The 123,439-nt window shown below is 41.0% G+C and overlaps 2 protein-coding genes across 3 annotated transcripts; both read left to right on the forward strand.

The window, feature by feature from the left end:
* Window positions 1–3,747: 3,747 nt before the first annotated feature.
* On the forward strand, window positions 3,748–50,121 carry LOC134750228 (eukaryotic translation initiation factor 4E transporter-like). Its single transcript, XM_063685373.1, has 25 exons — window positions 3,748–4,279; window positions 17,420–17,591; window positions 17,883–17,961; window positions 18,332–18,560; window positions 19,831–19,954; window positions 20,913–21,005; window positions 21,488–21,556; window positions 22,403–22,502; window positions 23,953–24,081; window positions 24,896–25,003; window positions 26,155–26,266; window positions 27,078–27,206; window positions 32,741–32,853; window positions 33,517–33,597; window positions 33,877–34,017; window positions 34,130–34,265; window positions 35,170–35,291; window positions 36,494–36,596; window positions 38,566–38,625; window positions 41,009–41,169; window positions 42,138–42,242; window positions 43,014–43,091; window positions 44,272–44,334; window positions 44,474–44,582; window positions 46,163–50,121. Exons 1-25 carry the CDS (start codon window positions 4,000–4,002, stop codon window positions 46,339–46,341), a joined length of 3,075 nt encoding a protein of 1,024 aa, XP_063541443.1. The 5' UTR covers window positions 3,748–3,999; the 3' UTR covers window positions 46,342–50,121.
* A 4,205-nt stretch (window positions 50,122–54,326) lies between these two features.
* LOC134750224 (uncharacterized) lies at window positions 54,327–80,258 on the forward strand. Of its 2 annotated transcripts, none has more exons than XM_063685365.1 (9): window positions 54,327–54,688; window positions 61,609–61,786; window positions 61,903–61,969; window positions 62,293–71,140; window positions 71,390–71,490; window positions 74,752–74,937; window positions 75,342–77,542; window positions 78,062–78,469; window positions 78,890–80,258. In XM_063685365.1, exons 2-9 carry the CDS (start codon window positions 61,617–61,619, stop codon window positions 79,920–79,922), a joined length of 13,014 nt encoding a protein of 4,337 aa, XP_063541435.1. In that variant the 5' UTR covers window positions 54,327–54,688; window positions 61,609–61,616; the 3' UTR covers window positions 79,923–80,258. The 2 variants fall into 2 exon arrangements, with proteins under 2 accessions (XP_063541435.1, XP_063541436.1); XM_063685366.1 differs by lacking the exon at window positions 54,327–54,688 and adding an exon at window positions 55,128–55,193.
* Window positions 80,259–123,439: the final 43,181 nt, after the last annotated feature.

A 123,439-nucleotide genomic window follows, 5' to 3' on the forward strand; every position in this document is an offset into this window, starting at 1 on the left:
TTATACTTAGACGAAACTAAGTTGGCAGCGATTTTGATAGCCCAGATTGTGAAAGTGTTATTTAAACGTCATAATTTGATAGAAGTTTGACGTTTAAAATGACCCTTGCACAGTCTGGGCTAGGGAATGCAAACCGGCATTTATTAGGGTTCCGTACCCAAAGGGTAAAGACGGGACCCTATTACTAAGACTCCGCTGTCCATCTGTCTGTCTGTCACCAGGCTGTATCTCATGAACCGTGATAGCTAGACAGTTGAAATTTTCACAGATGATGTATTTCTGTTGCCGCTATAACAGCAAATACTAAAAACAGAATAATATAAATATTTAATTGGGGCTCCCATACAACAAACGTGATTTTTTTACTGTTTTTTTCCGTTATGGTACGGAACCCTTCGTGCGCGAGTCCGACTCGCACTTGGCCGTTTTTTTTGTATGAAATTTCGGTTCATAACCGGTTTTTTCATACAATTAAAAACCGATTTGCATTCCCTAGTCTGGGCTATCAAAATCGCTGCCAACTTAGCTTGGTCTATCTGACTGACTATTATTATATCTTATTAAAACCAGACAATGTCTAGAATCGATACGTTCTTACCGAATAGTGTACAGTCCTGCGGTGGCAGCATGGTTCCATTTTTATCGCCTGTCAATATGGCTGTCACTTTCGCACTTACATACTTGTTAGAACGTGACAGGCATGGTGACAGGTGATAAAAATGCGACCGTGCTACGGCCGCTGGACTAATCGTGTTTAGTGATTTCAATTAATTTTTATCTTAGAACTTCTTTTTTTATTATTTTTTTATTTAGAATCCAGCAATTTCGATACCAACAGTATAAAATATCTCAAATTGTCCTATGGATTTTATGGATAGACTGACGTTTTACTATAGCTTTTTCCTGATACAGTTATAGCATACTTAATAGGAAGTGCCAACCTATAGGTATTTACTTATTTAGTATGATTTTTATCAAAATCGGAAATAAGTAGGTAGTACATTGACACTTACTACGCACTACACAAACGACCCTCCTTCGCCAATTCCTTTTGACTTTGTCGCAATAGGGTTAAAAATAAGTGTCGTATTCATAACGTTGTTATCGTGGGTGAAGTAATTTGCAACGTAGTTTCTTATCCGCACCAGACCTACATCAACACGTAAATAAACGTAGCAGCCACGTAACACCTACTTACGATTGCTGTGCTAAAACAAAAAGTTATATCTCCATAGTAGTTACATAATGACATACGACCTTTTTGACTTTCGGATGCAGTATAGGGCACAATTACACCGCGTTAAACCGAAAAGCATGGAAACTATATAACCGAAAAGTTATATCTACATAACAGTTCCATAATGACATAAGACCTTGTTGACTAAGGCCGCTTCCCCACTTGGCGGCGCGGTATCGGTGCAGTACGCAGTATTTCTTCCTACTCTTTCCCCCGGGATGTCCTGAAGGCGTCAAACAAATGGATACGATAGAGTACATCTCTAAATTCCTAAAAAATAAAAAAACTGCACCGATACCGCGCCGCCAAGTGGGAAAGCGGCCTTACGGCCAGTGGTAAAGATGTAGTAATAAATCGAAATCAGGGGAAAATGAATCTAATGTCATTATTGTAGTTTTTTTAGCTTTGTGTACGTATTATTATATCGCCTGTTTGTATTCCTACTTGCAGGTAATAAAATAAATTGCTACGTTTGGGCAATCCATACTGAAAAAATTACACGGAATTACCCGTATACACCACACTTAAAAATAACTACTCAGCAACTACTCTTTGTACACATAATTATGTCACTACTTACTCTTTGTGTACTTACTCTTTGTGCTAAGTTAATCAGTAATCACGTAAACCCAGGACCAGCATCGCAAAAACGGTCTAAAATGGCAGTTTGTCCCTGTCACTGTCACTGCAACGAATTTAAAATGGCATTTTGTCACTGTCATTGCAGCGAATTTAAAATTAAAATGATGGCAGCGCGCTAGCGAAATATTCGCTGATTCGCTTGCATTCTGCATTCTCGGCAGCTGCGACACGTAAAAATCAAGTTGTTTACGCTTGCCTGTTCACGGTAGACACTCAACACCAACTATTAACACGTTTATAAGTCCACGAAATAATAAGTATAAGCTTTCATCAAAACTATCCTATATTTAACGAGCGAAAATCCAATGAAGCTACGTTGTCAGATTCTGGTGTGCTTGCAGTTAAGGAGGGAAGGTGTACTCAATTTTAGCCCAATCTAACATCGGGAACTGGGAGCAAATTTTTTTAAGATAAATTATGTAGGTACGTTTATCGCAACGCAAGTTACATAAAGGCTTGTTTTAAAAATAAATAAATTTCCATAAAAACACAAAACATGTCATGCATCACAATAGGGAATATTACGCGATACCCTGCGTAGGTGGCGCCACTACCATAATCTGAGGGTTTATCGCGAAACAAGAAAATCGAAATTTCGTTATCTAACATCTCTGTCACTTGCATATTCGAGCGATAAAGAGGCAGATAGCGAAATTTCGGATTCGCGTTTACCGGTAGGTCCTCTGTAAACAAACCGCCTTGATGCATCAATGTCATATTTTATTATCTCTAAAAACTTCTCAAAAACCTATTAAAGGTACAGTATGTTTAAGTTACTCTATGGTTTTCTAAAAAGGCTAGTGCTGCACTCTGGTGGCAGAACATTGCAGTAATATCCTCTATTGAGTCGCTCAAACTCGGGTACCTCGGGTAAATCCATCTGTCAGATTATGCTATTTTGGTATTAAGAAAAGGTAATAGGGTAGATATTTCTGAGAGGGTCGAATGGATTTACCCGAGTTTGAAGTTAAGCGACACAATTGTGGTATTTTCTATAAAAAGGGACCTTATTGTTGATGGCGTTTACGCCAATATAAACGATGCTCCAATATTAATACAATGCCGCGTGACGCTGTGCGGCGCAATAAGGTCCCTTTTCATAGAAAATGCCCCAATTATCACCTTTAAATTTGTCATCTAATATCGCAAATTCAAGATTCAAGGCCTTTGCTTGCCTATCATGTAGGTATATTCGGTGATAGCCGATATCGTTGTTTTGACCTGGTGCAATCAGTGCAATGGAGTGTTAATTTTGTGCGTGTTATCGAGAACGTCACGCATGATTAAACAAATATCGTATAAATAGCTGAATCCCCCAATGCGCAATGTCGCGTTATCGCGTCACGCGATTTCATACAACATAAGGGAAAAATCGTAAATGCCTGGCAGTTATAGATTCACCTTTCGAAATGCTGTGAGATGTTATATAACTGTACTTTTGTGCATGATAATTAGTTAGTTATTTTATTATATGAAAGTTAAACGCTTTAGAAGTAGGTGCGTAAAAAATTCAATCTTACGACTTTCTAAGCTATCTTTTTATATCCCAATGTATTCTAAAGATGCAAAGCTGAAGGATCAGTCAATGTCACAAAATTACCACAGCTCGGAAGTGATACACAGGAACACTAACCAAAAATATACTTTATTTTCTCTGCAATAAAGTTTACGAATGATCAATTCATTGCGTTAACTACGCTGCCTTTAGCAACTAAACATGACGGCAAGGTTGTAACAAGCAACTACGAAACCAGTTTATTTTTCCTAAATACGGGTACGTTTATATTTTTATCATCACAAAATGGCGGGTAGTTTCAGCTATTTCTCTATTCGTCGTCCGAAGCCGAGCTTCAGTCTTTGAGACGATTTCGTTTCGTGCGCTTCGCGACTCCCGCATTTCCGACTTTTTGACTATTTTCCATCTTACCGGGACACCTACGTTAAACGTGCTTTTTACGTACCGCGTACATTTTGTCTCTTAGACACCGTAGTCTAAGCTTTTAAATTTTTAATCGTGTTGTTTTTATTTCAATTTTATTCTAAGTTAAGTTACTTTTAAGTTTAGTCCGCCATCTTGTGACGCTTTGAAAATAACGATCAAAACGCGCGTCGGTCGTAAGATGGTCAGTAAGGAGCCGCCATTGCAGCCAGTGGAAGTTAAGAGTAGGAGAAGAAGACGTAGAGCGGGCAATAGAGCTGGGAAGAGGCGTTCTAGGAAGACTACAGTTGCCGTCGCGGCTGTGGCCACGTTGCCTTCGGAGAAATACTCGAGCCCTGTGAAGTGTGCTGTTCACGCGTTCCTGATGAGATATCAGAGTGCGTTGAGGAAGGTGCCGGCTCATCTGCCGCCGCGGGTCCACGCCGGGCCGCCTTCGAAGCGGGTTAAACGCGTTTCTTGGAGTAAGTTACCGTTTATATAACGCCTTGGTCTCCGCGTCATATTGCATGGAACGGTTAACATTTCTATAGAATGTGACGCTGTACCTAGCGTACAACGTCAATCAGACACTGATGAAGTGTGAGAATAATGATTTTTTTTAAAGTGTCACATACACTTTTTATGTATTTGGCACGTTTATTGGATTTGTCTCGTGTGAAAGTGTTTCATGATATCTTTACTTGATGTCCGAATTACATTTTTAACAGTTCTTATTTAGTGTTCTGTCATATCCTCACAAAAAATATAGGAAAGGCTAGCAAGGCACTCTTCCTCTAGTTATATACTTATGTACACTAATTTTTTAGCTATGATCTAATAAGAATTCTATGATATTACCCTTTAGCCGCACTGATATTGTTTATTTAATGTAGGATTTCATTACTGCGCTATAGACATATAACAGACAAAAGGTGTAGGATGGAATTTGAGTGACGTGGCGCAGTATTTTACAAGTAATCCTTGTCTTTCTAAAAGAAAATGTCTGTCTTCGATACCGCGAGGAAAATTCGTCTTCGGAACGTCTGAGCAGTCGGAGGTAATTTATATGCGATTAAGTCCCGTTCTACTGTATATTAACATGTCTATAGATCGTGAAAGTTTGAATTAGTGTTAAGAATCCCCAGCCAGCTCGGCCGAATTGCACCTTCCCATACAAACGTAGTTCCGCTCTCATTTTAAAACTACGTATTGGATTGTAATGAAACTTTACACATACAATGAGATTAGGTATATCTAGGTTTGAAATTAATTTATATAGCTCCAGTTTATAAAACAAACGAAATGGAGCAAAAACAAGTTTTGTATGAAAAACTTAAATTCGCTGTATTATTTTAATTGTGGTATCTGAAGCTACATAAAGTAATTACAGACATAGATATACCTTATCCTATTGTAAGTTCAAAGTTTCAGAGCAATCTAGCCAATCGTTTTAAAATGAGAGCGGAACTGCGTTTGTATGGGGAACCGAGCTTGCCGGAGACCCTTAGTAAAAGAGCTTCTATGTGTGGTGACCTCGCGATCTTGGTAATCGCTTCATTAAGCTAAGTTTAGTCTTGCCCATCATAACCTAACGTTAGCCAAACTTCTAAGCGATCAAGGTGACTCAAGTTAGATACAATTTCCTATCCGCCAGCGATTGTCTAACTTTTTATAACCTTCGTTTTTGGCCGCTTATTCTCATTGCTACGGCTTTCGGAGGAGAGTCGAGTTCGCTGCCAGACCAGAGGTGGCAGCATGGTTCCATTTTTATCGCCTGTTACTATGCCTGTCACTTTCGCACATACTTGTTAGAGTTGTTAGAACGTAACAGACATGGTGACAGGTGATAAAAATGCGACCGTGCTACGGCCGCAGAGTAACATGACTTAATGACGTTATTCATTAACGCTTACAAACCCTTGATCTCGTTTGTCCTTGTCTGTCGTTTTGACATTTGTGTTTGTTAAAAAGAGCCAACATAACATAACAGAGGTTTGCTAAGTTTTTATTGGTTGCTCCGTTTTTACTCGGGACATTTTGGTTTCGTATGTCCGGATGTTCTCCTCTAATACAAGTCGCAATTCTTAACCAATTCTCGTGACCAGATTCTATATTTAAATAGTTTTTACAGTACATATGGTGCTACTTTCTCGCACTAGTGCGTAATAGAGCACTTTTCGTGCATATGTCGAAAGTTTAAAGGGCCATATGTTCTGTAAAACGTTGTACGATACACGTGCGAATAGGTAATTCGCAATTCGTGTCGATTTAAAACACTCCCTGCGGTCGTGTTTTAATTCATCGCCACTTGTTTCGTAAATAACTATTTCTTGTAGATCCAGTTTTTTAATATGCGGAAATTGGCATAAAGGACTTAAGCGCCAACAGTGTCTATGGCGCTTAAGACCAAAGTGAGTTCACTCGTGATAGCGACTCAACGAACTAAGTATTTTTCACATTTACATTTTCTATGCTTAACGCGAGGTCTACAGCTCACAGAGCCACTAGTGAATAAGGGGGTGAGACTTAACTTAATAAGGGGGTAAGATCCGTAACTATCAATCATACTTAGCTAGCTAATTTGTTCCCACAACTCTAACCTGCGCGGGTTTTGGTTTATTTGTTATACTCCCTTTTTTAGGGTTCCGTACCCAAAGGGTATAAACAGGACCCTATTACTAAGACTCCGCTGTCCGTCCTTCTGTCACCAGGCTGTATCTCATGAACCGTGATAGTTAGACAGTTAAAATTTTCACAGATGATGTATTTCTGTTGCCGCTATAACGAATATGCCGAATACTAAAAACAGAATAATATAAATATTTAAATGGGGCTCCCATACAACAAACGTGATTCTTTTGCTGTTTTTTTCCGTAATGGTTGGTACGGAACCCTTCGTGCGCGAGTCCTACTCGCACTTGGCCGGTTTTTAAAAGTAGATTTTGCATCTGCCAAAACACCGGCATGCCATGTTCCCATATTAGATCACATTTGCAAACGGGTCTATCGCGAATTTATTTTGTTACCTTTATTTACCGACGTTTCGACACAGGTTTCACTGGTCGTGGCCGGCGTGGGCGTGGTGGTATGTGATTTAATATGTGTTCAAACCGCGAAAGTTTTAAATGTTATATGTAGTGATGTGCCGTTACCGTAAATTACGAGAACAAAGAGAATCGTCGGGTAAATTACGCGGTAACGTTCTCCGTACGGGTAATTATCGAGAAAGTTGTCTAAGTTTTAATTTTTTTTAACTTTTTTTTACAGAATTGAATTTTATTTAGGTAATACAATCTGTACTGAAATTTGCAGAAAAATCTGTCTACAGGAACTAGTTTATTACCAAAATTACCGTAAATTACGGGGAATCTTCCCCGCGAATGTTCTCGGGTAATTTTTCTAAGAATTTTTTTTACTTTAATCAATGATATAATTAGAAGTTAGAGATGAAATGCACCATAATATTAAATTATTTTATTAAGTTTCATTCGATGTGCGATTTAAATTGTTTTTAATGAAAGTAGGTGCTTGCCTAACGAAAAATAAAGTGAATTCTTTATTATTTCTGCCAGCCTAATTGTATAAAATCCATCTCATAATGATTAAAATTATTCTTTATCACTATAAGTGTTTTAAAATAATACAAAAATAATAATAATAGTGTAATAAAAAAACAAACATCAATATTTCAATAAGTCATACCATATGTAAGCAAGCATTGATGTTTAAGGTAAAGTTAGATTTGCAATGGCTTACTAAGCCATTAATGGCTTGGTTTAAGTGTGTTTTAAGATATTTCATTACTTTACATCTCGTATTTATTTTAAGTCAGGCTATTAGGTATATTGTAAACAGGTAAGCGCTTATCAACTGGGTTCGCATGTACCATTTACTGCAGGTAAAAAATAACACGTGGAAACTGCATTTCTTGTACAGTTTGGGTACTAGCGGATTAAAATGGTTCCTGGTGGCCCGCCCTCAAGATCCTGCATTCTCAGCGCTCGACTTTTCTACTCGTATGTCCTGTTACTCGTTTCGATAGCGCAATGAGCACATGAGAGGATCTTTCAGAGTGGTCCCTATTACTGACTAATTATAAGAAGGCTTAGATGGTCCGGCCGCAGAATGAAACGAGATGATAGTTTGCCAGTTAAATTCGTCTTAAACATCCCTACAAACACGAGGTCCGCACAGACTGCAGCCATGAAGGTCATGCTAAACCTTCCACCGCTTCACCTACACATACAGCAAGAGGCCACCCCCTCAGCGGCAAGGTTGCAAAATCTCAACGACTTCCACATATGGTCTAACCTGGGAGCTCGGCACACAATATGCCTGGAAAAGGTTTACGATGACTTTCCAATGCTCAGAGCAGGCACGGATCGGATTAATAAACAAATTATACCTTCGACAAAATGTACAAAATACAATTATATGAGGACAATCACGGAGGACTTAATACCCGTGAGCTCAGAATCTTCACTGATGGGTCCAAAACAGACAGTAGGTCGGGCTCTGGAACCTTCTCACAAGACCTGAACGTTCATTACCACTCCGCTAGGAGCTCATAACTCAGTATTCCAAGCTGAGTGCTTGGGCATCAGCAATGTGGCGGCTACCATCCCTGCAAGGAAGGTAGTAGGATCCTCCATCCACATACTATCCGACAGAAGAGCACTCTTAATGGCCCTATATTACATTAAAACTCATACATGAATGCCATGAACGACTAATGGAGACCTCCATATGGCATACCTGTATTTCATAATAAAAAGCTCATCCTTTAATGGTTCGAGGGACATAGTGGATCTTGGGGTACCGGCAGTGCGGACGAGCTTTCCAGGCAAGGATCAGGTGCGGAGGCGATTGACCAGGAATCGATTCTCCCGATGCCTTTTAACAGTGTACGCTCACTGCTGCTGGAACGTACAAACCACGACAGCACACTAGCTAAACCAGGCTGGAGGCCGACAGGCCATACCTGGCATCAATGAAAGACTCACGAAGTCGCTCTTCCAGGATCCAGCAAGTTGCCCTTCCTCTTGAGGGGTTGGGGTGGCAGGACTAGCCCCCACCCCTCTCCCCCGTCACAAAAAATAGGCGTCCGTCGTTGAGTTACGAAAACCTGCCTGTGCTACAATACAATATCCTCACAACATTCCTGGAAAGATGAAGACCTCCCGACACATGGTCGTTCAGTGTCAAGAGGGAGATGAAAGCATTGAAAGCTCAGAACCTTACCCCTAAACCCCAGGATAAAGCGCTTTAGCTCCGCCGTACAAGAAAGCCCAGATAGAGCTGGGACTAAGATAAGGAGAAATAAGACTATAGATTATACCAATCAACCACGTGTCAGATAATATTACTACACTTAATAACAATAACGTTAAAAACATTTAAATATTTCAAAATTACAAAACTTGTAAGTAAAATTCAATCTTAATTTAATATACTTCATGGGTAAGTTACCGTAATTTCTCGGTAATTTACGGTAATTTTCACGAATGAGAATTACGGTAAGTGCGTAATTTCACGGCGGCACATCACTAGTTATATGCCATGTTCCCTCAAAATCAGTTCAATAGTTCAGCCGCTAATTAGAATTTAGAAACAAGCTTAAGTTTCTATAATACTGGTACTCTTGAAGCGTTCGCCTCGCTCGGGAGCAATTAGAACATAAATTTGTACGGTAGTTTTGTTTTGTCTGGCGTCTAGTGGCGGGATTGCATAAAGTGCATTTTAAACTGTGATTCATTCCAGTTTCAAATTGGTGCGTTCAACGAATCACGTTTTGTTGAGGTTGAAGTTATTCTGTTTTCATGACAAAGATTTTGAGGGTTCCGTACCCAAAGGGTAAAAACGGGACCCTATTACTAAGACTCCGCTGTCCATCCGTCCGTCACCAGGCTGTATCTCATGAACTGATTTTCACAGATGATGTATTTCTGTTGCCGCTATAACAACAATATACTAAAAACAGAATAAAATAAATATTTAAGTGGGGCTCGCATACAACAAACGTGATTTTTTTGCCATTTCTTGCGTAATGGCACGGAACCTTTCGTGCCCGAGTCCACTTGGCCGGTGTTTTATTTTATTTCGGAAGAAATACACTAATCGCTACGCTCAAGATTCTACCTTAGAATCACTCGCTTCGCTCGTGATTCAATTATAGAATCTTTCGCTTTCTCGGGACTCAAAATAAACACTCGCAAGAAAAACCAACTTTTCTCAAAAATGGACGGCAAAGTCGACGTTGCCGGTTAAAAAGGAGGTCGCGAAGTGCGTAGTTTATGGTCCGTCAAAAAATTAAAAAGTTAAAAACATTGCAGTCTTGTTTTCGGGACTGCAATGTTGCATACAAATTCCATTATTTGTAGTTCCAAACTTTTTAAAAGTTGAAGTGGCCATATCAAATGAAGGCATAGGTCCATTAAACAACCAAACAGATGATCAGTACTTATTATTATAATGTTGGTACCGCGACTATTTAGGTGTCTCAAATAGGTTGGCGTATTTTCAGCAGAAAAATACACTTCTATTTTTAATTTAAAAAAAAAACGGCGGCAAAGCAAATCTTTTTACTTTTATCTGTGAAAATATATAGATAAGGACGTTGCTTCTGTAAAATATTTATATTATGTTTGTTGCGCCATTTTTGAGAAAAGCACTATATATGACTCGGCTGGAAGGCTACTTGCTGGCTTCAGATTAAATTAAACGGACTCCCAAGGTCGTCCGTTTAAAACGAATCCTCAGCCAGCAAGTAGCTACTTCCGAGCCTCGACAATAATGTACTTTCCTCTCTTGTTGCACAAATAACTATTTTATACCATTCTAAAAGAAAAACTCGTAAATTATTTCAACTAACAGGCATATTTAGTTATTGCATCTCATTGTTAGAAATGCAAAACACTACTTGTTTGAACGCACTCGTTTCTCGTATCCATAACAAACCGAGCCCTTTGTGGCCAACTAACACGGGAAGCGGTGCAAGATAACAATACGAAGACAATCATTCCAATTCATTTCACTATGATTGTGTGCGAACGCGTTTCCGTGCGATTTGTGCGTCGCTAATTATCGCTGTGTACTGTGTACACTTGTACAGTCAGTGTACACAGTTTTTCACCTATTATCTATGGATTAAGTTTAAGAAATGTATAAAAAAAAAAAAAAATGAAAAAAGTTTATTGTGCAAATTTGAGTATACAATAAATCACGACCCTGTGTCCTGAGCTAGGAAACCCTGTGTTACAGGACCCAGTTTCGTTATACTAGTTTCTTAATCTAGGTATATATTGGTACAAATTGTACAGAGAGTTACTTTGAAACTTACAGATAGCTGTGCATACTTTAACATATATGTTGCTGCGTGTGAGCGAGTGTTTGTTTGTATGTATGTGTGTGTGTGTGTGTGTGTGTGTGTGTGTGTGTGTGTGTGTGTGTGTGTGTGTGTGTGTGTGTGTGTGTGTGTGTGTGTGTGTGTGTGTGTGCGCGCGCGTGTGTGTGTTAGTGTGTAAAAATGCATACTATAAAAAAATAGTGTCCCATAGAAATCAGCGGCATGACATCAGCCGGAATGTATGAAACAGCCAAATATATCCTTATCTATGATTGTAACTGTGAATAAAGAGTACACCGCCTAGCTATGAGTCACATTTGTTGTTCGACACTGACAGTTAATACCGTCAAATAACCAAAATTTGAGCCCGCAAAGGATCACATTTTCGCTACAGTGCTCTGTCGTCGATTTTAGTTCCCCCACCACGCAGTTTACACGTGGCTAGTTGGTAAGGCTTAAATATCTTGTTAATTAACTGAAACACCATTTTTATGAAGGAGTCCTGAAGCGTGGAGACATAGCTTTCGTGGCTTGAGACTCAAGATTCAATCTGTTTATACATACATATTTCTAAAAAGCGGAATAGTTTTCTATTTATATTTTTATATATTCTTTGCAAATAAATATTTTATTGAATCATCATCATCTTCCTTGCGTTATCCCGGCAATTTGCCACGGTTCATGGGAGCCTGGTGTCCTCTTGACGACTAATTCTAAGAATTCACGTAGGCACTAGTTTTTACGAAAGCGACTGCCATTTGATTTTCCAACCCAGAGGTCCCCCTCTAGGCCTTGTTAGGATTACTGGAGGGCTTCATCACTTTTTCTTTAATATATGACATCTATTACAGTTTTTAATTTATACCTATGTAGTAGTGTGACTACTTAAAAACAGGGACCGGACAACCCTTTCCGCGATAAAACCCTTTCAATGGGCGACACTTAAACACGGCTAACACATTGAAAGACTTTCCCTTTTGATCTGCAAGCCCATTCATACCCCTACCTTTGACTAACCCTTACCGAAAAGCTAACCAAAAATAAGGCTAGCCCTTAATAAGGGTTACCCTTATCTTTAAGCGCTTTTTATAAAGGTTTCTATTTGCGTGAAAGAGACAGGATTAGTATATATCTACGGTAGTGTATGAAAAGAAAAGAAAATACGTGCCTAGTCAAAGAACGCCGCCGTCGCCGCCGACGATCGCTCGGATTCGAAGTAATGTGTGCTTTATGAACAAGGTAGACGACTTAAATTAGCACGCTTATATGCTAAAAGTGAAGCCCTTTATAAGGCTAACCCCTTATAAGCAATATGCAAGGTGTTGGTGAGCGGATGATAAGGGTTTTGTAAGGGTATTTGGGCTACCGATTACTCAAATGTGGTAGCTTTATATAAGGGTTTATAAAAGCAAAATAAAGGGTTTCGTCTGGCAAAGAGTATGGTGAGCTAAGCCTTATGCAATACCCTTATAAAACCCCGATAAGGAATAGCGGGCCGGTCCCTGCTTAAAAAACACAAATCAAAATATTTAATAAAATAATTTGATTTGTTCCCAAACTTGTTCATAGATGGCAGCACTCTCGCTACAACGTAAATCCGTAAGGAATTAGTTTATTAGGTGCAAGCGCGCACTGCTTGCCCTTAGAGCTGGTCAAAGACGCCTAGTCTTACTAAGATGGCATATAGTCGAGAAATTGGGACGGGTACCGCCGTGGCGAGATGGCCTAGGGGTTCATGGCGTTAGCCGCGATAGCTAAAGACGCCAGTTCGAATCCGGCCTTCACCACTGGAGGGCTTCGTCACTTTTTCTTTAATATATGACATCTCTTTAGTCCGGTTTCCTCACGATATTATTGAATATGTATGTACGAGTATAAAAGTTAATCCTCCTGTTGACCGTTGAGTCCGTTGACCTAATATTTTTACATAAATCAATAAATAAATAATTATTGAATGGCAGTCAGGTCAGTGAATATTTGTCAACGTTGATTGTTTTCTCTTTACCAATTGAATTAACTGTGTAAATAAATAAATGATTGCTTTCGTGTTAAATGTCGCGTGAAAAGGTCGACAATAAGACTATTTAATTAAAATGAGTTAAATAGAACGGGAAAGAATGTAAAAAAAAACCGACCAAGTGCGGTTCAGACTCGCGCACCGAGGGTTCCGGACTTTTTAGTATTTGTTGTTATACCGGCAACAGAAATACATCATCTGTGAAAATTTGAACTGTCTAGCTATCGCGGTTCATGAGATACAGCCTGGTGACAGACAGACGGACTGCGGAGTCTTAGTAATAGGGTCCTTTTTTACCCTTTAATTTTAACCCTAAAATTGACGTTTGTTTAGATAATAAAATGGGAGAATGAACTTTTTCTTTTCACTCGCGGTCCATGGTAACGATCACCTGGGTCACTTAAAACTTTTAAATACCGTTTATAAGCGGTTAAACATGCTAAAAAAAGTAAAAAAAATCTTTATAGGGCTGTATCTCCGTAACCATGCGTCGTAGCGCAAAAATAATAAAAAAATTCGTTTCCCTCTGGGTGACCCTTAATTTAAATTTGAAAACAAAAACCCAAAAAAACAAAAAAAACTTTATAGGGCTGTATCTCCTAAACTATGCGTTGTAGCGCAAAAATAATAAAATTTTCGTTTCCCTCTAGGTGACCCTTAATTTATATTTGAAAAAAAAAAACCCCAAAAAAACATAAACAAAAAACTATAGGGCTGTATCTCCTAAACCACCTCGTAGCGTAAAAATAATAAAATTTTCGTTCCCCTTATAAAACCTCAAAGTAATATACAAAAAGCACAATGAAAATAAAAAAAAAAGAAGAAAAAAAATCTTTATAGGGCTTTATCTCCTAAACCATGCGTCGTAGCGCAAAAATATTAAAATTTTCGTTCCCCCCTATGAAAGCCCAAAGTAATTTACAAACAACACAATGAAAAAAAAAAAAAAGAAAAAAAAAACTTTATAGGGCTGTATCTCCTAAACCATGCGTCGTAGCGCTAAAATAATAAAATTTTCGTTCCTCTCTAGGTGACCCTTAATTTATATTTGAAAAAAAAAAAAAAACCTTGTAGGGCTGTATCTCCTAAACCGTGCGTCGTAGCGCAAAAATAATCACATTTTTGTTCCTCCTCGATACTCTACGCACTGAATAACCATGAAACAATACACACACATCAATCATCATCAACATCATCATGTTTGTATTATTATTTCATTGCATGTTTGAGAAAAGCACTATCCATACCTCGGCATGAAAAGCTTACTTCACGGCCTCTGTAGTAATGTACTAATCTGACAGTAAGAATGGAATGTACCTATATGTAGGTACTATTATTTATTATTTTTATTTAAGCTTTGTTTCTCGCACATCTATTATAAAATTGACTTTTCTTTTGTTATGTTTTTATGATGTGTGATCCCTTGAGGGTAAAAGCCTCCTCCATCTTTTTCCATTTCTCTTTGTCTGTAGCATTGTTCTCCCAAGTATTTCCTGCAATTGCTATGATGTCATCGACCCATCTTTTTCTTTGTTTTCCTGAGTTACGTTTGCCCAGTGGGCCTTTCCATTTGGTTGTTTGTATGGTCCATCTCTTGTCCTTGTATCTAGCCAAATGTCCAGCCCATCTCCATTTTTGTCTTAAACTAAACTGTAGTGCGTCTGTCAGTTTTGTTCTCATCCGGATATCTATGTTTTTTACTTTGTTTATTCTTCTTAGTTTCAATAGGCTTCTTTCCATTGCATGTTGGCATGATAAAATTTTTACTTTAACTTTCTCAGTGAAGACCCATGTCTGGCATCCGTAGGTTAAACTGGGGAGAATGCAGGAATCCATAACTGTTTTCTTTATTTTTAAACTATAGTTTCCTTTTAGGATTTCTTTATGTGACCAGTATTTTCTCCAAGCTATGTTTATCCTTCTTTCCACCTCGTTTATGTTGCTATTGGGGTCAAAGGAAATCATTTTACCTAGGTATACATAGTTATCCACGTATTCTATTTGTTTTCCTTCTACAGTTATACTTTTTTTGTGACTGTTCGTCATAACTTTGGTTTTAGACGCGTTCATGTGTAGGCCCACTTTTTGGCTCTCTGAATTTAGCCTCTTTAACATTGTCTCCAGGCCTTTGGCAGTGTCACTGAATAAAACTATATCATATAGGTACTATTAGGTAGGTATAAAAATAAGTTCACGTACCCACCGTCACATACAGAATATCTAAATCAGTCATGCAAAAACGCCGTTGCCTTTCATTTAATTGATTTAATACTCTGTAATACTAAAGTGAGTGAGTGAGGAGTGAACGCTATATCAAATCAGAGCGTTAAGTATATCCTTTCAGACTCATATTATCAAAAAATGTGAATGTACTAATTTTACATACAGTTGTCAGAATCGAAATTATCAGTTTCTTCTTCATTTAAAAATTATTCACTTTCCGGAACATATTTAAAACTTTGTGAATCCATTTTAAATGTAACACTACACACCAACAGTCAAAAGTCACACGCCTAAAAAGTATTAAAAATAAACAATTCAGCCAGCAAGCAACAGCACTGTCAAGTCAACATCGAGAATTCGGAGAATTGTAGACGGCTGAGATTAACCTTTATTATATCGTTTCTCGAAAACAAAAAAATACGTTCTCTCAACTAACCGGTAAGAAGAGAGAACTAAATTTTAAAGTTCGCGTTCCATCAATTAACCGGTTTATTAAAGAACGAAATAAAATAACGGTTTAGGAACGATATTAACCGATATTTGAATACCGGTTCCGAGCCCTGCTTAAAACCCCGAATTAATGGTACAGTCGCCATCAGATATATCGGAGCTGCCGAGGTGCTCATAAATATCTGAACACGGACTCTAACGCCTTGACAATAGAGGCGTGTTCAGATATTTGTGAGCACCATGGCCGCTCCGATATATCTGATGGCGACTGTACCTATTTAAAATAACCAAACATTTTTATGGCAGTTATAAGCCCTTTTCATAATGGGTACCTATTAGTTATGGGTTAGCGTACCTATTAGTAGAACAAAGTATAATTTTTGTGTACCTGCGTTTGCGTGCGTGCGTGTGTGTGTGTGTGTGTGTGTGTAGTTGTGTATAGATTCAAACAAACTATTATCGTCGCCTGGTGAACGGGTACAGAGTTGACCCACCCAAATATATCATTAAAATTTTACTTTGTAGGTTCTCCCATAAGAATGGGCTCTAAAATCAGACCACAAATTTGTAGCCGCCGCAAAAAATGGGTAACGCCGAAAATAATTTCGCAATTCGCAACAAAAACTAGCTCGGAGCAGATTAAAATTAGGGATTAACTTAGGCACATTTACACTCCCATAATCTCATCAAAAGAATGAAGCATCCACCAACCACCCCTCAACGGTCAAAACGAAGGGCTGAAGCCATTTGCATCAATATTTGTTCCTGAACCGGTCACTTTCATCTTTAATAATAAAAGGTCATAAGTCACTGACAGTTAGTATAAAGATACGACATTACGTTTTCGGTCAAGGTAATGGTTACAATAGGGCGGAATGACCGTACAATGTATGTCGGTTGGAGTATATGGGATTAGTAAGAGACATAAGTATATTGGTTTGATTTAGATGGTCCATTCTATGCATTGTCATGAAACAGTTACCTTTTGCAAGGTAATTTTATTTAAAATTATTTCGGAATATCGTAAGGTTTGAATGGTATTCACAACATGATTGTCACGGTGAGGGGAACGACAAATTCAACAATATTTGCAAATAGTTTTAGGCCGCGGTCTGGACGCACGGGGTGAGCGGAGCGGCGGGCAGCGCGACAAGCCACCGCAGGAACCGCGCCCACAGCAGAATAACTAATAATACTACCCGCGCCGCCCGGTTCAGAACAAAATGTATAGACTTGAATGCACTTGTTTTGGACAACAGCGCCCGCCGCCCCGCGTACGTCTAGTCCGCGGCCTTAATGTACAATACGAACTTAATAACACATGCCCGGTACAAACACATTGAGAACGCGTCGCAGCACGCGAGATGTTTGATATTTCGCTCCGTTTACCATGAGACCATGACAGATCTCGATATTTGGTAAATTTTGGTAGTGAATCAAATTAAATGATGGTTTTTTGAGGCTTTCGTTTCAGCACTTCGCCCTTATTATTACTTTGAGAACAGCGGTATATGTCCACTGACCGCGAGTCACAGTCATGTTGGGTCACCGTAACATAATGTTAATATTTCTCTTTTTTGTCACCAGGTCACGACGAGAGCGGGCCGATGAGCGGCGGCGGCGATCCGGCGGTGCTCGCCGTCGGGCCGGCGCGGCGGCCTCTCACCTACACCCGGGAACAACTGTTACGGCTGCGGCACTCGCCGCTCGTCAAGAAGGGGCTCGACGTACCGCTCGCGGGCTGCGACGCGCTCGCGCTGTGAGTACTTGGTTTTCGGGGCCTTTAACTTTTCGTATGCTACTATTTGGGTGTTCAAAACATGAACTTAATATTGACAGCTTAAGATGAATGGAGGGATGCAATGACAAAGCCGTGGACAAAGCATCGATGATCTTTGTATTGTTCTATGTCGACGGTAGTATCGAAAAACTGTGGAAAAAGTATTTGGACAGATAATTGCAAACCTAAATAAAGTAGCGAAACCCTGACAAAAAAAAATGTTAATGAAATTGAGAAGGGGCATGAAATCAACGTTGTTTTTTTTTTCAGGGTGTTGAAAAAGAGGTCGGACTCGCCTAACGAAGATGATCGAGGGGCCAGAGGCGATGCACCAGCCGAGAACCACAAAGTATGTGTTCTATTATATTCATTTTGATACCATATTGGTGACAATCAAGCATACAGCCTACCTGGTAGAAAGCGGTAATTATTAATATGGACTATGGATTTGCAACATCAGGGACCTCACTCGTTGTGCTCCCCAGACAGTAAATACATTTTAGAAAACCTCCCCCGGTGTCACAGTTCATTAGTGTTATTACACAGATGAAGTGTTCAAGATTATTGTATAAAGTCCTTTTTAGTAGGTTCAAGAACCTGCATGCAATATTCGATAGGCATTGCTAAGTGAATGAATTCAGTCGCTCGACCAAATACCGCTTTATAGTAGGTAACAAAAAAGCATTTAAAGCTTTTGTCTGATATTTCAATTATTGCAGGGAGTGTACGGCCGCGAACGCGAGCGGGAGCGTCGTTCCGCCGACCCTCGCGAGCGCGTCCGTAAGGAGAGCGAGACGAGCAGCGGCATAGTGCTGTCTCCCCAACGGCGCTCTTTTACATCTGGGTGTGGGGCGCCTGTCGCCACTGCGGCGCCTCCGCCGCATGTCGCTAGGACAAGGCCGGAGTCCCCGCTATGCCCCGCGCCCGCTCAAGCCAAGCCTGAACCAGGTATACATAACATAATCCTGTCTCCTTAACGGCGCTCCTTTACGAGTGGCTGTGGAGCGCCTGCCGCCGCTGCGGCACCTCCGCATGTCGCTAAGTAGGACAAGGTCGGAGTCCCCGCTGTGCCCCATGCCCGCTCAAGCCAAGCCTGAACCAGGTATAGTGCATAGTCTTGTCTCCTCAACGGCGTTCCTTTACGACTGGCTTGTGGAGCGCCTGCCGCCGCATGTCGCTAGGACAAGGCCGGAGTCCCCGCTGTGCCCCGCACCCGCCCAAGCCACTCCTGAACCAGGTAGATAGGTACCATTACCAGCTCACAATTACCAATTTTATTTTCTTCACGGGTGGAGAAATTATAGATTAGTTCATGTTATTCCACTGTGTCCACTGTGTTAAATCTTTTCATTATTACTAAGAATTATACAAGCATGGCCTTTTCAATTCTTCGTAACGAATTATTATTGCGAATGAACTGTTAATTATGTATTATCTCTAAAAAGGCCTATATAAACGTAAACTCGGCAAATACAGGTGATGCATGCCTCAAGACTCGGTATAACATTGTATAGTATTGCCAACATTTTTCCATATGTATTGAATACAGTTGTTATCCCAGCCACAGATTATATAATAGTTCTTACGAACAGATACTTATCTCTCAAAGAAAAAGCAAATACCTACCGTTTAGATACCTACACAAAAATACAATGGAGTGACCTTCAAGGCGCCGCTCCCCGCACCGCGCGCGCCGGCACAATGCTAGGGTTACCGACGCTTCTTTCAAATACTTAGGTGTCTTAGGTAGATATCTAGCTATAAATGTGTCGTAAAAAACATTACCTACATCTTTAAAACAATTTAATATTACCTACGTAGCTTGTAACTATCGTAAAAATAATAACAGTAGGTGTAAATACCTATATTGAGAATGTCTACTTACTTTTCCTCATCCGTCGAAAGAGGAAAAAACTATATTTTTTATTTGTTTTGTTGTTTCTGCATCCATCCACACTACAAGCTGTGTTATTTGTTCGTGACGAAGACATTTCTTTGGCATAGCGCGCGGTGACGTGCGTACGTGAGCGCGTGTGGCAACCAACTGGCTAGCTTGAGTCCCACCGGCGGGAAGCGAGTCGTAGGTATAAATCCCAGCTCGCGCGGAGAGTTCCATAGGCCTGTCCCAGCCAAACAAAGGTGTACAAAATCTTTTTAACTTACCTTTAACACTTGTTTCTGGATACTGAAAATATTAACGCCATATTTTTTTTTACAGCGGGTCGCCGAATCGGTTCAGGCCGAATCATGGTGCGGGACGTACCGCATTCGGGATGGGAGGAGGGAGAGTACCGGCCCAGCGAACCCTACCGGCCTCGCGAACACCGGCCCAACGGCGATAGGTACGAGTAAGTACTAGTAGAGGGGTTAGGGAGCATGTTAGACGTGACTCGGGCTAGGAGAAGCGCGACTACCGGCCCAGCGAGCCATACCGGCCTCGCGAACACCGGCCCAACGGCGATAGGTACGAGTAAGGACTAGTGTAGAGGGGTTAGGGAGCATGTAAGACGTGACTCGGGCTAGGAGAAGCGCGACTACCGGCCCAGCGAGGCCTACCGGCCTCGCGGTCACTGCTCCAACGGCGGTAGGTACAAGTACCAGTACTAAACGCATTTTGGGCAGCTGTCCACGTTTTTGACGCAATTTTATTAGCAAACGTAAAGATACGTGAGCGCCTGAGCGGCAACGGAAATTGTATGTAAGTATATTATCAAAGACTACTTTTTACTTGGTAGATCATAAGGGGCTGTAACAGCGATCTGTTACCGGGAGTTATACGGTACGGTACGGTTGCTTTGAGCTCGGAGTATACTCGTATTTCAGCAGTTCTCAAACTTTTTTGGTGACTGAACCCATTTGAAAAGCTAAATATTTGACGGAACCCCAAATTAATAATTTTCGTTCGTCACCATTGAACTGTGGACCAGCCATATAGAAGAGCTGGATTTTGTTTTTTTTTTTTCGTTTTTCTTGTGGAGTACCTACAAAGGCTTTGAGAATGGCTGGTCTATTTAATAATTTAATTTGACTGCTAAAGTCAAACTAGCACGCGGCTACAGCCCAATATCAACCTTCATGCATTCCCACAAGGTTCACTTCACGATGACGCGCCACACACGAGCGGTGTGGGGTTCAAAGGGCTAGGGGAGGAAGGTGTAGTGAACGTCAGCTGCGGTTACATCGGGTGCTCAATGTCATGTCTTTTATAAATAAAAAATATTTAATTATGAGTTCACTATTAACAGCTTCAAATCCAACCTAAAAATTACAACAGTTATCAGATATTCTCTTATGTTGTAGGTTCGAGCGACGTTCTTTTACCCGTGACTCCTACTCCTCTGATATTAAGAGGGAAAGGGACGACCGATTCAACAACGAAAAACAGAGAGATAGGTAAGACGTTCAAACTTAGTTGATTTATGGTCACCCCACACTATCGTCTCCAGAGCGTTGGCGTCTAGTAAACCTTATGATTGCTGCTCGACGCAACGTTGGCACAGAATAAGTGATAGTATTATCATACAGAACGGCCACACACCGCCCCGCCCCGACTCGAATTACCTCGCCCCGCGACACCAGATTGACGACCGTTTGCCGGCCGCCCAGTACTGTTTTTAAGCAACTTACTCACACTATGACGCATGCCGCGTGTACAGACGTGCAGTTCACACATAGAAACGCAAGTGATTTTTGATGTATAGCGTGTCCGCCTTGTTACGTTGGCACAACTGCGACGCCATTTTTCATAGCGCTGACTAGACGCCGACGCTCAAAAGACGCTAATGTGAGGTCTCTCTTATATGACCGAAGTGTCATTGCTGTTAAAAAAAAACTTGTGGCTTCAATTTTTTCAAGTTATGCCGTTTGTAACACAGGGAAGACAACCGCAGATCAGGTGGTCGCTATTCTCAACGACGTTTTGAGAAAGAAGATGAACCAGAGTGGTGAGTAAACCTTTTAGTCGAAATTTATACTGTGTAACCGGTGTAACCAGATTATCGCGAAGTTTTTTTAAGTCTGGTGGTACGAGGACTGCTACTTATGTATCCGGAACGGGCCACTTACTGGAACAATATTAAAATATACAATGTGGAAAAAATGAATGGGCTCTGGAGGGAAAGTGCCTTAAAACCTCAAGTTAGGTCATTTTGCTCAAAGGAAACATTGCAAGTTCTATTAAATATTTGTAAGTTCTAACATAGAGTAACTTATACTAGAGCGGTACTGTCATAGTAAATTTTGTAACCCCAGTAAATTCACTGCCATCTGTCGACACACTTTAAAACTAAAATTGAAGATTTGTAAAAATACGATAAAATGTATTTAAATATAGATAAAGATTTTTTTTATTTGCATTAATTATTTTGATGATTTTGACCCATGTTCTTTCGATATGCGTTAAAATTGTTAAATAACAAACAAAACCGTCAACGCCATCTATACGACTGTAGGCCAAAACTAGTAGCGCCCTCTGAACGAGAATCAAATTTTCTTGATTTTCGAGGCACGTTTTTTCCTTAGACTGTATCCATCTATTACGGAGTTATATCTATCTTTGGTTCTAATAAAAAAAAAAAATTTTTCCCCAACCAGAAGGGCCGACGGAGACGGGGATAGTGTCTAAAGATGCGGCGTAATTAGTACTACTTATATTCCAAAAATTATGGAAATCGGGCTTATATTAGGTCACTAAAGGCTTTCACTAAGGAGTAAGCTTCAAAAAATATTTCGTGAAATAATTAATTTGATTTATTCCCTAGTAAGTGTAAATGTTATATGTATGTGTGCAGGTTTAGTGGAGGGCCGACATCTCAACATGACACTATCGAGCTCCGCGGTTTCGACGAGCCTACTAAAAATAACGGCTCGACGAGCGGCAAAGAGACTGAGGTATGTACATATTGTTGATTCAATCGTGGCGGAGCTTTATAATACTCAATTCCTACCGGCTTGCGTAATTTGAGCACCTTATAGGTCGAAGTAAAGCCAAGCTCCGGCTTGTTAGGATGTTAGACGCATAGAGTAACTTATACTAGAGCGGTACTGTCATAGTAAATTTTGTAACCCCAGTAAATTCACTGCCATCTGTCGACACACTTTAAAACTAAAATTGAAGATTTGTAAAAATACGATAAAATGTATTTAAATATAGATAAATGATTTTTTTTATTTGCATTAATTATTTTGATGATTTTGACCCATGTTCTTTCACTGATATGCGTTAAAATTGTTAAATAACAAACGAAACCGTCAACGCCATCTATACGACTGTAGGCCAAAACTAGTAGCGCCCTCTGAACGAGAATCAAATTTTCTTGATTTTCGAGGCACGTTTTTTCTTTAGACTGTATCCATCTATTACGGAGTTATATCTATCTTTGGTTCTAATAAAAAAAAATTTTTGTTAGACGCATTGCCATTGACATTCCTTCCTGGGTGCACCCTAAAGGAACCGCTTTCGGCAATGTAATCTCAAGAATAATCATAGGCACTAGTTTTTACGAAAGTGACTGCCATCTGACAGGCCAACTCAAAGAGGAAACTAGACGGCTAGCCCGGTTTTATCATGATTTTTAGGGTTCCGTACCCAGTGTAAAAACGGGACCCTATTACTAAGGCTTCACTGTCCGTCCGTCTGTCACCAGGCTGTATCTCATGAACCGTGACAGCTAGACAGTCTAAATTTTCACAGATGATGTATTTCTGTTGCCGCTATAACAACAAAAACTAAAAAGTACGGAACCCTCGGTGCGCGAGTCCGACTCGCACTTGGCCGGTTTTTTATCTAGCGCAATGGATTAAGTCGCCATTTTAGAGGTGAGAGTGGCTAAGATGATCAGAAATATCTGATCCATGCACCATTTCACAATGAAGGTTTGTTAAGATCAAGGGCCTGACACTCTTTGATAGAGAAAGATAGTGTTATTGCAATTCCTATAAGAGAAAAGATAAAATAGTGTCATGCTTTGTCCTTATCACCGACCGGGTGGCATCATAGGTAGGCGGCGATGGCGAAATACCGAAATTTATAAGAGTGAAAGAGAAAAAATTCTATGCTGCCCAAATTTTATATGAATATTCTTTCTCTTACCCGGGTCGCTCGGTGGCGCGTCTATGGTTCAGATATATGTGAGCACCTTGATTGCTTAAGTAACTAATGGACAATGGTGACTGTTTTTTATTTATGTTCACTTAAAACAGGTTGCTCGCCTATATGCTTGGAAGAAATCTGAAAGATTTCAACCGAACATTTTTTAGTCCAAGTAAAAATATTAGTTGAATTGAGAAAAACCTTTGTATTCGAAATGAGTACTTAGTTTTACTATTCCTTTGTCTACAGAAATGGAACAACAACAGCGCCAAATCGCCCGGCACCGAGCGAAGCGAGCGGCCCGAGCGAGGCGAGCGGTGGCGGAGCGAGTCCACGTCTGAGCCTGCACCGATCGAAGACTCCAATGATTCTAGCAACGTGAGTTCAAATCCACATTGATTGCGTATACCGTATACCACATGCTTTATACCACAGAATTAGTAATTAATAGTACTACCGTACATAAATAGTAGGTTGTGTCGCAAGGGAGCAAAATGACATATTTACGGCGAGGGCGTTCATTGAATCCTGAACGAAGCGAAGGTTTCTACAATTGAATCCTGAGCGTAGCGAGGGATTCTAAAATAGAATCTTGAGCGTAGTGAGGGATTCTACAATTGAATCCTGAGCGTAGCGAGGGATTCTAAAATATAATCTTGAGCGTAGTGAGGGATTCAAGTGATAACGCCCAAGATGGAAATAATTTTGCTACCATGTGACACATACTGTGTTTCACATCACCTATGAGGAAATTATTATGTTCTAAAATATTAATTACCTAGTATGCCAAAAAGAAAAAAAATCGTGTCCTAGAACAGAATAGTGCCACTTTGATCCCTCCTAGCGGGGAAAAATAAGCCCTTTTTCGAATAGGTGATGTGAAAATAAACTTCCTACAAAACCGAAGTTTGACAAGAGATTCAGGGACGAATCAAGCTGTCCCTTTCTTATGTATGGTTCATGGTGTCCGTTTCGGCTATTTAGGGTTGTCAAAATTCAGAAATCAGAAATCAGAAACATTTATTAAAGTCATTATCTTATCTGTGGTCGTACACGCATAGGGACGTCAACTTGTGCCAACCCTAATAATTGCTCGGAGCAATGCTGAGCCGAACGGAGCCGAGAATGCCCGAAAGGATCAGTTTCGCCCCCCTTTTTATAGAGGTTGTTTGTAACCTGGTATTGTCCCCAGGATAAGGATTCAGGGGTGGAGTCGAAGGCCGAGGAGCCGGCGGGCTCGCAGCCCGACTTCAACCTGGACGAGTTCCTCAAGCTGGACTCCATACCCGACGTGCTCACGGTACGTACCGTACCGGACTGGCGAGCTGCTGTCAATACGGGTCTTGATAACTTTGAACGCACCCGGCTTGAAAATCTTGACGCCAAACGACAGCTTCGAAAAACTCGGCCCAAGCCCTCCTACAACTCATCTGGACAGCTCCACTGTGCTTCGTGCTGTCTTACTTTTAAAAACAAATTTGGGTTTGCAAGTCACGCTCGCGCACATGCGCGTAATATTTAATAAAAACCCTTTTAGAAATAATAATATACAAATAAAACGCTTGTCGGGATGTCGCTGTCGACGGATACGTCTGGGAGGACATCATCATGATCATCATCATCACGTGCTCGTCAAGATAACGACTAGGGTTATATGTGTCGTATTCAAGCAAAAGGTACCACATCGTCGCTTGCCATAAAGACGCTCTGACAGGCTTTCGTATAGATTACAAGCAATTTTCGTTCTTATGGTAAGCGACAATGTGGTACCTTTTGATTGAAAACGTCACATTCTTTTCATCACCATCGCTCAGTAAATGTGGAATTGCACGCAGGCCTAGCGGGAACTATAGAATTATATTAGAATTATATTTTCCGGAGTTATGAAGTTTTTTTTTTCAAACATGGGTATTTCGAACACATACAGAAAGACAGGTGTTTGTATGGAAACATTAAGCGTTCTAGCGCGTCTAATATTATAATTATGAGTTTTTTGTCTTTATACTTCATTTTTGTATCGCAAGTGTGATGAAAAACATTGTGTGTAACTCGGGGCGTAATAATATTGCAAACTCGAGTCTATAAATCGCTCCGACAAGCCGTCGCGATTTAACTATACTCTCGTTTGCTATATTTAACTTACGCCCCATGTTGCACAATGAATATTTAAATAAATACTCAAATGAATAAATTTCTTCTATTTTGTTCTATTCACAATGTACTATTTTTTTTAACTATGAAAACCTTCTGAAAGTGGGGTCAAGTCAAACACCAAAGTTATTTGTCATAAGCTATAAGCATAAGCAAGACTGGTTTCATGCTTTCTTACGGATGGGGCTATAGTTTTAAAAGTTACAAAAACTAGTTGGACGCTCCTTATAGTTTCCTCTTTGTTCATTTTATAGCGCTGTAAAGTGCTAAATTGGTTTACTTACTATAGTGTGTTTTCAGAACGGCGGCGGTGAGAGCGAAGGCGGCAGCAGATTCAGCCGCTGGTTCCGTCGCGAAAGTCCCACCAACGACTCGCGCCATTACGAGAGGCTACTCACTAATATGGTCGACGGTAAGTTGTTTCCATTTTTTTAAATCTTTCTAAATCTGCTTTCCTTTCCACGCGTGCAAGTTAGTTATGTCGGTTACTTTATTAAATTCGTTAATTGATAATAGAGAAAAGTCTCCTTTCGCGTTGTAGTTCACTACGAATTGGCAATCGGCATTCACAAATCAACGATTCAGTGCTCAACGAAGGTGCGGAATGTTAGGGTCGGCAACGCGCATGTAACTCCTCTGGAGTTGCAGGCGTGCATAGGCTACGGAGACTGCTTAACATCAGGCGGGCGGTATGCTTGTTTGCCACCGACGTAGTATAAACGTAAAAAAAAAACTCAATCGGGAATTGCCGGAATCGGTAGCAGCGTGTTAGTCAAATCTGCAAATGTTAAATGGATTTTCTACAGTGTCAGACAAATTGTCAGAACTGCTGTTACCCTCCTTATATAGTGTTGTATCGTAAGGCCAGTCCAGACGGGAACAATTTTTCGCCAATCTGATTAAATTGTCTGATCAAATCAGGTGGTGTTTGGCTCGCCGATTTCGACCGCTGATTATGATCGATATTACCGATAAAATGGAGGTGCGAACGCAAGAATACCAATTTGTGACGAGGGTGTTCGCGTTTGGGGGCATTTTTTTTAATTTAGTGCTCAAATATCACCATAATCTAAAATTGGTGATTAAATTGAAGATTGATGTCAATTTATTTTCGGATCAAATCGACCGATTTGACTGTCCCGTCTGGACTGGCCTTTAGTTCTCATCTCACTGACTCATTAGGAAAAATACAGGTGGTTTTGTAAGCAGTCTTATCTTTACAGACCTGGATAACCCGGCGCGGCCACCAGCTAGCGAGCCGAGCCACATGTTCGCGCCGATCTCCCCCGCCGCGCCGCCCTCGCTGCTGGACCTGCTGCGCCGAGCCAACGCCAACTCGGACCCGAGGCCCGGTATGTACACGTTATATAGCTAGCGAGCCGAGCCACATGTTCGCGCCGATCTCCCCCGCCGCACCGCCCTCGCTGCTGGACCTGCTGCGCCGAGCCAACGCCAACTCGGACCCGAGGCCCGGTATGTACACGTTATATAGCTAGCGAGCCGAGCCACATGTTCGCGCCGATCTCCCCCGCCGCACCGCCCTCGCTGCTGGACCTGCTGCGCCGAGCCAACGCCAACTCGGACCCGAGGCCCGGTATGTACACGTTATATAGCTAGCGAGCCGAGCCACATGTTCGCGCCGATCTCCCCCGCCGCACCGCCCTCGCTGCTGGACCTGCTGCGCCGAGCCAACGCCAACTCGGACCCGAGGCCCGGTATGTACACGTTATATAGCTAGCGAGCCGAGCCACATGTTCGCGCCGATCTCCCCCGCCGCACCGCCCTCGCTGCTGGACCTGCTGCGCCGAGCCAACGCCAACTCGGACCCGAGGCCCGGTATGTACACGTTATATAGCTAGCGAGCCGAGCCACATGTTCGCGCCGATCTCCCCCGCCGCGCCGCCCTCGCTGCTGGACCTGCTGCGCCGAGCCAACGCCAACTCGGACCCGAGGCCCGGTATGTACACGTTATATAGCTAGCGAGCCGAGCCACATGTTCGCGCCGATCTCCCCCGCCGCACCGCCCTCGCTGCTGGACCTGCTGCGCCGAGCCAACGCCAACTCGGACCCGAGGCCCGGTATGTACACGTTATATAGCTAGCGAGCCGAGCCACATGTTCGCGCCGATCTCCCCCGCCGCACCGCCCTCGCTGCTGGACCTGCTGCGCCGAGCCAACGCCAACTCGGACCCGAGGCCCGGTATGTACACGTTATATAGCTAGCGAGCCGAGCCACATGTTCGCGCCGATCTCCCCCGCCGCACCGCCCTCGCTGCTGGACCTGCTGCGCCGAGCCAACGCCAACTCGGACCCGAGGCCCGGTATGTACACGTTATATAGCTAGCGAGCCGAGCCACATGTTCGCGCCGATCTCCCCCGCCGCACCGCCCTCGCTGCTGGACCTGCTGCGCCGAGCCAACGCCAACTCGGACCCGAGGCCCGGTATGTACACGTTATATAGCTAGCGAGCCGAGCCACATGTTCGCGCCGATCTCCCCCGCCGCACCGCCCTCGCTGCTGGACCTGCTGCGCCGAGCCAACGCCAACTCGGACCCGAGGCCCGGTATGTACACGTTATATAGCTAGCGAGCCGAGCCACATGTTCGCGCCGATCTCCCCCGCCGCACCGCCCTCGCTGCTGGACCTGCTGCGCCGAGCCAACGCCAACTCGGACCCGAGGCCCGGTATGTACACGTTATATAGCTAGCGAGCCGAGCCACATGTTCGCGCCGATCTCCCCCGCCGCACCGCCCTCGCTGCTGGACCTGCTGCGCCGAGCCAACGCCAACTCGGACCCGAGGCCCGGTATGTACACGTTATATAGCTAGCGAGCCGAGCCACATGTTCGCGCCGATCTCCCCCGCCGCACCGCCCTCGCTGCTGGACCTGCTGCGCCGAGCCAACGCCAACTCGGACCCGAGGCCCGGTATGTACACGTTATATAGCTAGCGAGCCGAGCCACATGTTCGCGCCGATCTCCCCCGCCGCACCGCCCTCGCTGCTGGACCTGCTGCGCCGAGCCAACGCCAACTCGGACCCGAGGCCCGGTATGTACACGTTATATAGCTAGCGAGCCGAGCCACATGTTCGCGCCGATCTCCCCCGCCGCACCGCCCTCGCTGCTGGACCTGCTGCGCCGAGCCAACGCCAACTCGGACCCGAGGCCCGGTATGTACACGTTATATAGCTAGCGAGCCGAGCCACATGTTCGCGCCGATCTCCCCCGCCGCACCGCCCTCGCTGCTGGACCTGCTGCGCCGAGCCAACGCCAACTCGGACCCGAGGCCCGGTATGTACACGTTATATAGCTAGCGAGCCGAGCCACATGTTCGCGCCGATCTCCCCCGCCGCACCGCCCTCGCTGCTGGACCTGCTGCGCCGAGCCAACGCCAACTCGGACCCGAGGCCCGGTATGTACGCGTTATATAGCTAGCGAGCCGAGCCACATGTTCGCGCCGATCTCCCCCGCCGCACCGCCCTCGCTGCTGGACCTGCTGCGCCGAGCCAACGCCAACTCGGACCCGAGGCCCGGTATGTACACGTTATATAGCTAGCGAGCCGAGCCACATGTTCGCGCCGATCTCCCCCGCCGCACCGCCCTCGCTGCTGGACCTGCTGCGCCGAGCCAACGCCAACTCGGACCCGAGGCCCGGTATGTACACGTTATATAGCTAGCGAGCCGAGCCACATGTTCGCGCCGATCTCCCCCGCCGCACCGCCCTCGCTGCTGGACCTGCTGCGCCGAGCCAACGCCAACTCGGACCCGAGGCCCGGTATGTACACGTTATATAGCTAGCGAGCCGAGCCACATGTTCGCGCCGATCTCCCCCGCCGCACCGCCCTCGCTGCTGGACCTGCTGCGCCGAGCCAACGCCAACTCGGACCCGAGGCCCGGTATGTACACGTTATATAGCTAGCGAGCCGAGCCACATGTTCGCGCCGATCTCCCCCGCCGCACCGCCCTCGCTGCTGGACCTGCTGCGCCGAGCCAACGCCAACTCGGACCCGAGGCCCGGTATGTACACGTTATATAGCTAGCGAGCCGAGCCACATGTTCGCGCCGATCTCCCCCGCCGCACCGCCCTCGCTGCTGGACCTGCTGCGCCGAGCCAACGCCAACTCGGACCCGAGGCCCGGTATGTACACGTTATATAGCTAGCGAGCCGAGCCACATGTTCGCGCCGATCTCCCCCGCCGCACCGCCCTCGCTGCTGGACCTGCTGCGCCGAGCCAACGCCAACTCGGACCCGAGGCCCGGTATGTACACGTTATATAGCTAGCGAGCCGAGCCACATGTTCGCGCCGATCTCCCCCGCCGCACCGCCCTCGCTGCTGGACCTGCTGCGCCGAGCCAACGCCAACTCGGACCCGAGGCCCGGTATGTACACGTTATATAGCTAGCGAGCCGAGCCACATGTTCGCGCCGATCTCCCCCGCCGCACCGCCCTCGCTGCTGGACCTGCTGCGCCGAGCCAACGCCAACTCGGACCCGAGGCCCGGTATGTACACGTTATATAGCTAGCGAGCCGAGCCACATGTTCGCGCCGATCTCCCCCGCCGCACCGCCCTCGCTGCTGGACCTGCTGCGCCGAGCCAACGCCAACTCGGACCCGAGGCCCGGTATGTACACGTTATATAGCTAGCGAGCCGAGCCACATGTTCGCGCCGATCTCCCCCGCCGCACCGCCCTCGCTGCTGGACCTGCTGCGCCGAGCCAACGCCAACTCGGACCCGAGGCCCGGTATGTACGCGTTATATAGCTAGCGAGCCGAGCCACATGTTCGCGCCGATCTCCCCCGCCGCACCGCCCTCGCTGCTGGACCTGCTGCGCCGAGCCAACGCCAACTCGGACCCGAGGCCCGGTATGTACACGTTATATAGCTAGCGAGCCGAGCCACATGTTCGCGCCGATCTCCCCCGCCGCACCGCCCTCGCTGCTGGACCTGCTGCGCCGAGCCAACGCCAACTCGGACCCGAGGCCCGGTATGTACACGTTATATAGCTAGCGAGCCGAGCCACATGTTCGCGCCGATCTCCCCCGCCGCGCCGCCCTCGCTGCTGGACCTGCTGCGCCGAGCCAACGCCAACTCGGACCCGAGGCCCGGTATGTACACGTTATATAGCTAGCGAGCCGAGCCACATGTTCGCGCCGATCTCCCCCGCCGCACCGCCCTCGCTGCTGGACCTGCTGCGCCGAGCCAACGCCAACTCGGACCCGAGGCCCGGTATGTACACGTTATATAGCTAGCGAGCCGAGCCACATGTTCGCGCCGATCTCCCCCGCCGCACCGCCCTCGCTGCTGGACCTGCTGCGCCGAGCCAACGCCAACTCGGACCCGAGGCCCGGTATGTACACGTTATATAGCTAGCGAGCCGAGCCACATGTTCGCGCCGATCTCCCCCGCCGCACCGCCCTCGCTGCTGGACCTGCTGCGCCGAGCCAACGCCAACTCGGACCCGAGGCCCGGTATGTACACGTTATATAGCTAGCGAGCCGAGCCACATGTTCGCGCCGATCTCCCCCGCCGCACCGCCCTCGCTGCTGGACCTGCTGCGCCGAGCCAACGCCAACTCGGACCCGAGGCCCGGTATGTACGCGTTATATAGCTAGCGAGCCGAGCCACATGTTCGCGCCGATCTCCCCCGCCGCACCGCCCTCGCTGCTGGACCTGCTGCGCCGAGCCAACGCCAACTCGGACCCGAGGCCCGGTATGTACACGTTATATAGCTAGCGAGCCGAGCCACATGTTCGCGCCGATCTCCCCCGCCGCACCGCCCTCGCTGCTGGACCTGCTGCGCCGAGCCAACGCCAACTCGGACCCGAGGCCCGGTATGTACACGTTATATAGCTAGCGAGCCGAGCCACATGTTCGCGCCGATCTCCCCCGCCGCGCCGCCCTCGCTGCTGGACCTGCTGCGCCGAGCCAACGCCAACTCGGACCCGAGGCCCGGTATGTACACGTTATATAGCTAGCGAGCCGAGCCACATGTTCGCGCCGATCTCCCCCGCCGCACCGCCCTCGCTGCTGGACCTGCTGCGCCGAGCCAACGCCAACTCGGACCCGAGGCCCGGTATGTACACGTTATATAGCTAGCGAGCCGAGCCACATGTTCGCGCCGATCTCCCCCGCCGCACCGCCCTCGCTGCTGGACCTGCTGCGCCGAGCCAACGCCAACTCGGACCCGAGGCCCGGTATGTACACGTTATATAGCTAGCGAGCCGAGCCACATGTTCGCGCCGATCTCCCCCGCCGCACCGCCCTCGCTGCTGGACCTGCTGCGCCGAGCCAACGCCAACTCGGACCCGAGGCCCGGTATGTACACGTTATATAGCTAGCGAGCCGAGCCACATGTTCGCGCCGATCTCCCCCGCCGCACCGCCCTCGCTGCTGGACCTGCTGCGCCGAGCCAACGCCAACTCGGACCCGAGGCCCGGTATGTACACGTTATATAGCTAGCGAGCCGAGCCACATATTCGCGCCGATCTCCCCCGCCGCCCGTACACGTTATATAGTAAAAGTTTTTTTTGTTAATTATATTACATACATCCATATAATCACGCCTATTAGCCGGAGGGGTAAGCAGAGAACACGGATTTCCTCTTGCTACGATCCTGGCATACCTCTTTCGCTTCCTTCACTTTCATGCTTTACCATTCCTCGCACACGCTCGCTCATTTCTTCAATTTTATGATTATACTTTGCTGAAGATAATTGTGACTTTTAGGTAAAAATGGTCACTTGTTACGGGTGTTACGTAACTTTTGGGTAGGGGGAGGGGGGTACACGAAAACGTTACGGCGCATTACACGGGGGATGAGGCTGGGTCAAAAATCTTGGAAAAGTGCGTTACGTAATATTTGAATCGGTTTTTATGTAACGTTGTAGAGATGAACAACGTGGGCGGCAAGATCCACAGCCTGGAGGAGCTGGAGGCGCGCCTGCGGCCGCCGCAGCCCGCGCCGCACTCCGACCACGACCTGTCCGCCTTCAAGCGACTAGTGAGTATACACGGTGTCCCACAAGAACCACGTCACAGTCACACCGGAGGTAGGTCAACTCGAGAGAAACCTAACTAGCCTAATATGACTCCAGTAAAAGTGGCACGGTTTTCGAGTTATTACCGCAAAAAAAATTAAGAATTTTCCCCTTTGTTTTAACATTTTCAGTACCTACTAGCATCAACTTTTATTTTATCATGTTCGGCTGGTCGAAATGCCTAACTGCATTACTCCACGTAAAAAAAACGCTGGTTAGGTTCCTCTTCAGTTAACCTACCTCCGGTGTCACTGTCACGTGGTTGTTCTGGGACTCTTCGTATTATGCGTTGCAATTTTATGGTCCGGATACCTGTACCTAGACCGCGGGTCAGGCGAAAATTTTGTCAGTCATCGCCTCACGGTTGATACTTCGTCACATGATAGTTTAGATGTTATTATTAATTAAAACAATAGTCAGCCGGTTGTATCGCGGTGGAAAGTCCGTGAGCTGGTCACGTGAACATGTAAAAAAGTTTTTTAGTCATTGCCTCCCGATTGATACTTTTTGTCAGGTGATAGTTTAGAAGCTAGATAGATAGTTTAGAATTTATACTCTGCCTATTCCGATCACCGTTAATGAGTAATGATCAGTATCCTCACCACGTGTAACTTGTGATGTGACAGTTGGCGCAGGTGTCCGGCGGACACGCGGTGCCGGCCGCCGAGCAGCAGCGGCCGCCGCCGCAGCCCATGAGCTTACTGCAGGTAATCTATATTACGCCCACCATACAAACCTTTCCTATTTTTATTTTGAACCTTGTTGTATAGTAGATTAGGATGACTTTCGTTTGTTTTAGAAAGCAATGAAATAAAAGAAATGCTACCATATGTAGTAGTTTTTGAACGGTTCGTATTAGATTGAAACAGAGTACATTGTAATGCACATTGGGCCTTACGAGGATAAACGGCCTGTGAAAATGGATGAATGAAAACAGTCATTCAAAGTTTTCATAATTGTACTACTTAATTAATTCTAACTTGTAGATGTTGAACAAGAGCATGGAACAACAACAACAACAACAGCAGCAGCAGCAGCAGCAGCAGCAGCAACAACAACAAAATGCTCCGCCGGCGCAGGCGCATATCCCGCAGGAGCTGCTTTACAAACTGCTGCAAGTGCAACAGGTACATTTTTAAATTGTTAATGTTTTGCTGTTAAGAGCGTTTTCACATTTTCCGATCCGATATCGGATAAGGTATATGTGGTGGTATAATGGTTAATGTTTGTCGTTATCAGCATCAGCAGCAGCAGCAGAGCGAGATGCTGCCCCCCGCCCCCGCGCCCGCGCCCCCCGCACCCCCCGCGCCCCCCGGCCCCTCCCCCGCGGACCGCGAGCTGCTGCAGCGCCCCGAGGCGCAAGCCATCATACACGGTATGTAATGACTATCTTATTTTAAACATAGACAGAATCAAACTGTCTTTGTCTTACGCTAGTACTAGCAATCAAAAGAAAAGCATGAGTATAATTTTCCTGGTTCTTACTGAGTGACGAGTTGCGTTTGCCAGACACATACTACCCAGACACCGCATTATGAAGCATGAAGCGTTTACAAATAGCACGAAGTCACCACACATAGGTGCAATTTTACTTGTATAATGCTAACATTTGAGCTGCACGAGAGTTGTATCCTACTCCATTTCATAGTCTGACAACCCGGGTACACCCCTTAAGCTTAATTTTTGTTAATATTTTTAATTTACAAGAGTACTGATCGTAATGAGGGCTACCATTTTTGTGCTCACCAGTTGGCGCCACTGTAGATGTAGGTCCAGAAAAACAGATCTCAAAATTCTTCTATGCTTATTTTAATAAAATCAAATTAACTTTTTAACGTCTCAATGTGTCATTTTTTCAACCTGTATTTTGCATATATGTTAGTTGGCACTTTTTTTAAACCACTAACATTTATTGAGCAGTATCTATTGTTTACCATGATTAACAAAGATGGACAAAGATTTACCACTCTACACTAGCGCCCCTAGTGGCGAAATTAAACGCGGTAGCCCTCATTGCTGCCGAACTAGTTATTCCAAAAAAGGGATAATAATGACCGTACGTGTTTAAGGATCTGTCACCATGTAGTGACAAACATGACATTGACAGTTCACGCTTATAAGGAGATACCCCCTACAGTTCACACATGCGCCCTTGCGCGTTGAAGCGTCCCACCTTGTGACCTGAATTGGAAACTTTAACTTGACATTTACACTTTTCGCTAGTGGACAGGGCTATATCTAGAACTGGATAAATAACTGTCCATACTGCATTGTTATAGGTCTGAAAGCGGGCGAGATAACGGTGCAACATCTGATGCAGCAATTAGGAAATCCTGGCCTGCAGTCCCGACATCGCGAGGTGCTGCTTACAATACTGCGTCTTCATCAACAGCAAAGACAGGTAAGGACGCAAATCATCCACACTTTTTTTTATGTAAGGCCAGGATTACACTCGTAAGTTTTACTTACGTAAGTAGGGACACAGCTATACTACAGAATGAATATCGTTATCTCATTCTAGCAAATAGCTTTGTCCCTACTTACGTAAGTAAAACTTACGAGTGTAATCCTGGCCTAAGAGGAAGGAAACGAGCAGACTAGCCGCCTGATGGGAAGCGGTCATCGCCGTCCATGGACATAAGCAACATCAGAGGAGCCACTTATGCGTTGCCAACCTTTGCGAACCCTTAATATTGCTTCTAGAAGAACCCCATGTCATAGCGCAAGGGAAACACCTTCTTCTTCTTGTGTTAGGGGCTATATAAGGCTCCAAAGCCTATGTATCACTGCGACCATCCCTGATCTATTGTGATCGCCACCTACTACAACTCTCGATCCAAACCTGCAACTTCAAACAACTGCAGGATATTTTGATTTTGAGAGACTTTCTCCTCCGGGCGAGGTAAGGTGGTAAATATTAAACAAATGATACATCGTACATAAGTTCCGAAAAAATACATTTGTATGAGCCCGGTGTTTAGCATGTCCCCGTACTGAAAGTCGCACACTCTTTCCACTAGGTTATCAGCGCTTATGCTTTATTCTGGTATATTTTTATAATCGCAAACTGATATTTTCGGGCGAATATTTAACGAGATTACAACCGGATTCGAATCCGCTACTTTCGGTTTTAAAATTTCACTTCTAAAGGTGCCAACTGATTACCAGTCCAACGGACGATATCGGCCTGTCAGTTGTTCGGAACTGTTGAATTTTGTATGATAGTAACCCTCTATCCCTATCAAAGATAGATATAACTCCGTGATAGATGGATACAGTGTAAGGAAAAAACGTGCCTCGAAAATCAAGAAAATTTGATTCTCGTTCAGAGGGCGCTACTAGCTTTGGCCAACTGTCGTATAGATGGCGTTGACGGTTTCGTTTGTTATTTAACAATTTTAACGCATATCAGTGAAAGAACATGGGTCAAAATCATAAAAATAATTAATGCAAATAAAAAAAATCATTTATCCATATCTAAATACATTTTATCGTATTTTTAAAATATTTATTTTTAGTTTTAAAATGTGTCGACAGATGGCATGACAGTACCGCTCTAGTAGAAGTTACTCTATGATCCCTATATATTATGTTTGATTGCAGCAGCAAATGGGCGGGTCGCCGCTGCCAGGCGTAGGTGCGGCGCCGCACTTGGTCGTGCCGCCTCTACACCAGCCGCTGCGACTGTCGCCGCTGCCGCATCCAAGTATGTTGGCTTTATTATCACCCCCTTGTTCATAAAACTTTACGGACCTGATTTAGTTAAATTATGTTTTATCCCTTTCTTACAAATACATAAGTCGAAATGAGAGATAATGACAAACGATTCATAGCTAATTCGGGCCAGTAACGCGTTTCTGAATGACGCCATTAATCTTTATAACGTGTGCTTTACACTCAGCAGCAGAGGCAACTAAGGGTGGGGGATACTTCTAATTAGTATTGATTGGCAGCGCCATCTCTCTCGCTAGCTCGGAATCACTTGAGTTGATTCAGTTAGGTCGAACCATACTGTTCTACCTTAGGGATGACCAGGGGGCGCCACAAGCCTTCAGTAAGAAATGCATATACTTGGAAAAATTCGACCTATGCCGCCGTGACCCCGGTGGCCGAATGTCTCAGGCACCTGCAGCGATAGCAGAGGACGCTGGTTCGATTCCAGCCTTGGGCACTGGAGGCCTTGGTCACTTTTTAAGGTTCCGTACCCAAAGGGTAAAAACGGAACCCTATTACTAAGACTCCGCTGTCCGTCTGTCACCAGGCTGTATCTCATGAACCGTGATAGCTAGACAGTTGAAATTTTCACAGGTGATGTATTTCTGTTGCCGCTATAACAACAAATACTAAAAAGTACAGAACCCTCGGTGCGTGAGTCCGACTCGCACTTGGCGGGTTTTTTTAGAGTTCCGTACCCAAAGGGTAAAAGCGGGACCCTATTACTAAGACTCCGCTGTCCGTCTGTCTGTCCGTCTGTCACCAAGCTGTATCTCATGAACCGTGATAGCTAGACAGTTGAAATTTTCACAGATGATGTATTTTTGTTGCCGCTATAACAACAAATACTAAAAACAGAATAATATATAGGTAAATATTTACATGGGGCTCCCATACAACAAACGTGATTTTTTTTGCTGTTTTTACCGTAATGGTACGGAACCCTTCGTGCGCGAGTCCGACTCGCACTTGGCCGGTTTTAGTTTTATTTTCTTAGTATATATGACATATATTTAGCCTTGGTCACTTTGTCTTAGTATATATGACATATATTTCAAACTAAAGCTGTGTTCAAAATTACCTGAATGCAACTTGTTGTTGAGTAAAAAAAGCGTGTGTTATTCATTTTATACAACTGGCCAAAGATAGATATAACTCCGTAATAGATGGATACAGTCTAAGGAAAAAACGTGCCTCGAAAATCAAGAAAATTTGATTCTCGTTCAGAGGGCGCTACTAGTTTTGGCCTACAGTCGTATAGATGGCGTTGACGGTTTCGTTTGTTATTTAACAATTTTAACGCATATCAGTGAAAGAACATGGGTCAAAATCATAAAAATAATTAATGCAAATAAAAAAAATCATTTATTTATATTTAAATACATTCTATCGTATTTTTATAAATCTTCATTTTTAGTTTTAAAGTGTGTCGACAGATGGCAGTGAATTTACTGGGGTTAGAAAATTTACTATGACAGTACCGCTCTAGTATCAGTTACTCTATGAACTGGCCTATTGGTTAGGTGTATTTTAAGATTTGGCGCCCTGGACCTTAAAATGACCTTAAAAGCAGTACTAGCATAAGCAGTAGTTGACGCTAGATGTAGACTACGAAAATAATAGTATTTTTGGTAACAATACCGATGTATACATGTATTGAACACTATGTCTTCTTAATTCTCTTTCGATATTATTAAATCTGCTTACCGGGACAGATCGTGATAGTATTTGAAACTCCTATCACTCATATGTACAATCTCATTTATTAACGGCTCTATATGTGACGGTTTCAACCAAAAGGTACCACATTGTCGCTTGTCGATAAGGTTGATTTCTAATTGAAGCTATATGGAAATAGCGCCTTACTGACAAGCGACAATAAGTACCCTTTTGGTTGAAAATGGCACATATAACCAAAGTTAAAATTGGCCTAATGACATGGTCACTGACCCCGGACGCAGCGTTTTGCGTGTCCCCCATAATGCCGACCAGCCCCAACACGCTGGCCGTGCACCACCCAGGTACCACGTGATTTTGCGTGTCCGTGTGCGTGTGTTCTAGATGATCAGATTGCGGAAACTTTCCAAAATGTTGAGGAAATTACAGTGAAATAAACAATTTCATCCCTCATGCTAAAATATTGGACCGCATGCCAGGCGCAAATTTCGTCAGTCATCGCCTCCCGGGCGAAAACTCGTATAGCGGTTAACGGCTATGTATGATGAACCCTCGTGAACGTCAGCTGCCGCTCCGTTGGTGGGTTGAGGAATGGCAGCCACCGAAACGCGTAACACGGTCTTTCCACTGCGATACAACCGGCTGACGATTTGTTTTTATTAACAATAGCATCTAAACTATCACCTGACAACGTATCAAACGGGAGGCGATGACGCCGATGACTGAAAAGAATTTTCTTTTTTACATGTTCATGTGACCAGCGGACGGTCTTTCCACAGCGATACAAACGGCTGACGATTTTGTTTATTCACAACAGCATCTAAACTATCATCTGACAAAGTATCAAGCGGGAGGCGATGACTAATTTTTTTTTATAGACTTTATTTGCTGCCATTCCTCAACCCACCAACGGAGCGGCAGCTGACGTTCACGAGGGTTCATCATACATAGCCGTTAACCACTATATGAGTTTTCGCCCGGGAGGCGATTGGTCATGGAAATCTGTTCCTGGCCCGCGGTCTATATGAAAGGTTCTGAAATTGAAAAACTTGTGGAATGAGTAAATTTCGCAATTTTGGAAACCTTCCGACAGTGCATCAGTATCCGTGTGTTATAGGAGCATTTGTATTCAAACTTGTGCACACATTTTTTTGAATAATTTTTTATTGTTTTTCTTCCCAGAATCACGATATACCTTAGAATCGATCGAGGAAATAAAAGAACGTGTCCCAATATTCCTAAAAGTTTTTCGTTCCTACAATTCCGTAACCATAAAATACCGTTTTCATAAAATGTCTACGGATAATGGAAAAAAGTTCTTGGGACGCTTTATCTCTTTAGGATCAAAAGAAATACTGATTCTCGGTAGAAATAACATAAACATTTCTAAAGAAAAGTGATGTTGAACACCTTAAAATAAAACTCCCCCTATCGCGAAGACCGACGTTCGTAAATTGCGGACATTTTTCTCTGTCACTCTAATTACCCCTTAATTGGAGTAAAAGAGAAAAATGCCCGCAATTTGCGAACTTTGGTGATCGCGGTAGGCCCTCAGGCTGCATGCGTAAGCATCACGTTACTCATGTATGGATTTTGTGAGAATTGTATGCAGAAACGTGCTGCATATGCGTCCGGTGTGCACTGTGCCTTATATAGTTAGTCAAGCAAATCTTGTCAGTAGAAAAAGGCGCGAAATTCAAATTTTCTATGGGACGATATCCCTACGCGCCTACATTTTTTAAGTTTACCGCCTTTTTAGACTGACAAGATTTGCTTGACCAACTATAGTGTCATTGTTGGCATAAATTGGTGTTGTATTGTGTTGTATTGTGTTGTTGTTGTTTTACGGCCACGGAATTTGATTGCCCTGCCACTTCGTATCTCGTACAAATAACATTATCAATGTAATATATTGTACAAGACAATAACATTGTAATCCGTAGCAATTTTGATATTGATTGTCACTGTGACTGTGACGAGGTACGAAATGGCAGATAAATCACAAATCCTTGACTGTATGCCGCTTAGAAGTCTGTACTGTGACGTGCGCGTTTCTTAGCAGCTCGAATGTAAGTTATTAATGTTGCCAGAAGGTGGTGACCCTTTCTGGCTATGTTCCGAATTACTTTTTTATTTTATTTTCTTTATTTAGAAACAAACAGTCTCTTATATTAATAAGCTGTTATAATATAGGGTAATAGACTTATAGACCTACAGTTTCCTAAAAAATAGTATGAAAACCATGTGACTCATATAAATACTAAATTAAACTAGAAATAGAAATTCTAAGTTGTCAAAACAATATTACAAGAATAAAACAAGAATGGAAAAATAAAACAAAAATGGATTAATTGTAAAAACAGACAAAAGTGCAATTAAAGTTATTTTTCTAATTAAAGCCTGTTAAAGCCTATTAATACACTTCAATATTAAGCTCACAATGACAAGCACATTGAGCGTGAAGCGGTCCGCTCGTGAGCATCCTGTGAGCGCTGTGAGCGTAATTCCGATCATAGCCCTACTACAATTAAAGAACAAAATTCAAATTCAGTTGACGTTGACATGAACATGATAGTAAACACGCATAAAACACGCTCATGACCGGTCCGAAACAAAACACCACTCACGCGGCCTTGAGCGCGCTATGTGATCCGGACCGGCAGCCAGCACTGTAAGCGTTGTGAGCGTAATTCGGAACATAGTCTCTAATAAGAATGTATCATTCAGGTGTGCCAGCCCGCATCCCGTCCCCACGCGAGCTCGCCGCGCACACCCAGTGCATCATGCAGAGCGCCCTCATCAAGAAGAAGCTGGAGGAACAGCGCGAGAACTACCGCCGCCGCCACGACCCACCCAAGGGCACTCCCATCTCGTTCACACCCACATCCGTGAGTATACAGCTCTCTCACTCTACCTGACCGAGCGGACATGTTTGTTTTCGTGATATATCTCCCGGTCGGTTTCGGCCACGGCGACTGTTTCAGCTCCGTTGTTGTATACTTTTGTGTGATTTTATTTGCGAAGACCCGTGCACATGACGGGCTGGAAAGCACACCATTGACGAATTATACGTGATAGCCGCTGGTGGGCGGGCCTTTAAGCTCATCCCGTCTGATATCGAGTTCCACAAGTCGACGGGATTCAGTCATTCGTTTGCTTAAAGACAAAAGATCTCCATACAGGGCGGTCCGCTGCCTGCTTCTCCCACAGAAGCGCGCCAATGTTGCAGCTCTTCATGTGGCGCCTAAGCGCATCTTTATACCTGAGAAGTTGCCCGCCATGCTTTCGCTTGCCCTCCTCCAGCTCCGAGAAGCACTTAGCCACCCGACCCTCTGCCATCCTTGAAACGTGGCCGCCCCAACGAAAGTGATATTGGTTGCGGAACTAATGGAAGTCGTTTTTAGGGTTTTCTGGGGTTGCACATCCCATTAGTTTAAGATTGCGTTCATAAACTTTATAATGAATATCAGAGTTATGTTTTTAGTTCTCTCCAATTTCATATTTGAAAATAAATCAGTTAAACACGATCGGTTTAGTAAGTTCAAAGTTTAAAACGGCGGTCACTTTTAAACTGTATAAAACCTGCGACAAATGATACGATTATTTTTCTATTGCAAATTTCTTATATTTGTTGCAGGGTAAGTCCTGTTATTTACCATTTAAAACAAATGGGGCATTTCTATGAAAAGGGGCCTTATTGTCGATGGCGCTTACGCCGCACAGCGCCGCGCGGCATTGTATTTATATCGGAGCATCGTTAATAATGGCGTAAGCGCCATCGACAATAAGGCCCCTTTTTATAGAAAATACCACAAATGAAGAATAAAGTAATGTATACTTATGTCCTTTTGTGCAGGTGTTACGTAAAATGACCGCGGATAAGGAGTCCGACGCGCCGAGCCCGAAGCAGCAGCAGTGGGGGCAGCCGCCCAAGATGCCGCAAGGACGGCCCATCGTCAAGGTAACTGATAACAGTGATACTGATAAACAGCCAAGCTAATCATCAGCTAGTTGACATTTTTAGGGTTCCGTACCCAAAGGGTAAAAACGGGACCCTATTACTAAGACTCCGCTGTCCGTCTGTCCTGTTTTTGAAAAATTCGTTCGGTCAAATTAAACTCGAAAAATGATTCGAGGTTGAAATAGGTAACATAACATGAACTGTAAAAAATAAAAATTATACTAAACTTGTATGTAAGTATAACGAGGACAACAACAAACGTGAACATCTGTAACTGTACCCTTTTTACTTATTTATCACAGACCACTGTATATAATTAATGCAGTAATAGGGAATACGCGAAACTCTGTGTAGGGGGCGCCACTACCACAATCTGAGGGTCTTTCGCGAAACAAGAAAATCGAAATTTCGTAATAGGTAGGTCCTCTGTAAACAAACCGCCTTGATGCATCAATAATATTTTATTATTTCTGAAAACTTGTCAAAAACTTTTTTAAGGTACACTATGTATAAAAGTTACTCTATGGTTTACTAAAAATGCTAATGCTGCACTCTGGTGGCAGAACATTGCAGTAATATGTATTTGTAGCACCGCCCACAATTTCTCTGCTTAGCCTTAAGGTTGACTGGTAGAGAATGCCTTATGGCATTAGGACCGCCTTTTGTACTGTAAGGTTTTCTTTTGTGCAATAAAGATTAAATAAATAAATAAACATTTAATTGAAACACGGGATTTATGAAACTTCACAAATACAATCGTTATTATCACAGGGCAACCAGAGCGGAGCAGCGCCACCTATGGGATACGCGCCGTCACCGGCAGACTACCAACACCATTATCAACAGCAGGTAATTTCATTTTTAGGGTTCCGTACCCAAAGGGTTAAAACGGGACCCTATTACTAAGACCGCTGTCCGTCCGTCCGTCTGTCACCAGGCTATATCTCATGAACCGTGATAGGTAGACAGTTGAAATTTTCACAGATGATGTATTTCTGTTCTGTTGTATAATAACAAATACTAAAAACAGAATAAAATAAATATTTAAGTGGGGCTCCCATACAACAAACGTGTTTTTTTTTTTTGCAGTTTTTTGCGTAATGGTACGGAACCCTTCGTGCGCGAGTCCGACTTGCACTTCGCCGGTTTTTTATTTAACTTGCAATCTATGTATGTATGTAACTATCTAACTATGTTTGTATGGGTCTTATCTTGCAAGTTAAATTTGACCCACTTACCGGTTTCCGATTAAGCTAAAAATTTGCATATGTAAATTGGGTGACAATGGAATGTTATGGTACCTTTGAGCTGATCGGATGATGGAGACAGAAGGTGGCCTTAGGAACTCTGTGATAAAACAACGCAACCTAATTGAGTTAGACCGTACAACAACAGCCCATTAGAGGCAATTTACGGGCCGACCGGGCGAGGACAGTTACAAGTCGAGCATTAAATGACTATATGTATTTGTTACTTATACATAGTTTTGGCTTTGATAGACGATTTTTTTAAACAACGACATATACAAATGGATTTGTAGTACAATGTTCTTAATATACTTAAGAAACAGACCTGTAGGATCATTATTAAGTACCAAAGATAGATATAACTCCGTAATAGATGGATACAGTCTAAGGAAAAAACGTGCCTCGAAAATCAAGAAAATTTGATTCTCGTTCAGAGGGCGCTACTAGCTTTGGCTTACTGTCGTATAGATGGCGTTGACGGTTTCGTTTGTTATTTAACAATTTTAACGCATATCAGTGAAAGAACATGGGTCAAAATCATAAAAATAATTAATGCAAATAAATAAATCATTTATCCATATTTAAATACATTTTATCGTATTTTTATAAATATTTATTTTTAGTTTTAAAGTGTGTCGACAGATGGCAGTGAATTTACTGGGGTTACAAAATTTACTATGACAGTACCGCTCTAGTATAAGTTACTCTATGTTAAGTACATAATAAAATATAAAGCAATAAAAAAATATCATCAATTTATAAAACGATTTTATCATTTACAGCAAATGTCAGGCAGCGTACGTCAGTTCCTGCATCCGCAACAGAGGCAGCAAGTACCCAATGCGGTGAGTATCAATATTTATTATATTATAACATCGAGTGGTGTCAATATATGACGCGGCATATCGTTATCACGTCCTTAACCACGTACACCATATGCTCTTGTGCCACGGTGCTAAATAATGATTTTTATTATGATTGCAGCTAAACAATATGAACAACATGAACAATATGAATAACATGACCCGCGGCATCGCAGGGGGCACCACTCTGCACCAATTGCTAGTCCAGTCTCACCAGAGGAGTCTCAACGGTAAATATAATATTCATAACACCCGCAATACGTTTGAAATATCGTTTTTCAACTCCAGCACTCTCTTATTTGTAGATTAAGAGGCCGTAGTCGATTTTGGAGCAAAAATTTAAAATTGATAGATTTAGTCGTTGAAATTATACACGTTTTGTTACGTCATATCTAAATAACAAGCATTGGTTTCTATTAGCACGTCTTCTCATCTTGCCTTTTAATAATGGGGTCGCGAGCGTGCGTCACCGGTAATATATGAAAAGAAGGGGCAGGTGGTAAATTATACAAATTGATGTATAAGAATAGTTTCAGCAAATGTTGTAGATTGTTTAAGTATAAAAAATACGTTGAAATTAAGTAGATTTTCAGAGAAATTGTCACTTGTTTTGAAGTAATTTCTGGAGAAAATTGATTTCGTCTAACTTTCATTTACACTACTTCATAGTCATAATAATAAAAATGTAGTCTGATAAACGTCAAGTACAGGATGTGTGTAATACAAAATTACCATGTTTAGCCGTCCAAACTTTACGAAATTTACAAATAAGAGCGACATAATCAGTGCTTTACGCGCGTTTACCTAAACGTCCATCAGAAAAGCAAACATTACTAATTTAGTGAGTCTGTTTTCAAAAAATTGATCTGATAAAAGGTAAGATAAGAAGACGTGCTAATAGAAACCAGTACTTGTTATTTCAATTAGGTAACAAAAGGTGTACAATTTCACCGACAAAATCTATCAATTTTACATTTTTGCGACTAAAATCGACACTGGCCTCTTAAATGACTGCCAGTGAGATCGAAATAAAATTCATAAGAAGCGCGGCGCGCGGGGCCTCGGCGCTGTGTTCTTAGAATCCTAACAGCAGTGTTCTTAGGAATACTCATACAAGTCATACAATATTATGCAACTGTTGTTTTTTTCTGACTTCTAGGCAAAGATCTACAAACCAATAATTTCTTTGATTTTATTTCTTATTTTAGATGTTTTCCGCTGTCTTGGCAATAATATTGTGTGCAACGGTACATAATAAGGTCTCAAAATTCTCGGGCCTGTCTTTGCAAAACTCAACTTCGTTTCGTTTTGTAACTTCGGCTCTTGAATTTTAAAAACCCTTATTATGTACCTGTTGCACAAAATACTATTGTGTCTGTCTGATGAATGTAATATAATCTTAGCGTTATCCCATCATCAAGTTAGAGCTTATTCTATCTTATGGGCGACGGTAATCGCTTACCATCAGGCGAGTCTTCTGATTCTTTGCCTTCAATATCATAAGAAAAAAAATCCTGCCTTTATTGTCGCGGTTCACTGAGGTACCCTGCTCAGTAACATAAACCCCAAGAATGGTGAAGACATTATAACACTTTGAACTCTCGCGTTTTGTACGCATAATTAATGTCATTACCGGACGGATTAACGTCGGAAAAAAGGTAAAATAATGAAATTTAATCGCGTTCGTGAGATACAGCCTGGTGATATACGGTGACGGACAGACAGACGGACAGTGGAATCTTAGTAATAGGGTCCCGTATTTACCCTTTGGGTACGGAACCCTAAAAATGATGAGTATAATTTGCAACAGAACTAGGCGGCGTGGGCGGCACGGGCGGCGGCGACAACCAGCTCGCGCGCTGGTTCTCCCCCGAGCTCCTCGCGCGCGCCTCGGCCGGCAAGCTGCCCTCCGTGCACGTGCCCAACGCGCTCTCGCTCGAGGACCTGGAGCGGCACCACCACTCGCCGGCGCCGCCGCTGCGCAACTAACACACACAAGAGATAGGTTTTTTTTTAAAGCCAAGGCGTAGGTTGTTCGGAAGGTGAAATGTTGAGGCTAAAAATTTAAAGTTCGAAGAGAGAGCTAACCCTGCACCGACAGTGTGAAAAGACACCAAAGATTTGTTAATTGTGTGAGATGAGGGAAGTTTCGTGATTCGAATTTGATAGGTAAACGAGATGGCGCTGTACGACTCCGTATGCGGTAACTGCAAAATTTCACGTTTGACAACAGGTGCAGTACAACGCCATCTGGTCATCTTAGACTATACCTTTCTATTGCAATCAATAACTCTTTGGTGTGACAATAAACGTAAATTTTTTATAACATGGCGTTTATAGTGTATTTTACACTGGAAATTAAAAAATCTGCGCAAAGTTAGCTTAAACGTACTAGTCTGAGCAACTATTGTGAATTAGAAAAATTCAAGAAATATACAAAATACTGATTACAAATGGTTGTAGATATTTCCCGTTTCTATTGTGCCCGTTACAACTAAGTTTAATCATAAATTGTATTAAGATGACACCTGTTATTGGCACAATAAAACTGAAAATATCTATAGAATGTTTGTTGGTCACGATAGTTGCACAGACTATAATTAACAGAACAGTAGAAGTAACAGACGTCTGGAGTATGAAATGTTATCCAATCTTGATACCACATGCATGGATAGTGGTTATTTTACTCTGCAAAACAAAACTCATTTGTAATCTGCTATTAACAGTTATTTATCGCCCGAAACTAAGGTTGATGTATGAAGGGCACGAGGTGAAACGTAATTTAAGGTACAATTCCAATTGATTCATCAAGTTTAATTTCACACATAACCTAAATAAGTGGTATTACTTTGATTAATCGAAATATAGCTCACAAAAAAATTGCACAGTTAAAGCTTCTTATTTGGAGTATTTGGACTGATACAATTGAAATAGTACCCTAGAACACTCAAAAATGAAATGTAAATTATTTGTGACTAACTTAACGTATTTGTGAACTGGTTCCTTTTATGTCATCCCCGGTCGCTGCCAGTCAGATCTGATTATTGACAGATTGTTCTAATACTTGGCCATCCTGACATTCGAGTTGTCCCTGCATGCATCTTTTTGTGTTGCCATTTTATTTTATCATATCTTGAAGTACTTAGAGATCTCCTATAGCAAAGATCCATTGATTGTATATGAAAGTCTAAGATAAATCCTTGCTTAGTTTGACAGCTGATGTAAACGTCTGGTCTGGCGTATCGTACTGGATTGTCAAACGTAAACTTTTGACAATTTACGTTTGATAATCCAGTGACCACAAAACATGGCACAGTATAAGGTCATCTATTTCAGTTGTCGGACGGCACGTTTTTTTCTTAGACTTGAGATCTCTTCTTCAATTGAAAACTATTGGCCTATTGCATGAAAAGCTGGTATTTTAATGCTGTGGATTAGATAACAAAATGGCTAACATACGTCTTACGAAATAAAAGTATTTTTCATCCATGATACACCAAATTCCAGTTTATATATTGACGAATTTGACTTATCACGTATTACAACCAGTATCACCAGTGGTTTTTATAAAAAATAGACACGTTAGTTTTTATACATACTTAATTGCATTGCCGGATCTTAAATTGATAAATACATACAATATTATGTCAATTTGAACATATATTTAAGTTTTCTTCCATTTTTTTTATAAAGAAAAATAAAATATTTATAAAGTTGATTCATGTAGACCCGAGTTTTTTAATTGATGGACTAAGTATGTGTTTAAACAAAACAATAATAGGTACTTTGCCACTTAAAATTACAAAAAAATACAGTTACCGTTATGGTTTAAAAAAGGTATTCTATAAGACATGCATTGAAATTATACACAATTATGTTTTTAGAACAGTAACGGTTGTTAGGGCAGACACTTTCAATAAATAATGTCAATACGTTATATCGTTCCAATACGAAATGAACATGAGTAAATCACTAAAAGCAGTGCCTAACCACTACTTGTTGTTTGTTTTAACTTTTCGATGCTGAAAGATAAGTTCTAAATTTGGTTGAAATTATCAGCTACTCTTTTTTTAATGTTTTGACTAGACTGTTCGCATAAAATTGTCTGGCCTTTTTTGCAACGGAACTGACTTCTAACTCAAGTGATAGAATAAAGATTTTGTCTTTCTGACAAACGTAAATTTCAAGAACGGAAAGAGACAAATGATTATCATGGAATGGTAGCTGTAGTCCGAGGTAGCAGCTGAGGGGTTAACTTTTTGATGTATTTCTTTGTATAGTGAGTTTACTCGTAGATTCTGGTATCGTATAATGTATTATTTAGCCCCGTGTCAGCTCCCTTATTTTGACTATTATTATTGATGGACGCAGTCAATAATATTGATGATATTTTAGCTTAAAAATACCGTCATTTAGTTCACATGTAACCTAACCTAGCACGATATGACGATATATTTCATCATTATTATTGAGCGTTCAGCCCTGACTTATCTGTATTTAAAATGGGAGATATCCTTAGACATGTAAAAACATAGCGCCACCCGATATATGACATAAAGAAAGAATGAGAGAATCTTTTAGAAAAAGTATGCCACTGACAAGCGAATTGATTGGAAAACTAAATAATGAAACACGTTAATTTACTTAAAAAATATCTACTTTTTACGTAATATTGATGGCTAAGTGAATTATTTAGTTTTCTATATGTGTTTGATTTGTTCGAACCGGCGGGGACACTACGGGAAAGATTGGGTAGTTGACAAATGCGAATGATGAACTGTTTGAGTGAACGGAACGAGTGAATAATACGAATGAATGGAAACATAGTATGCGGAATAATATATATTGTATAATGTTTATGTATGTATACGGCTGTGTTTGTTTGCATTTTTGTTACTACGTCATTTATGAGAGGAAAAGATTTTCGTTTACGATGGATGTCGTGTGTTCATTTCTTTAAGAACATTTTTGTAAAGGATTTTGGAGCGTCCCCAAATGTAAAAGACTAGCATTCGAGTTTTGGGATTCCACGAACTACGGATAGTATATTTTTTTAAACGTTTTACGTATTCCACTGTACGACGTTTTAGCGATTTGTGGAGTTTTTTTTGCATTTTATCCCAATTAAGTATTTTAGTACGATCTTGACAATCCTCCCGAATTTGTCAACGTTAAACTTTAAATTATACATCCAAAAATTACTTTAAAGTTTAGATTTTAATTTTATTGCTGTACAATCTTCTTTTATCTTCTCTAAACTTCTTACTCAGAATGTTTTAAGGGGTTTTTATACTTAGGACGGTAGGGTGGATTGTCAAGATACATTATCATTGATTGGTCATTTAATTTTCGAACAAAACGAGACCTGAGCACGTCAATTAGGTATCATTTCATGACCCTGGATTATACCGTCCCAGTGTCGAGTAAAATTGGCTCAACAAAGCAATATTGCGTATACCTTTTCGCCTTATGCCTTTGTGTACCGGTGTAAATATATCCCCATTTGAACGACTTGCTCAGATGGGGAGCTCAGATTTGGAATAGTGTAGCAGGTTTCAGATGTATTATGGACTGTGTGAAGCAATCATGGACTGGTTATGAAGACCGCGCAGACGCATTAGATGCGCCGAGCGATTTTGGTTTTATGGTAATGAATAGTGGCGAAATTTCAGTTTGTCGGCGTCCCGTGATGCGGTCGCTTACGTATTACAACTTAAAAAAATGTCTCCTGTAAGCTTTAAATTATTGATTAAAGAAAATTTGAAAGTTCGTGTTTGTTTTATTTCACTGCGCGAACTTACAGACTTCTGTCTAGCTTATATCTTAATACCACACAAAATTCTTAATAAGTATTCCATTTTCCTACTTCACTACATACATAACTATGAAATTCAAGGATCATCATGTATACAAAGAATATACTATACTGAAACACCCCCAACTTGAATAAAGGGCGAAATTCAAGTTTGAAAACCTTTAGGTTTTTCCTTGGGCATTTTGTTTGTGGTTGTTGTAATAACTATATAAGGTAATAAACGTAAAAAAAAAGATTCCGAGTAATTGATAACCTCTTTTTGTCGGAGTGTCAAAATTCAATCTGCACAACGGGTATTTAAAACCTCTTCTAAACCGGAATGTTGCAGATGAGGCAATCGAAACGCTCAAATTTACGTAAGTTATGAATATGCTATATTTTACCCACACAGATTTGGAGGTCGCTAAACAAACTGCAACCAAGAAAATGTCATAGCAACATCGATTAAAAGCGACACAAGCGATTGTTGAGACGAGCTAGGACGAGCTGTTTCGGGGTTTTACAAGTTCCCGTAACACAAACTAGATGGCGTCAGTAGTATTGAAATAAAGTAAGTATATAATTATTATCTTTTGCTTAGGGCGTATCGCGAACGTTTCAAACCTTGGATTGAGTTTGTGTCGAAACTTAGCTTTTCTGACAATAGCAAAGTTCTTACGAGTGTGGTGTATCGGAAATCGTTTTTTCCAGATTGCGAATTTTACCATTTTATATTTTCTCAATAGCTTCCTTTCCCGAAATCATTCTAACCATTCGAATATTTCCCCATTATATTTATTTCTCAATAGCCTATTGTCATGATAGGTTTTCTAACCATTCGAATAATTTCCCACTATATTTCATTTGTACACGGTGAAAGCAGAGAAGGATAAAGATTAGTCTTGTGCTGAGAAACTTTCTAAAGAAACTGTAGGAGGGAGTGCAGGCCTGGATTTAGAGACCTAGAGGGCCCCTAGACACTTGGAATTTAGAGGGCCCCCTTCATCTCAAAACTATTGTTAGGTTGCCTGGGCCTATTTCCGCCTAGCCTAGGCGCTAGGCGGAAATCCGGTCTTAAGGGTGTTTTCAGTAATTGTCGAAATTACGGGACTGATGTGCTCCGTGACTCGGACAAAATTTCCTAACTCCGGAACTGTCTTCCGACTCTATGAATTGGATCAGGCCCCGTAGACAACATGCCAATCGCTAACGCTACGTAGCGAACGAAACTCAACTGTCACTGTCACACTTATATGGAAGAGAGATAGAGACACAAAGCGATTCGATGGCGAAGCGTAAAGCGGTCGTCTCCTTGGCTAGGCCGCCTGATTGGACTTAGAACTATACTTGTTCCAGATTTTCCATTTATTTAAACGAGTTTTTTTTCTCTGAATAACTTCTCGCTGCAGGGTCAGAGGTGAGAAGTGTAATATATACCTAAGTAGGATGTCGTGAGTCTCGCCTTCGAGTCTTCCGTTACTTCTATGCTTATTATAATTTCTAAGATTCTTTGTAACAACACATGCAATGGTCGCAAAGAATCTGTGAAATCTTTAAATAATCATAACTATGTCACATAGGTATACTATTATATTATGGTTTGCCCAATAATATTAGGTGGTAGGTAAATTAAACAAAAATTTAAATGTATAATTCTGTATTTATATAATTTACATAAACTTTTTTCCATAATGAGTGGTATCAAGATTACGAGGAAGATTGAGTTAACCAACTTACCTGCTTCAAAAGTGCTTTGGTACGCGTAATAGATTTAGGACCATTACCTAATTTAGGTAAATTCAGCAGTACACCACAAACCATTTGTGGTAGGCATTTCTGGGTTGCCATACGTCCCCGTACACCGCGACATGTCCCTGTTTGAAGCTTGGTGTCTCAGTCAATGGTCAATGCTCAAACACCTTGACTGCGATTGCCATAAATAGCCTACTCTTTGGCATCGAGATACAAAATCAAACCCTTACTATAACTACGTACGAATGACCTGATTAGAACTCCGATAAGCTTAATGTAAATAATGACTAGGTATCTCCGAACGGGGCTATACAAGCGGCTACAGCTCAAGGCAACCGCCAGCGGACTGACAAAATTAAATTCGCTTTCGCCTCCCACAGCGCATACAATTACACATGCGCAGTTAGGCGAAGCGATCAATACGGTATTTCATGTATTTCACGTACTGAGCAGGTACCTATATCATTGAAGTTTGTCAGGTCTTTTATCAATGCCACACGTACTTACCTACTGTGCTGTGGTATTTTATATGTCGCACAAACGTTGACTTATAAGATAGGCGATTGTTGATAGAACTATTTCTTTTAAGTGAACCAGAGGCTTAGGCTAGCAAATCCTGCCTTGATTTTCTTAATATATCACAAAAACCAAATATCTATTATTCAAATATGTACCTACATAGGTCACGCAAGGGTCACCAATACACGGTATTAGTGAAAATAAAGTCGCGCAAAGTATTAGGCGACATTCTATCGATGTACTTACTTATTGTAATTACTTACCCACTTGCACCATTCATTAACCCGGGGTTAACAGGTTAAACCTGGAGTTAACATGGTTACCAGTACAATTAACACTGGGCTAACGGTTTAACCTTAACCGGTTAAAACCTTCCTCAAGAATTACTCTTGATAGGTGAAAACTGCATCAAAATCCGTTGCGTAGGTAGTTTTAAAGATCTCATACAGTATAGGGACAGACAGACAGCGAAAAGCGACTTTGTTTTATACTATGTAGTGATTAATAGGTAGATAAAGAAATATTTCCTAAAGATTTCGTGTCTTCAAACTTCGGGTTAGTCACTTTTTTGTCTTATCTAATACAAGGAATATAGGTAGGTACAGTCAAGGGCATGAATATATATACATTCCCAAAGTTTCAAAAATATGTGTACGCTCTTACACCTTATAAAATCGTGTTCACATATTTTTGCCTTCGACTGTACCTACCTCTCTTAGGACAGTTAGGACCACTTGCGTTGCGCCAGCCAGGGTTAGCCACATACCCGGGGTTAACCGTTAACTCAGTGTCCAATTTTACTGGTAACCCTATTTGGCGTAAGATTTATAGGTAATCATTACAGCTTCATATCAGTCCGAGAGTTCAGTTCAGTTCTTAATTGGTTCTTATGGCATCTGTCCATTGGGACAAAGGAGAGAAAAATGTGACACATGAATCAAAGAAACAAGTTTTACTTTACGACCGATAGTCGTCTATCACAGAACTCTAGGTACAAGACAAGGTGTTATTTATAAATTTTATTTTTATTGCGTTGAGTTTATATAAAAACCGGACAAGTGTGAGTCGGACTCGCCCACCGAGGGTTTCGTACTTTTTAGTATTTGTTATAGCGGCAACAGAAATACATCATCTGTGAAAATTTCAACTGTAGCTATCACGGTTCATGAGATACAGCCTGGTGACTGACAGACGGACAGTGGACTTAGTAATAGGGTCCCGTACGGAACCACTTGCAAGCAAACAGCGGTGCTGATATTTTTACAAAGTAGCTTGAATAAAACTATCGATTGATAAAACTGTCTGAACACGGACCAAGTACTTTCCACTTCCCTTTACTCATCCAATTTCTTGGTCCAATGTGCATTGCGTCTCACTTTCTTACTAAGCAAAATGTGAGATGCAATACACATTGGACAGATGGAATACCAACCTTCACAAGAAAAATAGGTAAGAGGAAACAGCGGTTATAACGAATTCCTGACATTCTATTCTACTAGTACAACTCATTTTCTATTGCGTCGTTCGTAGGTACCTATCAAAGTTTATCGGTAGGTACACGTGATGATATGATGTTGTTACTTGTAACATTTGGTACCATTATAAATCACAATTTAAATGAACATTATACGACCTTCGAGTTTCATAACTGATCTTCATGATTTTTTCATGTCTTCTTCTGATGAATATTTCATTTCCTTGTTTACCTAGACATCAACAGCTAAGAAAACACGTAGGTACGTTTGTTATGTAATAAAACGGGGTCGCAAATAGCTACGTATCCGTAAATTAAAATCAATTTAAGCACGTCGCGAAACACTATCTTCTGCTTTTGCAATTCACTTGACACACGTATGACGTTAGCTCTGTCATTTTGTATTTTGTCGACCAACCTGAACTTGTACCGTGCTGGCAGGAATACTGAAACAAAAGACGTCAACGGAAAAAGTGAACGCTTCGAGAACATTCGCGTCAACTGTTCGCAAGGAAATATTATTAGCTGATCGGCCGGCAGCGCAGCGTGCTCCCTTGCCGCGTGCCGTCCCGCGAATAATAAGGAATCCGTAGCGTGGCGCTGCCGACGAAGCTCGAGCGGTGGGGCGTGGGTTGCCGACCGCGGCCGCGCGTCAATCCAGTCGCCATCCTGACCCCGAGAGAACAGCAAAAAGGAATCTACCAGCTGCAACGCAAAATATGCAGACATCATTATACCTAACCGACGCGCGGAGTGATTAGGATTAGTTTCTTTTATATTGTTATTTTTTTAAACAGGTTAGTGCAAGTTTGAATACTCGTTATAATCAATGAATAAGCAAGAAATGGTCAAACGGAAACATTGAATTGTACAATGGCGTCGCATATGTAGGAGCTCACGCAGCGCAGTGCAGTGCTGGATTGAGTATATATATAGTTAGCACAAACACAAATAGTTAATAGGTAACGGATATATGTATTAAACATTGTTTGTCCATATCTACTAGTGAAATTCTTACTATAAATTACCCAATTTTGATTGAATAATTCAGATTTACGTTGAAAGCGTTAGCGCCAAAGAGTATGAATTCGTAGACAGCACAGAGTGAACGCATTACGTAATGGCATAGGCGTGCGCATTTAATCAATAATCTTTAGGTCGCTATTATCTAAATAGACCACATAGGTATCATCATGATCATGGCTAAATTTTATGCGTTTTATTATATTTTGGCAGTTACTCGAGTGGACTAATATACCAGAAGTTACTACTTAAATGTATTAAAATGTTTTGGAATATAAGGTACGTTTAATTATTGTGGTAAAATAATTTACTAATTCAATGCTGATCTAGTTTTTTTTTTGTTTGGCGCATTTTTTTAACTTCTTTATTTCATGTTTGATGTCCTATGCATATTATTAATAGGTACCTACAAAATATTTATTATATGTATTTAGTATAAAATATAGGTAGGTATTAATTACTGAATAATTTATCATGCTTAATGCGACTTTCCAAACAATTGTGTAATAAACCAAATCCTACAGAAGAGTTGACAGTCTCCCTACCGTGTCTCATCATGTTGCCTTTTCTACTAGGTGTGCGCATCCTGTTTCATTCGAAATACTTTATTACAAAATTATTTACATTGTTATAATTAGGAATAACGAAAATATTACACTAAATAAAATAAATCTAAATATATTTTTTCACATCAATTTCGTTGTAAACTGCAGACAACTACTCAGGTCCAGTGTTCTTTGTTTGAAATCGAGTTGAGAAGAGGGGCCGCGTGCGAGTCGTGCGACGCCATTTTGAATTCACTCTACGATGCGGAGCCGGAGGCGACGGAACTCGATCGACACTTGGGCGCTGGCGTCAGTGGCGTCCATTTTGTGTCAAACTGAAGTCTGAACAATGATTGTTTTATTAAATTTTTGTATTTAACGCATAAACGAAGTTTAAAACAGTTAAGAAAGTGTATTTGTGTAGTGAAAAAGAGATCGAGTGTAAGAAGGTATGACTGTTTATTGATTCTTATTTCGATCGGTTTTTATAATGTCGCCACGGCGTCGATATTTTTTGTCGAGCAAGACATTCATTATATTATTGCAAATATTATTGACTAGTTAGTTCAGCATTTGTGATAAATGCGTTATTTAGTAATTTGATCTTACTAAACATAATATCACGCGGAAAAGGTTTAGCTATTTGTGATTGTGGATATTTGTCGGTTTGTATCTATTTGTCTATTGATTGATATATGATATATGGCGTGGCGTGATATTTCGAGAAACTTCTTTCTTTGGTCGGTCGTAAATTCGTAATGTTGAATGCTTTGAACGTGGGTAGGTAAATTTTGATTTTACTAAGTACGTAACAAAAAGCTAAGATTCTGCTAATGATTTTATCTTACCTTTCTACTTGTCTACTTCTGTACCTATTAGGTAGGCACGATCATCCAGCATTAGATATAGGTATTTAGTTTAGGTACATGTGCACTTTTGCTTCAATGGGTGTCGACGGCATATTAGATATATAGTCAGTTGATTACCTAATACCTACGTACAGTTTATTATTGTACTTCATTCCGAAATAACCTACCTATGCCTATGATGAAACAGAAAAATACGAGTTGCAAAATTGTGCACTTTTTCACGATTTAATTTCCTTCGCCATCATTTGAAGCAAGTCCAGAGGGCTTACCGTGAACATACTTAATACGTACGAATTTACAAGTGCGACAGAGGCAACACGTCTAACGTGGTTCGCGTTAGCGTTAGGTTAGGCCCTCGGGTATCGGCCGGCGGTGATCAACGAGTAGCAGGTTTTTTCTTCGCGGGCGTCTTTTACCTACCTTAGTATAAGAACTTGCTATGTGTATGAAGTGATTTACGAATTTACGAATAATATATGCATCGAAAACTAGGTAAGTACGTTTACTGCCGAGAGTGCCGAGACAATAGTCGATTCTTCGTTCCTCGGTTTCACGTCGCTGATCGGACATTGGACGGCTGATAGGTATCCTTCCACTTTTAAAAATTGGTGCGTTCTCATTTACAACTTCAGTATGTAGGTTTTTCTATTCATTGAAAGAATAGAACATATATTTTTCGGTGATATTTTGTAAGTACCAGGGTTTTCCAACCTAGGTATTTTTCGTCAAGCCTCCCGGATAATTGTCATGCCCTCTAATTTTCTTTGCTTTACAAAAACAATGGGAAATAGGTACTTGTTCATCTTGCAGGCCGAGTGAAGCGAGGCCATTTAATGAACACAAGGCCGGTAAATCCTATCCCGGTATAGGTAGATAGTGTTGAGACACTTAAAAAAATACGCGTCAGCTTTATTAAGAGCTCACTACGCCTCTCACTATTCCGTATTTCTTTCCGTCTTGTTTCGTATTTAGTTTAAAATATATAAGATTTAAATAGTAGATTACACTAAATACCTACCTGAGGTTAGAAACTGCCATTTGATAACTTGAGAGCGTGCCTCTGGAACGAAGAATTAAGGCTCGGAACCGGTTCAATTCATGTAACCAGTACTCAAACTCGTCTTTTATGTCGGTGTTGTACAGATATTTTAATTAAGATGCGAACATTTTAAGAACTGCGTTCATCATTGAACTTTTTGAAATAGTATTTTCGCTCCACGCAGGACTGGCACCGCCCTGGCGGGCATGGGACGTTCAGTATAAGCTAAGCTAAGAAATTACTTCCAGCGAAAATACCACATGCGTATTATGATAAAATTGTGCCCCAGATGGCCCGGGTCGCAGGTACCTAGTATTTCTTCCTCAAATCGGAGGCAAAGGCGAAAAGAAATCGGTCTGGCCTTTTTCACCAGATGTAGCATGGTGTTTTCTGTCTACATTGTGTAAAGTAAAATCGCTCTTGCATTATTAATTGTGACATGCGCATGTTGGGGTTCTTGCGTATGTTATAAGCACCGGTACCATGTAAACAACTTCCTACTAAATATAGAAGCATGCAGGTTCAGCAACTTGAGCATGCGCCAGCGTGCGTGAGTCATGCGCGCGAGTAACTAGCGTGTTCTGCAAGTAAAGTGGCGTGGTGATAAAAATAACATGCGCATGAGGCCGTAGTGTATGTGCAAGAACAAGCGAGTAACAAGTGCATCTAGCTTGCAAATGTTCGCGCATGTAGCTTGCGCCCCAACATGCGCTGTATGCAAGAGTCATTGGGGAATTGAATACTGATCAGATGGGCAGTGCATGAGACCTTTCGCATTTTAAAATGTTTTTTATACCGATTGGACATCCCGCGTGAGGACTTTGTGCTGTTGTTTTTTCGGCGGATATAATGAAATATTACTGAAGGCCCAGCGAGACATGATTTCTTGATACCATATCGTCATCTGTCGATGATCTTTATTTATTATGTCTGACTATATATACCGATACATGTGTCACTCATACAATAAAAGTTTCGTTCATTCCGTTTCCGACGACCGGCCTGGCCTAGTGGGTAGTGGCCTGTGAAGCCGATGGTACTGGGTTCGAATCCCGGTGAGGGCATTTATTTGTGTGATGAGCACAGATATTTGTTCCTGAGTCATGCGTGTTTTCTATGTATTAAAGTATTTATATATTATATAAGTATATCGTTGTCTGAGTACCCATAACACAAGCCTCTGGGCTTACCATGGGCCTTAGTCAATCTGTGTAAGAATGTCCTAATAATATTTATTATTATTTTTATGTCTTTTCCATATCTCGGGACCATGGGGTCCCGGACCTTAGGGAGGCGTGCGTGGGGCCGAAGCACAGAGTCCCTTTAAGACAATTTAATCTAAAATCAAGGGATACAACTGGCGGATACCATCCGTGACACCTGCCGTGACAATCAGTCTCAAAATTGTGTAAGACATGTGGTGACTCGCCTACTCATTTAGTGGGCCCCACAACGGCCGCACGCACAGTGCGACAATCAGGGACCGGACAACCCTTTCCGCGATAAAACCCTTTCAATGGGCGACACTTAAACACGGCTAACACATTGAAAGACTCCCTATTGAACTGCAAGCCCATTCATACCCTTACCTTTGACTAACCCTTACCGAAGAGCTAACCAAAAATAAGGCTAGCTCTTAATAAGGGTTACCCTTATCCTTAAGCGCTTTTTATAAAGGTTTCCCTTTGCGTGAAAGAGACAGGATTAGTATATATCTACGGTAGTGTATGAAAAGGAAAGAAAATACGTGTCTAGTCAAAGAACGCCGCCGTCGCCGCCGACGATCGCTCGGATTCGAAGTAATGTGTGCTTTATGAACAAGGTACACGACTTAAATTAGCACGCTTATATGCTAAAAGGGAAGCCCTTTATAAGGCTAACCCTTATAAGCAATATGCAAGGTGTTGGTGAGCGGATGATAAGGGTTTTGTAAGGGTATTTGGGCTACCGATTACTCAAATGTGGTAGCTTTATATAAGGGTTTTTAAAACCAAAACAAAGGGTTTCGTCTGGCAAAGGGTATGGTTAGTTAAGCCTTATGCAATACCCTTATAAAACCCCGATAAGGGATAGCGGGCCGGTCCCTGGTTTAAGCTACATGTACCGCGGTACACCGTTTACGGTATACCGTTTACTCGCGTGTAACTTGTACCTATTGGATGTTACTGGCACGGAATACTTGCGCAAATAAAATGCGTATGTTATTTGACTTATTTGTAATAATATCCCACGCCTTTACTTGCTCCAGTCAGACAGATCGCGCAGATTTCTTGTGTGTGTAGGTCGCGTGGCACAGGTCGTTTCGTCAGGTACAAGTTACACGCGAGTAAACGGTATACCGTAAACGGTGTACCGCGGTACATGTAGCTTAAACCAGGGACCGGCCCGCTATCCCTTATCGGGGTTTTATAAGGGTATTGCATAAGGCTTAACTCACCATACACTTTGCCAGACGAAACCCTTTGTTTTGTTTTTAAAAACCCTTATATAAAGCTACCACATTTGAGTAATCGGTAGCCCAAATACCCTTACAAAACCCTTATCATCCGCTCACCAACACCTTGCATATTGCTTATAAGGGTTAGCCTTATAAAGGGCTTCACTTTTAGCATATAAGTGTGCTAATGTAAGTCGTCTACCTTGTTCATAAAGCACACATTACTTCGAATCCGAGCGATCGTCGGCGGCGACGGCGGCGTTCTTTGACTAGGCACGTATTTTCTTTCCTTTTCATACACTACCGTAGATATATACTAATCCTGTCTCTTTCACGCAAAGGAAAACCTTTATAAAAAGCGCTTAAAGATAAGGGTAACCCTTATTAGGGGTAGCCTTATTTTTGGTTAGCTTTTCGGTAAGGGTTAGTCAAAGATAGGGGTATGAATGGGCTTGCAGTTCAAAAGGGAAAGTCTTTCAATGTGTTAGCCGTGTTTAAGTGTCGCCCATTGAAAGGGTTTTATCGCGGAAAGGGTTGTCCGGTCCCTGGCTTGAACATGCATGTTTGTGTGTTACATGCGCCATATGCCAGATCAAAGCCATCAGTAGGACCAAGTTATCTCTGCTTAGATTTGCAAAGACAATGTGTGGAAATGTCATCAAAAAAGTCAAATTTCTATTAGAAATAGGACGTTTATAATGATGAGACACACTTTTCTGTCAAAGTCGGTGCATTATAACTATACTATACCTACCTTTAAATAACAACTTTAAAATGAAGTAGTAAAATGCCATGCGACCATTTATTTAAAATATTGATGTTTGTTACAAGTTTACAACGTATCATCATCATCTTTCTCGCGTTGTCCCGGCATTTTACCACGGCTCATGGGAGCCTGGGGTCCGCTTAGCAACTAACCCTAAGAATTGGCGTAGGCACTAGTTCTTACGAAAGCGACTGCCATCTGACCGTTTAACCCAGAGGGGAAACTAGGCCTTCACTTCACCGAAAAGCGACTGGTAAATATCAAATGATATTTCGTACATAAGTTCCAAAAAACTCATTGGTACGAGCCGGGGTTTGAACCCGCGACCTCAGGATTGCAAGTCGCACGCTCTTACCGCTAGGCCACCAGGGCACAAGTTTACAACGTATATATACACTGTATTGATAAATTCTGAAAAATACCACCCGCAAAATAGAATGCATCCGAAACAAACTGTCATCAGAAATTTTATTTACTATATTTTTTCTTAGGAAAAGAGCAAGAATAGGTATTAAATATATTGTACCGATAAACCGCAATGCTACAACGTACTTCGTTAGACTTACTTATATAACCACTGAAAAACTGACGTGTTATTGATATTAAGCCGTCCAGACCGTTAACAAACTATATAATGTACAATTGTTGGATAGGTTACCTCTAGTTTTCTAGTAGTAATGGATGAGCTTATGAGCTGCATTTTTTTTCCATGGATTCAACTAATTACGTTCAGTATTTGTAGGTTGTAGGGACTTCAAATATGTATTCGACATCGTAGTGTTAACCTTACTAGTGGTATACTGTCCGTTCAATTCGAAAGTAATTTTGATCCAATCCAATTCATTAATACCCATTATGATAATGAAAATAAATATTAGAATGAAAACTGCCATGACGTACAAAAGTAAATTGACCAAACACAAATGTATATTACCAATGCTTTTTATTTTTAAGTTAAGTATACAAAATATTATTTGCGATGGAATTTCTTTGTATCGGTCAAAATAGCTATTTGATTACTAATCTGATATGTTTCAGCTGCCAAAATGGATTCCGAGTACAACAAAAAGTTCGAGGAGATGAAGCAGTACATTCCGTTCCTGGAAAAAATGATTGAAAGACTGGAAAACATAAGCAGTGGTTCTGTGAATCCTAGGCAGGCTCAGCTTGATAAAATACGATCTCTGAGAGATCTCTTATTGGATAAGAAGAAAAGGTTATTACATGTTTTTGTTTAGACATGTCGGTTTAATACGAATCCGTTTTTGCTTGCATTTTGTAATTACAATATAGATAGTGGTGATTAATTAAATATTTTTTATTTTATTTCAGGTTGAAAATGGACAACTTGTTAAAATGTGAACAAGTTCTTATTAATTTGTACGCCAAAGTCGAACAGGTATGTCGTGTTTTTTTTTATGTAAAAGTGTTTTTAGGGTTCCGTACCCAAGGGATAAAAACGGGACCCTAATACTAAGACTCCGCTGTCCGTCTGTCTGTCTGTCCGTCCGTCTGTCACGAGGCTGTATCTCATGAACCGTGATAGCTAGATAGTTGAAATTTCCACAGATGATGTATCTCTGTTGCCGCTATAACAACAAATACTAAAAAGTACGGAACCCTCGGTGGGCGAGTCCGACTCGCACTTGACCGGTTTTTTTATGTCAATATGATATTAATATTTCTTCTGGCAAATATAAAACTAATTTAATTTAATTCCAGGGAGACACTTTACCAGGCATTAAGCCCGCGTCTAAAGCCATTGTTTGTAACGACAAGTCGGATTTAAATTTAGCTCGAAGTAAACTTAAAACTGTAACAGCGAAATCTCATGATCCTGATACACTGCCTGAAATAGCGCGGGCTACCGAAACTGAAGTCGGATGCTCTGGCACCAAAGAACCAGCATTGTTCCAGCGGAGGCCAAATAAGGGTTCACTATCCCCGACTAAGAAGTCTTCTAGTGAGAAATCGCCATATAAATCTAGCTCTAAAAGAAACTACACGCGAGTTTTGCAATCACCGGAACGAAGTGAAAGACAAAGACTCTGGTCACCATCGGAGGGGCCTCCTCATGATGAAAATCTTTTTAGCAGGAGATCACCTCCAAGACCATCACGTAGACACTCGCCTTCTTATCACAAACGTGAAAGAAAAAAATTGTCCAAAGAATCTCATTCTCGCAAGTCTAAGGATTTAAATATAACTTTAAAAGTCCCAGAAGAACGGTTGAATTCTTTAAATACAAAAGATATATTATCAAGGATAATTAATTGCAGTGAACGTGATGTTGATATTGCTACCCTACGTGAACTCAGAACGCAAATACTTGGGGAATTGAAACAGACGGGAGCAAATGAAGACATATCAGACTTAATTTTAAAATCTTACAAGAACAAAAAGAACAAAAAGAGCCAATCGAAAAACAAAGTTGATGTTGAAGAAGGCGAACTATCTGACAGTGAAAGTGAAGCCATAGAAAATATTTACGGCAATTTAGTTGTAGTTGAAAAAGACAAGACTAAAGATGTGTCTTCTAACCAGAATAAATCTAGCACGGAACAAGACCAAGTATCTCGTAAAATACAAATTTGTCTTGTTATAAATTCTGATAAAGAAGAAACGTCACTTGAATCGAGCAATATTAAAAATGCTACCGGTAACCAGAAAATATGTGACCTAACCGATTTCGAAATGTTCGATGACAATAATTGTGGTACCAAACCAACCGATCCGATTAGACCGAAACCACGTGAACCAGCTTACTCTACAAAAAATAAAGATGTCGTCGAATCCGCTAGCCACAAAACAAGTACATCATTGTCCCCAGTAAAAGCGAACGATATTAATTCCACAGGCATAATTTCTATCAATGATGTTGATATTAAAAAGGATGGGAACGTAAATTACACTGGTAATATAGATATGAATGACTTTGATATACAGGACAATTCAAATATTTGTCCTTTAAATGAGGATCCTAAACCTGCACCGGAACCAGTTCCAGCTCCTTTTAAAGTCAATTTCTACAATTCTAATAGTTCTGATTCTTCTGAAATTAATACAACAGCTCTCAATGCCGAAAATTCTAAAGATAAATCTTTAGATGTATTTAAGGATAAACTTTCAGATCCGAAGCAATCTCTTGATAAGCCGGAAGTTGTACTGTCAGCGTCTAAAAACAAAGGTCAGGTAGAGTCCATAGAAAAAAATAACGAAATTACAAAAAGTACAACCAAAGACGTTATTACGAGAAGCACACCCAGCACGGAATCTGTGCCGAAGCCGGACGCTGAAATTCCTTTACTTAATGAGCCTACAGTACAGCCTGCAAAGAAAGATATAGTATCTGAAATTGATATTTTACAAGCATTGAAAAACGAGATATTAAGCGATACCATATCCCTACCTTGTGCTGAAGCTATAACACCAGCTTTGCATCAGCCAAAGGTTACTAAAGTTTCTAATGCGCAGGAGGAACTTCCGAAAAAGAGAATTTCCATAGAAAACTATAAGAAAAAGTCGGTGCCTACAAATAAACCTTCACTTTTTGTAAAAACCCCAAGATCTTCGTCGGAGTTGAGGAAAGAGTCCATGAAACTCCAATCTCTGAAATTAACTGAGAAAGAAGTCGAAAGGTTTAATTTGATCGCTAAAATAGCACTAAGTGACGATTCTGACGACGAAAGAGATATAGGTTTAAAATCGCCAGACGATATGAACCTTGCTCCAAAGTCCCCTGATATGGATATAACCGACGATACTCCTGTATCCCCACCTGTTATAATACCTGCCGATCCCGTGAAAATGGTTGTTGTAAATGCCAAGGCTGATGTTGATATGCGACAATTACCCCCGATAATGTCTCCAAATTCGATAAGCCTATTCGCGCCGTCGATTCCAATTGAAACTAAGAGCGATGCTGATCTCGAGGTACGAAAATCTGTAGATAAACCAGAAGTAAAAAAGCCTGTAGCTCCAGTAGATCCACGCGTCAGAAAGGATGCTTTACTACCTACGCCTCCTGTTGCCTACCCTAATATGACTCCATCCCGAAATCCTAGCAATATGACACCAAACAGGGCACCAAATATGACACCTAGCAGAACACCGAATATGACCCCTAATGCTAGGACATTTGATTTCAATCCAAATCGTCCATTCAATACTGATGACAATGGTCGCAAGCACGTGTATGCACCTATGTTTCCAGTTCAAGATCATTCTAATGACCGTAAATCTGTTTGGGAATCCTCCGAGCGTAGTCCCGCCGATACATCTAACTGGGAAATATCGAATGCTGACAGAGAAAAAAATTCTGGTCCTAAATGGGAAGATCGAATCTCGAGAGGCAATCATCCAACAAGAGAAGACGGACCGAGGTTACGATATAACGATTCTAATTCCGACATGGGTTATAACCGATCTAGAAATGACAGAAGTAGTAGAGATGAATATCACAGACAGGAAGGTCCACAGCATTCCAACTATTATTCAAGATCGGACTGTCCAAGTACTCCTACACCTTCATTTGGCAGAGGCGATGCTCCTTCAACCCCGTCTCATTATTTTGGCAGATCGGAGTGTCCGCGCACACCGAGTCATCCATTTGGACGTTCAGAGGCTCCTATGACGCCAAGTCATCCTTTCGGAAGATCTGACACACCTATGACGCCAAGTCACTCCTTTGGAAGATCAGAAGCGCCTTTGACTCCCAGTCATCCATTTGGAAGGTCTGAAGCGCCTATGACGCCCAGTCACCCGTTCGGACGATCTGATTACTCATATCCAAATCCGAGCCCAAAATACGGCAAAGGTCCGCATGATCCGAGACTAAATCGAAGCTACGATAATGAATCAAATAGTAGTAGAAAAGATACTGGATCGTACAATGATCGTAATAGATATCATAGAAACGATCCGAGAAACTTTAATAGAGAACAAAGTGTGCCCAGAAATGAGCCAAAACCTTATACTCCAGACCAGACTTATAGAAGAGATCAAATGTCTCGACGCGAATCTAGTGTTGGACGCGCAATGCCATGTGAAAATGATAGAGAACGCTTGTACTCAAGAGATAGAAGTCGCGGTCCTGATAATTCTAGGACCTATGCCGAGGTAGGTTCGAGACGCACATTCCAACGTGAGCCAAGTGCCAGCCGGTCTATGCCTGACTATCGCGCGAGAGCGTCCAGTGTCGGAAGAAGTGTTAGAAATGAATTGTCAGTCGAATCACACGCGGGACGTGCATTTACAATTGACACAAGCGTTAATAGCACATTTCAGAAATTCCTCGACTCGCACAGAATTAACGATGGTAATTTGGATGCCCGCAGACAACGCGCTTCGAGCGTAGGACGATCTTTGATACGTGAGTCCAGTGTAGGTCGAACTTTGCCGGGTAATTCATTCCATCGAATGGAAGACAATAACAGAGAAAGATTTAAGAGAGCTCAAAGTGTAGGTAGAGAATTATCTACTTCAAGAACTGAAAAGAGCTTTAAAGATGTGAAAGCGGAATTCGAGTCGTACAGGAATAACGACCGTAAATTGAATAAAGATTCACAGCCAACAAAGCCTAAAGAGAGCATCAATTCTCGTGATCCTCGTATTCGAAGGGACAGTTATGATGTACAATCGGATACTAAGCATAGCTTGAACAAAACACAAGGCAGAGAACCGTATGTAAAGATGAAAAAGTTTAACTACAGAGACCCCAGACAGCGCAAAGAACAGAAACTGAATGAGAGGTCTAGTTACCAGCATAATAGAAAACGCTCAGAATCCCGCGACAGGCACAGTTACGGTATTTCTAGTGATACTGGAATCAAAACTCCGGCCATCAGTTCAGTAAAAAATTTCAAAATTCCGAAAATAAAACGACCTGAACCTGATCCAAAACTGATCGAAGCCACTAACGACGTACCCGACAAAATCAATGATAAGAATTCATCCTCGTCATCGGCAGTAAAAGAAGTAAAACAAAAAACCACTGTAGAGGTCAAGGTTGATAAAAAAATTAAAGAAGGTAAAAAGAAATCCGACCAAGTGGCCAACAAAAAGAAAACCGATGATAAAAATACTTTAACTGCAAAGACTGCTAAAAAGGCGGATAATGATGAGAAAAATGATATGAACGCAAAGTCTGAAAAACGGGTTACAAGACGGTCTAGTCGAAAGAACGAGGAAACTGAGTCATCTGCGCCATCAGAAGAAGAGATAATTCCAACACGTCCGCGCAGAGCCAAGAAAGTAATTTATGATTCTGATTCTGATGAATCGGTAGGTAAAACCAACGTTCTTAGTAAAAATGCTTCTCCTAAAAAGTCTCCGGCCACAACTAACAGAAAATCTGTACAGTCAGACAAAAAATATGTACCCCAAGATGAAAGTACTGAAAGGGCAATTCAGGAAAATTCCAATAAAAGCAAGAGTGCAAATGTAGTAATTGAACCTGAAGATGATAAAGAGTTGGATAGTAGTTTTGGTCTTGATGGAATAGATCTCTTTCCCGATAATCTTATCAGCGATCCTGTTCTAGACAATATTAATTCACTTATAGCAGATCTAGATAATGACCTAGCTACTTCTAAAACCGGAGCGATATGTAATGACCTCTTCAATGATATTAGTATCGAAAATATGTTAGAAAAAATGACTAGCAGTCCTCTTAAGAAAGAAACCAAAAAAACAACAGAAGAAATCGCTGGGACTGCCGATACTATAATGAAAGATCCTTTCGATACTCTTAAAACTGAAACTAATAAAACCGAGCGTGAAAAGGAAGATCTCTTCGATACTCTTAAAACTAAAACCAATAAAACCGAGTGTGAAAAGTCCGTGAACATCGCTGGTGATAAGAAAGAAGGAAGTTCTGATCAAACTACTGACGAGCAGACCAGCCGGTCTGGTTTGATTCCGGGGCAGACAGAATCGCCACGTGATTCTCAACCCAAAATTATAAGTCAAATGCAGGATAAAAATGATATTGAACCCGTCGTGTCCACATCAGTAAATGAAGAAGAATCTTCTAAGAATGACCAAGGCTCTGAAAACGAGAAAAACCTGAATGGTCAGTCGACGCCAGATAGCACGAATGAAGCCGAAAATATGAGTCAAAACTACTCTGAACCAACAGGAGACAAACCAGACAGTACTATTGAAAAACAATGTGAAATGAATTCTGATATTTCATCTACTCATGATGCTGAGAACAAGCCAGCCAAAGAGAACATCGAGATTCCTAAGGAGCCCGCTCCACAAATTGACTCCATTGGCAGTTTGTTATCAATTTTACAAGACAAATCAAAAATAAAAGAATTGCTTAGTATGCTTGGACACCAATCTGGCGAAAATGAGAAAATTAAAAAGAAGCTTGAGAAACTAAGTGAAATTGTTTCTGATGAAGATGATACAAATGATGATAAAATTGAGGACCCTACAAGCATTAAGACTTCAGAAGATAAAAATGAAATGGAACAAGTTAAGCAAGATAACGAAGAGGATGTAACAAAACGAAAACCAACAGATGATAAAATTCTAAAACAGGACGATGCTGAGCCTGATAACCCCAAAGAAACAGAGACATGCAAGATGGCAAATAGCGAGTCAAATATTCAGACAGATATTGAAAATGAGGAAAAAACGATAGCAAGTGTACGTAACATATCCGGAAATGTGAGTGAAGATAAAACTGTGACAAGCCAAGGAGTAACTGATTCAGCAGAAAATAATCAAGATCTTGAACAAAAAGAGGATTCGAATGATGCCTTAAACGACGGCAATTCTGGACAGGAAGACAACGAGGAAGAGGACGTTAAAGAACCAGATAACATAAAAACCCGAAAAAAGGTTGTAAGGAAAGGACAAAAGCGGTTTAAAACTCGTAAATTTAAAAAGGGTAAGCCAGTCAAGAGAGTTGGCGAGGAAAAACGCGTGACTCGCTCTGAAGCCGCTGGATTACTGATGAAGCCTAAACAGAAAAAACCCTCTAGAGAACTGAGACAATTGCAGGAATCTATCAAGGAAATGTTTGTGAGTGATGCAATGTTGAATGCTACTGGTATACGAATGTGTCGCCTAGCTAAAATGATAGACGAAAAAACTGAAAAGAGCGACGACCTAGAATCTAGCCAGCCCGAATTCAGCCACTCTGAAGTAAGCAACCCAGAACCCAGAGTCGTTTTAGAAAAGGTCAAACACATCGAAGAAAACGAAACTGTTATAGAGAAGCCGATGCGTAAGAAACCTGGACCGAAGCCTAAAGTGAAACCTGCCTTTGTTAGCCCGGACGAGAAAGATGAGCAACCTTTAGTGAAATACAAACCTGGCCCTAAGTCCAAGAAGAAAATTCCGCAGACAGACAAAGATCCTTACGATTTCGAAACAGACTCCATAAACGAAAGTAAATCGAGCGAAAAAGGTGTAGACAGTGGTTCTGACTCTGAAAATGAATCATTGGCATCTTCTATGAGTTTTGGCAGCACAGAGTTGCTAGTAGAATTAAAGAAAAAACCAAAACGCAAGAGAGGTGGATGGCAATCTGGTGTTATTAAACCCAGAGGAAAGAAGAGGAAAGTAGAAGTAAAACGCGCTCAGTCGCCGCCTCCGAAACCAGCTCCACCGTTAAAACGATCTTATACGATACCAGATTACGGTTGCTTCACTGATAAAAACTATTGCTTCTCTAAGAATGCTTCCGAATACCAGTGCCGTTTGTGTGAATCAACGCATAGTTGGAAAGACATAGTGTTCCATTATAAAAAGCACCATCCGCATTCTGAAATCCCACTTTCCCGTATGAGCCCAGATATAGCGAGAGAAGCCATCGAGCAGTGTGGAGACGTCGACTTTGCTGCGATCAGTAAAATACCCACCGAGAAATATACTTGCAGGTTCTGTTTCATAGAGTTTGGTAAAAGGAGGGCCGTATTGGAATCATTCTTCTGGCACGTAGTTAGTATGCATACAGGCGAATACAAGCAATTATGTTCTGAATGTATAAATGTAGAGAAGTGCCCATTTAACTTGGATATTCCACCTCCACCGAAGGATATTAAAGGTCAACTCATAGGATATATTTGTGGCAAATGCAATTACACCCAGATATCCCTCGAGAACCTAAAAATGCACGTTATTCATCGTCATAATGATACAGAAACGGAGGTATACAGCATAAACTTCGCCGTAATGACAAAGAGTACTATTAACAGTCTAATTAAACGCATAACGCACGTGGAAAGCACACCTCGAACCACAAGGAGCACGCGATCAAACCTGAGCTATACTGAAGCTAGTGACGACAGAAACGAGATAACAGAAAGCGAGCTTGAGGCGGCGCGGCCCGCAAAAAATTATGACGTACCAGTGACGGAAAAACCTAAAATGTACTCATTTAATTCGAAGATTTCCTTTGAAAATGATGATAATGCGAGCGACATGTCCAATTTTGCCAACACGGATTCCAGTGTAGTCAAAGCCGAACAAGATGAGGACGACGATATGGATGATTTCGTAGAAGACTCTGCGGTCAACGAAGAAACTGATCAGACCGATGAGAACCAGGGAGTTTCCAGTGATATAATGGATTACCCGCATTTCAAAATAAACTATACAGATGCTGGCAACAAAGAGTACGTTTGCTGTATTAATGGCAAAGACAATCATTATAAGACGGGTCTGCTAATATCCATGAAGAAGCATGTGCAGCTCAAGCACTCTGAGATCTGGGACGGCTACTGTTTTGTGTGCAAAGTCATCGTGACATCACAGGGTGAACACAAATTCAGCGAGTGCTTAGCGCATTACCTGGACAGCCACATCGATAACTTCCCCGTTCTTGAAAAAGTTTTAGAACCTGTTGAAAAGCCTGTGACTCCTGCAGCGACACCTGAACCCGTAGAAAGAGCACCGACACCCTACATCAACGTCCGACCGTTGGCAGAATTGGTTAAACCCGTCGAACAGGCTGTGGAAGCGCCAGCGTTGCCTGTTATAGACACCGTCGTCAGCCTTATACCTGTCGCGCCACCAACGGTAGAACCGCCACGTCCAAGCCCGACTTACCCAGTAATTAGAAAAGAGATCGAACCGCCCAAAGAGTACAAATACGAAGAATCTCAAGCGGAAATCATGTCCAAAAAGCACAGGGTCGTTCTCGACGCCATGATGACTCCAGGCAAATTAGTTCAGATCTTCAAATGCGCCGGTCGCTTCTGCTCCTTCACTACGGACTCTGCTGAAGACGCATTATTACACGCATCGACTCACCAGCGAGTCGGCGGGACGAACGCATTGCTGTGCGCATATTGTGACTTTGATTCATCTGGGAACTCCATAGACTTGGTGTCCCATGTTTTCAAGACCCACGGAAAGTGCAGAGTGGTTTGTGGGCTATGCTTCTACCGGGGAGCGGCGAGCCAGCTGGTCGCGTCGCATATAGTCCGGGTGCATGGTTCAACGCCTGATCGCCGCTGCGTGCTGAAGACCACCAACACTCCTGCGCTCTGCGAACCCCCTGAGGAAAATATGTCACGGGACCGTGCTGTTCCGCTCTACTTTTGTAAACAAAGTGAGTACCTACTAATCGACCATTTTGATGAGGGCTGTCATTAGTCTATTATATATAATATATCAATCATAATTGCAATGTTTTGACATGGCCACCACTTACAATAGCATGTTTAAAATTTACTAGTTCAGGCATTCTTTTAGTTATTATTACAATACAAAGATCGGTCAATTTATGTAGCCAGACGTACGGCCAATTCACTTAGCTTTATTATGATATTCTGAATATTCTATTGACTATCGGTTTCAGCTGAAAACAATGAGCCATGTGGATTTAAAACCGTGACACACGCCAAGTTTTGGGAGCATCTAACACAAAGACACGAAAAAGCCACTGGATTCATCTGCTACGTATGTATTCTGATAATATACTTATTCGCTTAGTTTTATAGCTTTTGGAAAACAGCTGTATACCCTTTGAAAATGTATCTTTATCTACCCTTCATGAGTACACATTATACAGACTTGGTGTTTATTTGCACCGACACCAGCATTAAACTGGGACTTTACAGGGTTGATGGGCAGATTAACCTTTTCGACGCCGTGTCAAACACAAAAGCTGTCACTCGGACGGACGCCACGTCACCGAAGGGTCAAAACTGAAATTGAAGTTTATGCACATGGACGTAGGTCTATGTTGCTCTGTGTGGTCTGTGACCGATTAATCCGTCTTTGGCGTTGGACCTGCGGTGCCGATATATCCGTCATTGGCGTCCAAAAGGTTGTGTCCTAGTTTAACATACATACATATAATCATGCCTATTTCCCGGAGGGGTAGGCAGAGACCACGGATTTCCACTTGCTACGATCCTGACATACCTCTTTCGCTTCCTTCACTTTCATAACATTCCTCATACACGCTCGCCGGTTTAGGGTGCTCTTGACCTGGCCTTTCTTCAGGATTTCCCCGATCTGATCAGAGAAAGTCCGCCGAGGTCTGCCCCTTCCAACTTCCAACTTCCTAGTTTAAAATAGCAATAAAATTAAAACAAGACTTCAAATTTCAATATTAATAGTAGATTATACACCGAGGGGATAAAGCACTGTTTTATGTCACGAGTGCGATATTGAATCCCGAGTTAATGAGAGATTTTAGATTTAACTCCCTGAGCGAAGCGAGGGAATTAAAACGGAGTCCTGAGTGCAGCGAGGGATTCAAGCTTGCCCAAGACGAAAACAGCTTTATCCCAAAGTAGAGTACTCTACTTTTCTCACCTTTTGCGAGACGATAAAAAACAAGACTACTTACTAGAAACAACGTTTTATTAAAACTTAAAGTACCTTAATTAAAAAAAAACGTACAAATTATAATCTTTTAACTTCAAACTCCTGCTAATACCGCAGCGTTTTGCAACACTAGCGGCTTTTGTTTTATTTTCTTTGTTTTGCGTATATGGCTTGTAGTGGCCAGTTCGATTTTCGAATAAGTTCTAATTTCGCCGGGTTGTACTGAATCTCAATATAACCCGCTGGTTAATAATGAGATTTGAATTCGTATGAAAAATTGTTCCATAGAAGACCTTGATTTTTTGATTTGTCCACCGCGATAGCTACCTAATTTCTCATTAGTGAGAAGGATCAAGCCCATTTAAAAGATAAATTTAGTGTTTAAATTGAACCATTCAAGTTCAAATTCATTTTAAGCATTCGACTAGTCGGCAAAAATGGCCGATTAGTCGGCCTATTATTTGCTCCTAAAAACAAAAGCAGGACATAAACAAAATAAAAAGCCAATATTTATCAAATGGTTTATACCCGTTTCACTCAAATAATTATTTGCATGTGGAAAAAATTCGTGTATATTATCATATTAAATACATTTGTGTGTATCTGTAATACAGTTATGTATGTCTTCGTGGTATATTTGGGGCATTTTCTATGAAAAGGGACCTTATTGTCGATGGCGCTTACGCCGCACAGCGTCGCGCATCATTGTATTTATATCGGAGCATCGTTTATAATGGCGTAAGCGCCATCGGCAATAAGGTCCCATTTTATAGAAAATACCACATTTTGTAGTTGGTAATCATTACAATCATATTTAGGTAAAGTACGTAATTTTAATTTTATTTCTATTGATTGAAGCAAAGATAGATATAACTCCGTAATAGATGGATACAGTCTAAGGAAAAAACGTGCCTCGAAAATCAAGAAAATTTGATTCTCGTTCGGAGGGCGCTACTAGCTTTGGCCTACTGTCGTATAGATGGCGTTGACGGTTTCGTTTGTTATTTAACAATTTTAACGCATATCAGTGAAAGAACATGGGTCAAAATCACAAAAATAATTAATGCAAATAAAAATAATCATTTACTTATTCATATTTAAATACATTTTATCGTATTTTTATAAATCTTCATTTTTAGTTTTAAAGTGTGTCGACAGATGGCAGTGAATTTACTGGGGTTACAAAATTTACTATGACAGTACCGCTCTATTGAAGTATCATTAATTAAGCTGCTAGGATCTACTAGTATTTCAACCTCAGAAAACATGGGTTTCTTAAGAAAAATCTATGTTGCTCAAAATGCTCAGATGACAATAAAGCGAGTTATTAAAAATTAAAATTAAAATTAAAACTGCTTAGAGGTTAACTCCTAGGCAGTTTCCCAACAAGGTGTACTGCTGATCGGGTCAAGATCACAGAAAAAAAGTTGAATTTTAACTCCACATGGTCAGTGATTGGGCCTTTGAACCAGCGTGGAACTTTCAGTTAATCCATACTATCCATACTAATATTATAAATGCGAAAGTCTGTCTGTCTGTCTTTCTGTCTGTGTGTTCCCTTTTCACACTTAAACCGCTGAATCGATTTAGATGAAATTTGGCATAGAGATAGGTTGAGTCGCTGAGAAGGACATCCCAGGTAGCAAAATGACGTCAGCGACGTCTTAATGACGGCATAATGACGTATAAATGCTACTGGGGATAGGACATAGGATAGTTTTTATCCCGAAAATAGGGAGTAAAAAGCGGGGTGGAATTGAGATAATTAATGAAGTGCCTGCTAATTGGTGTGCATAATATGCTCAAATTGAATAATTGCTATGAGAATTTTTCCAGACGCTATACTTAGTTTAGCTGCTATTACTAACTCCACGCAGACGAAGTCGCGGGCAAAAGCTAGTATGATATAAAGCGCGAAGGAGAGAAACATTTGTTTTTGACATGTATCTGAATATTCGGAGATAACATGTTTGTGTGATGTAGTACGACAGGTAAGAATATTCAGAGGTAACAAAAATCTGTAATAAATTTGAGCCATTGTGTAGAACGCTAAAATTGCCTTTTAAACGCGGGCTTGATCCTTCTCACTAATGAGAAATTAGGTAGCCACCGCGGTGCACAAAAGAAACAATGCCTTTTGTTTATAACAGCTGAAGCTTTGCGGCCAAAAAATAATTTCAGATAATTCATACCTTGTAACAAGAACTCCGACGATTATGTATAACCTTTCGTACCTTTGATTATTTATACGCCGACTTTTGGCGATCATCTGCATCATACCATTGCCTCTTATAGGATAACTCTTGACAACAACAAAATATTGTCGTGTTCCCATAATCTAATCAAATTGCAATAAGTAATTAAGCAAAAATTAAATGTTTCCAGGTCTGCAGCGATTCCTGTCCCGACGCTACAGCTCTTATACTCCATCTGAAGACTCACGGCTTGAGGTTGTACCACTGCACTCTGTGCGTGCACGGAGCGGACAACGAACCCGAGCTGCTGGCACATGCCTCCGCCAAGCACCCGGGCAAGAACCCGCAGGCTTACATCAGGACTATTCTGGGCATGGTACGTTATTACCTATTTACCTTCCGATAACTATCTCTGTTGTTCGGGCACGTTTGGCTTGGCACTATTCCGATAAATAACATAAAAAAGTGGAGGCAGGTTTATACAGCATGGACACAAAACAGGTATTGCAGCAATTGGTCTGAAAATAATGGACTGACTAAGCATGATGTTGCAAATAGCAAGTTGTTATTATACCTAACCTGTTAGCAACATTAAACATTTTCGTTAGGTACTATAGCGACCTCTTCAATTCTAGCCTTCAACATGTAACGTGCTTCTTAGAATAAATCTCAATTTTTCCACGATTTTCATCTTTTAAATACAGTCCTACTCTCCACCTGACCCAGGCCAAGGCCTGTCCATAACCTTCTATCTTAACATTAGTTTTCCTTTGCTTTCAGGGCGGGAACTTAAAGATCTTGCCTCTGGTAGAACTCAAAAAGGCTGCCCTGGATCCTGAGAATATAACACCCAACCAGGGCAAAGAGAACCCAGTGAAAGAGGCCGAGCGGTCCATCGAGCTGGAAAAACTAATTGGTCCCCTGCTCGACATGCCTACCACTGAACCAGAGAAGGTGCCTGAACCCGCCACACCTCTTTCAGAAGTCCTGCCAGAAGATAACATTGTGGACGACGCTATCTCGAACCTTCTGGAGGACCCGGCCACATCAGCCATGGCTACTTTAATACCAGTGCCTCCGCTTCTGGCACTCACAGTTGAAGCTCCTCCAAGACCTGTCACACCAGCTCCAGAAACCAATATATCAAAGCAGCTAACCCCAGTCCTGAAAGAAGAACCCATGGATACCACACCGGAGAAGAATGACTCTGATGTGATCTGCCTGGACAGCGACGAGGAAGATTCCAAACAAGGCATCGTCAATCTTTCAGATGGAATCATTAATTTATCGGATGACGAAAAGGGTGTCGATGAACAAAACCCTTCAACATCAGCTCAAGCTAGCAATGATCCATCAAACATTTACAGATGCAAGAAATGTAATAGGGTTTCTAAATCCTTTGCCGGTTTCAAGAAACATTCATATCATTGCTGGAAGCCAGGAGAAAAGTGTAAATGTGCTCTCTGTCCCTTCGAGGCGGACAAAGTTGGCCCTTTTCTGAAACACCACAACGAGTCCCACAACACCCCTGCCCGTTTAAAATGCCCGATGTGCTCCCATACAGATGTTTCCATGTATCTGCTCAAGAAACATCTAAGAGTGGCCCACGATATTGGAAGTTGGGACGCTTTCCCGACCGACAGTCAGTACGTCCTCGCAAAGAAAGACACGGGTAAAGCCAAAGCTGTAAAGCGTAAATCGTCGGGCATAGCCGTCGGGCCTCCGCCCAAGCAGAAGCGGTATGGACCTTCGGATATAGACAAGCTGCCTATCAACCCTATTCTGGACGAATCTGTTTTCTGCGATTTATGCGAGTTTAACACTAAAGTCCGTTTGAACATGGTGAGGCATCTACAACAACATGCAACGCAACAACCCGTCGCACAGACGGCACCAGTCAACCCGGTGCCGCATTTAGAAACGAACGAGTTCCACTTTGACAAGATGGTCAACCTGGCTTCCAGCTCGATAGCGAATAGAGCCCCCGAAAAATCTCAAAAAGAACAGACTTCTGCACTCATGATACCCCATGATAAGGCGTCCAGGTTTCCGCAATATGTGCCTGAACGATACCGATTTACTTGCGGTGCAACCGGCTGCACATACCTCTCAGTCGACGAAGCCATGTTCAAATGCCACTGGGAAACTCTGCACTCCGGAACAAATGATTACATCTGTGTCCACTGCCCACCTATCCAAGCCCTGGACAAAACTAAGCCTTTAACAGTAACCAGGATATTAGCGCATCTGAAAATGCATGACATACGTTTGTATGCATGCTCGGTGTGTCCATATCACCATCATAAAAGACAAGTTTTGGAAAAACATTTGGCCGAGATGCACGATAGCGGTAACGTGTTAGTAGTTAGAGAGGAGAGTTCCCAGTCCGCCCCTACTACCCCCAGCACTGCGCCGACCATGGACCTGAAACCTTGGCAATGTGGCCTGTGCAAGTTCAAGAGCATGCTCCGACCTGAGGTCGCCGAACACTGTTCTAAAATGCATCAGTCCAAAATGCAATACAAGTGCGCTTACTGCCCATTCAGGACATCAGCTCCGGAGAATGTTACTAAACATCAAACAACTGCACATCGAAATAGGGAGCCTGAGATATTCCACTTCTACTATAGAGAAGGCAGCATTCCTAATGGTCTAGATGGAATTCCCCATTGGCAGAAGCAGAGACAGAAGACCGGTTTGTATACAGTAAAAGCTGAGGCTGATCCGCCACCAGCAACAACTGACACAATTCTTCCTGAAATTCAGCCTCAGACTGCTCCTCAAGTGAACCTCAACTTGGTGAAACAGGAGATTGACCCTGATGCTCCCATGCAGGCCTCGATAGAGGAGTTGTGTAAGAAGTATGGAGAGTTCTGCGAGCCCAACGGTCTGAACTACAAGTGTTCTTTGTGTAAAGTCGTTGTCGAGGACAGTAAGGAAGCCATGGAGTCCCACTTGTTTGAAGAGCTTCAATACAGGAAGTGAGTAATTCCCAAAATGTATTATAAACCTAGTCAAAATTTTTGTTTCTGTTTAACAGGTGATATACAGACGATTGATGTGTAACATAACATGTTTCAAAGTGATCATAAATTTTGGCATAATTGACGGGCGGAGCGTGGCGATTTTTAGCGCTTTCTATAATTTTGTGGCATTTTTGTTTTCTGCAAAAATTACAGCACGCAACAAGTTAACTTACTTAGTTACTCATTATTATTCACAACAACGGGACTTAATCGCGTAAAATAAAGTTTTAAATTTACCACCGACGTTTCGAGGACAAGGAGGAGGAGAGGAGGAGGAGGAATAATAATGAGTAAAAATCTCGAAAGTTTAAATCAGCGTTTTACTTAGTTACTTATTGTTACAGTGCTGCTCCACAAAAGTTAACGCGGCGTGGATGCACCTTAAGAAGCATCTTAAAAATAATTTTCTTTATTAAAACTAACTTGTTCTTCTATTTCTATTTAACTTGAATTTAAACACGCATACATTTTCAGATGGGGCTGCCGCCTATGTTCATACAAAGCGTTCCACCAAACTGGACTGAAAGAGCACGTGCGGTCTGAACACAACAGGCAGAACGTGGAACCCCTCGAGCTAGCCGTCGACGCCAACGTTGAATCTTGGGTCTCCCAACAACTAGCCTACCAAGAAGACCTTATCAAGAAAAACAGGGACAAACTAGCTCAACAGAAAATGCAAGACGAGCGTCCTGTACTCCCTACAACATCTAAAACTGTAGAAGTTCTAAACACAACCAACCTCAGTATGGAGAAATTGGAGAAAATCTTCGGGTCTCTTGGGGTACCGATTAACATGCAGTATTGCTGCCCGAAATGCCTGTTCAAAACGGCCGATGATAAAATAATTCAGGAGCATTTAGAGGCGGAATTGACCAGAATAAGGTGACATTTGAAATTGCTTGGCATTTAATTGCTTGTGATGTTTGTTAGGCTTGAGACCATACATTTTGCTTACTTATAGCGCAAAGTGCAAGTTTAGTTTTCTAATTATTTTTAATCGGAATGGTCTAAATATCATAATATTTTTCATTATAGAATGCTCTGTTCATAATTTTAATTTAATACCTATGTATATATAACACAGTATTTGTCATAATACTTATTAGATATCATTTATTGAACTCAAGTGTTAATCCCAAGAAATGCTCGCATTTTATCACAGCTCCATGTCGGACATAACAAACATCCTTTGTCATTTCATTCAAGTGTCAAGCTGTGTATTTGTTAACCCAAGACCTTCGAACTTTCTGCCATCAGCACATCACATTGAGCAGCTTTCATAACGCTTTCATTCTCTTCTAGATGGTGCTGCAGCAACTGCCCCAACCACTTCTCCACCTACCATGAGGCGCAGTTCCACTGCAAGAGCGTACACCCCGGCCTCAACGCCCGCCCTATAGAGGCCGCTAGAGACCCCGCCATACGCTCCGCCTGGGTCGCCGCAGTCATACGAGTCCAAAAACTCAGCATGAACTGTATGCCGGTCACCGTCACCTCGGAACCGCAAAGACAAGAAGACACTAACGATGACGAAAACTCCCTACTTGAAATAAGATATGAGGAAGATGTCCCGATCCCCGATGAAGGAAATCCGACACAAAGACGCTTTTCAGACAGTAGCGATGAGGACAGTCTAGTTATAGATGAACAGGCAGCTAAGAAATCTGGTGCTGGTGGCAAATGCGACCATTGTGACTTCTCAACCAAACACACTCAGGTTTTAGACGCTCACACGCTTCGTCATTACAATCTAAAACCATTCACTTGCTCTTACTGCAATTATAATAACCATAGTAAAATTGTGCTCCAACATATGAGCAACGCACACCCTAATCAACCACGAGTGGTCAAAAAAACTGAGAAACCGACTGGACCTCCTCTAAACCTTAACTTAACTAAACTGGGGAAAAAACCAAGGTCCAATGTCCAAACCAAGGCTAAAAAGCCAGAGGACGCTAATTTAGTGTGTTTATGTTGTGAAAAATTGCTAACGGAAGCTGATTCAAAAACCCATATCCATGATCAAAATGTGCCAGTGTTCGCCAGAAGAGGTGACATTGTTGTGAAGTGCAGTGAGTGTTTAAGTCTATTCCTAGACGTCGTTCATATGCAGCAGCATTTCACGCTCACACATCCAGATATGCCGATCAAGTACGCTTACTACAAGACAGATCACGATACTCGAAGTTTCGTCTTCTGTTCGCATTGCAACCAGAGATTCACATACTTGATTGACTTGAAAGCTCATCATAATCAAGTGCACAGTGCTTTGCAATTGAAATACACGAAATTCGTGCCTGGTGATGAGGGTGAAAGTGTCTTAAAAGCGTTATAGGCCAGGATTCGAAAATTCGAGTCTTGGTATTGCGAGACAAACCTACCAATCCATCCTACACAACATTGCCTTTCCGCTGTTGAATCTGATTGTACTGCGGAAATTAACGAACCAATTAATCCTTCTTAGTTAAGTAATGAAAACATCTTATTTAGTGAATTATTATAACAAAACCATCCTAAATATTTAGTGTAAGACATTAAAAACGCTTCAAGTGAAAGTGACTAGTGTAAGAGACTTATTGAAAGTGAATTATTTCTAGTTTTCTATACGCCGTGATTTAACGGGTTAATCTGTGATTTCAACAAGATAGTTATAGTTAATTATAAGTTAAAATAGTATAGCGAGTCATACTGACACTATTTTATGTTGTCTAGCAAAAGGTAACTTATTGTCGTGTTAGTAAGGTGTTACCGCCATAAAAAAAAAATCGCCCTTTATGGACATGTTACATGCTACAATCTGGTACCTTTTGATTTAAATATCACATTTAAATACGTACTACGGTTAAACGTGTACGTGTATTCGTTTCTGTATGCAGAGGCATTCCACGAGAATGTCGCTTACGTAACGCTTTTGCCTTGCGTGGCAGCTATTTCAATTCATTCCGTAAAACTTGAGAATATACTGCAAATATGTTAGGTTATGACATACTACTAGAACCAATATCGCTTACTAGTCTTACTACATCGAAACGGCTTCTAAGCAATAGCGACGTTACGTGGTGACGTCACGATGTATTGCGATTTTGTTAGAAGCGTTTCGTCAGTAAAATGCGGGTGCCAGACTGACCACCATTTGTGACTGTTGTATTACTTGTATTGTTTTAAGACAATGGGTCCCATACAGGCATTTGATCCTCAAAACAAACCTGATCGACTGATACTATTAATAAAAAAATTGTCAAATATCCCATTGTCCAGGTCCGCTTCGTATTCGCAGTAGGGGCATTCCACGAGAATGTCCCTTACGAAATGCTTTTGCCTTGTATGGCAGCTAATTCAATCAAATCCGTAAAGCTCGAGAATATACTGCCAATTTGTTAGCAAAGTCATGAAATATTACCAGACCCAATATCATTTCATAACCCTTTCAGAACAATTAGAAGGACGGAGTTTCGTAAGGGACATTCTCATGGAATGCACCAGTAAAGTTAACGTGTCGTGGTCGTGAACAACCTGAGAAAAAGACTCCAGAGGTTTCCGAAATTATAGGGCACGTAAAACCGTAGTAGTTAAATTGTGTTAATTATACATATATTATGTGTTGTCATTAAGAGTAGCCTTGATGGGATAAAGAAGATTTTTCTTTATCTTTGTTTTGTTTTGTTAACTCGACCAGGCGCCTCATATTTGAATTTCGATCGCTCGTTTCGTCACTCGAAATGCTAATTTTTGAAATACGAGCGATAGAAATTGGGAATCCAGTGGTACTGACGATTCGTTTTCAATTCTATTATATAGTAGAATTTAAATGCCTACTAATGGAGATATTATTAAACTGAACGAAATAAACTAAATCGAGCGGTCGAAATTCAAAAATCGGCCCCAGAGCCTGTAAAAACTGATATTCTCCTTACAGAGTCTTACAGCTATATGGCTATAAAAAACCTGACCTCTTTAAAGATTCTGATTATATTTTCATAGGAATGCAACTTTGTAAGGAAATTAGCAGACTTTATGATTCTCTGGTCATTCAAAAGGCTTAGCTGGGAACTAGGGTTGCCACCCATACTATAATATATAGTATCGTACTATATTTTAGTCACTTGTACTATATATTATACAAAGCAATATAGTACGAAAAATACTATATTTTCATCACTCAAGAATGGGGTATACAAATGTCACCGATATCGCATCGTATGCGACTTGCATTTTCAATTCGCCTTAAATCGGTCTTTTTTTAAATTTCCCAGTAAACACTATATTTTTTCAATATTTTGACAAAAATACTATATAGAAAAAAGGTGGCAACAGTGGGAACCGACGTGATTCATAACTTTTCAAACCAAATGATTAACCTTTTGAACGCATTACATCATAAATAAATAAACGTCAGTGTCACGTCACGCCAAGGTAACGGGCGCAAGCGAGCGAATGTAAACTTTAAAGTGTGAAGGTTACTTTGACAGTGTCCGCCATAACACCTACCTATATAGTGGTTCTTAGCGCTGTGGGCACGACTAGTAACGACCACTAGGGGTTCTTGGCGTTCAAAGGGTTAAATAACAGGGTTATTGTTTGATTATTGTTGCGAAAACCAATCAAGATGAATATTGACGCTAGCAGAAATGAAAACGGTTGTACTATATATTATACAAAGCAATATAGTACGAAAAATACTATATTTTCATCACTCAAGAATGGGGTATACAAATGTCACCGATATCGCATCGTATGCGACTTGCATTTTCAATTCGCCTTAAATCGGTCTTTTTTTTAATTTCCCAGTAAACACTATATTTTTTCAATATTTTGACAAAAATACTATATAGAAAAAAGGTGGCAACAGTGGGAACCGACGTGATTCATAACTTTTCAAACCAAATGATTAACCTTTTGAACGCATTACATCATAAATAAATAAACGTCAGTGTCACGTCACGCCAAGGTAACGGGCGCAAGCGAGCGAATGTAAACTTTAAAGTGTGAAGGTTACTTTGACAGTGTCCGCCATAACACCTACCTATATAGTGGTTCTTAGCGCTGTGGGCACGACTAGTAACGACCACTAGGGGTTCTTGGCGTTCAAAGGGTTAAATAACAGGGTTATTGTTTGATTATTGTTGCGAAAACCAATCAAGATGAATATTGACGCTAGCAGAAATGAAAACGGTTGTGATATTTTGTCTACTGTATGGTTCATGTTTTTGTTAATCTTGTCAGTTTCCAGTTTAAGTAATCCAATGTGTAAAAAACTGAAAATGAAGACTATGTATGTTTATTACTCGCCAAATACCTTCTCTGTTACAGACTGGTAAATATAAGCTTTTATAATTATAACGCTCTTTTTATTCCTCTTGCGTTCTGCGCGCGAGTTCCGAGGAATTTATACAAATCCCTGTTTACCTCTCGCCCTCTCTGGGAGTCTAGGCACCGAAATGGTTTGAATAATTAATCCAGCCTTTTCAGCCTGTTTAAAAAATAGCATTCAGAACACAGTACCCTCAGTCCCTATATAGCGACTACATCATACTTAAGTTATATAGTCTCCATATTCATTCCCTTTCCGTTAGTCTGGCAAGTAAAGTACCTATAACTAACATAGATGGCGCTTCGCTTTCACACTACTGCTCGTAGGTGTTCGTGCTAAATAATGTTAAAAGTTCACGGATGTTACGATAGGTGGCAGTAAAAAGGGCTCAATTTAGATGAAGAGATGCTAAAAGCGAGCATTTGCTCTTGCTTACACACGAACGTATCTACCATCTACCTATTGGTCGCAGTCACTGGTCGCAGTGCGTTTTATATTCTCCGATTCGGCGGAGAAAAAGAAAAATAGCCGCGGGACCTGGACTAATCTCAATATGTCCATTCTTCTCTGAATTGGAAGGTCAGATTGCTGTCGCTTTCGTTAGAAACTAAAACTATGTATATAAAATTCCAATTCTGCCAATTCTTGGGATTAGTTGCAAATAATTAGATTTAACAACGTTATTACCATTTTCACAAATAGATGTACCTACCTATACTAGACGGTCTAGACGTTGGTATGCATAGGTATCTGTAATAATTCGAGGCCTATTATCCAACTTGTGGCTCTGGAACTCTAGACCTGTACCGCTGGCTATATTTTGACCCCTAGGTTATAAAAATATTAAAGTCAATTCTGTTTTCGCTTATGAATACTTTGTTAAGATGTAAATCTTACATTTTGTTTTGTGTCATATATATAATTTGCTTTTCTAGTAATTTGTTATTTTGTGGTAATTATTTTTTATTTTGAATTATCTTGGAGAAAAAAATATTCGAGAGAACACATGTAACTGTGTTGCATTTAGGATAGTGTTTTTAGTGTGAAAACATAGTTTGTGTCAATTACGTCCACTGCAATCTGATACTATGTCATAATATTCTAAATGACACAAAAAAAAATTAGAGTTAAAAAAAATTACTTAGGTCGAATTTAATCGTTTAAATAGGTCCATTAAATGATTTTGTGTCTTATTAAGGCATAGCTTCATAAGATATTTGATGATTTTGTTGTAACAGGCTGTCACCGTTACAAAAGAATATTAAAGATATTAGAGTTTACATCTTATTAATTTGAAATGCAAGATAAATAAGATGTATGAATTTGTGTCACTTGCATCCACTGCATAAACAAATATTACAAAAATATTATTTGCGTTCAAACGAAGCTAGCGGGCGGTCTGAATGGGCAACGGAGGCCGTGCAGGGTGGGGCCGCGGCGTGACCTTGCCGTACGCAACGCATGTTTACTTCGCCTGTGCGCCAAATTAACGCAACTTATTCAAAGAAGTTACGCAAACAACACAACAACAAGCAACAAGCAAGCAAAGAATGCGTCGAATTATCTTTTACCTATTTAAAACTTATAGATATTGTACAATGTCACCATTATGCAAAAGAACTGTAAGTACATGTTTGATTTGCGAGCGAGCTGGCAACATTGCGCAGGGAAATCTTAAAAATATCGCGTTTACGTGAACGCCACATACATTTGTGACAGTGATAGGGAAAAGGTACCACTAAAGTAAAATTTGGTTATTAATACCGTGACTTTCTTTCATTCTTTGATAAAAAAAATTGCTATTTATGCAACAAGTGCGGAAGTCATCTTTACGCACGTGTATCATACAACGTTTTACTATGCATTGTGCGAGTAAATAAAAAAACATGTCATGGCAAATAAGTTTAATTATTAAAAGGAGTGTTTTAAATCGACACGAGTTGCGAATTACTTATTCGCACGTGTATCGTACGTTTTACAGTACATATGGCCCTTTAAACTTTCGACATATGCACGGTAAGTGCTCTTTTCCGCACTAGTGCGAGAAAGTAGCACCATATGTACTGTAAAAAAAAATTGAAAACAAAAAGCACTAGTGCGGAAAAGCAGTACTTTCCGCACGATATGGCTCCGTAGGAAACGCACTTTTCGAGCACATGCATTGTAAAAAAATATATAGGACTGTATCTCCTTAATCCTTAATTAAAACTTTAAAAAAAAACAGGAAAAAACTTTATAGAGCTATTATAGCTATATATATAGATATAATATCTCCTAAACCGTGCGTGGTGGCGCAAAAATAATAAAAATTTCGTTCCCCTTTATGAAGCCCCAAAGCAATATACTAAAAACACAATGAAAAAAAAAGAAAAAAAATAACAAAAAAACTTTATAGGGCTGTATCTCCTACACCGTGCATCGTAGCGCAAAAATAATTAAAAAAATCCCTTTAAGAAACCCCTAATTAAGATTGAAAAACGCAAAAAAGAAAAAGAGGAAAAAAAATCATTTTAGGGCTGTATCTCCTAAACCGTGCGTCGTAGCGCAAAAATAATCAAATTTTCGTTCCCCTTTGTGGAACCCCAAACTAATATACAAAAAGCACAATGAAAAAAAAAACAAAAAAAAAATCTTTATAGGGCTGCATCTCCTAAATCGTGCATCGTAGCGCAAAAATAATCAATTTTTCGTTCCCCTTTAAGGATCCCTTAATTAATACTTAAAAAAAAAACAAAAAAAAAACAGGAAAAAATCTTTATAGAGCTATATCTCCTAAACCGTGCGTGGTAGCGCAAAAAGAACAAAATTTTCGTTCCCCTTTACGGAACCCCAAAATAATATACAAAAAACACAATGAAAAATAAAAAACAACAAAAAAAATCTTTATAGGGCTGCATCTCCTAAACCGTGCATCGTAGCACAAAAATAATCAAATTTTCGTTCCCCTTTAAGAAACCCTTAATTAAAACTTTAAAAAAAACCAGGAAAAAAACTTTATAGAGCTATTATAGCTATATATATAGATATAATATCTCCTAAACCGTGCGTGGTGGCGCAAAAATAATAAAATTTTCGTTCCCCTTTATGCAACCCATAATTTATATTTAAAAAAAAACGCAAAATTAAAAAAAAAACATATCATTATCTCTTAAACCATGCGTCGTAGTGCAAAAATAATTTAAAAAAATCCCTTTAAGAAACCCGTAATTAATACTTAAAAAAAAAACAAAAAAAACCAGGAAAAAAAACTTTATAGAGCTGTATCTCCTAAACCGTGCGTGGTACCGCAAAAACAATAAAATTTTCGTTCCCCTTTATGCAACCCATAATTTATATTAAAAAAAAACGCAAAATTTAAAAAAAAAATCTTTATAGGGCTGTATCTCCTAAACCATGCGTCGTAGCGCAAAAATAATAAAATTTTCGTTCCCCTTTATGCAACCCATAATTTATATTTAAAAAAAAACGCAAAATTTAAAAAAAAAATCATTATAGGGCTGTATCTCTTAAACCATGCGTCGTAGCGCAAAAATAATTTAAAAAACCCCTTTAAGAAACCCGTAATTAATACTTAAAAAACCAGGAAAAAAACTTTATAGAGCTGTATCTCCTAAACCGTGCGTGGTACCGCAAAAACAATAAAATTTTCGTTCCCCTTTATGCAACCCATAATTTATATTTAAAAAAAACGCAAAATTAAAAAAAAAATCTTTATAGGGCTGTATCTCCTAAACCATGTGTCGTAGCGCAAAAATAATAAAATTTTCGTTCCCCTTTATGAAACCCCAAAGTAATATACAAAAAACACAATGTAAAAAAGTAAAAAAGAAAAAAAACAATAAAAAAATCTTTATAGGGCTGTATCTCCTAAACCATGCGTCGTAGCGCAAAAATAATAAAATTTTCGTTCCCCTTTATGCAACCCATAATTTATATTTAAAAAAAAACGCAAAATTTAAAAAAAAAATCATTATAGGGCTGTATCTCTTAAACCATGCGTCGTAGCGCAAAAATAATTTAAAAAACCCCTTTAAGAAACCTGTAATTAATACTTAAAAAAAAAAACAAAAAAAAACCAGGAAAAAAAACTTTATAGAGCTGTATCTCCTAAACCGTGCGTGGTACCGCAAAAACAATAAAATTTTCGTTCCCCTTTATGCAACTCATAATTTATATTTAAAAAAACGCAAAATTTAAAAAAAAAATCTTTATAGGGCTGTATCTCCTAAACCATGCGTCGTAGCGCAAAAATAATAAAATTTTCGTTCCCCTTTATGAAGCCCCAAAATAATATACAAAAACACAAGAAAAAGAAAGAAAAAAATAATAACAAAAAAACTTTATAGGGCTGTATCTCCTAAACCGTGCATCGTAGCGCAAAAATAATCAATATCCGTTCCCCTTTAAGAAACCCCTAATTATGATTTAAAAACGCAAAAAAGAAAAAGAGAAAAAATCATTTTAGGGCTGTATCTCCTAAACCGTGCGTCGTAGCGCAAAAATAATAAAATTTTCGTTCCCTTTTATGAAACCCCAAAGTAATAACAAAAAACGCAATGACAAAAAAAAGAAAAAAAAACTTTAGGGATGTATCTCCTAAACCGTGCATGGTAGCGAAAAATAATCAAATTTTCGTTCCCCTTAAGAAGCCCTTAATTAAGATTTAAAAACGTAAAAAAGAAAAAGAAAAAAATCTATATAGGGCTGTATCTCCTAAACCGTGCGTCGTAGCGCAAAAATAATCAACTTTTCGGTCCCCTTTATGTAACCATTAATTTATACAAAAAAAAAACGCAAAAAAAAAAAGTTTTTTTTTATAGGGCTTGATCTCCTAAACCATGCGTCGTAGCGCAAAAATAATTAAATTTTCGTTCCCCTTTATGAAACCCCAAAGTAATATACAAAAAACACAATGTAAAAAAGAAAAAAAGAAAAAAAACAATAAAAAAAACTTTATAGGGCTGTATCTCCTAAACCGTGCGTCGTAGCGCAAAAATAATCAAATTTTCTTTCCTCTTTATTCAACCCTTAATTTATATTTTAAAAAAAACGCTTTCACTAAACTGCTGTAACTCGGAAACTTAGAATCCACAAAGGGGACTTTACTAAATTATGACACATATTAAAGCCTGACCAGTAATATATGATCATTGTCAAGAGGGCGCTGTTCAATCTCATGTATAGGGTGACAGTTCAGTATAGTATGAAAAAATATTGTATTTAATGAACATCATCATCAATGTAATTAATGTTGCTTGCCACGCTTAAACATAACAAAAATCACAATAAATTGCGTCTTAAAATAAACTTAAAAAATCTACTAAAAATCGAAACAAAAGTAATTTTTAAGTCGCTGATGTGACATTCTCAATCAAAAGGTAGGTACCACTTTGTCGTTTACCATAAAGACGAAATTTGATTATATCTTTATACAAATAACCTGTCAGAGAAAGTGTTACCTTTTGATTAGGAACGTCACAAATGTTGGTCAGTATGAGGAGTGCAGCCTACAGTTTATTTTTAATTATATTTATATACCTACTACGGTAAGATTGATAAGACAATGTAATTATGCCTCCGAATGAAATAAATACACTGTATCGCAAAACTAAGTGGCGAGACAGCTCATAATGCCATCTCTTGGTTGGTCTTAACTTAACAAGGGTAAAGGAGATAGTATTAAGATCTCAGTCGCCGGCTGATATTGCGGCAAGTATAATAAGCACCCCACCCGCGTAGGTACCCTTCCCCGCGCACGCCCTTCTTGCTCAATTGAGTTTTATTAAAATAGTAAAAAAACCGTGGATCAAAATGACCCAAATTATGAATGATGTCTCAATGTGGTATTATAATATTATAGACGTAAACTTAATAATATGAATTTTTTTTTGTGGCAGATACAGGGTGTTAATTCGAAAAAATTTTTTTTTAAATAAAAGCGGTGGATGAATTTGACACAGATTTGTTTGAATAACATATAACAATGTTCTGTAAAGTACAACACTTCACTTACCGACTCTAATATTTTTTTAGGCGTTTTAGGATCAATATTAGGTATTTATTAAATGCCATTATACCCGTGGATGAAAATGACACAAAATGCGTGTGTACGTCGGAAGCCACTTTGCCTTTACAGGGAAACAAAGAATTTCGTCTCGAATATTTTTTTTACAGAATGCTGATTGAAAAAAGAAATACCTAAATTTCTACCTAAGCAAATACCTAGGATGACACAAAATATTATTTTTAGGTTTAGTATATGGTCTGGAAACTATATATAAAAAATAAGCAACATTAATATTCTTATAACCTCAGAAGTTATTGGTACAGGTCTACTCCGTGGCTTCGCCATTTTGGAAATTTTCCGAAAATAAAATCGACAAAAACAAAATTCCATAATTATGCTCACAAAATTTCACGAAGTTCGGTTGAGAAATGGAAGACCTTATATCTGGACAGATATACCGACTAAAACATATTTCGGTCAAAAAAGACTTCAAACTAACAGTGAAGTTGCGAGAAAACTTTATCTACCTTTCAAGCGGTTGAATCGTCGTTCTACATCTCAGCTGGCCACAGATGCACGTTGCAAGTTTTATTTATGCAGAGAATGTTATTATACGAGTCGAGCCAAACCCTCAAAACGTCAAAACCCGGGCTCAAAACGAACTACAACCTAGTAAGTAATAAGAGCTGCAAATAAGTATACTTGGACACCTGGGTGCCTAGCCAAGGTGACAATCGCTTGCGCTACAACAACGAAACGCTATGCGTGCTCGTGTCTCCGGCGGTACGAATTAAGTTACACCACAGAATATATTAGGCAGCTTAATTACACAAGACTCCCGATGTACAGGGTAAATAGTATCAAGGATAGCAATGGCGAAAACAGCTTTCAACGCCAAAAAATATTTGCTTAAGGCTAGGATCTCTAAGAGTACAAAAAAACGCCTAATTAAGATATACATCTGGAGCATCGCTTTGTATGGGTGTGAGACGTGGACAATGCGGCAGAAAGATAGGAAGCGATTAGAGGCTTTTGAGATGTGGTTGTGGAGAAGAATGGAGAGAATAAGTTGGACGGAGAAAAAAACGAACGAGGAAGTGCTTCGAATTGTGGGAGAGAAGAGAAACCTGCTGAGAACTATAGAAAATAGACGAGGCAGAATGATAGGTCACTTGATAAGACACGACACTTTCTTTAACACTATATTAGAAAGCAAGATAGAAGCGAGAAGAGGCCGCGGAAAACCACGAGCAAGCTACACACAACAACTGAAAGCGAAAGCAAATGTCGTGTCTTACAGGGACCTAAAGAACCTGGCCGAGGACCGAGAAAACTGGCGCATACTCCACCGACAAGAGCCATGCTCTTAAATTATGAATGAACAGAATATATAATAATACTAGATACTTGTAGCGACGCGACGAAATCGCGGAGTGAGACACGCCTCTGGTTACACGAAGTTTGGTCTTATTTATCAGACCGCGGCGAAATGAGCCCGATCTTGTTATCGACGGTAGTTAAAATATCGCCGCTTAACCCGCTTATTTAGCATCAATATTTTCTTGTGCCAGAAACATACGCGTAGAAAGTAGGTATGTATGTATAAAACTTTATCACAGGTAGATAAATACAACGGGAACCGTGCTGCATACGCAAGCAGTGTGAATCGGCCTTAAATCGGTCTATGACCGTTCGACTCGAAAAGTAAACAACGAAAATACTTACACGGTTGTAGAATTTCAACGCTCTGAAAACGTACGACTGCACGGCTCGACGTTCCGATGGCGGCCATTTTGTCAGAACGTGACGCGAATTTGAAACAAAATGGCGTCGCGTAGTGAGATTGCACTCTTTTAAGATGGGAATGTGATACGTACGATAAAAAGGTGCCATGGAAACTGTAAGATTAAGGTGTAGAAGATTGTTACAATAGGTATCTACTACAGTGCGGTAGTAAAACTAGTAAATAAACGCCCGGTTCGCCTGATAATACCATATAATACTCAGAGAATCGTATCGTACGGAATCTATACATAGATTCCGTATGTACCATAAGTACATAGATTCCGGAACGTGAAGGCGTCGGATCTGCGAGCAAATTGTGACTGAAAAAAATGGTGTCGACGCAAAATGTGTCGTGTCGACACGCGTAACGTAACGGCTACCTAAAATGATTGCATATATGGGTGGACACGGACACTTGTCTCAACTTTTCTAGAGAAAATTATTATTAATCACTGTGTTACGATTACGATTATTTTGTGTATAGGATTCTCTCTGGAGCTCTGCCAACTTTATTATTAGGCACCTAATACTTTCCAATTAAGTAGGTCTTGATTTTGACTCTTGAAACAATTATTGTTTGTGGAAGATGTGTACCTAAAGTCCAATGCGGGCTGTACACACTCATGGAGACCCCGAGACAGGCCGAGAACTAGTGTGTACTGTGTACATGCTGCTCCCATCTCGTCTCTCTCTTCCTTGTCTCGTCTCCGATTGAATCGGAGCGGTGCCGAGACTCGGCGAAGAGGCTTTCTACGAGTGTGTACAGCCGACATAAGACATTTTGGTGCCCTTACTTTGACAGCCGAATGTTATGGCTCCTGTACTAGGAGGATATAGCCAAACGGAGCCGCCATGTCTGTAATTTGCTGTACAAAAAAGTCTGCCAATTTTGCGGGGCAGGAGAACGTCAAAATAGCAATGTGAGCCATGTCAGATAAACGTCAGTCCATACATTGTGTATGACAATTACCCGACTATTTTCGACAGAGGGGAATGATTGTTAATGGCTACTCCGATTGGTTATATTCTCCTAGCTCCTGTACACCAGGGCCCAGCGTAGGCCAGTCTAAAGGACGCAGCTATGCGGTGGCATGAGATAGCAATATAACTTGCTCCCTCTAACGCATAAATGCGTCCCTTGGACTGGCCTACACTGGGCCATGGTGTCATGGTGGGGCCAAATGAGGCACTTACATAATGGCTCCTGTACACCATGAACCAAGAAACCATTAAAGACCATTGAACCATGAAAGACCATTGTCTTTAATTAAGCAACGCTAAGATTAATGGCCATTATCATTACTTTAGTTCTGCGCTTTTTATGATCTTTCACCTGATGACCACCATTTACTTAGTTCAAAACATTCCCCTATTCCTAAATGCTTCATGTTTCATGTACAACGCGTACACAAAGGCTTGCCCGCCGGCGGGGACGTCCACCACGCGACCACATCGACACATTCAGTCCGTTATCAACCCGGTACCGCCGCGTACCGGTTAGCATCACTCCGACAGTCGTCGGACCTAGCTGAGTTTCTTGCTGGAGTCTTCTCGGCTAGGCTAGGTTGTAGCGAACCAGCGACAAAACTCCCATTAGCTCAATTCCCTTTACACCCTTAGATCAGGTTGAGACCGCTCAACCAATCTGCGCTGGAGCGAAAACTCTTTAGCGTAGCAGAACCGTCTCGTGTGATGCGGAAGGGTCCTGGATTTTCCCCAGGCTACCATTCCCCCACACAGTCCTACCGCTCTAATTGCCCTAGGTGCAATAGAGCCCGTCAGGTTAAAAAAAAATGTTTCATGTAACTGGCATTCATTAACTCACATAACTCGTTCTACGAGAATGGCTGTAGGTATAGAGCGAACCTACCAACCAAGTGATTTGAATCGGACCAACCTAACTCTGCATGCCATTTGCAATGACACAAGTGTGGCAATGTCAGCATCAATGTCAGATTTCTATGAAAATATTCGTTTATTAATGACACTTAAGTGGAGGACCCGCGCGAAATCGTTTTTTCATACAAACCTAGTCCTCATTTTCTGGATATTATTGAAAATATTTTGACACAATTTGTTGTAACCATGGATACTAGTAATAAACTAGCTACAGAGCAGTACGGTTGTTTGCTTTCCGACCCCGCGACACACCAACTGGCGACGAGATCGTTCTACCTACATAGTGCATAAATAAATAAATTAGATTCATTAAAAATGACTAATTCCGTCGGAAACATAGTTTTTGATCATAACGTGCAAGAATGGGACGTTTTTTACGGAAGGCTATCGCAGTTTAAGGCGAATCGGTTCAAGACGAAAAATCCTTCGATATTTGAAGTATTGCATGGATTGAGCGCACTAAAATTGCACCATATTTCTCTTTTCGCTTGCGTAGCGATTGTCGCCAATTATAAGGAATATTTTATATCCGATTCGTCCAGTGATCCAATTCGCCTAGGTCTACCGTAGCTACCATTCATTAGCTAACAATAACTCGTTTCTCGAGAATGGATGTATAACAACATGTAATAACTGAAATTTCGCAATTTCCAAAACATGCGCTTGACTAACTTGTTTTCAAAAGAAATCGGTCCTGTAAGTAAAAAGTAAAACAGCGGCCACTTTTTCTGAACTGTCGCCTGCGGTATACCGATACGAACTTCAATACTTCAAGAAAAAGAGCGTACTCGCATCTCAAATGCCGGCCATGCACTTACAACCCTCAAATTCCAATTCCTCCAACCATCAGGCAATTCGGCGGCTCGTTTGCAACAATTGCAACCTTTTTTTTTTATTAGCCTATTTTGGTGTCCCACTGCTGGGCAAAGGCCTCCCCTCGTTTTCTCCACTCGACCCTGCCATCGCCATTTTCCCACCATTTGGGGTAGAATGCGTCCAAGTCGTCCCGCCATCTCCTTTTTGGTCTGCCTGAACCCCTGCCTGCCTGCACCGTCTATGGTGCTCCGTGGGTCCCACTCAGTAACCATTTTGGCCCATCTTTCCGGGTGCATGCGACAGACATGTCCCGCCCAGTCCCACTTAAGCTTAGCGGTCTTGACGCCTACATCTGCAACTCTAGTTCTGGAGCGTAGTTCCGTGTTTCTGATTCGATCAGTTCTACGAACACCTAATATACTACGCTCCATAGCTCGCTGGCAAACCTTGAGTTTCGATTTTAGGGCCTCAGTTAATGACCAAGTTTGTGCACCGTAAGTTAGGATGGGCAGGATGCACATGTCAAGGAGTTTGCGTTTATGACACAAGGGAAGGTCACCCTTCATTAGCGCTTTCATGGACCAGAAGCTCTTCCAGGCGTTCTCGATACGTCTATCGATTTCGATAGACCGCCTGTTCTCGAAGGATGCTATCTGCAACCTATATCATAAAAAATGCGCGTTTCACCACTCATGTACGTTGGTGATTATAAAAAAGCGACCACAAGCTGCTTAAAATGCGCTGACGCAGCGTAAACGCCGTGTGACTCGTGCGTCGCGTTTTATCCCCTGACTTGTGTATTCGCGTCCATAAGAACGCTACCTACGCTATATTATAAATTTATAATTTCTTGCGAATTTGACATTTTTGACGCAGCTCCATTTGCGCCATACAAACATAATTACACGTCCCATACTTGACGTACCACTTAGGAAGACATATTTTTCACGTGACTGCTGGGAGTGAGAGGGGCAGTTATGTTTATATTTGTTTTCCCTGTCCCGCACTTCCCGCAGCAAGATAGCAGAAAGAGCCCGGTAAAAAAGGAAAAGGTGCTCTAGTCAATATGCTCTATCTAGGGTGAGTTATCTGTGACAAGCAAGCTAGGCCACGTCTTGAAACCACTTGGAACCTACGATCCTTAATTAAATTGGCTTGCTTTGCATTTTGTAATCTTTTGTTAAAATTACTTAGCTATGAAAATTTTCTTTACATTTCTGCTTTGCTGCGGTCTGTGGTTTTGAATATGTTGGAAGCATTTCGTTTATATTTGGAGCTATAGCTTTAAGATTTAGTGGAATACCTATTATCTACCTACTGGAATGAAGTAAACTTATGGCAAAAAGCGACAAAGATAACTAAGGTCAGACTAAGTTAACTCTGCACCAACATTCTAGCGATAGTGTGGTGTCGCCAAAGATTTTAAATTATCTACAGGCAAATTCACATGAACATAAATCATGTGTAGGTACTGTGGCACTGCAAAGTCATTGCGGAGTTAGCTTAAACGGACTAGCTATGAAGGTTTCAGCTATAAAAGTGAGTTTCAGTGGAACACTTACAAGAACAGTGTTAACTAACTCCCAAGATAGACCAGCGGTGGAACAAAAATGGGTTTTGATAATATTAAAGTTTTTTCTTTTTCGATATGTCATTGTTACCATGTTAAATAAGACTTTCGTAAAAAGTTAGAAATTTTTAGTGTGAGCGTTCGGATATATTGAAATATTTTAATTTCTGCTAATAACTTTGTAAATATAGAATTAAAGTTACAAAAAACTTTAACATATTCAATACCACTTTAATTTATACACAATATTCGGTTTTTAGAAATCTGGAACATGTGCTTTCTGGAGAACTTAAAAACATGAATTATTTTGTAACTAAAGAATTAAAGTAGCTGATATTGCAAAATTACGATATTATGGATCAGCTTATTATACTTGTAAAAAATTAGAAATGTAGACAATGTGCTTCTCTAGATATTGATTTCTGGTTAAGCAGTATAGCCAATATTGAATTAAAGTTTGTAGAGTTAATATTAAACGGTCATGACAATGATCTTAGTTCCCACACAAAAGATTAGAAATATAAAATCAGTGCGTCACTAAATACCAATACGTATGCATTCCGTGCTTATATTTACGTTAAATTTCAAACGCGCGGCATGGTCGCGCGCGCCGCGCTGTGCGCCGCCGAGGCAGCGGTCAAACGGTATTGATATACAGATCAACGGTATATAGATCAACGGGCTAGCGGGTCACCTAACCTTGCCAGACGCGTGCAAAATATTTTTTCACAAAATTCAAAAAAATGTTCTAAAAGCAATCTGTAATTTTTACAGGTTAAAATTAAGTATCTAAATAGTCATAAAAATAATAAACCAGAACATTTGGTCGTGTCGTGTCTTTAACCTTGCCAGGCGATCTAAAAAGTATGGCACTTACTTGCACGCAAAATTAAGTTTGTTTACTATACAAATTGTATGCATTACAAAGTTATCTTTGCACGCAAAATTAAGTTTCTCTACTTACTATACAAAGTGTATGCATTGCAGTTATTAGCATCGCCATTAGATATATCGCAGCGGCCAAAACGCTCACAAATATCTGAACACGCATCTATTGGCAAGACGTTAGAGTGCGTGTTCAGGTATTTGTAAGCACCTCGGCCGCTCCGATCTGCCTGATCAAAGAGGATATATAAGATAGAGCGGTACTGTCATAGTAAATTTTGTAACCGCTGTAAATTCACTGCCATCTATCGACATACTTTAAAACAAAAAATTAAGATTTATAAAAATACGTTAAAATTGATTTAAATATGGATAATTATTTTTATATGATTTTGACCCATGTTCTTTCACTGATATGCGTTAAAATTATAAATAACAAACGAAACCTTCAACGCCCTCTATACGAGAGTAGGGCAAAACTAGTGGTGCCCTCTGATCGAGAATCAAATTTTCGTGATTTTCGAGGCACGTTTTTTCCTTAGACTGTATCCATCTATTACAGAGTTATATCTATCTTTGGCCTGATGAAAGAAATATCTTCTCAACGTAGAAATAGATGAGCTTGTAGTGTGAGTGTGTCGCGTTACGTCCTCCTCCACGTATGTGAAGGAGTGCGTAACGGAGCAGGGAGAGTGAAAAGAGGAAAAAGAAGAGAAAAGGAAAATGAAAAAGGTAGAAGTAAGAGGGTAAGTTCTTTATTTACAGGCTTGACCTAAAGTAAAATGTCAATATGACACGCTAACAAGACGACTGGTAGAAAATTAAGAATAAAAGGAGTCTTCTTTGGAGAATGCGCACGTTTGAAGTGGCACGCAGTTAACACGCGTCTGGAGAGGCGTGCCAGTAAGGCGCGCTGGAGCACGCGCTTGTAGAGGCGTGCTGATAGCACGCGCAAGGTAAAAGGCGCGCTGGTAGAACACGCTTGTAGAGGCGTACCGATAGCACGGGTAAGGAAAGGCGCGCTAGAGCACGCACTTGTAGAGGCGTGCTGATAGCACACGCTAGTAGAGGCGTGCCGATAGCACACGCTAGTAGAGGCGCGCTGGTAGCTCGCGCTAGTAGAGGCGCGCTAGTAGCTCGCACTTGTAGGAGTAGCGCGCTGTTACCGCGCTGTTAAATCACACGCGAAGAAAACCACCACACTTTGGGCGCGTGCAGAGAGCATTCGCCAGACTTCGCCAGTAGTGCAGGAGCTTTTTGAAGCGCGAGCGAGGGTTTCTTGATAATGCGGGGCCTGGCTTGGCACCGCACGGACCCTTATCACCGTTGTTCTTTGATTGGGAACTGGTAGCAAATTGAATTGCAGATGGCCGCTGGGCCGCTTATATAGCTAGCTCTAAGGGAATTCTAGAACTACAACTAAAATTTAAAAAATAGTTATAAACCAGTAACAAGTTTAAGATACATTTTGAATAAACTACTTGATAACAATACAACCTAAACTTCATGGTAAAGAATTTAGAATAAATTAACAGTTTGACGGATTAAGTCAAAATAATAGAAATAACAAAAATCAAGGGAAAAGATGTAACATACATCGTTAAATAATGCTCAAACCTCTGCTTCTTCTTCTTCTTCTTCTTCCTGCCTCTGCCCCAGTTCATCTGGGGTCGGGCCTCCTTGTGCATCGGCGCCAGGATATTCTATCCCGGGTTGTCACTGGTGCAAGCTTCTGGGCTTTCAAATCCTTTTCGACGGTTGACCACCAAGTGGCTGGTGGTCTGCCTCTTCCTCTAGGCCCTGTATTGATTAAATAATGCTCAAGCCATCGGAAAATAAAAGGTAAGTAACCAAATGGCTCAGGGCCGCATTGGGGTAGGAGTAGTTTAGGGAGAATTTAGAAATTAAACATTTTAAATCAAAAGTTTCAGGGAGTCATTTGGAAGATGAGAATCAGACAGGAAGACAAAACAAAGCGTTAAGGAATTATAGCAGATTGGAGAATCCAGAGGAACCGCCCGTGGGAGTTAGGACCCAGGTATGAGATGCTACAAGTGGATGCAGGAATACCAAAACAAATAATAAATTATAGTTTTTTACTCTACTCACTTTTCCTCATTTGTCGGAAGACATTCTCAATATAGGCACTTCTTCTCTTCTCTTCTTCCTCGGTCCCTCATTGCTGAGGATCGCGACCATGTATGCTCCGTCTCCATAGTGTGCGGTCATAAGCCACATGAGTCACGCACTGCATGTTGCCGCCAACCACCCTCTTCACACCATCAGACCATCTCGTGGGTGCTTTTCCTCGCCCGCGCTTGCCATCCATTATATATAGGCACTTACACCTACTTTTATTATTCTTACGATAGTTACAAGGTTACAAGCTACGTAGGTACAATTAAATTGTTTTAAAGATGTAGGTATTGATTAGATTTGATTAAGTATTTGGAAGAAGCGTCGGCAACCCTAGCGTTGTGCCCCTGCGCCGCACTGCGCGCGGTGCGGGGAGTGGCGCGTTGAAGGTCACTCCATTGTATTTTTGTGTAGGTATCAAAACGGTAGGTATTTGCGTTTTCTTTGAGAGATAAGTATCTGTTCGTAAAAAACTATTTTGTAATCTGTGTCTCTGGTGCCAAGTACTAGGTAACCTGTCGATGGAATTATTGGAATATTCTCCTAAAGCGCCATCTATAGTAAGCAATTAGTAGTTTTTAGGGTTCCGGACCCAAAGGGTACTAAGACTCCACTGTCCGTGTCCGCGTCCGTCTGTCTGTCTGTCCGTCTGTCTGTCACCAGGCCGTATCTCATGAACCGTGATAGCTAGACAGTTGAAATTTCCACAGATGATGTATTTCTGTTGCCGCTATAACAACAAATACTAAAAAGTACGGAACCCTCGGTGGGCGAGTCCGACTCGCACTTGTCCGGTTTTTAATTCCATTAGGACAAGTAGAACGCCCCAATATTAACTTAGGTGCTCAAGAGAAAGTTTCAAAGTAGTAATTTGTGGTTATAGTCTAATGATGTCAGGTTTCCTAACTAGCTACTTAACTTACCACATTCATGTAGTTTACGCTATTAAATTCAGTACCTAGGTGCTAGTACAAATACGTAGCATTACTTTGTTGTGCGCAGATAAACCTACTTAGTAAATGCATTAAAACTTAGTAATTTTGCTGGCTTGTGATGTTAACTTGTTACTTAGTGCTTTGGTTTTAATACGTTTGCTGTGTGTGTGTCATTTACCTACGTTAAATAATTTTACGGTTTAGACTAACTTGACTTGAGTAACGTAGGTAAAATTATTTAATGTCAGTCTCACAAGTCTCACAAAAGTTTAAATTCGATTTACCTACGTGTTTTTTTTAATTAAGGTAATCTCTGCTACGGGGATGGAGTTGGTGTAAGTTGATTTTGCATAGATATTGAAGTGCCAAAGTACGGAGTTCCACTATAAGCCTCATACGTTCCTTTCATATAAAACAGGACCCAGACGGTCTACCGCGAACACTGAAATTTGCAAATTGCATTTTTCTCTTTTACTCCAATTAAGGCGTACCTAATTAGAACAGAGAAAGATGCCAGCAATTTGTGAACTTCAGTGTTCGTGGTTATAGAACTGGAGTATATTTTAAGACACCAGTAGGTACCACCGACCATCCATCTAAGCTGATTTTGTTGTCGAGTGTGTTGTTTTGTCTGTTGTTTATTGAAACACGGAACTAAGTTCAGTAAGCATTGCCTAAACAGAGTCAGAACTTCTTGCCTCCGTCACACCAAAATATGCCAAGACAACTGCAGTTTAGATCGTTAATTGAATGGAATGCGAGAACTTTATATATTGGCACATATTGGTCTTCGGGCGGCTGGAGGATAAGGTACTGAACTGTTCCTAGTGTTACGCAGCGTATTACGTAAGCGAACAAAACAATGAAGCGATGCGGCGCGGGGTGAATTAATCCTTTAATACCTATAGAAGTGTCCTACGTGGGCGATCTCGTTGCGAACGCCGACGCCGTGGGTCCGCCGCGCCGCTTATTCGCTTCGCGTTCGCGAGTTGTTCGCTTTAGACGCAGCGTTGGTGAATGAAATCAAACCTACATTACCTTTGTCACTGTTGTCAGTGCCTTTCGATTTAAATACGACTGAATCGATCAACTGGAATCGCGGGAAATATTCACGTTATAGACCGAGAGCGCATTATTATAAACTTGAGGTCACTTGTTACTTAGATAAATCTAAATTAATTTCTTATAGTGTAGTGACATCTACTAACGATACCACAATGTTAAAAAAAGGTATCTTATTATATCTCCTTGGATATCACGGGCCTAAATCCCGGTCTTTTGATAGGCTTGCGTGGGGATATAGTTATATCTTATTATTATTACTTACTTATTTCAAAAATGCAGGCTACCCATGCTCTTCTTTCTGATGGACACATGTGTATTATGTAGGTAGGTATATATATCCACTATATCTAGCTTTTTTCTTAGCGTACTCAATACCTTATTGAGATTTCTAGGCGCGAGAAGGTAAACAGATCTTAGTCAAGAGTAAGATGCATTCTGCGACCGAATGTTCGGCATGAGATGCGAACATTTTGCGTCACAATTATTATGAAAACTGTTCGCCAACAAAGCACAACGTTTGCTAAGATATCTTTTGCTGAACAGAATAAAATTAATAGTTAGTCAATCAAATCGGACCCATGATAAAAATAAAATATTTTGTAATCAACAAATGCTCAAAAAAAGGGTCTTATACACCGATAGTAACAACTTTCCAAGAATACATTTTAAATATTAAATATACCCAGTTTTTGGTTTATTGTGTAGTTTTTCTTTTTAGGTTTGTGCAAGACATATTCGGTATTCGTCCTAAAAGTAGGCAGCATTCGGACGAATACCGAATAGTTGCCGAATATTTGTGGCATCTAGTCAAGAGTTCCACAAGTTTGTCTTGTTCTGAATGGGCAGTCGAATTTTGAATTTACCGTTCCTAAAAGGTGCCAAAATGTAAGTGTAGGGACCATAGAGATGTACAAAGTTTAAAATGGTTTTTATTAGAGCAATCAACCATAAGGGCATGAAGGCCGATTGCGACCAATGGCTAGACACATTTTTATTTAGCTTCACTGTAATAACAAAAAACCGGCCAAGTGCGAGTCACTCGCGCACCGAGGGTTCCGTACTCTTTAGTATTTGTTATTAGTAGTGTAGCGGCAACAGAAATACATCATCTGTGAAAATTTCAACTGTCTAGCTGTCACGGTTCATGAGATACAGCCTGGTGACAGACAGAGGGACAGACGGACAGACGGACAGCGGAGTCTTAGTAATAGGGTCCCGTTTTTACACTTTGGGTACGGAACCCTAAAAATACAATTAATGAATCTTAATGTACCTACATATTGGGTATTGACTTTTTATTTGCTTACTCGACGACATTAGGTTTCTAGACGCGGGACGCAGGCCTATAAGATTCAGACGTAATCCGAACCAATATTTAATCGCCGTAGTTAGGTATTTGAGGAGTGCAAGGCAAACAGAGCTCGAGTTAAGGGTTTCCAAGAGTCTGTATTCAGTTCTGAATGGGCATGGCCGAATATTGAATTTACCGTTCGTATATAAGGTAACTAAAAAGGTCTTTTATAAGGCTAGCTTTTTCATCGCAGTAACTTTTTATTCAGTTTTCAAGTTTGAAATAGCTCTCAACAGTCTCAATATCAGTCTGACCCTTATAGGAAGTACTTATATGTAGGTAGACAAGGGGGAGGGAGGAGATAACCGAACGGGACTGTCTTATGGAGTTTTCAGTAGGAGTAACAGAGAAAGCGCTATTATTGTTTGTCTGTCTTACTTTAATTTTTGCCTACTTCTAAAAAAATCCCAGTGCCACGTGGTCAAAACGGTACAAGTCATATTTTCCCTACCATAGCTTAGTGGGCAATAATGAACCCGACTCAATTACGTAGGTTGTTTTTGGTACCTAATGTTGCCAGAAATATTAAAACGTGTTTTTAATTTCGTCGCATTGCGTATGTTCTGTCCTTCACGGGCGCACACGTGTGGCAAATCTGTAGTCACAGATTAAAAAATAGTTACTACTGTAGTACACTTGCTTTATAGCTACCGTCTGACCAATGTCATAAAGTGGCGTATATGCGAATATGTGTGTGAATCAGCGAGGCAAGTAACAGACTAAAGTAAACGAAAAGCACAAACCTTTTAGAATCGTTTGGCACCAATGAAAACACTGCACTTTTACACATGAGCTAATATTTAGAACCTCACAATGGGATAAAAATGGAAGACCGGTTCCACTCAAACAGAGCGTAACATTTGAAACCTTTCTGTATAAAATAAAATATTCAGACTGCAACTGCCCGAAGTTCTAACTATTTAAAAAAAACCGACCAAGTGCGAGTCGGACTCGCGCACGAAGGCTTCCGGGATTTTTTTGAATTAATAGACTTTATTTACATATGTCTTAAAAATCGAAATCATGTCTAATATTCGCATTTGCAAAGATAACAATATATTTAATAAGAAGTAGGTATCATTCTGTGATTAAAAATAATGGAGGTAAATCATATTGTTTAATCAGACCCCCAAAAATATTCGCAATTCAGGAATTTCAAAATTTGTATCGGTAACCCTAATATATGGGAGCCTCACTTAAATATTTATTTTATTCTGTTTTAGTATTTGTTGTTATAGAGGCAACAGAAATACATCAACTGTGAAAATTTCAACTGTCTAGCTACGGCTCTTGAGATACGGCCTGTTGACAGACGGACAGACAGACAGACAGACAGACAGACAGACGGACAGCAGAGTCTTAGTAATAGGGTCCGTTTTTACCCTTTGGGTACGGAACCCTAAAAAGCTGCGCAAAAAGTAGTGAAACTTTTGCGTCTTTTTGTAGCAGCTGCCCGGGACGGACAACCTCTGACTCGGAAATGTAATTTTAATATCACTTCAACTCTTCTACTTGGTTATATTGTTTGATATTGTGTTCTAGAAACTGGCTATAAATGTTATTATTTTATTTTTGGAATATAACGTAAAAAAAGTTAACACAGACTAAGCTACCTCTGCGCAGACTTTCTTATTAATAGAAAACAAAGATAAATATAACTCCGTTACTACCTTTGGCCTACACTCATATAGAGGGCGTTGACGGTTTTGTTTGTTATTTAACAATTTTAACGCATATCAGTGAAAGAACATGGGTCAAAATAATAAAAATAATTAATATTAGATTATTTTAAACCGGGTCACTCACGTATTATTATGTTTCGACATGTGTCGAGCTATTCGACTTAATACGTGAGTGACCCGGTTTAAAATAATCTAATATGTTTGAGTCTCACGGGAGTTTTATAGTTAAAAATAATTAATGCAAATAAATAAATCATTTATCCATATTTAAATACGTTTTATCGTATTTTTATAAATCTTAATTTTTTGTTTTAAAGTGTGTCGATAGATGGCAGTGAATTTTCTGTGGTTACAAAATTTACTATGACAGTACCGCTCTATAATATTATATCCTCTTTGATAGAAAAGGAGGATACAGGAGGTACAGGTTTCCTATTGTCGCTGCAAAGTATTCGTGCCATTTAACTTTTGTAGTTTTTTCCTAAGGGTGAAAACCAGCCCCACTTCACCCGGGCCCGTTTCGTTACTTCCGAAGTTTTGGATAAGTATTCTTTTTTAGGGTTCCGTACCCAAAGGGTAAAAACGAAACCCTATTACTAAGACTCCGCTGTCCGTCTGTCTGTCCATCTGTCTGTCACCAGGCTGTATCTCATGAAGCATGATAGGTAGACAGTTGATGTATTTCTGTTGCCGCTGTAACAACAAATACTTAAAACAGAATAAAATAAATATTTAAGTGGGGCTCCCATACAACAAACGTAATGTTTTGCCGTTTTTTAAGACGCGGCGGTTTGGAAGTACCAGAGGTTGCAAGCGTGTTGCCGGTATTTAAGATGGGAGTTGCCACAGTTTATTCCACAGTTTAGCTGTGTGTGTGTGTGTGTGTGTGTGTGTGATGTTTTCTATGGAACACCTAAGCGATAAGCATTCTATATTCTATACAGATTGCCGATAAAATAGTAACTATGTAAGTGTGTGTGTATATTATATAAAATCGATAGACACACATCCGCACCCCCCAATAATTAATCAAATTGAAACGCTCTGCCCACCTTATTCACTGAGCACAAAAACTCAATGAATTGACACACATTTCGCATGTTGCGTTTTAAATTTGAGAACAGTGAATAATAAAGACTCTTAATGGTGTTGTCCAATAAAAATATTCACAAGTACGGTCTCACCAACCCGCTGCCAAAACGCCCATCTCATACACATACAATCGAAGTCACGCTCTCTGTTACTAGCGTTACCTAGTTTACGTTTGTAACAGCGCCATCTTTCATGAAATTTGGACATAAAACTAAACACTCTCATTTTAAAACGACATGCTGAAATAACATGAAACATGGCGTGAACGTTTAATATTTAAGTAACATACTTACCCAGTGTCTGGTCTGGGCTATAACCGCGAAAATCGAAGTTCGCAAATTGCGGGCATCTTTCTCTGTTACTCTAATTACGCCTTCATTGGAGTAAGAGAGAAAGATCCCCGCAATTTGCAAATTTCGGTTTTCGCGGTGGGCACTCTGGTACTAGTTTTAGTCTACGTTTTTATTTTCATGCGTCTATAACAAACTATGTATATGTAAAAAACTGACAATCACAATATAAATTCATAAGAATCTACCATGTGTAATTTTAAGTGCCATTGTATATTGTGAAAATAAATCATATCATATCATATAGGTAACAAAAAAAATGGATTAGTATCCAAATCGCCGGATTCTTTCGCAGGATTTTCTTTAGCACATCACAATCTGAATAAATAAAAATCCGACGAAACAGGAATCCCTGGAATCTGGAACTAAGTAATAAAAAAATGTAGGTATCAGATATAGAAATAAAAGCATAAGGCCATCTAGTGAGCTCCCTGGGAGTATTAAAAGATGAAGAGCCAAGAAGGGGAGCTAGCGAGCGAGATCCTTAGATGAGGCGTTTTTATAGAGATTAATAGTCTATAACATTCACTCGTCTCTGATTTAAAACAAAGCTGCCAGCATCAAGCGAGCGACATGTTCATCCATCAATTGCGCCTGGACGCAAATCATTGGCCATTTTGAGCAGCCAGTTTGGAACGCCGCCATTTTGAATCGCCAGCCATTTCGAGACGTGACAGTTTTCGAGGGGCCCACTGATTATCAGTCCGCCGGACGATATCAGACTGTCAGTTAAAAAAACAAAAATAGGACAGGCCGATATCGCCCGGCGGACTGGTAATCAGTGGGCCCCTTCCATGCCCCTTTAGATGGATGCATTCGTCTGCCTCGGTGAACTTTGAATTAATGTGGCGGATTCAATTCTTTTTATGTTTTGGAGATAGTGTTTGTAGGCGTTATTAATTTATGATTTTATTATCGACCCTAATAGTTGAAAAAGCTGTCGTAAAATTTTTGAACTCTCAAAACCGCACTTAGGTATATAGGCTTTATCTTTTACCTTATAATAGGCTCCATCAGAAGTTTATGGAAGTGGAGCTAGAAAATAAAATAATGCTCTGTGTCCCACAGAGCTAGACTCCCGTCTAGGGACGTTTCGTCTAATGTTTTATTATATATTCTCTAACAACAAGCCTAGGTAGATAGGTACCTACTTAGAATAAAACACTTTAGAACGCCAATACTTTACGTTTTGTATTTACATTATTCAATTCCCAAAACGCGTCAAAGAATTACAGCTTATTTTCAGAAGTAAAACGCCTTGTAAAGTGTCAGTAAGCTTTTTACCACCTATTTACATACATATCTAAGCATCCATTACACTTATATTTACTGTAGCGGATCAGACTAAGCACAGGCACATCAGGCACAAGTTGACAGCTTTGCGGCGATAATGCGCAAGAGGTGCGCTTCACTGATGCGTCGCCTGCGCGGCAGCCCCAACAGCATTCTGGGCGTGTTCATGGAGCGCGAAAATGGCCCCATGCTCAACCGTTGGCAGGGGCTGCATGCACTCGCCGTCTAGTTTTTAGTTTTAGTTTTTAGTTTTAGTTTTTATGCGCTACTAACACTAGTAATAAGATTGAAATGTTTGCTAACCATGTATGGACCTTTTAGTCTGCAATAAATGATTTTTAATTTAATTTAATTTTAATTTTAAGCACCAAAAGTATCTACCATTCTCTTATTTAAAAGTGCTTGTTGTTAAGCGAGGTTTAGACTAGCAAGAACTTGCATGCAATTTACGTTACATTGCCGACTACTAAGGTAAACTGCATTCAAAAGTTTGATCAGATACTGCAATGTAATGAAAATTGCATGCAAGTTCTTGCTAGTCTAAACATCGCTTTAGGCCTATTTGAATAAAGAACATTTTGACTATTGACTATTGACGATAGAGATGTTTCTATATGTAAGACAATTAGATTGTAACAAATACTTTTGAACACGGACCGTAGAGAATTATCTCTAGGTACTTCCAAATACAGCAACAGAAACGCCATAAGACTGGCTATTTGACGACCGGTCTGGCCTAGTGGGTAGTGACCCTGCCTGTGAAGCCGATGGTCCTGGGTTCGAATCCCGGTAAGTGCATTTATTTGTGTGATGAACACAAATATTTGTTCCTGCGTCATGGATGTTTTCTATGTATTTAAGTATTTGTATAGGTATTATATATATCGTTGTCTGAGTACCCACAACACAAGCCTTCTTGAGCTTACCGTGGGACTTAGCCAATTTGTGTAAGAATGTCCCTATAATATTTATTTTTTATTTATTTATTTAATATTTATAAGACTTAGGTCACTTAGGTGCGTGTCTTGAAAACTTCTTCTTTGTCGGTCCCTTATTTCTAAGGATCGTGACTTAGTTTTGCAGCTCCTGTGATTTGTCTTCATCGGTCTCGATCTCCCGTAGCCCTCACCGCTTGATGGAGTTTGCCTGAGGTGGCCTTCTTAACTTGGTCGGACCATCTAGTTGGTGGGGGCCCTGTGGTCTTGCGCCTTCCACTTTTCCGAGCACGACCATTTTCTCCAAGCTTTCATCACCTCTACGCATGACATGGCCAAAGTAAGACAGCAACCGTTGGACAGTCTTGAAAACTACCACGCTTCCATTATTATGAAGTAACCATTCGTAATGAAGAGCGAATTAATCAAAACAGAGTGGCAATAAGTGGTGAAACCAACGAACAAAACAAGTGGCTATTGTCCGCTAACGAGCCGTTACCCGCACAATGAAGTGTTGGTACCTACCAGAGGGAGCCACGTGCTAGGTTTATTCCAATGGCTTAAGTGAGCACCGGCTAGTCGTTTTTAGGGTTCCGTACCCAAAGGGTAAAAACGGTACCCTATTACTATTAAGACTCCGCTGTCCGTCTGTCTGTCACCACGCTGTATCTCACTAACCGTGATAGCTAGACAGTTGAAATTTTCACAGATGATGTATTTCTGTTGCCGCTATAACAACAAATATTAAAAAGTACGGAACCCTCGGTGAGCGAGTCCGACTCGCACTTGGTCGGTTTTTTTTCATTTCTTGTTCCTTTTAAAAGATTTAAATTCACTGCCGATTTTTTGTGCTCCGTACATAACTTTGTTCTTTTATGTGCGGGTAGAGACTCAGACTATAGTAAGCACAAAGCTAAAAGCTACTTTAATAATACATCTCAGAGCACTCTGTGAAACTCTGGATAAAACGCAATAAATCGGTACGATCAGCGGGTCTCGTGAAAGTTTAAAACGCGAAGTGCTGCGATATGTCGGAAACGGGGAGTTTCACTTGCTTTCAAAACATGAGATAAGTGCAATATAATTATTCCTATTGCAAAGCAAAAAACAGTAGTTATATCTTCGTGAGACACAGACATATATAAATAACGGGTCACTCACGTATCGCTCAAGCTCGGACCGCTCGGTACGGAGTGATTAGTGAAACATGTCGAGCGTTTTTCGACTTAAAGTACGTGAGTGACCTGTTATTAATATATTTAGTATGTGATGGGATCACGTTCGCCGGGGCGGGCGCGACCTCATACACCTCCCTTGTTCCAGACGGGAGCAAGGGTTTCCTATTTAGCTCAGAGGAGAGAGAGGGTGCAGAGTGAGAATAAGGAAACACAGTTGTAATGTTGTAATACAAATCGGCGGGCTTTTATGCCGGTTTATTATAAAGTAAGATTCCTTAAGTCTAGGTATCCTAAGCTAGGTACGACGCGGGGTGGCTTCTAATTATCGCAACGGTACGGCGCGGACCCTAAGCTACTCGCGGATTCGGGAACGGTATCCCCTAAGGGTGAAGGGGATGGCGAGACGGGAAGGATATGCGAATCGGGGGGGAGCGCCTAGGGTGCCTACGCGTCTAAAACACGCCGGCTCTGACCAGGGCGATAGGGAGTATCAAGGGTGCCTACGCGTCTAAAACACGCCGGCTCGGACCAAGATACAGGGTAGGACGGGTTACGTAATCCAGGTGCCTACGCGTCTGAAAACACGCCGGCTCTGACTGGGCTACGGGAATCAGGAAGGGTCGGAGGGGAACCGGGTGCCTACGCGTCTGAAAACACGCCGGCTCGACCGGGAGATCAGCTGTCCTCACTGCAGAAGGCGGTGAGCCCAACTGACGCTGTTGTATGGGCGCGCGCCGCTTTTATACTCTCGGCACGGCGCGCGGCGGGTGGGGCGAGTGGGCTGGCACTCGATCGGTGGCCGCGGCTCGATAGGTAGCTCCGCTGTCTGTCACGTGGCCGTTGCATGATGTTGTAATGCGCGGCTAGGCGCGCCATTACAGTCCCGTCACCCGTCTGGAGATTTTTACCTATGGGGAAAAATCACCGTCAGAATATGCTGGCTGAAAGACGATACCATTTCTTTTTTTTTTTTTTTTTTTTTTTTTTTATTCTTATTATTATTCTTTTTTATTTACTGGATGCTATTATGTTTATCTGATTTTTGTATTTATTCTAAGTATTCGTCTTCCTATTTGCAACACGTTTATTTATTTTGAGCCTACGTTCTCTGTTTGACCCGCGTCTTGTTTTTTTTTAAAGTTATTTATTGTAAATATATTGCTATTCTATTATACTATTCCCACTATATTGTTGTTCACTTGACTTAATGTTACCCATGCACTTCACTGTTATGTACTTACTTGGTCTGTAACCTATTCTTTCTATGTGCTTGTATCATTCTATTCTATTTATTCACCATGTCGCGGGTTTATTTATGTTTATATTAAGTATCTATTGCGGTTTACTGGTCACACTTGATTGCACGGTAATTATTCTTCATTTTATTACTTTACTTTATTTAAACAATAGGTTTTTTTTTATACACATTTTTTTAATGCTTCTACGGTACTTAAATCTGCTGACGGTTTTTTTTTACTACACTTTATTACGGTTTTTTTTTACTACACTATTTGTTTTTCTTATTACGGTACTTTAATATAATCACTGTTATATTTTTATATTATTTCACTTCACAATTTTTTTTATTTAGTCTTCTTTTTTCTTTTGCCGTGACGTTCGTAGGGCGGGTGCGCCTGCCGCGTTCGCGGCCTTCTCGTATGGCCGTGTTGTTGGCCGCCGTTCCTCTTTCTGCCCGCCCTGCGCGTCCTTTTCTTGTTTCCGCCCTCCGTGTCTGGTCTCGAGGACGGTGCCGGTGCCAGGGGGCTGGCGATCTGTAACTTACTTTTTGTTATCCCTCCGATATCTATTTTTCTTTTATTAAATTTACGTTTATGTTCCATTTCTGAAGTCGGTTCGTGTCCGCGCTGCGTGGTTTGTGTTTTTCGAATTTTCTTCTTCCGGTTGTATTTTATCGCTGGACTCTGTGTGTGTTGTGTAAGGTTCGCTTTTGCTCGGCGGTGCGGGACTCGGTTTGTTGTGTATTTACCTTTTTCGGATATCTGGTCAATGTTCCTGGTATGTGGTAAATCTACCTGTGGTAGCGGGTACGCATCCTTTTCGGATATCTGGTTATTCTCACGGTAATCTACACGGAATCGGTACTGACCTGACGGTTTTTCCACTGTTACGACGGGGAAACTATGTGGGCTGTGTGACCTCTCGATCACGCCCTGTTGAAGCATGTCACTCACGTGTTTGTCGGTTATTTCTTGCTGTTTCGGATTTCGCGGATTGTATCTCTGTTTTACGGGTCCTGTGTGCTTTAGTTCTATTCTGTGATGTACCTTTGTGAGCAGTGTGGTTGGCTGCTGTTGACTGGATTCGGCGGTTGTGCTATTCTGATTTTCTTCTGGCGTGTCTATTTTTTTGCTTGTCCTCTCCGTTTTTCGGATTTTTCTCTGGGTATCTTTGTCATCGGGGTCTTCTTCGTCTTGGCTCTCTCCTGGCCATTTTATTGACATTCCAAGTCGTTTCAGGACGTCCATTCCTATTATAATGTCCGTCGCTGACGGCAGCACCCTCAGCCAGTGTCTGATTTTTACCTCTTTGACTTCTATGTCGACCAACAAGTTGTTGTGGGTTTGTGTCCTGGTCCCATTCGCTAGTATTACTTCTCTTGTTTTTAGCTTATTTTGGTACGCGATGTTCTTACCTTCATTATATACTTGCTGGTTGATGTACGAGTTGGTGGATCCTGTGTCTATTACGCCTCGGTATTTTCTTCCCATTATGTGCAAATCGGTGTATATGCGGTTGTCGCTCGCCTGTGGGCTATCGGCCGCTCCTAGCTTTTCCTGCCCTATCCAGGTTGCTTTCCTGCAGCAGGCCTTACTCAGCACTCCCAGTTTTCCACACTGGCTGCAAAACACTTGGCGTCTGCCCCTGCAGGCGTCCGCGTTATGTCCCGGTTTCCCACAGGACCAGCAGCTGGTCTTGGGGTCGTACTTCGGATGCACTGTGTGGCTCGTACTCTCTCTCGGTTCGGGTTTCGGTTTCTGGTTGTTATGGCGTCGGTCGTCCCTACCTTGGGTCGTTTGTTCGCTGCTTCCTTGTTCGTCCTCCCTCCATTTGTTGTTGTCGCTGGCGTCTCGCCACGCTCCTGACGACGTCGTTGCACCGTACGTGGGTGTCCTTATATTTTCATACTCGGTTCCTAATTTCAATAGTTCTGGTAAGGTCTTATAGTCTTGCCTTTTGATGTATAGCTTGTAGCCATGTAACATATTCTCGTGGATGCGGTGTAATTTCGCTGCTTCGTCGAGACTTCCGTACCTGCGCATCAGCGTCAGAATGTCTGTGACGTAGTCGGTAAACCTCTCCTGGGCTCCTTGCTTTCTAGTGACAATTTTGGCTATGAGCTCCTCTTCATAATTGGCCGGGTAGTAGTACAGCTTAAATGTTTGCAGGAATTGATTCCAATCGGTCCATGAGTCTACGTAATTTCTGTACCAGAGCAGTGCCCTACCTTTTAAGATGCGTGGTAATGCTGCTAATATATCTTCCTTCTTAATCTTGCTCGCCTTGATGAGTTCTTCCAACCTTTCTATGAACTCCACGGCGTCGTCTGTGGTCTCAAATGACAGGTTCCACTCTTTTATTAGCTTTGTTATTACCTTTGCATTGTTCTCTGCCATCTTTTCGGCTTCTTCCTCCTTCAGGATCTCCACCAAGCCCTTACGTATCTCCTCTATGGTTAAGCCTTCGGTCGGTACGCCACGTGCCGTGGCTTCTTGTATTAATTCGGGTTTTTTCAGTCGGTATATCCAACTTGTAGGCATTTCTAATACCTACCGCTAAGCAGCGGTATACGGTGTTTTTTTTTTTTTTAACCTTATTACTTGGATGGAGCGTGTCGGGGGTCCTGGTGTACCTCTGTGCGGGCTAGGTGTACTCTACGGGTGGGCGGGATGCGACAGTCCCAGTTCCCTCGGTGCGGTGATGCTACGTGTAGCGGCTGTATGGAATACACGGGGCGGTATATGTTAAATATTTATTTATTTATTTATTCTGTCCTCTCTCGAGCAATGGTTCCTTCCAGGATACCTTATGGACTCCTACGTGAGTTTTTTCGTTGGGCGCCAGATGTGATGGGATCACGTTCGCCGGGGCGGGCGCGACCTCATACACCTCCCTTGTTCCAGACGGGAGCAAGGGTTTCCTATTTAGCTCAGAGGAGAGAGAGGGTGCAGAGTGAGAATAAGGAAACACAGTTGTAATGTTGTAATACAAATCGGCGGGCTTTTATGCCGGTTTATTATAAAGTAAGATTCCTTAAGTCTAGGTATCCTAAGCTAGGTACGACGCGGGGTGGCTTCTAATTATCGCAACGGTACGGCGCGGACCCTAAGCTACTCGCGGATTCGGGAACGGTATCCCCTAAGGGTGAAGGGGATGGCGAGACGGGAAGGATATGCGAATCGGGGGGGAGCGCCTAGGGTGCCTACGCGTCTAAAACACGCCGGCTCTGACCAGGGCGATAGGGAGTATCAAGGGTGCCTACGCGTCTAAAACACGCCGGCTCGGACCAAGATACAGGGTAGGACGGGTTACGTAATCCAGGTGCCTACGCGTCTGAAAACACGCCGGCTCTGACTGGGCTACGGGAATCAGGAAGGGTCGGAGGGGAACCGGGTGCCCACGCGTCTGAAAACACGCCGGCTCGACCGGGAGATCAGCTGTCCTCACTGCAGAAGGCGGTGAGCCCAACTGACGCTGTTGTATGGGCGCGCGCCGCTTTTATACTCTCGGCACGGCGCGCGGCGGGTGGGGCGAGTGGGCTGGCACTCGATCGGTGGCCGCGGCTCGATAGGTAGCTCCGCTGTCTGTCACGTGGCCGTTGCATGGTGTATTATATCTTTGCACATTTTCCCGGGATCCGACCAGTTTTATGGAAATCGGAATGTAGCAAAGGAAATTAAGAAATTAATTTTGCAGATAGTCGGACCAAGCAAACTCTGCATGGCATTTGCAATGAAAAGTGTGGAAATGTCATCAATAATGTCAAATCACTATGAAAATATGACTCTCCATCACTGTTCAATTCAAATCGGTGCAAAATTAGTTTAGACAGACTCTAATAGCAAGTTTGTTTGCAGAGAGTTCACCTATCTCTAATACAGCTAACTGTACCTACGATGCAGCTTTACGTATACGATTCCATATATCTTTTAAATTGCATTGTCTTATGAATGAATGAATGAATGATAAACTTTATTTCAGACACATTAGGTATCCATAAAACTACTATTATTATTTAACTTATTACTAGTCAGATCAATTTAATTTGGTAGCGATTTTGATAAAAAAATAAAAATAAAAAATAAATAAACGTTTATTCAAAGATCTTACTTACAACTAAATACCTATTTTCTTCTGCCAAACCACACAGTGGTTTGTTGGCAGACGAGGCTCCTTTGCGTTTGTGCTGTTGATATGCAACTTAACTTTATCTTAAACCTAAACTTACCTACTTAACCCTTTACTGCACGCGCAGCCTTATATGGTTGTTATGTTTTTAGCTATTAAAGTTTACTTTTAACCAAATACTTATTTTATTTTTGACATGAAGTAAGGGGTTAACTTTCCAATCTGAGCGTACAGTTTACAAATGTAATGTATTATAAGGGTTATGTATTGTAATGTATTTGACCCTTTATTTTATTTAATAAAAAGTAACTTAGTTTCTTTTTAAATGTTTGTTTTGTCATCCTTGTGGTCTTTAAATCCGACGGCAACTCGTTACAGATCATAGGGATTAAATATTTTCTACATCTTTGGCCAAAGTAATTCGTAAACCTAGGTACCAGCAATTTATTACTATCTCTGTTTCTCGTTAACCTTTGGTTGACAATAGGTATTTTAAACTCATCATTACACATTTGTTCCAAAGCTAATAATAATGTGACTTGTTCATGGACTGTTAAAATTTTACATTCTAAGAAGAGTTGTTCATAGGTAGTACTTTTACATTTAAATTTAGTTTTTTCGTAGTACATACTGTGCAAGTTTGACAATATATAAACAAGTTACCGGCGAATATAATTGCATGTAAAGACAAGAATAATGTTTTAAAAAAAAAACCTAAAAGCTTTTCTTACCGAGAAAGCATATTACTCTATTATAGAATTTTTGACTGAATTACCTAATTAAGATTTACTGCATGACATAACCCTGTTTTGACTATTATTGTTTTTCTGTGATATTATGATTAGCGTGTATTTTTATTGAATTTGTATGCCAATAGGCACGACATAGTGATACTGAAATATGTATTTAACATCTTGTAACTTACCTATGTTGAACAAATAAATCTTTGAATCTTGAATATTGACGTTTAAAATAACACCTGCACAGTCTGTGCTATCAAAATCGCTGTCTAGTTAGCTTGGTCTGACTCTACACATATCCGTTTTCAATCCACCAATAGTACAGTCTAATAGGAATTGTCTAACAAATGTTCGCTATCGAAGACAAAAGTAAATCACGTGGATCGAGACTCCTAGATAGAGGTGTCCTAAGCTTGAGTTATAGGATTGAGTCTTGGAGAGAAATAAATGCGTTCGACTTTACTCACGCATCCAACCCCTTGTATATATGCATCGTATGAATAGTTTTTTATGAATCTAGAGGCCAGTATATTATGCTAGAACAACAACAATACATCTAAAATAAAAAAAGGCATTAAAATAAATGTGGGATTATGAAGAGCTGAAAGCAAGTTACTACGAGTAGAAATGAATACAAAAAAAATTCAGAGGTGTTCAAAATTTGAATGCCGACGTTATTATTACCTACATTTCATGGAGACTATATAAAGGAGCCAAATCTCTATGTATGAAAAGTGTCCATCAAAAAACAATAATTAGGCGGCGCCACTATACACCGAAATACTACCAAAAACAACCTACGTAATTTGGTCGGGTTATTTGTTGCCTTATATGGTTCATGTTATAGGTACTCATGTCCCAGAGCCTAACTAGTGCCACCGGAGAGATTAGGAACTATTATTTAAAGCTGAAAGCGGTCACTTTTGCAACAATTCTGCCATAAGAGATTGGCATCCTTTCTATACCATCCATACTACATTTATTACGCTATAATGACATTTTCACAGATAAGAAATGAATTTTAATAAAGCAGTTTTCAAGTAAGTTATAACCTGGCTATAATTTGCGGTTTTTGAACGAATCATAGAGGGTTCTATATAGTAGTAGTAGTAAATCACTTTATTGTACAAAACAAAACTTGTTAACATGAAATTCATATAAATTTAGGTACAAAGGCGAGCTTATCCCTATAAGGGATCTCTTCCAGCTAACCTTAGAGTAAATGAGTGGAAAATTCGAATTAGATAGATAGACAAACTTACAGAACGTACAATAATATTTAAAGAGGAAAACTACAATATTAATGTCTACGAAGTACGAATAACTAAAATACATCAATAGCATTATGCAATAAAATAATATAGAGCAAGGGCCTGACACTCTTTGATAGAGAAAGATAGTCTTATTGCGATTCCTATAAGAGGAAAGAGAAAATAGTGCCATGCTTTGTCCTTATCACCGAACGGGTTTTTTTTCATGGTCGGGTTATGGCAGCATAGGTAGGAGGCGATGGCGAAATACCGAAATTTATAAGAGTGAAAGAGAAAAAGGATTATGCTGCCATACATTAACCTGTCAATACATGAATATGTCTTTCTCTTACCCCTGGTCGCTCGGTTTCACGTCTATAACTACTATACTATGTCTATGATATAGAGCATATATGTGTAGACCATAGACACAGTATATACAAGTATGTAATAAAAGAAAAAAAAATGAAAGTAGTTATAGACGCGCCACCGAGCGACCGGGGGCAAGAGAAAGAATATTCATATAAAATTTGGGCAGCATAGGATTTTTTCTCTTTCAATTATAAATTTCGGTATTTCGCCATAGCCTCCTACCTATGTTGCCACTCGTTCGGTGATAAGGACAAAACATGGCTATTTTCTCTTTCCTCTTATAGGAATCGCAATAAGACTATCTTTCTCTATCAAAAAGTGTCAGGCCCTTGGTGTAGACAAACGAATTAAAAGCGTTACAAAATGTACTTATACACTACCCACGCACATCATAACGTCGACACAATAGGTCAGGTTCCCACACCTACGCATAAGGTGTAATCAACCGATGTGTAGGGTGTATCAATATCAATTTTCCCTAATAGACACATGCTCAAAAGGTAAATAAGAGTAACCTTTTGAAAGACTTTCGGGCGGTTCAAAGAAAGATCAGTACAGCTGTAAGTATCTCACACAACTACGTACCTATTTATAGTTTAGGTAAATGACATACTTATACTTAGGTTAACCACGATCTCTCGAGAAAAATGTCGAAAATGTGCCTAAATCGCCGAAAATTGTCCATACATTTTTCGTACCGTTCTTGCCGTTACTGTATGTCATACAATTATATAGGTACAATATGAATTTGCAAAAACTAAAATAGAGACATTTTTGCCCATGTTTTAACGGAGATGCTTCGCAATTAGTTACTTAAACATTGCTAACACGAAAGGAATCTGAATGAAATCATAAAAAAAACGTGGAATCCTTTTACGGTAAAAATACATTGCGTAAACATTCTTTCCATGGTTTGCCGGGTTTCATAATTCATATTTTCTATAAGGAAAAGTTACATAAAAATAACACCGATATTTCACATAAAATGGGGGTTGATTGAGCTACAAATGTAGCTTATTCACTAGCCCTGCCGTGCCCCGTCATAGCATTACGACTCGGCGGGCAGCGACAAGGAAAAATGTGTGCGCTTTATAAAATGCATGTTTTTCTCGACTCTGCCATCGGCCGTCTGTGACACCGGAACGACTATCTTATATACGCTAGCCTCACTCCCGTGTCTACATCACAGATCTAGAGCTAAAATGTAGCTTATTCACTAGACCTTTTTGTAGTGAAAACTTCTTTAGCGGCGTTGTGCACTTTTTGTGATGGGAAAAAATATTAAACTCGCGACAGATTGATTGTCACGTGACCGACAGATTGGACCGAAATTATGGATGGAAGTTGATTTTTCTGAGAGATAAACTTTAAAAAATGCATAAGTATATTTTCCTCGACTGCAATCGGCTGACTATTACAATCACACTGAAACAAAACACGGCACCGGGCGTAGGTAACTTTTTTGTGATTACGGTGTCCCATAAATAAAGCAAAGCGTAGCAAGTGTTCTTAATTTTTAGTATCAAAAGTTTCGATTTTGCACACTATTCAAATTCCCATTCAAATTGCCTATTCAAATTTTCAATGCAAAGTCTCTATCGACAATTCCCTCGCTATATGCAGGTAGATTACAATAATATTCATGTGTTGAATGGCAAAACATAATTAAACAAACCTTAATAAACATTCAGTAAATTGTCTTGTAAAGGGCTACGTCTAGTATCCTTTGCGGTAATTAATAGTTATTTGTTATACAAGGGTGCAAAGTTGTATTTTACCCGCGAGTGTTTTAACACACGAGAAGTAAAATACATTTGCATCCGTGTGTAACACAAAACTTTTCCCCTCACTATAGCGAGGAAAGTGCAACATCCACAGGCGTTAGATCATCTTCATCAACTGGAATCACTCATTTTTTACGATATTATAACAAAAAACTCTGGAAATTCTGTACTTTTACGTGAGAAGTTATTAAGTAAAATTTTTGTTGACAATGTTGACATTTCTGACGTATGAAATGTCAATGATGGGTTTTGAAATTGCATCGACTTAACTTGTGCGTTCAAAATTATATTTAACATAATTATTAAAAAACAAACGTTTATTATGGAATTTTAAGGTTTATGACTTAAAATCATTAAACAAGGCTAAATCTGGTAGTTTTTATTAGATTCTCAAACCATTTATTTAATGATAATTAATATCGAACGAACCATTATTATGAGAGTTTTACGTTTTGTTATCTGTCAAGCTACTTAAACACGCTCCATCCAAGGTCAAATTACTTTCCCCACTAGTGGATAAAATGCGTTTTTCCCCGCTTGTTCCGTTCCGAGCTAGTGAGGGGAAAAAGATTTTTCTATGGTGTATTTATAAGGGATAACACCAATTTTCCTTAACTGAAACATCCAACGTAAATCGTTATAGATTGTCGACACCTAGGTACCTATACTGAAATAGATATCATACACTAAAGAAAAAGTGACCAAGTCCACCGGTGGCCGAGGCGGGAATAGCTGCGTCTTCAGCTTACGCGGTTAACGTCCTGTCCTGCCATACCACTCGGCCACGGCGGTACCCGTCCCAAATTCATGGTGTATGCTATCTTTGAAAGGCTAGGCGCCTTTGACCAACTAACTGTAAGGGCAAGCACGTGCTTGCACCTATACGAATCCTTTACTGGATTACGGTTAGAGCAGGCTCCAATGAGATGCTCGTTTGCAAAAATAGCTTGCAGTTTGACTTCTGATCCTTGCAGTGGGGTTCCTACGCTCCTAGAATAAAACGTTCATTAAACTAAGGGATCGCATCCGGAACAAATACAAATAATAGATGTAGCTCGGAAAGCGGCTAAGTTAAAGCGGGACTGGGCTGGTCATGTCTGCCGCATGCCGAATGACATGTGGGCCAAAATAACCACAGAGTGGGTGCCCCATGAGTCCAACCGGGGATCCGGCAGACCTCGTCGGCGATGGCGGGATAACTTGGACTCCTTTTTGAGTGACTGGTCAGATGTAGCTCAAAACCGGGAGGAGTGGAAGAAGAGGGGGAGGCCTTTGCCCAGCAGTGGGACACAATAGGCTCGTAATAATAAAATAATAATAAACTGATACCAAGTGTAATTAGGTAGTTCAATAAGGCTAAGAGCTAGACTCAAATTAGTCCGATTTGTGCAAAAGGTAAGATTTTTTCGATAGCGAATGTATGAGAATTGTAAGGGGGAAATTCAAAGGGCTAGTGGGGATAACGGCACCACTTTTCAGCCCGGCAACATCGGGTTTCTAGGAGCGTAGGAATGCCTACTACAAGGCTCAGAAGTCAAACTGCGGTGCGCTATTATTGCAAAGGGAACTTCACTGAGAGCCCGGTCTAGGTATAGCGAGAGAGATGGTGCATGCTGTAGAGAAAACAACTGTCTGTTATAGGTTACAGGCTTACAGGGTATGTTTAAGCTTATATGTTTGTGGTATAATTTACTTGGACACGCCGCGATGTATCACCAAAACTGTGCCCTCGAGTACCCTCCATCGCTCACGCCTCTGTCATGTCACTGTAGCCGGCTAACTAGAGCGGTAGAAAATGAAAACTAGGTTCTTATAGTAAAACAATATAATAATAAAATATGTACAATAAATTAAACTAATTTCTGTCAGTACACGAGTCAAAACCAATAAAATATCGTCACTGGCCTTAACGTTTTCGATTTCCAATCTTCGTCGAGCCGAACGATGAATTTCCGCAGCGGTAGTAGCAACTGCGGGCTACGCGGGCTCACCAGGCGCAAGCAGATAAAAACTTCAGGAGCGAATATCCAGAAAATAAGTAGCTTCAATCATGCGTCTTCAGTTTTAAATTTAAAAAAAAAGGGCTGCAACAATCGTGCGTTCTTAGTTTCCGGGTTGAAACCTAACCCAAGCCTCATTCAGTTACAAAAAACCAGTGACGTACAAATAAGACTTGGATTAGGTTTAATTTAAACATAAACTTAATACTATACAAATTTTACCTGCATTAGACGCAGCCCTCGTATTAATACTTTTAACACAAATCACATAAGCATGGAGTCACATTAAATAAATATAAGTAATCAGAGTTGTGGGTTATTTGCAACAAAATTCCCAGAGAAAAATTATGAGAAAAAACAAAAGACGGGCGAATGGCTTAGTTTTTTTTTTACAGCCCGCCAGTGCGCGCGGTGGCTGCACTATGCAGGTTTGCCATGTTACATCACACGCTTAAACTTTGTGCAGCAACCCTTTCTAAGTGACGCTTTAAGATGTTCGGATGTCAGGTGCAGCTGCATTACTGCGCTATATCTGAGTCAAACACAAAACTGTGTGTTAAAGATCAGTTTTATTTGGTTTTAAGTTTTACAATTAATTTATTTAATTTAATTTAATTTTAGAGATAAACTTATGAAAAACAAGCCGAAGCAACAATACCTACTTCACTGCGGCTGAAAACCTCAGCCATGCAACTCGGGTTTCATCACGGTGGCCCCGGGCAAGCTTTAATTAAATGATGAAACGTGTGGAACCATTATTATGCACGCACTCATTAATTTGTGGAAAATAATGATCAGAACTAAGTAAGGATTAAAATTTAATATAGCCATATACGCATATATGGCTTGAGCCTCTGTACCCGGCAATTTTCTACCGAGCCACTATTCCCTCCGTGATCCTAAACACAAAATAAAATTTGTAAAACTAAAACTACAAATAAATTTAAATAAACACTGACTAAACTCTTATCTGTAAAACCCCCAATTGATACCAATACTTAAATACATAGAAAATATCCATGACTCAGGAACAAATATCTGTGCTCATTACACAAATAAATGCCCTTACCGGGATTCGAACCCAGGACCTTGGGCTTCATAGGCAGGGTCACTTAGGTCAGACCGGTCGTCAAAACTATAAATCGAAACTATAACTGTAAGCGCCACTTGCCCCATCCCACTAACCCGGGGTTAACCGGTTAAACCGTTAACCCATTGTCCAATTTGACAATGGGTAACAGTTTAACCGGTTAACCATGTACTGGTAACCATGGTAACTCTAGGTTTAACCGGTTAACCCCGGGTTAGTGGGATGGGGCAAGTGGCGCTAAGGTTTGGCAATAAACGCGCAGAAAAATATGGTTGTCTGTACAGTCCGGCAAAAAAGAGTAGAAATTAAAAAGTGGCAACACTGTAGTGTCGTCCCTTTCAAATCAATCTAAGAAAGACGGGACGACACTACAGTGTTGCCAGTTTTTAATTTCTAATATTTTTTGCCAGACTGTAAAGTCGGTTTATGGACTTACAGACGATAATTTTGCGTCATTTGCGTGATAACGTCATAAGAATGTCACGTCACGTTACCTTGTAGATCTGTCACCAAACGTTACCATGGAGATCTGTCCACAACGTGACAATTTTTCGTGCATGCTACCCAGTGCCGGCCCGAGTCCTTGATCAGGGTAGAGCGAAATCGGGTTTTGGCGCCCTATACGTTGAAGCTTTTTGCCCAAAAACATAACGAACTGTATTTTGGGCCCGCGTCTTTTATAACTTTACTAGCTTTTGCCCGCGACTTCGTCTGCTTGTACTTAAGTAACAGCAGCTAAAGTAAGTATAGCGCCTGGAAAAATTCTCATAGCAATTATTCAATTTGAGCATGATATGCACACAAATTAGCAGGCACATCATTAATTATCTCAATTCCACCCCGCTTTTTACTTTCTTAAGGGATGATTTTCGGGGTAAAAACTATCCTATGTCCTTCTCAGGGACTCAACCTATCTCTATGCCAAACTTCATCTAAATCGATTCAGCGGTTTAAGCGTGAAGAGGGAACACACATACAGACAGACAGACTTTCGCATTTATAATATTAGTATGGATTTTTCTCATTTGCCATTTTGGCGCCCCCTTTGCCATACGGCGCCTAGAGCGGCCGCTCCACTCGCTCTACCCTAGATCCAGCCCTGATGCTACCGGTGTTCAGCGATGTATAAGACGTTATCACGTCAAATATACCGAGAACTTTGCAATTTATGAAAATGCTCTTTGCCACATTGCTGATATACTTGACAAAGTTGACATCATTCCGATGTTGGTCACACTTTTGATATTCGACAGGCAATCTTGTACATTGTACGGGTATTTTGCTATAAGTTTACACGCGGTATACTCCTGACTCCAGAGCAAAGAATTGCCATACTTACAGTGTGGAAAGAATAAATGGGTCCTGGAGGGAAAATACCTCGAAACCTTAAGTTAGCTCATTTTGCTTAAGCGAGGTTTAGACTAGCAAGAACTTGCATGCAATTTACGTTACATTGCCGACTACTAAGGTAAATTGCATTCAAAATGTTTATCAGATACCGCAATGTAATGAAAATTGCATGCAAGTTCTTGCTAGTCTAAACCTCGCTTTAAAGTAAACATTCTTTTATTTTTGAAAAGAAACAAAATTGCATTTTTTTTTTTGCTTGTCTATTAAATATTCGATTTTATAGATATTTTGTACGACAGACGAGTGTAAGGCCTAATGTTTCTTGGAGAAATGTTATCATTAACATTAACTGTATTGAATAGTAGAATAAAATAGCGTTTATTTTTATTTTTAGTCGGTTCGATTCCCGGGTGAAACAAGCGAATTTCAAAAATTTTTGAATGCAGTTTTGTTTCTTTTTAGGGTTCCGTACCCAAGGGGTAAAAACGGGACCCTATTATTAAGACTCCGCTGTCCGTCTGACCGTCTGTCCGTCTGTTCTTCTGTCCGAGTGTCTGTCACCAGGCTGTATTTCACGAACCGTGATAGTTGCCGCTATAACAACAAATACTAAAAGTACGGAACCCTAGGTGCGCGAGTCAGACTCGCACTTGGCTGTTTTTTTTAATAAAGGCATATGTTTCTTCTAAGCAAAATGATCTAACATAAGGTTTTAAGGCACTTTCCCTCCAGGGCCCATTCATTCTTTCCACACTGTATAGTGTCCCGTTATAATTGCACTTCAGTTTATACGCCGTAGACAGCCCTTCAGTCTGATATTGCTTTTGAGGCTGAGTGACTACGTGCCTAATTCGTACTTATCTTTGACATATGAGAAGCTCGCGACAGGATTGCCTCGAAAGTACCTCGAATGTGCCTCGAAAGTGCCTCGGTGCATTATTAAAGTTAGTACCGTGCATTTTCCTCGGGTGTTGAACGCAAGCCTTGTAGATTGGATTACAAGTTGTTGAAAAATAATCAGAGTGCGCTGAAATGCAATATTCAAGTTTTCAAGGAACGTTCATTGGAAAAACTTTCTGCGTCACGATAGGGTATTTGACTGTACTATTTAAAATAAATTATTTTTCAACACACTTGCTCAAAACGACGTTTTTATTCGACCGATTTTTGGCTCATAATCCTAGATATTAAACACGCGTGCTCTTTCAGTGTATTATTCCACTCGTGCTTTTTCATTATATTATCCGACTGAGTTAAGAAGGTAACTGATTGCTAATAATATGCATGGAAAGGGAGCCTTCTTTAATTGGTCGAATTGGCGGGCACCGGCGCGCTCTTCGCGCCTGCGCAGCGCGCGGCCCGGCCGGCCCGCCCGCCGCGCCGCCCGCGGCCGGGGCGAGGGGCGGCCGGCAGTATGACAGATGCAACACACAATACTAACTGTTTTAACTATTAAAATTTGATTAATATGAGTATCTTTTTTTTCTCGCAAGTGGGTTGAAAAACGTCGTATGAAACGCGTGTGCATTGGTCATTACACACATCGGCTTTCTTATTGCGCGCTCGCTTACAGCTCGCGCGCACAATATCGCCTCGTGTGTAATGACCA

Source organism: Cydia strobilella, chromosome 19 (assembly GCF_947568885.1).
Source record: "Cydia strobilella chromosome 19, ilCydStro3.1, whole genome shotgun sequence".
NCBI classification, from domain to species: Eukaryota; Metazoa; Arthropoda; class Insecta; order Lepidoptera; family Tortricidae; genus Cydia; species Cydia strobilella.

Excerpts from the sequence above, each read along its gene's own strand:
- LOC134750228 (XM_063685373.1), top strand. The coding sequence starts at position 4,000 with ATGGTCAGTAAGGAGCCGCCATTGCAGCCAGTGGAAGTTAAGAGTAGG. Across the intron at positions 24,082-24,895 it reads ACTCCAATGATTCTAGCAAC|GATAAGGATTCAGGGGTGGA; the intron begins GTGAGTTCAAAT and ends TATTGTCCCCAG. Across the intron at positions 25,004-26,154 it reads CCATACCCGACGTGCTCACG|AACGGCGGCGGTGAGAGCGA; the intron begins GTACGTACCGTA and ends GTGTGTTTTCAG.
- LOC134750224 (XM_063685365.1), top strand. The coding sequence starts at position 61,617 with ATGGATTCCGAGTACAACAAAAAGTTCGAGGAGATGAAGCAGTACATT. Across the intron at positions 77,543-78,061 it reads GAAGAGCTTCAATACAGGAA|ATGGGGCTGCCGCCTATGTT; the intron begins GTGAGTAATTCC and ends ATACATTTTCAG. Across the intron at positions 78,470-78,889 it reads GCGGAATTGACCAGAATAAG|ATGGTGCTGCAGCAACTGCC; the intron begins GTGACATTTGAA and ends ATTCTCTTCTAG.